The 139015-nt window shown below is 39.1% G+C and overlaps 1 protein-coding gene and 2 non-coding genes across 7 annotated transcripts; 2 read left to right on the top strand and 1 right to left on the bottom strand.

Moving 5' to 3' along the window:
• Positions 1-8956: 8956 nt before the first annotated feature.
• LOC122077605 lies at positions 8957-9063 on the top strand. The gene has a single exon (XR_006139852.1). It is a non-coding gene; the product is annotated as a small nucleolar RNA R71 (small nucleolar RNA).
• Positions 9064-33194: 24131 nt separating this feature from the next.
• LOC122077621 lies at positions 33195-33299 on the top strand. The gene has a single exon (XR_006139868.1). It is a non-coding gene; the product is annotated as a small nucleolar RNA R71 (small nucleolar RNA).
• Positions 33300-39621: 6322 nt separating this feature from the next.
• Positions 39622-108115, bottom strand: LOC122077370 (sister chromatid cohesion 1 protein 4-like). 5 transcript variants are annotated; one of them, XM_042643304.1, is made up of 16 exons: positions 107454-108114; positions 97676-97937; positions 96969-97066; positions 96781-96830; positions 83079-83143; positions 82270-82874; positions 81550-82176; positions 81056-81472; positions 80575-80716; positions 72278-72414; positions 66336-67171; positions 66006-66239; positions 58070-58103; positions 50400-50502; positions 50067-50193; positions 39622-40061 (listed from the first exon to the last, which is right to left on the bottom strand). In XM_042643304.1, exons 1-16 carry the CDS (start codon positions 107575-107577, stop codon positions 39963-39965), a joined length of 3960 nt encoding a protein of 1319 aa, XP_042499238.1. In that variant the 5' UTR covers positions 107578-108114; the 3' UTR covers positions 39622-39962. The 5 variants fall into 5 exon arrangements, with proteins under 5 accessions (XP_042499238.1, XP_042499239.1, XP_042499237.1 ...); XM_042643305.1 differs by having other exon boundaries at positions 66006-67171; positions 81550-81669; positions 81805-82176; positions 107454-108112; XM_042643303.1 differs by having other exon boundaries at positions 50400-50487; positions 66006-67171; positions 107454-108115.
• Positions 108116-139015: the final 30900 nt, after the last annotated feature.

Below are 139015 nucleotides of genomic sequence, written 5' to 3'. Positions count from 1 at the left end.
AAAAAAAAAAAAAAAAAAGGGCTTGCCGTTGATGGGTTTGATTTTTCAGGCCCAACATGCAATCTCAAAAGTGTAATAATTTCTTGAAAGGCCCAGTTAGGCAGGGCTTTGACCTTTCTATCAAGAGGGGAAACCTGACTATAGGCTTGAAATAAAATATGACTCATCTCTGACAAAACTATCAAACCATTTACCTCCCACCCAGCCAATGGCTGGGACAACTTAGACATGCATCTCATTCAGCCATTTACTTTCCACCCATCTTACGGCTGGGACGACATAAACATGCATCCCATGGATGAGTGGGAGATAAATGATTGGCATTGGATAGGATCTTTTTCCTTAAAATAGGCATTTGGCAATTTCTCACTCCACATACGTTCTTCAAATCACAGAAGAAGAAGAAAAATACACGCACTTGTATTCTAATTATATTTATCTTAATTTTATATTTAGCACACAAAACTAATACCACAACTTGAAATATTATATATTTCTTATTGGCATAAAAAAAGGCCAACCAAGTAACGATACACTATGACAATCTCACAAAGATGACAATGAGTTTTCATTTACTGATTCCATCTTTCCCATAATTGATCCCCTCTTCTTGTACAAGAATATGTAGAACTAGTTCAGCATATCTAGATGCACGGGAGAACGTTCTTTTGCTGATATAATAAATCTGGCATCGTCAAAGTAAACATGTGTGATCAGTGAAAAATGTAGAAGATACAATGAGAACCAAGCAAAAATTGATAGTAGTTCACCTTATTTGTTCTTAGACTCAATTGGCACTAAAGGAGAACTCAAAGTGTAATGCATTTTCAGATGGGATGTCAGATGGGATGAGCATCCCTATAGCAATGTACCAAGCCAAAAACTTGTTTGAGATTTAAAATGTAACCGCAAGCGTACGGATCAGTGTAGCTACAGGTCGAACACAAGGAGAGCAGCCACTTTATTTTTTATTTCTTTTAATAATGCGAAAGTGAACTGATTAATGGTTGTGATCTAATTCTAATTACCGTCCTAAATATATGTATCTAAAATAACGTCCTAACCATTCGTCATCTAAGAATTTAAAGACGCAAGCCACACAATTAAAAATAAATAAATAAATAAATAACTAAAAATAAACAACCCACACAATTAAAAAAAAAATAAAAAAAATAAATAAAGGGAAAAAATGCTGAAATAAAAATAAAGTAAAAGAAAGGGAATAAAGCTAGAGAGAGACTCACAAGTAGGTTTCTCTACTTAGCCCGAGGGATGCATCATAATATGAGCTTCCCTACTTGACCAGAGAGTCACTCTTACAAGGGTTTCTCTACTTGGCTTTAGGGAAAGGGAGACAATTAAAATAAAAGCAATAAATTGATGGTTCTATGGCTAGGAAGGGCAAAGCCAACACATACACTAGCCATGAACCTTGGGGGAAAGGAATAGCAATAATGTAACGACTGAAAATAAAAATCCTAAATTAAGAAAGAAAGGGTAGTCAGAAGAGGGAATGAGAGGGGGGAGAGAAGACTACTGAAGGAGCCTACTTACTTGAATCAATGCTTGAACTTGAAAAAAAATTGTTCCACGGCTCGTGATCTTGTCACCTAGATCTAAGCCTAGAACTATAACTTAAAAAATTACAACTCAATTGCATAAATCATAAACATAAAAAGGCTGAATAAAAATAAAAAAGTGCTTGCATTAATTGACATAAAAAACTATTACAAAAGCGATTAAAGCAAAAATAGAGAAGAACTAGAACTAAAGAGAGAGCAAGAGAAAGAGAGAGCAACTAAAAAAAAACTAGAAGAAGAATGAATTGTGTCTCCTCCTCTTACATGAGTTGTATTTATAGGGAATGGAGAGGTAGGGTAACAATTTTCTCTTTCCTAACAGAGAGAAACCCACAATTGATTGTGAGATCTTTTGAGTCCAAAAGTGCTAAGATGGAGGAGAGAGAAGAGAGAAATAAATTTTGAGAAATTTCCTATAATTTTTTGCTTATTTTCTTTCCTTTTTTTTTCTAATTTATTTTTCTTCTTTTTCTCTCTCCTAGGGACGATTTTTTTCTTCCTTTGTGTGATTTGGACAATCTTTGGTGATGATGTGGAGGAGAGAGAAGATTTGGACAATCTCTATTTCTCCCCTTTTTTTCTTTCCTTTTTTTTTTCTTCTCTTCTTGCTTCCACGATTTTCCTTTCCTTTTTTTTTTCTTCTCTTGTGCAAGAACCCTTCCACGATTTTGCTTGCTTCTAATTTGATGTGGAAATCCCCTCCATGCCCTTAGTGCTTTAAGTGAGTGAAAAGCAGGAAATCTTCAACAAATTCTCTAAAAAAAACAACCATGAGATTCGAACTTGAGACCTATTGGTGAGCAAGGGAATTTTGTACACCATAGCTCACCAACTACGCTAGGTAGTTGTTGTTACCAAAAACAAATCTTTAATCACTTAAGGATGTGGTCCATCGATCCTTGTTGGCATTTGGAGTATTCCTTGTACCTCTGGGACAATTGCAAACGGGCTGGTTCTGCATCTCGGTTCAGTTCTGATCCATTATTCTTTTTCTGACCCGAAAAAGAATAATCATTTGTACGGGTGACCAAACGAATGTGTACTTTTAATTGAACACATCCATCTTGCTCAGAATTTCGTCCTCTTCGCAACCATGGAAAGAAATAAGACCTCTTTACGTGTAAAATTGAAGATATAACGCCCGATAGTCCTTAAGGCCTTGAAAATATAAAACCTGCAAAAAGAGAATAAAACCCAAGGTAGCTCCATTCTAAATATGTAAAATGCATGTTTTACTACCCTAGATTTCACACATAAATGTGCTCATCAGAATTCCCCCACACTTAGACTTTGCTAGTCCTCGAGCAAAACAAAAAGAAAAAGAATAAAGACAAAAAAAACCTAACTCACTTTCGTAGGAATCACGGTTGCACTTAGCATGTGCAACAAGCCTTTAAACCCCTAGGTCACCCCTAGTGGACGAGTTGTGTCTCGTGGGTGTTTGCAGTGAATATACACCCAAAATTCAGAATAAACAAATCCCAACTTTGGCTCTAAAGGTAAGATTCATACCGATCCGGAGCAAAGATAATTTCTCTTACAAGGGACCCCCACACTTGAACTTTTATTACCCTTTATCAATTCCAGGCACTAGCATATTTCTTAATTTGGAACTCACCTCGTCTCTTCCAAAACATCCTTATCTTAAGGCAAAACCACTTGTGAAGAAATAGGGAACCAATGACTAAGGCGTTGGAGTGTTTTTGACCAAACATGTTACCAAGCAATAATGACATTTGCACATTTTTTTTTTTTTTTTTTACTAATAAACTCTATTCTACTCCACTACTTTTGGCCTGAATGACATGGTGGAGCAAACACCAGACACCCAAGTTACTATGTAGCTTCGCTTTTTGCATATGTCCACAAAGGCAGTGATGCTAGAGTTACTTCAGAAGTTTCCTCCCAAGGAATTTCGATCAAGACACCACGCTTCCTGAGGCGCAATGCCCTGTCTAGTTCCAAAGGAATCAACTCTTATTCTTCTTTATACCACATTTCACATTTCATTTAAAATTGTGCATTTGTCAACCCATGCCAAATTATATCAACCAGCATAAAAAGGTCTCAACTCCAAATCAAAAGTACAAGGAACCCACAGACTTACATATGGTCCATCACCATAAAACAGGGGTCTCTTATTTTTCAAAAGAAAGTCCCATCTCAAGACACATGCTTGTTTCTTTCTTCTCAACAGGGTTTTTATACGTTCAAAATGGGTACCTTAATAAAAAATTTTATTTTCATACATCAAGCAACCGAATGGTATGATCATTAGCCAAAAGCCAAAGTAGGACTTCATCCTTAGCAAGCTCAAAAATAAAAAGAAAAACAAACAAAACAAAGTGAAAGAAAAAAAACAAAAACTGGTTTCCCTCCCCCACACTTAAGTCATGCAATGTCCTCAATGCATGGAAAAAATTAAAAGCAAAGACAATGCAAGGGGGTCATACCTGATTAAAAATTAGTCATCAGTGTAAAGAGGTTCATGGAGATCCATGACCTCTTCACTACTAGTAGTGGGAAACTCGAGGAACGGTTTCAAACGCTGACCATTAACCTTCGAAATTACCCCTGTTCCTGGATTCAAAATCTCCACAGCCCCATGGGGATATACATTATGAACAATAAATGGGCCATCCCATCGGGATCTAAGCTTACCAGGAAAAAGATGCAATCGAGAGTTGTACAATAAGACCTTATCACCAATTGCAAAAGATTTACGCAGAATGTGTTTATCATGGAAAGCTTTGGTCTTTTCCTTGTAAATTCTAGAACTTTCATAGGCTTCATTCCTAAGTTCCTCCAACTCAGATAGTTGGAGCCTACGATGAATTCCCGCATCAGACAAATCAAAGTTAAGCTTCTTAATGGCCCAAAAGGCCTTATGCTCCAACTCAACTGGTAAGTGACAAGCTTTCCCATACACCAAACGGTAGGGAGACTGGCCAAGGTCGGTCTTGAATGCAGTCCGATGGGCCCACAAGGCATCAATGAGCCTAAGGGACCAATCCTTACGGTTGGGATTAACAGTTTTCTCCAAGATTTGTTTGATCTGCCTATTAGACACCTCCACTTGGCCACTAGTTTGGGGGTGATAAGGGGTAGATAACTTATGGGTGATCCCATACTTTTTCATTAGGGCCTCAAAAGGCCGATTACAAAAATGAGTACCCCTATCACTAATTATTGCACGTGGTGCACCAAAGCGGGAAAAAATGTTCTCTTTGAGAAACTGGACCACCACTTTGTGGTCATTAGTTTTACAAGGTATGGCCTCTATCCATTTAGAAACATAATCAACGGCCAAAAGTATGTACAAATTCCCAAAGGAATTAGGGAATGGTCCCATAAAATCGATGCCCCATACATCAAAGATCTCAACTACCAAAATAGGGTTGAGGGGCATCATGTTCCTTTTATTGATACGGCCAAAAGACTGGCAGGCAGGGCAAGCCTTGCAAAAATCAAAAGCATCTCTAAAAAGAGTGGGCCAATAAAATCCGCATTGGAGAACCTTTGCGGCAGTCTTCTTAGGTCCAAAGTGTCCACCACATGCATGATCATGACAAAAAGAGAGAATGGAATGTTGCTCATGATCAGGAACACATCGTCGGATAATCTGATCTGGACATATCTTAAACAAATAAGGATCATCCCAGAAAAAGTGCTTAACTTGGGAATGAAACCTATACTTATCTTGGGTGGACCAGTGATCCGGAGTCACACCTGAAACTAAGAAGTTGACAATGTCAGCAAACCATGGTTCACTGGACATTGCAAATAATTGTTCATCTGGAAAGTTCTCGTTGACTGGAGAATCAACAGTCAAGGAATTGGGAAGCCGGGATAAATGGTCTGCAACTAGGTTTTCAACTCCTTTCTTATCCCTAATTTCTAAATCAAACTCTTGCAAAAGTAAAACCCACCTAATGAGACGGGCTTTGGCATCCTTCTTCTGAACTAGGTATCTGAGAGCAGAATGATCAGTATACACCACCACATGTGAACCAACTAAGTAAGACCGAAACTTTTCTAATGCAAACACAACAGCTAAAAATTCTTTTTCAGTGGTTGTATAATTGAGTTGTGCATCATTTAAGGTCCTACTAGCATAGTAAATGACAGTGGGCAACTTATTAATCCTTTGACCTAAAACTGCTCCTATGGCAAAATCCGAAGCATCACACATCAGTTCAAAAGGTTCAGTCCAAACAGGTGGTTGAACAATGGGTGCATTGGTCAACTCCTTCTTAAGTTGCTTGAAGGATTCTAGGCACTCTTTGGAAAACTCAAAAGTCTGATCTTTGACAAGTAATGAGGTGAGAGGTCGGGCTAACTGACTAAAGTTCTTAATAAACCTTCTGTAGAAGCCTGCATGCCCTAGAAAAGACCGAACATCCTTAACAGATTGAGGAGGTGGTAAATTATCAATTAAATCCACTTTGGCTCTATCTACCTTAATTCCCTCCTTGGATATTACATGGCCTAAAACAATACCAGATTTAACCATAAAATGACATTTCTCCCAATTCAAAACCAAATTCTTAGATATGCACCTTTTCAAAACTAGGGAAAGATGATGAAGACATTCAGAATAGGAATTCCCATGAATTGAAAAGTCATCCATAAATACTTCTAAGAATTTTTCGACCATGTCAGAAAAAATGCTCATCATGCATCGTTGGAACGTAGCAGGGGCATTGCAAAGCCCAAAGGGCATACGCCTGTAAGCAAATGTTCCATATGGGCATGTAAAAGTGGTCTTATGTTGGTCCTCTAAAGCAATTGGGATTTGGTTATAGCCGGAATATCCATCAAGAAAGCAATAGTATTCATGTCCAGCTAACCTCTCTAACATCTGGTCAATGAATGGCAATGGGAAGTGGTCCTTCCAGGTTGCCGCATTTAACTTCCTGTAGTCTATGCACACACGCCATCCTGTTTGGACACGGGTAGGGATCAACTCATTATTGGCATTAGGAACTACAGTCACACCAGACTTCTTAGGCACTACGTGAACTGGGCTTACCCATTGGCTGTCAGAAATAGGATAAATTATTCCATGATCCAAGCACTTTAGGATCTCTTTCTTAATGGCTTCCATCATCACTGGGTTAGCTCTTCTTTGGGGTTCCGTGGATGGTTTGGAATCCTCCATAAGATGTATATGATGTTGCACAATGGAAGGGCTTATACCCTTGATATCAGCCATGGTCCAACCTAGGGCTTCCTTATTATCTTTTAACACTTTAAGTAACTCCTCTTCCTGGCTAGAAGTCAAATTTGAAGAAATTATTACAGGAAGAGTCTGGTCAGGCCCTAGGAAAGCATATCTCAAATTAGATGGCAACTCCTTAAGATCTAGCTTAGGGGGCTCAACTATGGAAGGTTTGGGAATGGAATTGGAAAGGGGTCCTAAGGGCTCCACAAGTGTGTGAAGACTCAAGACTTCAGAAAAGAAATTTTCACTATCATCATCCAACTCATCCATACACTCTTGGAATTCTGAATCAAAATCAATATCAAAGTTGGTAACTAAATCATCAGAAAAATCCAGAAAATCCTCAAGCATATTGATCTCTTCTTCCATATGTGGTTGCTTGCCAATCCTAAACATGTTAAACTCAACAGTTTGGTTACCAAAAGATAATCTTAGGAAACCATTCCGGCAATTGATTAATGCATTACTGGTAGCCAAGAATGGTCTTCCTAGAATTATTGGGATCTCATCCTTGGTTGAGAAGGGCTTAGTATCTAACACAATGAAATCAACAGGGAAAATAAATTCCCCCACCTTTAGTAAGACATCCTCAACCATCCCTTTAGGAATCTTAACAGACCTATCTGCCAACTGAAGAGTAGTTCCAGTGGCTTTCAATTCTCCCAATCCTAGTTGCTTGTACACATGGTAAGGTAAAAGATTCACACTTGCGCCAAGGTCAAGTAAGGCATGCTCAATATAGGTGTTGCCTATGACACAAGATATGGTAGGGCTCCCTGGATCCTTATACTTGGCTGCTATAGGCTGAGTAATTATGGAACTAATGTTACCTGCCAAGAACGCCTTTTTGGGCACACTAGTGATACGTTTGTGAGTACACAAATCTTTCAGTACCTTTGCATAGGCGGGGATCTGGGATATGGCATCCAAAAGAGGGATGTTTACTTCTACCTTTTTGAAGACTTCTAAAATTTTGTCCATGGAAGCAGTCTTCTTTTTGTTTACCAAGCGATTAGGAAATGGGACAGGATGAACATAAGGACTGTTAGGGATTTGCCCCTGTTCAGAAGAATCATTTTTGGTTTCCTCAACCAAATCATCTTTAGTTTCAGAAAAATCTTTAGGTTCATCAGACGAACCTGGAACAAGAGGCACATTTGTGTCCTCAACTGAAGAAGAGTTAACAGGAGTAATAGATGGGGAAGATTTAGGAACGCTCTGTAGGTACTCTCTACCACTCCTAAGGGCATAAACAACATTACATTGGTTAGAGGGCCCTTGTTGAGTCTGACCTTGTACTATATTCAGTGGTGCATTAGTTGGTCCTTGTGAACTAACAGGCTGATGATGCCTAGGGTTAGGCTCTGGTTGACTGGGTAAAGTTCCCTTCTCCCTCTCACGCATAATTGAGACAACTTGGGTAAGTTCTCTCGTAAGATTTTGATGGCTTGTCATGAGGAGGGCCATATTTTTTTCCAAGTCACTAATTCTACTTGCCTCTCCAGTGTTAGTAAACCCAGGGGGTTGCTGATAAGATGATAGGAGAGGGGCCCTAGGAAAACTCGCCTGAGGTCCTACATTTGACCTAGGAAAAGTATTTTGGGAAAAAGATTATTGTGCAAAGGGAGGCCTTTGGGGTCCAGGTTGACCTTGATTATAGAAATTGGAAGGTCCTGCTTGGTTGCCCTGATTCCAAGAGAAATTTGGGTGATTTCTCCATCCTGGATTGTAGGTGTTACTATATGGATTATTCTGGTATAAGGCATTAACACTATCATTAGAAGTGCCCCCAGAGGTGTTGGGGCATTCTTCTATGACATGTCCAGGGGATTGGCACCAAGCACAAATCTTAACCAAATTGACTGATGATGGCTCTCTAGGAACAATAGCCTCAATCCTCTTGATTAGGCTATCCAAATGGGCTTCCTTGGCTACTATCCCATCCACAAAATATCCTTTTCCTCCTATGGTTCTTTCACTCTCTTGGGTTGATTCCCACCCACGGGTTTTGTCAGCTAAGTCAAGTAAGAATTCCCATGCTTTTCCTTCATCTGTAAAGGATGTGAATCCCTCAGGGCACATAGACTCTATCATTTGTTTAGTTGGGTAATCAATACCCTCATAAATTATTTGACATAAATGCCATAGGTCTAGGCCATGTTGAGGGCATTCTTGGAGTAGATCCTTGAATCTCTCTATAAGTTTGGAAAATGACTCACTAGGCTTTTGCCTAAACTGAAGGATATCACTTCTAAGCTTATTGGTCTTGTGAGTTGGGAAAAACTTCTTAAGGAAGACAACTGTGAACTGTTCCCATGAGGTTATGGAATTTGTGGGTAATCCATACAACCACTTCTTAGCTTGGTCTTTCAATGCAAAAGTGATAAACCTAAGCTTAACAGCATCATCAGAAAGCTGTTGGATCTTAATTAGAACACATACCTCTTCAAATTCCCTTAGAAATAGGTATGCATCCTCAGAGGTCAACCCATGGAAGTGGGGCAACATAGTGATGTATTGAGATTTGAGTTCAAAATTATTGCCCTGGGCTTGTGGTAGAACTATGCAGGAAGGTTGGGCTGTTCTAGCAGGGTAGAACCTATCTTTCAGAGATTTAGGTGAAGGGTTTTGCTGTTGGTCTCCCATATTGAAGGGTTTTAAAGAGAGCAAACGTATAGGGTCACTACTTGTTGGATCTCTTCTTTCTAACCGATTCTTAGTATTACGTACCCACTTAACACTCATGCAACAGAAAAACTATCCACAACTAAAGTAAGACAAGCACAAAAGAATGGATAGCAAAACTTTTTTTTTTTTTTGCTTTTTGGGAGCTTACCGGCAGGGATCCGGGGTTGCTCAGGTCAATTCCTGAGGTACTGCTACAGGGCGAAACCTGTCTTTATCATACTGTGAGGCATGGCGACCTCCACTGATACAACTATTATTGCAAGTTGTTCTTCTCAGGAATTCAATAAAAGAAAAGGAAAAATATAAAACAAAGCAAACAAAGCACTCCGATTTACCAAAAGAAAGTGAAAAATAACATGGAACTGTCTCCCCGGCAACGGCGCCAAAAACTTGTTTGAGATTTAAAATGTAACCGCAAGCGTACGGATCAGTGTAGCTACGGGTCGAACACAGGGAGAGCAGCCACTTTATTTTTTATTTCTTTTAATAATGCGAAAGTGAACTGATTAATGGTTGTGATCTAATTCTAATTACCGTCCTAAAAATAACGTCCTAACCATTCGTCATCTAAGAATTTAAAGACGCAAGCCACGCAATTAAAATTAAATAAATAAATAACTGAAAATAAACAACCCACGCAATTAAAAAAAAATAATAATAAAGGAAAAAAAATAAAAACTGAAATAAAAATAAAGTAAAAGAAAGGGGATAAAGCTAGAGAGAGACTCACAAGTAGGTTTCTCTACTTAGCCCGAGGGATGCATCATAATATGAGCTTCCCTACTTGACCAGAGAGTCACTCTTACAAGGGTTTCTCTACTTGGCTTTAGGGAAAGGGAGACAATTAAAATAAAAGCAATAAATTGATGGTTCTATGGCTAGGAGGGGCAAAGCCAACACATACACTAGCCATGAACCTTGGGGGAAAGGGATAGCAATAATGTAACGACTGAAAATAAAAATCCTAAATTAAGAAAGAAAGGGTAGTCAGAAGAGGGAATGAGAGGGGGGAGAGAAGACTACTGAAAGAGCCTACTTACTTGAATCAATGCTTGAACTTGAAAAAAAATTGCTCCATGGCTCGTGATCTTGTCACCTAGATCTAAGCCTAGAACTATAACTTAAAAAATTACAACTCAATTGCATAAATCATAAACATAAAAAGGCTGAATAAGAATAAAAGAGTGCTTGCATTAATTGAAATAAAAAAAACTATTACAAAAGTGATTAAAGCAAAAATAGAGAAGAACTAAAACCAAAGAGTGAGAGAGGGAGAGAGAGCAACTAAAAAAAAACTAGAAGAAGAATGAATTGTGTCTCCTCCTCTTACATGAGTTGTATTTATAGGGAATGGAGAGGTAGGGTAACAATTTTCTCTTTCCTAAAAGAGAGAAACCCACAATTGATTGTGAGATCTTTTGAGTCCAAAAGTGCTAAGATGGAGGAGAGAGAAGAGAGAAATAAATTTTGAGAAATTTCCTATAATTTTTTGCTTATTTTCTTTCCTTTTTTTTTTCTAATTTATTTTTCTTCTTTTTTCTCTCTCCTAGGGACGATTTTTTTTCCTTCCTTTGTGTGATTTGGACAATCTTTGGTGATGATGTGGAGGAGAGAGAAGATTTGGACAATCTTTGGTTCTCCCTTTTTTTTCTTCTCTTCTTGCTTCCACGATTTTGCTTTCCTTTTTTTTTTTTCTTTTTCTTCTCTTCTTGCTTCCACGATTTTGCTTGCTTCTAATTTGATGTGGAAATCCCCTCCATGCCCTTAGTGCTTTAAGTGAGTGAAAAGCAGGAAATCTTCAACAAATTCTCTAAAAAAAAAACAACCATGAGATTCGAACTTGAGACCTCTTGGTGAGCAAGGGAATTTTGTACACCATAACTCACCAACTAAGCTAGGTAGTTGTTGTTACCAAAAACAAATCTTTAATCACTTAAAGATGTGGTCCATCGATCCTTGTTGGCATTTGGAGTATTCCTTGTACCTCTGGGACAATTACAAACGGGCTGGTTCTGCATCTCGGTTCAGTTCTGATCCATTATTCTTTTTCTGGCCTGAAAAGAATAATCATTTGTATGGGTGACCAAACGAATGTGTACTTTTAATTGAACACGTCCATCTTGCTCAGAATTTCGTCCTCTTCGCAACCATGGAAAGAAATAGGACCTCTTTACGTGTAAAATTGAAGATATAGCTCCCGATAGTCCTTAAGGCCTTGAAAATATAAAACCTGCAAAAAGAGAGTAAAACCCAAGGTAGCTCCATTCTAAATATGTAAAATGCATGTTTTACTACTCTAGATTTCACACATAAATGTGCTCATCAGTACCATACCTTCAACCTCCGCCATACTATCAACCTTTACCACACCATCAACATTTGCTATACCACCAACCTCCTCCATATCAGCAACTTCCACCATACCATCAAGGAGAAGGAACCTCCTCATCTTATCACCCCCTATCTTCATCACAATACCCTATCTCTAATATCACCTCACCTTCATATCACCTCGCCTCATAGTCCTCATCACCCTCATACCAATCCCATTCCCAAGGTGTGGTGGATAATCCAAGAAAAGAATGGATAGGCAGATACAACTAGAAGGACAAGCTTGCACTGCCTGATTACCCGAAAATAACCTCATCAACAGGTTCGGTGAATGTCTTAGGAGAAAATCAAGATAGTGACCCCACTTCTCTAATTCAGACAACCATACCTCAGGAGGATAACCCAGAGAACATTGAAGAAGTCACAGATGACCTCCTTAGAGCAGTAATGGAATTGGCAGTGGGGGGAACAAATCAAAGAGCACACCTCCCTAATCCATATAGGGAGTGATACAGAAGATGATGAGTCTGGTATGATCCAACTTCGAGCCAATGAAGTCAAGTCTGGCCCTATGGAAATCTTCCGGTCTATACACTTTGAATACTATAAGCATTTGGATCCAGGAGAATTTGATGGTCAGGAGAAATCTGATGAAGAACCAAGTGAGGGAGAAATCAGTGAAGAAGAGGATGATGATGAAGATGATGAGGACGAGAGAGAGGATGAGAATGTTGGGGATAACTCTGATTCTCAAGATGATGATGAGTACCAGGATTGGGATGACAATAATTATTAGGGACCTTGGAATAATGACGAAGACGATGAATCTTGATATTATTCACTAAGAGATCTGGGAAGATATTCAGTATTCACCATCATGGGAGATGACCCCATGATTGACCCAACAAATGCCATCCAATTAGCACTTATAATCCAAATGGAGGAAGACGGGTCTACCTCAGAATCAGGAAGTAGTGAGGACTTTAGGGATCACGAAAACGTCTTTGAATGTCACATGAATTCTGTGGCGGATCTCGAAGAGCAGTATTTATGGGCATCTAGACTCCATGAAACTCCGAGTGGAAGAGATTGATTAAATGTTGGGAGAAGTAACCATCAATTAGAGTTACTATACCGAACAATTGGAAAACCTTAAAGAAATAGGGGGAGAGGATACCCTTGCAGAGGCAGTGGATGCAGGATTCCAATGCCTTTCCAATGCGGCCAAGAAAGTTCAAGCCAAGGCTCTAGATATTTGTGGAGGACCTTGACTTCCCACCCCAAGCAGAGAAGGAGAATCTGAAGAAGAAGATGATCCCATGGTAGGAATAATGTGATAATGAAGGTTGCTATCTGACAAAGATTATTGTAAAGAAACTTGTCAGTGTGATGGAGACTTGAAGTGGAAGAGACTACAAGGGCAAGGCCCTAGCCGTAGAATAGTCAAGGACTAATGAGGCAGGAATAAGTGGCTTAAAGAAAGAACTGGAGAATCCAGTCTTGGCTCAGCTCAACAAGGCCCAGGACAATATCTCAATTTGGGGGTTATTGATGGCCTCCCCTTCTCACCGTGAAGCAGTCATAAAGTCCCTCACTAATGTGCAAGTGCCGATCGAGATAGATCCAACACATCTCGCACAAATAGTAAGGGCGACCTATGCGGTGCAGTCATTGATGTTTTTAAAATTTGAACTCCCTAAAGGAGCGAGGCACAACGGGGATTTGCACATTACAGTAGAATGTATTGATAAGATTGTGCCTCAAGTCCTCATTGATAATGGGTCTGCTTTGAATTTTCTACCTTTGAGGTCAGCTAAGAGCATCGGCATTAATATGGAAGACTATCAAGCCAGACAATATGGGCATATGATAATACCAAAAGAGAAGTCCTTGGAATCCTCACCCTCACCATGATAATTGGCCTGATGAAGTTTGACATTGATTTCTAAGTCATTGACATACCAGTGTCTTTCAACATGCTCCTAGGAAGACCTTGGTTGCATCATGCAAGGGTTGTAGCTTTTAGCCTCAATCAAAAGATGAAGTTCATTCATGAGGAGAAAGTGATTATAATATCTAGAGATACCGAAGTGGACAACACCCTAGCCAATGTTGAAAAGGGAGAAGATCAAGACCATGAAGTCTGACTTAGTGGTTTTGAGTTAGAAGTAACTTATGCGGCCATTGCCAAGGAAGCACCATAAGGAAAAATCCCTATTGACTATGAAGCTATTTGGAGGCCGGCGCTAAGTCAAATGATGAAGAACATGCAATACTTTCCTGGAATGGGGTTAGGGAAGTATCATCAAGGTGTCTCAAGGTTACCAACTTTGATGGTAAGCAAGGGAAGAAGCAGTTTGGGGTACACTCCTCCGGTGCTTGAACTAAAAAGCAATAATGTCAACAAGGGGCAAAAAATACTTAGAATGATCAGGAAAATATCTACCTCTTACTACCCCACTCTCAAAGGGTATTTTGTGAGGGAAGGAGAAGATTTTCCCTTTTGCGGTAATGTTGAGCCATGGTTTGATGAAACCGTCGCAAAGATGCAACTAGGATTCGAAGTGCTCTTTCAAGATGAGTTCGACTGGGTAACTCATGAGGTAGAGCAATAGCAAGACAAAGAAAGGGATCAGGACAGCTACATCATTGGAATAGCAGAATTAGCATTACTTGAAGATGGGTTCTCCTCTAACAGCCCTACAACACTGATCCAGTCAAAAGAATCACCTAGCCCCCGAGTCCTTCTGAAGAGAGAATGGGAAAAGAAGATAAGACTCATCTGGAGTTTGTAACTTCCCACTGATTTGAAGAACCACATCTGTTCATTTCTGCGAGAACCACGAGCTCGGGAGCTACATGAGCTCAAGCCAGGCCCTTTCGAGGAAGGAGTATATATGCAAAGCAAAGAAGATCACAAAGAACGTTGGTCTGCGTGCATTGTGCCCGGATCAACTACAACAGGAAGACCGATGATGGTGGTCAGAGGTGTGATCGAGGAGTAGGAATGGCCTCAATCAATAGGGTTAAAAAGTTAGACTTTATAGAAAGGGGATTAAGCAGTCTCCACCAATCCTCACCCCTCAAGAAGTTTGATTTTAGAGAATATAAACTAGATCAACTTGTATTTGTAAAGAAGCAAGCATCTATCAAAGAGTACCATGTCAGCACCGCTGAAGAAATAGTAGCAACCTTCCTAAAAGAAGAAGAAGGCCCCCTGCCGCATCTACTCATCCATCAAGCCATTGACCCACTCCTAAACTGGACTAGCATTGGAGAGAACTTCAAGTTTACTCATGCTACTGAGTCAATCAGCCTGGATACCACTAATAAAAGCATCAAGTCAGTCGTCGAGTCTATAGTCGAGTCTTATGTTTATGATTTTGAGTCAGCCTTCCCTCTTGAGGAAAGTCCAGAGTCCGTGTATGTTGAGTCTATTACTCCTTTTTTCTGGAATGAAATTTCTGATTCTAAGTATGATTTGACTCATTTTTTTGATGATGATATTAATAAATATCAAGAGTTAATAAAACAATGCAAACCAAAGAAAGCTCAATCCATTCGTGAGGATACCTGGGTTATTAATCTAGGAACCGACTAATGCCTTTGAGAGGTAAAAATTGGTACCACATTGGATGATAAAGAAGTAGAACAGATGATTATTCTTCTGAAGGAGTTCATCAAAGTCTTTGCTTGGTCTTATGAGGATATACCTGGTATATAACCCAATATCGTGCAACATTGATTGCTAACTTATCCTAGGGCAAATCCAGTCAAATAGAAGTTCAGAAGAATGCGCCCAAAATGGAGTGAAAAGATTAGAGAAGAAGTTCTAAAATAGTGAAATGTAGGGTTTCTGTAAGTCGTAAAGTACCCCCAATGGTTGGCTAACATAGTACTAGTGCCAAAGAAAGAAGACAAGGTGCCAATATGCATAGACTCCCGAGATCTTAACAAGGTAAGCCCTAAAGATGACTTCCCATTACCTCACATTGATGTATTGGTGGACAACACAGCAGGGCATGCTTTGCTATCATTTATGGATGGATTCTCAAGATACAATCAAGTGAGCATGCACCCAAAGGATCGTGAAAAGATAGCCTTCATCACTCCATGGAGAACTTATTGTTATAAGGTGATGCCTTTTGGACTAAAGAATGCGGAGCAACTTATCAAAGAGCAGCTACAGTCATATTACATGACATGATGAATAAATATGTGGAAGTCTATGTGGACGACATGATAGTAAAGTCAAAGGATTGGCAGGGGCATATTCCTACGCTAAGACGATTCTTTGAAAGAACCAAGAAGTATCGGCTAAAATTGAATCCTCAAAAGTGTATTTGGGGCAATGGCAGGAAAATTGTTGGAATTCTTGGTAACTGAAAGGGGCATCAAAGTTGACCCTATCAAGATCAATGCAATCCAAGAAATGCCCACGCCTTGAACTGAGAAGCAGATACGAGGAATTCTGGGTCACATCCAGTATATCAGTAGGTTTATAGCACAGCTGACTATGATCTGCGAACCAATTTTCAAGCTGCTGAAGAAGGATCAATCCATGGAATGGAATGACCAATGCCAACAAGCTTTTGATAATATCAAAAGATACCTCACAAACCCACTAGTATTGACACCAGCAGTGGAAGTAGAACTACTTCAGTTGTACTTATCAGTAGGAGAATGTTCTATGGGCTCATTGCTAGTACAAAAAGAGATAGAAAAGGGGGTAGAGCGTGCCATCTACTACCTCAGTAAGAAGTTCTTGGAGTATGAAACACAGTACACATCTTTGAAAAGAACGTGTGATACACTGATTTGGGTAATGAAAAGGCTACGACACTACATGGTAGCATATCCGGTACGTCTAATCTCTAGGATGGATCCAATCAAGTACCTCTTTGAGAAATAAGCTATAGCAGGAAGGATGACTTAGTAGCTGTTATTGTTATCAGAGTTTGACATCACCTATGTTGCTTAAAAATCTATCAAGGGGCAAGCTATAGCCGATCATTTGGCTGCCCACCCCACGAAAGATGGAAGAGCTCTGGATGATGACTTCCCAGATGAAGAGATCACAACAATAGAAGAAGAAGGCGCAACTAATTAATGACAATTATTCTTTGATGGAGCAGCTAATCAAAAGGGGTGTGGTGCTAGAATATTTCTCGTCACCCCTTATGGCCTTTACTTGCCTTTGTCATTCCACCTTGAATTTCCTTGTACCAAAAATATTCTGAGTATGAAGCTTATACATTGGGACTGGAAATAGCCTTGACTATTGGGGTGAAAAGGATCAAGGTGTATGGAGATTCATCCATTGTCATTTGTCAGGTGCAAGAAAAGTGGAAGACTAGAGATGAGAAGCTGAAGCTGTATTAAGAACATCTGGAAGAAGTGATTGGAAACTTTGAGAAGATCTCATTCGAATACTTCCAAAGAGATGACAACCTATTTACCGATGCCCTTTCAACCTTGGCTTCCATGGTAGAATGCAACCCTATGGCTAAAGTCCGACCATTCTTAGTGGAACAAAGAAGCATGCCCATTTATCAGAATTTCGTAAACTCTCTCAGCACAGATGGTTGATCTTGGTTTGCCCAGATAAAGGATTTCATCCGGGAAAGGAAGTACCCAATTGAGGCTACAGATAGAGAAGAAATTTCTGAGGAGATATGCTACTCAATTTATTCTTCAGGGAGACTTGTTATACAAGAGGTCCTATGATGGAATACAACTGTTGTGCGTGGATGAAGAGCAAGCTTTAACAATCATGGAAGAAATTCATCAAGGCCTTTGCGGACCCCATATGAATACAAAAATGCTAGCTAAAAAGATTCTTAGGCTGGGTTACTATTGGAATACAATGGAAGCAAACCACATGAGCTTTGTCAAGAAATGCCACAAATGACAGATATTTTCCAATATTATACACAACCCGCCAATGGAATTGCACTCACTCAGTTCTCCTTGGCCGTTCTCTACTTGGGGCATTGATATCATTGGTAAAGTCAACCCCAAAGCATCCAATGGTCATGAATTCATCTTGGTAGTCATTGATTATTTCACCAAGTGGGTAGAAGCTCAATCATATGTAGTCCTCACATCTGCTAAGGTAAAAAAATTCATCTAAGAAAACATCATTTGCCAATATGAAGTGCCTCAAGAGCTGATATCAGATTAGAGATCCCATTTCTGAGGTAAAAATGACAAAGTTTGCATGAAGTTTGGTATCAAAAGACACAACTCTACCACTTATAGGCTGTAGACCAATGGGGTAGTAGAGGCAATTAACAAGAACATTAAGGTGATCCTCAAGAAAATGGCTGAAAAACACAAGGATTGGGTGGATAAGTTACTACTTGCTTTATAGGCATATCGGACTTTTGTACGATCCTTGACAGGAGCAACTCCTTTTTCTTTAGCATATAGAGTTGAGGCGGTTCTACCTTTAGAAATCCTAGTATCATCTCTAAGGGTGCTTCTTGATAGTCAGTTGCCTGAAGGAGAATGGGTGAAGGCCAGACACAATGAGCTCAACTTTCTTGATGAAAGGTGTATGAAGGCCATGGATAATCTGAAAAAATATCAACTGAGAATGGCAAGGGCCTTCAACAAAAATGTGAATCCCCATCACATAGAAGAGTGTGAACTTGTTTTTCAAGAACAAAGAGCCACAATTCATGACCTAAGAGGGAAATTCAGGGCCAACTGGAGTGGCTCATTCACTGTCAAAGAGATTCTACCAGGCAAGGCTGTAAAACTCGTAAACCACAAAGGCAAAGAAATACCCGGACTAGTCAACATAGATCAACTCAAGAAATATTATGTCTGATAAGGTGAATAGCCTGAACTACGCCAAACCTGATTCCTCTCAAGGGATACTTAGGCAACTTGACATGTGCAAGTGCGATCTCAACAACCTCAAGGCAACAAATTGGTTCCTAGATTAATAATTAAGGTATCTAAAAAGATCATCATAGCTTGTGTCCCCCAAGAATCGCCATTTGGCATACAAGACCATAAGGTATCAGTCATTCACTTATAGTCCTCCAAATTCTTATCTAGAATTCTATCCTCCAAAAGTCACCACCCGGCACTAGTGTATCAAGCCCAGTTCATTCCCCATCATTGATTAGTAAAAAAAAAAGAAGAAAAAAAAAAAAAAGAGTTTGGTGTAACAAAGATAAAGGGTTGGTTGTGTCAACATCTAATGAGTGATACTTTGGCTAATTATAATATCTCTTCTTTGCTTATGTTGGTTTCAGGACAAGTCCTGGACTCTTTGGATGAGGCATTGAGGAAATGGACCATGGACATAAACATGATGGCACCAGGACTACTGGAATCTATGAGTATGTCAATGCTCAGCCAGATTGGGTGCATAGAACCACATCACAATATGCTCCGATAGGTGCCTCAGCATTAGGACACTGATCTTTATGTATTTTGGTTTGGGTTGGTTGAGACCTGTCCAACTCTCAAACGATTATGAGTTTATATGCTATCTCCACCCAAGGGCAAGTTGATTCAACCATCTTTAAAGAAAGACCACTCAAAGGAGATTCAGAACTTTTTCGGATGAAAAAAAAGAAGAAATGAAGCAATTCATTAGATATCGGAAGATTGACATTCTGAAGGTGGTCAGGATCTTCATTTGGTACCTACCACTGGGGGGGATCCATCTAAAAAAATCATAGGATGCTTATCTATTATGCATGATAGCTCGCTATGTTCTCCAAACTCCTGGGCATAGTGCACCACTCGTTCTAATAGAGGTTGTAAAGCAATTGAAGAAAGGAGGAGATATCATTCCTATGGTCCTTGCAGAGACATTTAAAGGACTTGATGACATGAGTCATAGCCGTAGATTTGAACTTGATCATTATCATGGAAGTCCTGCCATTTTCCAACTTTGGCTACTTGAGAAACTAAAGCTGGTTAGGCCGTTAAATGGATGTCAACTCGGAGCTCTTTGTGACTAAGGAAGGAGGGAAGCCCCAAAATTCAAGCTCATTGTTGATTGGGAAGAATACCTACAAAGAAGAACTACAAAGCATATTGCATGGAGATGCCCAAGGAAGCTACAAGAGGATTTTCTGATGAAGACCCCTGGATGCAACTACGTCAGGTTGATGGGATTGACCCACACGTTCTTTTTCCTGCCTATGTACATCAGCCGACAGTATGGACTGAAAGCAAAAGACCCGGAGGAGTTGGTGAACTTTTACACATCTCAAGACTGTCCCCCTATATTGTTACCTACCTATCCCATTTATAGTAGGAAAATTATTTTTATGTAATTCACTTGGTAGTAAAATGAAGAGATATTTGGACTTTCGTGTTATCCTGATTATTCTAATGAAGACTTGAGTTGTGAAATTGATTATGCCTAAAAAAAATAATTTCAAAACCATAAACAAAGGGAGATTTTCTTTGTGCCCAAAAATAGGTTTCCATTCATAAAATGCTAAGTTTGGAAAAAGAAAAAAAATTAATAAAAAACATGGGGAGGGAAGATATGCATATGTTTGTGTCTACAGGAACTGCAGGAACAAATCCCTAGGAGTCCAAATCCTTGTCTGAATGATGCTCAGTGTCATCCTTATGGAAGGTCAAAGAGCTAGAAGGTGCTAATCCTGAACTCGCCAATCTCTGTGTGAGATCCTCAATCTGCATCTGCTGGCGAGCATTCTCTCATCGATAAGAGCTGACTTGTCTCCTTAATACGTTGTTCTGCCCTTCCTGGTAAACATAAAGAATGATCAGGAAAAGAAGTGATAAAGAAGAGGGACAAGGCTAGGAACAGGATGGTATAAGCCTCCGAAGACACCTGAGTAAGAGCATGTCAGTCAAAAGAAGTCAAGAACCAATCAAATGAGAGGTGTTTAGATACTCACACAGTCATACGGAATGGGTAGTCCGAGAGAAGTGTCTCTGTCCAATCTACACTCCAGGAGCTGAGGGATGCCACGATGGGTTACGTTGGGATAGGACTAGCCTGGAAAACCACAAAAAGGAATGGTAGCCATCCTGAGGGATCCACTCACAACAGTAGAAGACCCAGCTTGGGACGAGGCAGCAACACCTACTTATGAATGAGTGGGAGGGGGTCCACATGCCGTGTCCTCCACTGAAAGAACATCAAAAAAAAAAAAAAAAAAAAAAACAAGAGAAGAATATCAATAAAAAAATGAGAGAAGAATTTGAAAAGGATGCTCAAGAGGGGAAACATACCAGTGGCCCTCTAGGACTGAAAGGAGCATAGATTGTTTCCTCCTCAAGGAAGGCCCCATAATCCTTGCCCTAATCTAAGAAGGAGTCATCCCATACTCCTTCAGCCAATCCCTCAACCTGACCCATAGGGATACGCTTTGGATGATGCATAGTAGATGGAGGAAGACAAAGAGGGGAGCGCATAGCAGGATTGGACCACTGGGGTGTGATGCGCTCTCTTAAATACCAAGCATGGCCTCAGATACCCCTAAACAGGACACGGTTCTTTGTTAAGTACTTGGCCTGAGCAACTTCGTCAGGGTTAGGAAATCTAAGGTGCTGAAATGGTCTCCAATTAACTTGCAAAGTCAAGAAGAGGTAAGTACAGCACAAGACAAAAGAAAATTTGATACCAAACATGACTTACCTCTATGAGTCCACTTAGGAGAGAGCGGGCAGTGGTCCTGGAAGGATGGCACCGACTCCTCAATACCCGACTATCTCCCCATCTTGTAGCTATAGGGAAGGGTAAGCTTTAAGGGTCCTTCAGTAAAGGGACCATAATCTCTATGTGTTCATAACACCAAGGCTGAATTGAAAGATCAAAATAAGGAGGTGCAATCAATCAAATAAAAAATAAAAGAGAACAGAAGGAAAAGTGTGAAGTCACCTGGAGAATGTAGCCTGCTCCCTTGAGGCCCCGATCTCCATATGATAGTAGGTCCAAGATCTAGAGAAGGTATGAATAGGCGGCCCCACCCCAATCCCAAGAGTCTACCTCCCGAAGGTTCTGGAAGAGGGTAGCCATGCGAATATCCACTCCACCTCGGAGATCACTAAAGAGACATTGTGCCATAGTAAATAGAAGGAAAGAGCGGGTTATCTGTGCAAAGTTACCTGGGTTCACCCTCAGGTCCATTCTCATCCAATGGGAATTGATCACAACTAAACGGACACGTGTTTGATCCTCCTGGATGTCAATACCCGTCAAATCAGTGAAATCTTGTGTTGTCAGAGTCTTATGACGGGATAGGGGCCTCCCCCCAAATGGTACGCTTTTCAAAACATAGAAGCCCCGGGGTATGATGGTAATATCGCTGGTGGGGAGATGAAAGGAATGAGAACTTGGCCACCACTGCTCCATCAATGCTGGGTTGAACTTCTTGGTCTCCAGCGAGGCCAATTGGCTTAGGTAAGTTGACTCTACTAACCCCTTAACCCTATGAGGGAGCACTTGGTACCAGTCCCGGACTGCATTTGGATGACCTTATCTGGCCAGTGTATGTGGTACTCCCTCGTTGAATCTCTAAATAAATAAAAAAATGAATAAAAAAATATAATAATAAATGCACAAAAATAATGAACAAATAAAGTCAAGTGCAAGACTCACCCATGTGCCCCACACTGAGTTGCATATGTGGTCTCAGGTCCTGTGGAGCGTCAGCCCGGTGTACCAGTCCAAGAGACTATCATCCCCTTCGAAAGATGTACCATAGCTCTCTGCACCATCCAACCGAATTTCTCCCCGATTCCTTCTCTTTTTTCTTTTGGTCATATTTTCCAAAATTATAAGGAAACTCAAGAAGTGCAAAAAGACCCGAAAAGACTTCAAATTCTCCAAATGGCCCCCTCCTCAAGAACTATGAAGATCTCCAAGGAGAAAATGAAGAACTTCAAGGAAAACTTGAAGATCTTCAAAAAAAATTTAAAGAAATCCGAAAAAATGCAAAAAATCTTCGAATCCTCGAGAAAATTCAAAAACCTGAGCTCACTCGCTCACAAATAGTTCCCAACTTAGAAAAATTGGAATAGGGGATGACCAGGACAGGGGACCATTTTATAGTTAAAAAATTCGTTTTCTCCAAAAAAAAAAAAATTTGAGATTCTAATTCCAAGGTGTAACTCAAAGATTCTTACCACAAAATACAAAATTCAAAGTAATTCAATTGGTAGATAAAAATTACATCATATGAAATTGAAAGGTGAAAATCAAATTCAAGGGGAAGGTGAAATACAAACTAAAATTCAATTGGTAGATGAAAATTACATCACATAAAAATGGAAGGTGAAATCCAAGTCAAAATTTGTGTGGTAGATGAAAATTATATCACATGAAAATGGAAGGTAAAAATCAAATTCAACTAGAAGATGAAAATTACATCATATAAAAACGGAACGTGAAATTCAAATCAAAATTTGTGTGGTAGATGAAAATTATATCACATGAAAGTGGAAGGTGAAAATCAAATTCAACTGGTTGATAAAAATTACATAAAATTGGAAAGTGAAAATCAAATTCAAGAGGTAGAAATTACATCACATGAAAGTAAAATTCAAGATTTCAAATCAAAAACAAAAAAGCAAGATTTCAAATCAAAACCCAAAAAGCAAGATTCCAAATCAAAAGCCAAAACTCAAGATTTCAAATCAAAAGCCAAATTTCAAGATTCAAAGGTCCAAATTCAAGGTTCCAATCCCATGATTAAAAAAAAAATCAAGAAAAGAAAAAATCTCATTGAACTAGCCCCAGGTGGCCCAATCTCATTGTTTGAGATTTTAAAATGTAAATCGCAAGCGTACGGATCAGTGTAACGACGGGTCGAACACATGGAGAGTAGCCACTTTATTTTTTTTGCTTCTTTTAATGATGCGAAAGTGAACCGATTAATGATTGTGATCTAATTCTAATTACCATCCTAAACATATGTATCTAAAATAACGTCCCAACCATTTGTCATCTCAGAATTTAAAGACGCAAGCCACACAATTAAAATTAAATAAATAAATAACTGAAAATAAACAACCCACGCAATTAAAAAAAATAATCAAAGAAAAAAATATTGAAATAAAAATAGAGTAAAAGAAAGGGGATAAAGCTAGAGAGAGACTCACAAGTAGGTTTCTCTACTTAGCCTGAGGGATGCATCATAATTTGAGCTTCCCTACTTGACTAGAGAGTCACTCTTACAAAGGTTACTCTACTTAGCTTTAGAGAAAGGGAGATAATTAAAATAAAAGTAATAAATTGATGGTTCTATGGCTAGGAGGGGCAAAGCCAACATATACAGTAGCCATGAACCTTGGGGGAAATGGATAGCAATAATGTAACGACTGAAATTAAAATCTTAAATTAAGAAAGAAAGGGTAGTCAGAAGAGGGAATGCGAGGGGGGAGAGAAAACTACTGAATGAGCCTACTTACTTGAACTTCAACTCTTGAACTGAAAACTTGATCGATTTGAGATACTACCAGTACTAAAAACCAGATCTAGAATAAACCAAATCTGAAATTTCTAGTACTAGAGAAAAAAAATTGAAGAAAAAAAAAATTAAACTTGAAAGACATGCTTCATAGCTTGTTCTTGTCACCTAGAACTAAGCCTAGAACTAGAACTTGAAAATTACAACTTCAATTGCTTATACAATAAAAATAAAAGATTGAATAAAAAACAAAAGTGCTTACAATAATTGAATAAAAAATACTGACGAAAGTGTTTAAAGCATCAACCTAGAACTAGAGCTAGAGAAAGAGATAGAGCAACTAAAAAAAAACCCTAGAAGAAAAATGAAGTGCCTCCTCCCCTTGTTTTAATTCTATTATATAGAGAATGGGGGAGGGAAGCTAAAGATTTTAGCTTCTAAAATTTTTTTTTTTATCTTGTTGATGAGGTGGAGGAGAGAGAAGATAGAGAATTGTAGTAGGGGAATCTCTAATGATTTTGCTTTCTTTTTTCCTTCTTTTATTTTTATTTTTATTTTTTTTTCTCTCTTCTTCAAACGTGGGCAGCATCTTGGATGAATTTTTTTAATTATTTTTTCATTTTTTTTTATTTCCTATTTTTCTTCCTTTTTTCTATTTTTCTCTTTATTTTCTTATTTCTCTCTTCGCTTGCGTAAGAAACCCTTTGGCCGACGATTTTTTTAATTATTTTTTCCTTTTTTTTTCTTGCCTATTTTTCTTCATTTTTTCTATTTTTCTATTTATTTTCTTATTTCTCTCTCCTCTTGCGTAAGAAACCCTTTGGCCGACCTCCTTCGAGTGATGAGTAGGAGAGAGAAAATCTTCTAAAATAAAAACCTCAACAAAATGACAGCTAAGAGGTTCAAACTTGAGACCTCCTAATAAGCAAGAGATTTTGCACACCACAACTCATCAACTATGCTAGGCAGTTGTTGTTACCAAAAATGAATCTTCAATCACTTAAAGATGTGATCCATCGATCCTTGTTGGCATTTGTAATATTCCTTATACCTTTGGGACAACTGCAGATGGGCTGGTTTTGCATCTCGATTCAGTTATGTTTCATTATTCTTTTTCTGGCCTGAAAAGAATAATCACTTGTAAGGGTAACCAAACTAATGTGTACTTTTAATTGAACATGTCCATCTTGCTTAGAATTTCGTCCTCTTCGCAACCATGAAAAGAAATAGGACCTCTTTACATGTAAAATTGGAGATATAGCACCTGATAATCCTTAAGGCCTTAAAAATATAAAACCTATAAAAAGATAGTAAAACCCAAGGTAGTTCCATTCTAGATATGTAGAATGCATATTTTACTACCCAAGGTAGCTCCATTCTAAATATGTAGCAAAGTCTAGGAGTTTAAAATAAAAGCAATAAATTGATGGTTCTATAGCTAGGAGGGGAAAAACCAACACATACACTAGCCATGAACCTTGGGGGAAAGGGATTGCAATAATGTAACGACTGAAATTAAAATCCTAAATTAAGAAAGAAAGGGTAGTCAGAAGAAGGAATGAGAGGGGGAGAGAAGACTACTAAAGGAGCCTACTTACTTGAACTTCAACTCTTGAATTGAAAACTTGATCGATTTGAGATACTACTAGTACTAAAAATCAGATCTGGAATAAGCCAAATCTGAAATTTCTAGTACTAGAGAAAACAAATTTGAAGAAAAAAAAAATTGAACTTGAAAGACATGCATCATAGCTTGTTGTTGTCATCTAGAACTAAGCCTAGAACTAGAATTTGAAAATTACAACTTCAATTGCTTAAACAATAAAAATAAAAGACTGAATCAAAAATAAAAATGCTTGCATTATTTGAATAAAAAGAACTTACAAAAGTGTTTAAAGCATAAACCTAGAACTAGAGCTAGAGAAAGAGATAGAGCAACTAAAAAAAAAAACCCTAGAAGAAGAATGAAGTGCCTCCTCTCCTTGTATTAATTCTATTATACAGAGAATGGGGGAGGGAAGCTAAAGATTTTAGCTTCTAAATATATATATATATATATATATATTTTTTTTTTTATCTTGTTGATGAGGTGGAGGAGAGAGAAGATAGAGAATTGTAGGAAGTAGGGAATCTCTAACGATTTTGCTTCTTTTTTTCTTCTTTTATTTTTATTTTTTTTTCGCTCTCTTCTTCAAACGTGGGCAGCATCCTGGACGATTTTTTTTTAATTATTTTTTTCCTTTCCTATTATTCTCCCTTTTATCTATTTTTCTCTTTATTTCCTTATTTTTCTCTCCTCTTGCATAAGAAACCCTTTGGCTGACCTACTTTGAGTGATGAGTAGGAGAGAGAAAATCTTCTAAAATAAAAATCTCAACAAAATGGCAGCTAAGAGGTTCGAACTTGAGACCTCCTAATAAGCAAGAGATTTTGCACATCACAACTCACCAACTACGCTAGGTAGTTGTTGTTACCAAAAATAAATCTTTAATCACTTAAGGATTTGATCCATCGATCCTTGTTTGCATATGGAATATTCCTTATACCCTTAAGACAACTGCAGATGGGCTGGTTCTGCATCTCGGTTCAGTTCTGATCCATTATTCTTTTTCTCACCTGAAAAGAATAATCACTTGTACGGGTGACAAAACGAATGTGTACTTTTAATTGAACACATCCATCTTGCTCAGAATTTCATTATCTTCGCAACCATGAAAAAAAATAAGGCCTCTTTATATGTAAAATTGAAGACATAGCGCCTGATATTCCTTAAGGCCTTGAAAATATAAAACCTACAAAAAAAGAGTAAAACCCAAGGAGCTCAATTCTAAATATGTAGAATGCATGTTTTACTACCCTAGATTTTACACATAAATGTGCTTATTAGAATTTCCCCACACTTAGACCTTGTTAGTCCTTGAGCAGAACAAAAAGAAAAAGAATAAAAACAAAAAACCTAACTCACTTTCGTAAGAATCACGGCTGCACTTAGCATGTGCAACAAGCCTTTAAATCCCTAGGTCACCCCTAGTGGACGAGTTGTGTCTTGTGGGTGTTTGTAGTGAATATACACCCAAAATTCAGAATAAACAAATCCCAACCTTGGGTAAAGGTAAGGGTCATTTCGATCCGGAGCAAAAATAATTCCTCTTACAAGGGACCCCCACACTTGAACTTTTATTACCTTTTATCAATTCCAGGAACTAGCGTATTTCTTAATTTGGAACTCACTTCGTCTATTCCAAAACATCCTTATCTTAAGGCAAAACCACTTGTAAAGAAATAGAGAACCAATGACTAAGGTGTTGAGTGTTTTTTACCAAACATATTACCTAGCATTAATGGAATTTGCACATTTTTTTCCTTTTTTCGCTTAATAAACTCTGTTCTACTCCACTACGTTTGGCTTGAGTGACATGGTGGAGCAAACACCAGACACCCAAGTTACAATGTAGCTTTACTTTTTTGCATATGCCCACAAAGACAGTGATGCTAGAGTTCCTTCATAAGTTTCCTCCTACGGAATTTCGATCAAGACACCACGCTTTCTGAGGCGCAATGCCCTATCTAGTTCCAAGGGAATCAACTCTTATTCTTCTTTATACCACATTTCACATTTTATTTAAAATTATGCATATGTCAACTCATGCTAAATTAAAAAGAAGGTCTCAACTCCAAATCCAAAGTACAAGAAACCCACAAACTTACATCTGGTCCAGCACCATAAAACAAGGGTCTCTTATTTTTCAAAAGAAAGTCTCATCTCAAGACACATGCTTATTTCTTTCTTCTCAACAGGGTTTTTATACGTTCAAAATGGGTACCTTAATCAAAACTTTTATTTTCATACATCAAGCAACCGAATGGTATGATCATTAGGCAAAAGCCAAAGTAGGACTTCATCCTTTAGCAAGCTCAAAAAACAAAAAGAAAAACAAATAAAACAAAGTGAAAAAAGCAAAAACTGGTTTCCGTCCCCCACACATAAGTTATGCAATGTCCTCAATGCATGAAAAGAATTAAAAACGAAGACAATGCAAGGGGGACATACTTGATTAAAAGTTAATCATCAGTGTAAAAAGGTTCATGGGGATCCATAGCCTCTTCACTACCAGTGGTAGGAAACTCGAGGAACGGTTTCAAACACTGACCATTAACCTTTGAAATTACCCCTGCTCTTGGATTCAGAATCTCCACAGCCCCATGGGGATATACATTATGGACAATAAACGGGCCATCCCATCAGGATCTAAGCTTACTAGGGAAAAGATACAATCGAGAATTGTACAATAAGACTTTATCACCAATTACAAAAGATTTACGCAGAATGTGCTTATCATGGAAAGCTTTGGTCTTTTCCTTGTAAATCCTAGAACTTTCATAGGCATCATTTCTAAGTTCCTCCAACTCAGATAGTTGGAGCCTACCATGAATTCCCACATCAGACAAATCAAAGTTGAACTTCTTGATGGTCCAAAAGGCCTTATGCTCAAACTCAACTAGTAAGTGATAAGCTTTTCCATACACCAAACGGTAGGGAGACTGGCCAAGGTCAGTCTTGAATGCAGTCCGATGGGCCCACAAGGCATCAATGAGCCTAAGGGACCAATCCTTACGGTTGGGATTAACAGTTTTTTCCAAGATTTATTTGATCTGCCTATTAGATACCTCCACTTGGCCACTAGTTTGGGGCTAATAAGGGGAAGATAACTTATGGGTGATCCCATACTTTTTCATTAAGGCCTCAAAAGGTCGATTACAAAAATGAGTATGCCTATCAGTAATTATTGCATGTGGTGCACCAAAGTGGAAAAAATGTTCTCTTTGAGAAACTGGACCACCACTTTATGGTCATTAGATTTACAAGGTATGGTCTCTATCCATTTAGAAACATAATCAACGGCCAAAAGTATGTATAAATTCTCAAAGGAATTAGGGAATGGTCCCATAAAATCGATGCTCCATACATCAAAGATCTCAACTACCAAAATAGGGTTGAGGGGCATCATGTTTCTCTTATTGATATGGCCAAAAGATTGGCAGGCGGGACAAACCTTGTAAAAATCAAAAACATCTCTAAAAAGAGTGGGCTAATAAAATCCGCATTGAAAAACCTTTGTGGCAGTCTTCTTAGGTCCAAAGTATCCACCACATGCATGATCCTAACAAAAAGAGAGAATGAAATGTTGCTTATAATCAGAAATACATCGTCAGACAATCTGATCCTGACATATCTTAAACAAATAAGGATCATCTCAGAAAAAGTGTTTAACTTGGGAATGAAACTTATACTTATCTTGGGTGGACCAGTGATCTAGAGTCACACCTGAAACTAAGAAGTTGACAATGTCAGCAAACCATGGTTCACTGGACATTGAAAATAATTATTCATCTGGAAAGTTCTCATTGACTGGAGAATCGACAGTCAAGGAATTGGGAAGCCGGGATAAATGGTTTGCAACTAGGTTTTTAACTCCTTTTTTATCCCTAATTTCTAAATCAAACTCTTGCAAAAGTAAAAGCCACCTAATGAGATGGGCTTTGGCATCCTTCTGCTAAACTAGGTATCTGAGAGCAGAATGATTAGTATACACCACCACATGTGAACCAACTAAGTAAGACTAAAAACATTTCTAATGCAAACACAACTGCTAAAAATTCTCTTTCAGTGGTTGTATAATTGAGTTGTTCATCATTTAAGGTCCTACTAGCATAGTAAATGACAGTGGACAACTTATTAATCCTTTGACCCAAAACCGCTCCTATGGTAAAATCCAAAGCATAACACATCAATTCAAAATGTTCAGTCCAAACAGGTGGTTGAATAATGAGTGCATTGGTCAACTCCTTCCTAAGTTGTTTGAAGGATTCTAGGCACTCTTTAGAAAACTCAAAAGTTTGATCTTTGACAAGTAATGAAGTGAGAGGGCGGGCTAACTGACTAAAGTTCTTAATAAACCTTCTGTAGAAGCCCGCATGCCCTAAAAAAGACTGGATATCCTTAACAAATTGAGGAGGTGGTAAATTACCAATTAAATCCACTTTGGCTCTATCTACCTTAATTCCCTCCTTGGATATTACATGACCTAAAACAATACCAGATTTAACCATAAAATGGCATTTCTCCCAATTCAAAACCAAATTCTTAGATATGCATCTTTTCAAAACTAGGGAAAGATGATGAAGACATTCAAAATAGGAATTCCCATAAATACTTCTAAGAATTTTTTAACCATGTCAAAAAATATGCTCATCATGCATCGTTGGAACATAGCAGGGGCATTGTAAATCCCAAAGGGCATACGCCTGTAAGTAAATGTTCCATATGGGCATGTAAAAGTGGTCTTATATTGGTCCTTTAAAGCAATTGAGATCTGGTTATAGCCAGAATATCCATCAAGAAAACAATAGTATTCATGTCCAGCTAACCTCTCTAACATCTGGTCAATGAATGGCAATGGGAAGTGGTCATTCCAAGTTGCCACATTAAGTTTCCTATAGTCTAAGCACACTCTCCACCTTGATTGGACATGGGTTGGAATTAGTTCATTATTGGCATTGGGAACTACAGTCACCCCAGACTTCTTAGGCACTACGTGAACTGAGCTTACCCATTGGCTGTCAGAAATAGGATAAATTATTCCATGATCCAAGCACTTTAGGATCTCTTTCTTAATGGATTTCATCATTACTAGGTTAACTCTTCTTTGGGATTTCGTGGATGATTTGAAATCTTCCATAAGATGTATATGATGTTGCACAATAGAAGGGCTTATACCCTTGATATCAGCCATGGTATAACCTAGGGCTTCCTTATTATCTTTTAACACTTTAAGTAACTCCTCTTCCTGGCTAGAAGTCAAATTTAAAGAAATTATTACAGGAAGAGTCTGGTCAGGCCCTAGGAAAGCATACCTCAAATTAGATGGCAACTCCTTAAGATCTATCTTAGGGGGCTCAACTATGAAAGGTTTGGGAATGGAATTGAAAATGGGTCCTAAGGGCTCCACAGGTGTGTGAAGACTCAAGATTTCAGAAAATAAATTTTTACTATCATCATCCAACTCATCCATACACTATTGGAATTCTGAATCAAAATCAATATCAAAGGTGGCAATTAAATTATAAAAAAATCTAGAAAATCCTCAAGCATATTGATCCCTTCTTCCATATGTGGTTGCTTGCCTATCCTAAACATGTTAAACTCAATAGTTTGGTTGTCAAAAGATAACCTTAGGAAACCATTCCGATAGTTGATTAATACATTACTGGTAGCCAAGAATGGTCTTCCTAGAATTATTGGGATCTCATCCTTGGTTGAGAAGGGCTTGGTATCTAACACAATGAAATCAATAGGGAAAATTAATTCTCCCACCTTTAGTAAGACATCCGCAACCATCCCTTTAGGAATCTTAAGAGACCTATCTGCCAACTGAAGAGTAGTTTCAGTGGCTTTCAATTCTTCCAATCCTAGTTGCTTGTACACGTGGTAAGGTAAAAGATTCATACTTGCACCAAGGTCAAGTAAGGCATGCTCAATGTAGGTGTTGCCAATGACACAAGATATGGTAGGGCTCCCTGGATCCTTATACTTGGCTACTATAGACTGAGTAATTATGGAACTAATGTTACCTGTCAAGAACGCCTTTTTGGGCACACTAGTGATACGTTTGTGAGTATACAAACCTTTCAGTACCTTTGCATAGGCGGGGATTTGGGATATGGCATCCAAAAGAAGGATGTTAATTTCTACTTTTTTGAAGACTTCTAAAATTTTATCTATTGACGCAGTTTTCTTTTTGTGTGCCAAGCGATTAGGAAATGGGACAGGATGAACATAAGGACTGTTAAAGATTTATTCTTTTTCAGAAGAATCATTTTTGGTTTCCTCAACCAAATCATCTTTAGTTTCAGAAGAATCTTTAGGTTCATTAGACGAACCTAGAACAAGAGGCATACTTATGTCCTCAACTAAAGGAGAGTTAATAAGAATTAATAGATGGGGAAGATTTAAGAACGCTTTGTTGGTACTCTCTACCACTCCTAAGGGCATAAACAACATTACATTGGTTAGAATGCCCTTATTGGGTCTGAACTTGTACTATATTCAGTAGTGCATTAGTTGGTGTTTGTGAACTAACAGGCTGATGATGCCTAGGGTTAGGCTCTGGTTGATTGCGTAAAGTTCCTTTCTCTCTCTCACGCATAATTGAGACAACTTGGGAGAGTTCAATCGTAAGATTTTGACGGCTTGTCATGATGAGGGTCATATTTTTTTCTAAGTCACTTATTCTACTTGCCTCTCTAGTGTTGGTAAACCCAGGGGGTTGCTAATAAAATGATAGGAGAGGGGCCCTAGGAAAACTAGCCTGAGGTCTTACATTTGACATAAGAAAAGTATTTTGAAAAAAAGATTGTTGTACAAAGGGAGGCCTTTGGGATCCAAATTGACCTTGATTATAAAAATTAAAAGGCCCTGCTTGGTTGCCCTGATTCCAGGAGAAATTTGGGTGATTTCTCCATCTTAGATTGTAGGTGTTACTATATGGATTATTCTAGTATAAGGCATTAACACTATCATTAGAAGTGCTCCCAGAGGTGTTGGGGCATTCTTCTATGACATGCCCAGGGGACTGGCACCAAGAACAAATCTTAACCAAATTGACTAATGATGGCTCTCTAGGAATAATAGTCTCAATCGTCTTGATTAGGCTATCCAAATGGGCTTTCTTGGCTATTATCCTATCCACAAAATATCATTTTCCTCCTATGGTTCTTTCACTCACTTAGCTTGATTCTCACTCACAGGTTTTGTCAGCTAAGTCAAGAAAGAATTCCCGTGCCTTACCTTCATCTATAAAGGATGTGAATCCCTCAAGGCACATAGACTCTATCATTTGTTTAGTTGGGTAATCAATACCCTCATAAATTATTTGACATAAATGCCATAAGTCTAGGCCATGGTGAGGGCATTCTTGAAGTAGATCCTTGAATCTCTCCATAAGTTTGGAAAAGGACTCACTAGGCTTTTGCCTAAACTGACTGATCACTTCTAAGCTTATTGGTCTTATGAGTTGGGAAAAAATTCTTAAGGAAGACAACTTTGAACTATTCCCATGAGGTTATGGAATTTATGGGTAACCCATATAACCACTTCTTAGCTTAGTCTTTCAATGCAAAAGTGATAAACCTAAGCTTAATAGCATCATCAGAAAGTTGTTGGATCTTAATTAGAACATATACCTCTTTAAATTTCCTTAGAAATAGGTATGCATCCTCAGAGATCAACCCATGGAAGTGGGGCAATATAGTGATGTATTGAGATTTGAGTTTAAAATTATTTCCATGGGCTTGTGACAGAACTATGCAGGAAGGTTGGGTTGTTCTAGCAGGGTAGAACCTATCTTTCTGAGATTTAGGTGGAGGGCTTTGCTGTTGGTCTCTCATATTGAAAGGTTTTAAAGAGAGCAAACGTATAGGGTCACTACTTGTTGGATCTCTTCTTTCTAATCGATTCTTAGTATTACGTACCTACCTAACACTCATGCAAACAAAAACTACCCACAACTAGAGTAAGACAAGCACAAAAGAATAGATAACAAAAATTTTTGTATGATTTTTTTTATTTTTTTTATCTTTTTGGGAGCTTACTGGCAGGGATCCGGGGTTGCTCAAGTCAATTCCTGAGGTACTACTATAGGGTGAAACCTGTCTTTATCATACTATAAGGCATGATGACCTCCACTGCTACAACTATTATTGCAAGTTGATCTTCTCAGAAATTCAATAAAAGAAAAGAAAAAATAAAACAAAGTAAACAAATCACTCCGATTTACCAAAAGAAAGCAAAAAATAACATGGAACTGTCTCCTCGGTAACGGTGTCAAAACTTGTTTGAGATTTTAAAATATAACCGTAAGCGTACGGATCAGTGTAACGACGGGTCGAACACAAGGAGAGTAGCCACTTTATTTTTTTTGCTTCTTTTAATAATGCGAAAGTGAACCGATTAATGATTGTAATCTAATTTTAATTACCGTCCTAAACATATGTATCTAAAATAACATCCTAACCATTCGTCATCTAAGAATTTAAAGACGCAAGCCACATAATTAAAATTAAATAAATAAATAACTAAAAATAAACAAACCCACACAATTAAAAAAAATAATAAAAGAAAAAAATACTGAAATAAAAATAAAGTAAAAGAAAGGGGATAAAGCTAGAGAGAGATTCACAAGTAGGTTTCTCTACTTAGCCCGAGGGATGCATCATAATATGAGCTTCCTACTTGACCAAAGAGTCACTCTTACAAGGGTTACTCTACTTGACTTTAGGAAAAGGGGGACAATTAAAATAAAAGTAATAAATTGATGGTTCTATGGCTAAGAGGGGCAAAGCCAACACATACACTAGCCATGAACCTTGGGGGAAAGGGATAGCAATAATGTAAAGACTGAAATTAAAATCCTAAATTAAGAAAGAAATGGTAGTTATAAGAGGGAATGAGAGGGGGGAGAGAAGACTACTGAAGGAGCTTACTTACTTGAACTTCAACTCTTGAACTGAAAACTAGATCGATTTGAGATACTACTAGTACTAAAAGTCAGATCTAGAATAAACCAAATCTGAAATTTCTAGTACTAGAGAAAACAAATGTGAAGAAAAAAAAAATTGAACTTGAAAGACATGCTTCATAGCTTGTTCTTGTTACCTAGAACTAAGCCTAGAACTAGAACTTAAAAATTACAACTTCGATTGCTTAAACAATAAAAATAAAAGACTGAATCAAAAACAAAAGTGCTTGCATTAATTGAATAAAAAGAACTTACAAAAGTTTTTAAAGCATAAACCTAGAACTAGAGCTAGAGAAAGAGAAAATTAGAGAAAAAGATAGAGCAATTAAAAAAAAACCCTAAAAAAAGAATGAAGTGTCTCCTCCCCTTGTGTTAATTCTATTATATAGAGAATGGGGGAGGGAAGCTAAAGATTTTAGCTTCTAAAAAAAAAAAAAAAAAATTTTTTTTTTTTATCTTGTTGATTAGGTGGAGGAGTGAGAAGATAGTGAATTGTAGGAAGTAGGGAATCTCCAATGATTTTGCTTCTTTTTTTCTTCTTTTATTTTTATTTTTTTCTCTCTTTTTCAAACGTGGGCAGCATCTTTGATGATTTTTTTTAATTATTTTTTTCCTTTCCTATTTTTCTCCCTTTTCTATTTTTCTCTTTATTTCCTTATTTCTCTCTCCTCTTGCATAAGAAACCCTTTGGCCGACCTCCTTTGAGTGATGAGTAGGAGAGAGAAAATATTCTAAAATAAAAACCTCAACAAAATGGCAGCTAAGAGGTTTGAACTTGAGACCTCCTAATAAGTAAGGGATTTTGCACACCATAACTCATCAATTACGCTAGGTAATTGTTGTTACCAAAAACGAATCTTCAATCACTTAAGGATGTGGTCCATCAATCCTTGTTTGCATTTGGAATATTCTTTATACTCTTGGGACAATTGCAGATGGGTTGGTTCTGCATCTCAAGTCAGTTATGATTCATTATTCTTTTTCTGGCCTGAAAAGAATAATCACTTGTATGGGTGACCAAACGAATGTGTACTTTTAATTGAACACGTTCATCTTGCTAAGAATTTCATCTTTTTCGCAACTATGAAAAGAAATAGGACCTCTTTACGTGTAAAATTGGAGATATAACACCTAATAGTCCTTAAGACCTTGAAAATATAAAACCTGCAAAAAAAAAGTAAAACCCAAGGTAGCTCCATTCTAAATATGTAGAATGCATGTTTTACTACCCTAGATTTCACACATAAATGTGCTCATCACTCATTGAACCTACCCCAGGTGGCCCAATCTCATTGAACCGGCCCCAAATGGCCCAATCTTCTTTAAATCGACTCTATGTGACCTAATCTCATTGACCAAATTCCCCAAGCTAGCACATAGAAGCCCAGTCAAGAAAAATTTAAGAATCAAATATTTTTTATCTTTTGAAAGATTGGAAGAGCATCAAATTTATTTTTGGTAATTGACTGTCCTAAATAGCCCAGATTGGTTCGAAAGACCCATCCTGGAGACCAAATCCCCTAGACTGGCACATGGAAGCTCAGCATAGGAAAAGTCAAAGATCAAGTACTAACATCTTTTACATGATTAAAAGAGCAGCGAATTTCTTTCCTACAATCGGTAGCCTAGGTAAGTCTTAAACTTTAAAGTAGTTAAGAGATATTACCTGTTGCATTTTCAACTCTGTCATTAATGAGCAAGATGGCGGCAGTATATGCTCCGGGTGACAAAATGTGATCATTCTTTTTTTTACCCTTCATCTGTTGGCACAGGCCTCGACAAAAGAGGGGCATTCTGTAGACACCCAATTTTGTCACCCTAATCCTGCTATGATGAATTGTGGATCTTTGACATAATTTCTTACTTTCGATCGACAGAGATGATAATTGATTGAGGTAATCTAACCAAGAAACATCCATACTCACCTAAAACCTTAGAAACGTTGTGCAAGAGAAAAGAAGGGTTCAATTATGATATTTCCTATATGAATGAATTCGGTCCTAGGTGACCATACGGATGCATAGTACTCGAAATTATGATTCCAATGATATATGATACCAACGATATATGATACATCAAAATCATACGTTGGGTTTCCTGCAATCACTCCTAGAAAATTACATCCTAGTCACGCGCACCCCACCCACCCCATTCGCCCATGGCCTACCTCGCACGCTCCAATGACCGAAGTGGTGAAGAGAGAATCTCTTCAGCCGCTAGTGCACTCTACACTATCCCGCTAGTGTACCCTACACCGCAACCTCCCATTGGTCCAAAAAGACATCTTTTTACCTTATTGGCCCAAAATTTTTACTTTTTCCCCATTGGCCAAAGAAATTTACCCTTCACTCAATTGATCCAAAAATTCATGTTTTCACCCCATTAGTTTAGAAAAACCACTGTTTCACCCCATTGGTTAAGGAAATTCTTCTTTCCTCCCCATTGGTTCAAAAAATCTACAAATACCCCCTCCCTTTGGTTTTTCACACTCAAGCCTCCTAGGAGCATCCATAGTAAAGAAAACTCTACCCTCTTTCCTCCCCTCCCACCCTTGAGGTTTTTCAAGTCTTCGGAGAGATCTTCATAAGATCCAAAGTGTTCTTCGGGCCTTTGAAATTCTTCAATCCTTTGTCTTCTTTGAGTGAGATTTTGGTGTAGGAAAAGTTTCCCCTTAGTCTCCTATCCCCACTTGAGGTTCTTCAAGTCTTCGGAAAGATCTTTCTAAGATCCGAAGTATTTTTCGGGCCTTCCAAGTTCCTCAACCATTTAGGTTTCAGCCTATCTTCAGCGGAAGCTCTATCGGAGTGCCATCTCAGCCTAGCTCTCCCATAGTCTATCCCCAGTGGAAGCTCTGCCGGAGTGCCATCTCAGCCTAGCCCTCCCATAACCTATCCCTAGCGGAAGCTCTGTCAGAGTGCCACCTTAGTTAAAATCCAAAAGTAGCCTATCCCTAGCAGAAGCTCTACCGAATTGATACAACAGTCAAAACCCGAAAGTAACTGTTCCTCGCCGGAACTCTATCCAAATATTACCACAGTCAGCATCTCTCGAAAAAGGAAGTTGGAGGTCAAGACCATATTCCCTTGAGCCAGGAGAATTCGAAAGACAGTTCGTGCTGTCACTAATCGGGGTTTCTCCCCTCTTGACTTGAAACAGGGGTCAAGCTTAGGTATAATTTCTTACCCAAATTAGCATAATGTAGACGTTATATTGATATTGTTTTAATGTATATAATTATTTAAATTCAGTTAATGTATATATGTGTGATAACTTAGCAATGCATACAGAATAAGAATAATTAAGGAAAATGGTTGTTCTTAAGCATCTAGTAGGAAGACTGGTCAAACCGGATATATTGGGTGCCTAACACTTCCCAATTCTACAACCTGACACGTACCTTAAATCTCTGGACAAGACCAACTTTCAGGCCCTTTTCTCAGGAATCTGGCCCACCCCCGGTCCTAGGCCCATAATCCTAGGTGGCGACTCCAAACCCTTTTGCATGATCTCAATCCCCCGTATTGGACCATCATCAAATCCCCGTCTCAATGACGACTTTTACACTCCTATGAAATAGGCCTTCACGTATCTCCAAGCGACTATACGGCGGTGCAAGGCCCACAGGTAAGCACACACGACACACCCCTCCCCAAGAAAGAGAAAGAGAGGAGAGAGGGTCGGGACCTCCGCAAAGGTCCCCTTGATTATTTTCATTCATGGTTGGTCCACCCCCATCTCCATGATGCCTATTTGGCCCTTCCTCCCCTCCCCCCGGGCTTTGGGGAAGAAGTGATAAAACCATCTAGTTTCCATCCTCTGCTTGGCAATTTTCTAAGAATTGTTTAGTTTCCAGGCCATATTCCCCACCACAGCTTCACTACTTGGAGAGCCCTCTCCACCCAACCCTTCCTCGTCTCCCCACACATTCCCATCTCTCCCTCCTAATGTCTGCGCTGGAATGGTTCCGAAGATACTAACCACTTATTCTTTAATTGTCCCTTCTCTTCCAAACTTTGGAGGAACGTTCTCAAAGCTTGTTGGCCTGTTAGGAGAAAGATTCTCCCTCTCTAGGGGACGGATTTGGATCAACTGCTAGGTCCTCTATTTGTGATGTTGCAGGTAAATTTGCTTTTTGCACCGCCATAAACCATATTTGGATGAAGTGAAATCTTCATAGATGGACTTCCAACTCCTATTCTTTTGATATGATTTGGAAAGTCATATATTTGGATGCTAATTCTGAGCTAAAGATGTTGCACCCCCACCTTGGCACGAACTCCTCAAGGAACATGCTTATTATTATCTCCTAGAGCTCCACCTTGTATCTCTCAAACCATGTGTGAGTTGTTTCTTTTCCTTTGCCCTTCTTTGCCCCCTAGGGGTTGTATATAACCCCCTCCCACCCTTTTTCTCCTTCCTATTTGGTAGTGAATATATTTATTCACCCAAACTTAATTTCAATGGCATAGATCTAATGATTCAGAATGGCTGAATAGATTCTTCCTTGACCACGGATGTAGGAAAACTCGATTCTTTCTTTTTTATGAATATTTCTCATGTTTATTATAGAGCGAGTACAAGAAAAAAGAGAAATTATCACCGAGTAGCTAACCATGAGGAACTTAAGTTACCAGCCATTCATTCAGTCCAAAACATATGTACGCACAGCATAAAGCCATGGGATTTGGAAGCCCCCGCAATCCACGCCAATAAGACTGTCGGAGGGCAGTGCACATCACAGGCAGTATTCCGGGCATAACCATCACTGCACCCTTCTGTGTCTACAAATATAAACCATAGTAAGATTCACTCAATAATCTCAACTACGAGAGTAATGCACTCATGGAATGTGGCTACAGAGAATTCCATTTACAGGTACCATCATCTCCATAACATCTAGGCATACAATTTCTACAAGAGAGGCTAGCTCAGTAGAGAAGTAATTTTACAACATATTTACATACCGAGTACAATTAGTGACATAGAAACCTGACCAACCCCAAAACCTATGTTAGTTTCATAAGTTACATAAAGAAACCAAAAAATTACAACAATTGAGACATAAGATCCAGAGAGTTGGGCATCAGCATTGTAGAATACAGGGGTATGTGCTAGCTACTTGTCTAGGCCTTGTATATGAAGGCGATCAAAAGTTTGCTTTCATTAGCTTTCCTCTAGGCTTGATTTTGATGTTGACAAATGAACTCTCTTGCTCAACCTGGATGTAGTCCCTTGTTTTAAGAACCTGCAAAGATAAAACACATCAACATAAACATCAAGCATCAAATGGTAACAAGGAAATTATATCTTCAATTTTTGTTTCCTGAGAGAAATAACCAAAATTGAAAACATATTTTCGCTCGGAAGGGAGAAAGCATGGAACAATAGCATCTGGATTGACCAACATATTATAAGGTCGAGGCAGCAGATCCATCATACTAAGGGACCCTGCCACCAATCACATGCTATAAATCAGCAACTTCAACTAAACAGCCTTCTAAGACCTATACAAGAGCGTAAGAGGACCTTGCAATAGGCCTTCTTATGTGCCATCAGACTAAATGACAGCTACCTTGGATTCATAGAATTCTTCAATTTATAAATATGAAAAAAGAAAGTAGAAGACAGTAAATATTTTAGTTGAATGAAATCAGCAGTATTTTAAGTGCAAACTTTTATGTTTCTCTTTATTTCTCAACGGATTCTATTGTTCAAGTCATTAGCCTACTTTCATATTCAGATCTACACTGATGTCAAGACTTGGACAAGACTAACCACAGGTAACACTCGGCCCTTACAATCATAACAACAACAGCAACTACTCGGCCTTTTCCCAATTAAATGGGATCGGCTACATGGATCTGCGAGAGGTTAAAATAAAAGGACACAGAATAAAGGGAAAAATAAAAGAAGATGACGCAAAAATGAAAGAAACAAAGCAACCACAGGAACATCCCCCCTAAATTCGGTTGGCAACATGGACCTTTGCCCTCCAAACAGCTCTGTTTGAGACTTTGAGGTCATAATAGAGTCCAGACCTATCCTTTGAATGTCTTCTCACACAACATACAAAATGCATTAAGTTCAAGGAGGCTATAACTGTTATGGCTAGATCAATAAGGTTCTTGAGCCACAAGTTCCATATATTCGCAGATCTGTGCTCTCCTTCCTCTCTTGATCTCATTTTTTCAGTGAAGCAGCCAATTCCGGGTTCCAAGTTTAATCCTAGCTTGCAACATTCATCAATCAGCCTGTTAATCCATCAATAAATCATAATAATCGATCTTTATACCAAAATTCCCTGAAGTCAACTAAACCAATCCTTTTCCTATTATTAAGCCATTACACTGAAACCCTTTTTTCAAAAGGAAAAACCATTAGATTCAGTAAGCTCATCTACTGCGCTCTCATATATTACATTCGAATGAAGAGGAATATGAGACGGTTTCAGAAACAGATCTTCAACAGATTTGGGACTCAAATGTATTTTGAGGTCCATCAGCAATCTGGTACTCAAGTTGGAGCTTGCCATGATTCTCCATTCAAAAGACATTTGGTGCAGTCTTGGGATATTCAAGTCCATTTTATCTCTGGTATTAAGAGGATTAATTGAGGCGTTTTTTCCCCCCTTCAAGGCTTGCAGCACCTTTCTCTCAATCTCTTGAATAAGATTCATACAACAACAACAACTCAGCCTTATCCCAACTAAATGAGGAAATGAACACAACACAACAAATCAGAAAAATTTGACCTAAAGGGGATCAGCTACATGATTCTTGCCTTCCAATCATATATCTATTCAATGTCATACTTGGGATAAGACCTAAACTATGCATGTCTTTCCTCACTTCTTCTACAGTTGTTCCATGGAATCAGTGCAGGTACATTAGCAAGTATTATAGTGCCTTTAAGGGAATGTGGAAAGAACCTAATGTCTATCAACTTCTCACCACAGACCTGGAACTATAGAAGATACGAAGAGCTGAGTTTCAGGTTGCACAATTCTTAGCTGGGTTGAATCCTGAGCTGCAGCCAGTTGAAGTAAGATTCTTGGTGAGAAAGTGCCTCTTTGAATGAGGCATTTTCTCACATTCAGCATATTGTCTCTCCTCACACCAAAGCTGATTCGTCCCCCTCTTCTAAGAAAAGCTCTGTTGTTTTTATTAGTAGTGGTGGATGGTTGAAGCTCTAGCTAGTTTCGGGGAGGACGTGGATGTGGTACAGGTGGTCATAGTGGACAGCAGACGAACCAGACTTGACATAGTAAACATTGTGGCAAGTCACCATATAGTTAATAACGTTGGGAAAAACAAGGTAAGCATCAATGGGCCCAGCGATTACCCAATACGGCAATGCCTAATGGGAGTACCAACATGGTGTCATCTGGTGACACTAATCTTGTCACTTAATCTAGAGCTAGTACATCAGGATCTTTGTCTCATGATGATCAAGTCACTCAGTTATTGAAGCGTATTCAGCAGCTTGAGTCATCCTTTTCCTCATCCACAGCTACATTGGCCCATACAGGTACAACTGCATTTTTTACCACCTCATCTCCCACTTCTTGGGTCATTGATTATGGTGCCTCTAACCAAGGTTCAAGGTATTGGGTTTCGACCCTTGGGGAGACCAAAATTTCGGTCAAAACCTGGGAAATTTCGAGGAAACCAAGGAATTTTTCCCGATTGGGTAGAAACTTTGGTTTCAACCCCCAAAATATGTTTTTTTGGCCTAATTTTTTGTGTACATCCTATTTTAGACATTTCTGACACATTCACATAATTATTTTCATAGAAAAAACACGTTAAGTCATACTTGTGGGGTGAGCCAAAAGTTTGGTAATGTACGTTGATGTTGTTGAGTCGTTGACTGAAAGTTTGAAACTACACTACATAAGTACATAGTCTACACTATATATAGTCTACAATCTACATAAGTACATAATACATAATACAAAGGATCCAAAATAAATAATAATATTACATTATAATGAGTTATCTCTCAACACTCAACACTCAACAATCAAGTGACTCAACATTCAACACTCGACACTCAACACTCAACTAACATATAAAAAAATTTACATCATTCTACTCTATTGACAACTATATTTTAAAAAAAAAAAAAATGATTTTTGGGGATGATGGGACTTACCTTTTTTGTCCAAGCTGCCTTCCTTATGTAGATTTTGCAAGATCCAAACTTAGATTAAAGTTTTTTGTGCACAAAGGGGGAAATCTTGAGTGTTTCCCAAAGTTTCCCACTTCACCAAAAAAGAAAAAAGAAAAAAAAAAAAAGGGAGAAGGTCGAATTTTTTAGAATAGAAGACTTGGTTTCCCTTAAAAGCATTTTATATAAGGGCCTGGCTCGACCCAACCAACTGGTTCAGTCAAAATGTGGGAATTTTTGTCGAAACATGCCGAAACCTCACAGGCTATATGGTATCGGAGTCCTGAGATACTGTCAAAATGTGGAAAATTTTGACGGTATCGATGGAAACATAGTTGTCACGGCGTCAAATCGATCCAAGGCGGTGAAGGGGTGGCTAATCGATTTGGCAATGAATAGCTCGTTATTGCATTGCCATGGCGGTCAAATTGCCCATGTGTCATTTTTTATTTTCCCTATTTTCTAAAGTTATTTAGTATGCTATTTTTTTACTTCCCCTATTTTCTAAAGTTATTTAGTATGCTATTTTTTTACTTCCCCTATTTTCTAAAGTTATTTAGTATGCTACAAGCCTACAATATATACCCTATAACATATAAAACCAACATTAAGCAACATCAAATCATCAAAAATCAACATAGCCCTATCAAAATCACCCTGCATTTTACAAAAAATCGATTGCCTAGTGAATCAGGCGTGACCTGGCGTCCATGGCGGTGCCATAGCGAAGCCTATCAGCCAATGGCGACCGCCATTTGTGAGTCATGTAAATCGTAGCACTGCCATGAACTTCTTTTTCTGCCAGGACGCCAAATCGCCGCCTAGGCGACGCCATGACAACTATGGATGGAAACCTTGAACCATGCCTCTAACCATATAAGTGGGTAAGTCAAGTTTGTTTTCCTCTCTTTATAAGTCTCAGTATCCATCCAGTGTTATTCTTGCTAATGGTTCTCTACCCGAGTGGCTATGGTACAATGTTCTCTACTTCTTCCATACCCTTTTATCTTCTACCTTTCATGTTCCTCAATTACCTTTGAATCTTTTATCGTCAATTCACCAAATTACTAAATTTTTTTGTTGTATTCTAGCCTTTTTTGTTGTCTTACAAGATCTTCGGAGAAGAAGATTGGTGGAGTGCGTGAGTATGATGGGGTGTATTATCTAAATTGTTGCATCTTCTACAGGAACTACTACTACCTCTAGTACTATTCCCCCCATTCAATGGCCTTTTCAGTTAGAACATTTGTTACTGTCCAAAATTCAACACATGATTCCTAGTTGCATGTCCATGTCTCGCCTTGAGTCCTAAGCATGTGAGCTCTAGAAGAATTGTTACACCCGTGCCCTAATCCAGTTATTTTTAAATTCTTTAACAGATGATGCACTAGAACTTAACAGCACCAGCGACCACTGGATCGCAGCAATTTCTCGTGAAGAAGGAAGAGATGATTCTACTAGTTAGTGTAGATCATGTTAGTCTAATTGGAGGGGATTCAAACCTCCGAGACCTCAAGGGTAAGTAACCTAACACTATGGATTTCATCTAATTAAGATAGTCATGCTCTACTCAGAGTATACAGACCCTTGAAAGAACCCCATAAATGCTTGGGCAAAGACAGGAGAAATCCCAGCCAAAAATGTACACAGTAGGGTTCAACGGCTAATCACAACCAGTGAATCACTCCGTGGTGCTGTACAGTCCAGATTACATTATTTGATTGTGGGGCAGCTAGAAGGATTGGATCTACTACCTATTACACATACGCTTAAGATAGGAGATTTACTCTCTCTCTCTCTCTCTTACTAAAATTTAGTTGGAGATTTGATGGAGTCTCATTTCTTAGGACTTGGTTGGGGGTTTAGGTAAGAAAAACCTTTCCATATTACATACTCTTATGCTATAATTAACAATGGTGAAATTCCATTTTAATATCTCTTTCTCTCAATCCTATTTCTAGTAAGACCTAGGACAAAGCTTGGATTTTGGATTTAGCGAGAGCACAATGCATGGGTATTGAATGGCATACATTCCTTGTTAGTAAGATTAATCTATGCATGCAGCCCAAATTTCAATTATGAATTTAAAATAGAAAACTCATCTATTTGGGTTTAAAACAAATAAGTATTAAACCTCATTTAACTGTATAGAATCTCAATAGATCATAGACACCCAAATGGGACCACTTGCCCCAAGGAAGAAATCTGGGCAAAGATCACACCTTCGGGGCCATTGACCAGTGAATAATTTCTCAGGTTCCAAAGCTACTGGTGAACACCCACCAGAGGGGCACCATCCACCGGTGGCATCTGCTGAAATCATGTTTTAGAAATGACTTAGGGGTTTGATAGGAAATTCAATAGGGGTATTCTAAGAATAAAACTAACAACATTAACACACCTATTGGCTAGGTCAGAACCAAGTTTTGCAGTGAGGCTACGGGGACTATTTCACTTATTTCATAGGAAGGTGAGTGGGTGTTGTGTCTTAATTTACAGTGTTTCTTTTATTTAATTATTTATGTATGCTCACAATGATTGTATAATTCTTGTCTCAATGATTATAAAACTTTCATTATGTTATATATTTTGAGATTTATGTGACTAATGTGGTTAAAGTGAAAATGTGGCATAAGGTACTAAGTGCTTAACAGGAGATCGTATGTATGAAAGTGCAACAGATCTTGGGTGAGGAACACGATGTGGTTGAGGGTGGATTCCGGTACCGTGTTCCCATGTATGAATTATGGTTGAATGTATATGTGCATTTGGTGTGTTGTGTATATAACATGTAGAAACATGCGGTTAGGAATAACATACCTAGTGCTACGACCCCTTGCCAACAGGGGGTAAGGTGTTGGATTACCCATGCGGTAGGTCTGATGAACCTTTCCGATATACCACGTCCGCAGTAAGATGTGATTGTTACTAGAGGCGAACATAGCCCAGCATCGCCGATGGTAATTCTGGTGCTATGGCATGCTAGGATGGGGGTTATCAGGGTATATTGGGAGACCAAATGTCGCATTCCGGGATCGACAGGCTTCTAATCGCAACTAGGGTTTGTATAATTAGGTGACATACGTCGCATTCCAAGACTAGGGATACTACCTAATGTGTTGCAGTAGAACTTATACCAATTTTGACTTAGTTGTTGTTTAGGTTATTTTTATAAAATGAACTAATGCACCGCATCATAATATCTATAGTTGAACATGAATTGCATCATTACTGATTGTGTATGCTTGCATGCTCCCACCCCTCACTGGGCTTAGTGAAGCTCATCCCACGACGTGTTTTCATTTTAGATGGTGGCATAAGTAATCAGGTGGCAGCGAGTGGTGAGACACCTACTTTTATAGTTGATGATTGGTGGGTACTGGAGTATGAGGAGCATGATCCTGATTGTGTCTGTGAGAACTATGCCTATGGTGCACCATGAAGATGATGAAGATCATGTTCTATGTTTTTTTATTATTTTGTGTAAATGTTGATGTAAGGATTATATAAAAGTGTGAGTCATACATTTTGTTCAGAACAACTTTTGTAAATATTTATGTTATAATATAGAAAATCACTAGTTTTATATGTACAAGTATGACTTCATACCTTTTCCACTGATTTTTCGATTAATCTTGCATTTAATTGTGAAGTATTGCATTCATGATTCTAAAGGATTGGCTGGACATATGGGTATGTCCATGTTACATGCCTGTATCTTAGTGAAAGTGGGGTGTGATAAGAATCATCATTTGTCTTTTCCTTCTAATAGTGTTTAGTAGTTCACCTTTGTTTTCCATAGTGCATTCAAATATTTAGGGTCAATCTTAGGTCAAAAATTGGTTAGGATTTTTCTTATTTTGTCACTTTGGTTGATGATCATTCTCAATTGACATGGTTGTATTCGTAGACCGTTCGTAATTTCTAAATGTTTTGAAAGCATTTTATGAGGAAATAAAGACATTATAGAATTTTTTCTTTAAAAATTTCAGCATGAAAATGCTTTTGAATATACTCAGAATGAATTTCATCTTCTTTTATTCCTAAGCATGGTATTATTCATCAAACGAGTAGCTCTTATACTCAGCAGAATTGAGTGGCTAAGAAAAAAATTAACACTTACTGCAGATTGCTCATTTCCTATTTATTCATATAAATGTTCCAAAATGATTTTGGGTAAATGTTGTTTTAACCATCAAACTAAATCTTGGTCGAAACACGCAGTTTCAGACAAGATATCTTGGTTTCAACAAGTATCAAGATGAAACCTAAGGTCGAAACTAGTTCGCACCAGATTTCGACTGTTTCAGTAGCTTTGACATGGTTCGACCACTTTCAACCAAAACTTGGTCTAACCATCCACTTAAAGTCCCATATCTCCATCTAAACCTGTCTTATTTCGACAATTTTCAACCGAGAGCTACTATATCGCAGCTTTTGACTCTTAAGAGTGAAAATGGAAGTCAGCTACGAATGAGGAAATGGATGCCCAACCATCTTACCAGACAGACTCTAGGGGACTTACCTCCAGGTAAGGAACTTGTGAAGTGTTGATGGATGTATACTACTAAGTATAATCATGATGATTCTATCAAGTGGCTAAAGGCCTGTTTGGTAGCTAAGGGATGTACTCAGAGCTATGATGTGGACTATTTTGAAACCGTTTCGACTATGCTCATCTCAATTCAGTTGATGTGCTTATTTCTTTAGCTATGAATTTTGAGCAGCCATTGTATCAATCGGACACCAAGAATGCATTTTGATATGATGATTTTCTTAAAGAGGTGTACATAGAGTAAACTCCTAGGCATGTTGCTCAGGGGGAGAATGCTAGTAAAGTTCGCAGGTTAAGGCAATTTATGGTCTGAAACAGTCACCCAAAGCCTAGTTTGATAAGTTTAGCTCAATTTTTACTCAATATAGATTCGCACAATGTTGTTTTGATCATTCAATCTTTGTTTGTCACCATTACATGGTTACTGTCTCAATTGGGGGTGTAAGTTTGGCCCTGACCCTCGAACCCATCCTGGCCCGCCCTGAGCTTGAACAGGGCCTGTGTTGGGCGAGGGTTGAGGCCCAACCCAACAGGGTTGATATATCAAAAAATAAACAATAAAAGATTGCAAAATACTCATACATATATATATATATATATATATATTAGTATCAGCATAGAGCTGTAATAGAGATCCTTTCCAGATGTTACCACAATACCACTTGGAATTAGAAGTTGTTGGGATTTGCGGCTGGGATTTGCTGCCCCAAATCGAAGGGCTTAAATTGGACTCATGTTGAACTTTTGATTCCCTATGGTCAAGGCCAATCAGGTTTAGCCCAGCCTAGCTGTGACTCAAGGTTAGAGTTGAATTTTTCAGGCCCTAAGTTAGAGCTGGCCTGTGCTTAGGCCCAGTTAAGGGGACTCAGGGTTGGGCTAGGGTTTTACAACACCTGGCCCAACCTGACCCTGTTTCACCCCTAGTCTTAATCGTGTGTGTTGCTGGCATTATTATACCTGGTAGTGACAGTAGTGATTCCTCTGGTATTGCAGAGGTTAAATCCTCTTTACAAAGCATTTTCTGATGAAGGTCTTGTGTGCCCTCCAGTATTTTCTTAGGATTCGAGTGGTCCAGCGTAAGCAGGGAGTTAGTCTCTCACAATGGAAATATGTTATGGATCCTCTGTCAAACTGATTTCTACTCCATTTGTCTCCTCTTCTGGGAATCAACTTGTTGATATGTTCACCAAAGTTTTGTTTCATCCAGCCTCTTTTTCCAAGCTTGGCATGGGAGATGTATATGCTTCAACTTGAGGGGGAGTGTTGAGAATGATGTTATTGTGCTGAGTACTACCGCAGGGGTAGTGTGTGGTTTAGGGTTTAGGGTGTGTGTGTGTGTGTGTGTGTGTGTTGTTAAAGGGATACTCTTGTCCTACATTATTTTCTAAATATCATATATATACTATAGAGCTTACGGTTAGAATATTAAGCCAAACCATGAGCCTGATTATCTTCTTCAAGGCTTGAGACACATTTCTCTCTTATCGTTTTCTCTAACTTTTGAATATTGTTTCAAGGAGCACATGGATTAAATGTCTTTTCTGATCACCAGTAAAGATTTAAGTTGGGTTTTGTACTAACAGTTATTTTTCGGTTGGGCTACACAAGATATACTCTTAGCATATCCGAACAAATTTCATTTACATTTTGGCTATTAATCATGATACCTGAATTCGGCAGGTTAGAAATGATTAATTCCCTATATAGGTACTAATCTACCGGACAGTGTGGTCATAAGTGCTTCACATGAATAATGAAGCATTTTCTTAAAAGGGTATAAGTTAATATGGCATTGCAGTTTGCAAAATTTTAACACATGCACCAAACACACTGAACATTGGTTACTTTACATACAAGTTGTTATAGTGGGGACCAGTGTGGAGCGTAAATAATAATGTGAATTATCCCACAGATAGTTCCTATTTAGCATGGAAGTGTTACTCAATTCAACAGAAACATTCCGTTATTTGTAAGTCCTTAATGACTTGCATATCTTAATTATAAATTAGCAATCTGAACCCTCCATCTTAGCTGGCTGAAGGCAATAGTTGTACCAAGCAAATGATTCTAACCAATGAAGAATACTTCAATTCCAAACATTAGATATCCATGATCTAAATCTTACAGTGAATTCACGTCTCATTAGCCCATTTTGGTTAATGGGCCTACTTACGGTGTAGGGCAACTCTTGTATCCCGTATCCTTTTTATTTCCTTTCTTCCCTCAATATACTGATATCATTAGAAGCCATTTCATGGAAGCTGCTGCTAACCCATAGTGACTAGAGGCCAAGATGGAGTGACTGATCTTTGTTATCTTTTATTTTCCTTTTCCTTCTTTTTTTTTTTTCTAACATCTTCACACTGGGGAGGAGAATTTTTTTCTGGAACAACCAAAGAGTTCTCTAACAATAGTCCTCTAATAAATAGTCTAGTAATGGACCATGAACAAGGAGGAATTATCACTCAAGATGCAATTAATAATCCAAAATCTGATGAAGTAAGCAAAGAGATTTAATGAAATTACCAGAGTCTCAAAAAACATCCTAGCTGATTCTTTCCGCGTTTTACCAGCCAGGAGGTGGTCCATACGAACAACTTCTCTTTCATGGCCAGCGTCATCGAACAAGGTTTGGAGATACCTAGCAACAGCCCTATTGGAAAAAGGAAACACATCAACTAAAGAAAATAAAGGTAAAACCTTATGACTTGTGGGAAATTGGTACACCCTAGTCCCTCCCGTCTGGCTCATGCAGTGGGGAATAGCCATACATGGCCTCCTTTGTCTGCCTTCTTGACAGTTATTTTCCTAGAAGTCCAACACCACTTTACATGATCTAACATCAAGAAAAAAACCCACCTTGTACGGGAAGACCAACCACTGTTCTCAAAAAACTCTTCAGCACTTGGCATATTGTTGTCCTCTTCTTCAGCCGCTTCATCATCATCTACATTAAGAAACTCTGCATGAAAGGAAATCCTCTAATAAGAAGAAAATGTTGAAATAAAAACAAAGACAAGGCAGAAAAATGTTTGGCATGGTAAGATTGATATGTCAACTGAACTTGCTCTTAAGATACGAAATGTATTATCTTATGGGAATGTGTTCACTGTTCGGGAGCACAGACTGGGGGTGCACAATGACCACTGCTCTCCTCCTGGACGATACCTGAGCGTGCGCTCTCATTGGCCAGGAGCGGAGGGGCCACACTCCCAGACGAGTTAATTTTCCCTTATCTTTATTTTGTTACTAAATAAGGGAATAAAGACTGGGAAGAGCTCTGTGTAAAAGAGGTTTGATTCGATAGTTTGACATTTTTTTTTTTTTTTTAAATTTGGGAAGAGAATGTTAGACAGTTCAGTAGTATATCATTTGATTTAAAATCATTTATTGAAGGGAACAAAGGGACGAAAAGAACACCTTCAAAGTTTCTCTCATTGATTAATGGGATATTTATTAGCCCCTTAATTGATGAATATTAAGTAGTCATTCATTAATAGATAATTATGTTTCAATCTTTTGAAAGGTTACGATAATTAAAAGGATCATGAATGTCATAATTTCTAAATTTTGAAAGTCTAAATTATCTTTGGGAGAGTGTTTCCTGTCCAGGAGCATACTCTACGCCAGCAGGAAACACCCACTCACAGCCCCCCCTTGGTATAATTTAAGGGGAGGGGGGGAGGGAGGTCATTACACGGGGCAAGGAGAGTGACAGACACAGCTGTTGGGTGGCATTGGGTACCTCCTGGACAGCAAACACCATCCCATTTTTACGAAATCGTATCCATATACTTAATTAAACAATTGGTTAATAGTTATTACTTATTAGGATTAGCTTGCCAAAAGCAGAAGGATAATCATGAATACGCTTTCTATTGACAGTATGAGAAGCTGGGACAAATTATTTCCGTAGGTCATTGGGTAGGCTTGGCAATTGAACCGAGTAGGACCAACCTGAGGCTTGCTTGACAACGGCATCTTTCTTTTCAACTTCTCCCTTTAACATGACAAACTGAAAGCCCTTGACAGTGGACCTTGGCAAGTCAAAGAAAAAGGCTGATGAGGAGCATATCTCCAGGCAACCACTAGACCAACCACCACCTGCAACAATGTCCGATACCTAGTATAAGCCTTCCCTGATGTCCGACACTCAGTGGTTCCCTCCACCGGACTAAACCTTCCTCCACCTCCCCTCGACCCTCCATCAACCTCCAACTAATATCCCTCCTGTCTTCCCCTACTGGCCACTCTGAACCTCTTCCTTGGGAACTCCCTATTCCACTCTCGTTCCTCCAACAACTGCTTCTCCCTCCACCATATCTCCCCCCTCTTGTAAACAAACAGAAAGTGGGCCTTTGCCCTTCTGACCTCCTCTCTATGGAAATAGCAAAATGGGAACACTGCCTAGTAGGGCACTTTTTGGTTAGCAGACCCCTTCCCCATCGACAAAACCTCTCTTTCCAAGCAATTGAGACCCCCTGGTTTCCTTGACACTTTCTTGCTTGACAACAGCATCTTTTCCTTTCAACTTCTCCCTTGAAGATGAAACTCAAAGCCCTTGAAGGTGGACCTTGGCAAGTGGGGAAATAACCCATTTTCTTAAGACAATGGAACCAGCATACCAAGCTTCACAAAGTAGATCTCCAAACTATCCCTCTTTGGGTTGTCCTCCCCAACCTCCCTCTTCATTATTGGTGTGCTCAAGGCATTGGCATAATTGGTTCGATCGTTGGCATCCCTCTTCTCTAATTCCAGAACAAGAAAAAAGATCTCTTTTTTGCCTGTATTTGTGTTGAAGCTTCTGCTGAAGCAATTCCTCCCACTATGGTCACAATCATGGATGAGAAAGGTCATGCTTTCCAAAAAGCCATTACGACTGGATCCCACTGCAATGTCTTTTATGCAAAGTACTTGGTCACCAATCTGAGAAATGCCCCCTTCGCCCTGCTGATATTGATGCCCACCAATCCATGGTTACTGTCACTGCTCCCAACCTTGCTGCTACCCAAGGAGACGGTTCTTTTGCTGCTTCCTCCAGTGGTTGGCCCCAAGGCCGCTCCTTATACACCCTCTTCGCATCACTTCGACAGATCCTCTTCCCTACTTGTAGTAGATGCCTGAGTCGGCGTTCTTCCCGGCAGCCTGCTTCAGCCCTTGAAACCTCTCGTTGCTCCTCCATGGCTTCTGATGACTCTTCATCAAACCTTCAGTCCATGGTGCTTTCCCTATCAGTCACAAACCCTTTGAAATCTCGGGATCCCCCCACTCCAGAATGGAAAGCCCTTCTCCAGCAGCCCCACCTCTTCGTTTGATGTCTGCTACTGAGAACTCCTGCCCCTCTCCCATTGGCACCCCGAAAACCACATCAATCCCTATCCTTTGGCCTCTTCTACTCCTCACGCTTCTGCCATAGCCGCCTCCTCTCTCCATTCGCTCGGATCTCATCTTTTCCAGCCGGAGCTTTTTCCTCAACCCCTCTCAAATCAAAGGAATTAATCAGACTGTCCTTTGCCTAATTGGGTTCTTGTACCATTGCCTACTGACAAGAAGGCTATTGGCTGTCGTTGGGATTATGTGGTTATGGTTAACCCTGATGGGTCCCTTGCTCGTTCGACGGTTACTCGGGAAGGGGTATGCCCAAGTTTATGGTGTTAACTATATGGATACCTTCTCCCTTGTTGCCAAGTTGGCCTCTGTTCGTGTTTTGATATCTATTACGGCTTCGTCTCATTGGCCATTGCTTCAACTTGATGTGAAGAATGCGTTTCTTCACGGTGATTTGCATGAGGAGGTGAATATGGAGCAACCTCCAGGGTTTATTGTTCAGGGGGAGTGTGGAAAGGTCTGCAAGCTCAAGAAGTCCTTGTATGGGCTGAAACAGTTCCTCGTGCATGGTTTGGTAGTTCATTGATGTGGTTTGTGTATTTGGACTGACAAGGTGTGACAGTGATCATTCCATGTTCTACCGGAAGTCTGGCGCAAGGAGGATATTCCTGGTTGTTTATGTTGATGACATTGTTATTACCGGAGATGATGTTTAAGGAATCCAAAGTTTCAAAAGCACATTTGCAGCAACACTTTCAAACTAAGGATCTGGGAAGGTTGAAGTACTTTCTAGGGATTGAATTCGCTCAGTCAAGGAAGGGAATTTCTCTGTCTCAAAGAAAGTATATTTTGGATTTACTTCCAGAAACTAGCATGCTAGGGACCAAACCCCTTGACACTCCAAAGGATCCAAATGTGAAGCTTAATCTGAAGGAGGTGATGTCTTAGAAGACCCTAAGAAATACAGGAGGTTGGTGGGAAAGTTGAATTATTTGAGTGTGACTCAACCTGACATTGCCTTCCCTGTCAGTGTTGTGAGTCAGTTTCTTTCATCCAAACGAACTTCACATTGGGATGTCGTTGTTCGTATCCTGAGATATCTTAAGAAAGCTCTAGGATATGGTCTGTTGTACTTTAATCATGGACATAATCATATTGAAGGTTTTTGTGATGCTGATTGGGCTGGTTCTCCGGTTGTTAGGAGGCAACTACAAGATACTACACTTTTATTGGTGGAAATCTTATCTTGGAAAAGCAAGAAACACGCTGTTGTGGTGAGGTCTAACACTGAGTGACCTGAGCCTGAGTATCATGCTATGGCTCATGTCATTTGTGAGTTGATGTGGATAAAGCAGCTTTTGACGGAACTCGGGTTTGAGTGTACTTCTATGCAGTTGTGGTGTGATAAACAAGCTGCAATTCATATTGCCTCAATCCAATGTTCTGAGAAGACAAAACATATTGAAGTAGACTGTAATTTTGTTCAAGAAAAATTACAGTGAGGAGTGATTTCTACAAGCTAGATTTGCACCGGAGAACAACTTGCAGATATTTTCACTAAGTCTTTGAGAAGTGGTAGAGTGGACTATATTTGTAATAAGCTGGGCATGATTAACATCAATGCTCCAGCTTGAGGGGTAGTGTTAGAAGTGTTGCGTGAATAAAGGAGTCATGGCCAGCTGTCTAGCGCAAGCTGCGACTCCCCTTAGTGGTATTCTGGTCTAACTAAGTGGTTAGTAGACTAGAGTTAGGTTTGTTTCCTATTTTATTGCTTTCTAGTCCTATTAGGAGTGTATTTCCTATTCCTACTAGGAGTATGTAATTGTTAGTCTATACAATGAATGAAGGAGGGCAGTCCAATCTCATCGATTGGGACTCCCATTACCCATATCGCCTCTCTCGCTTTTCTTCTCTATTGTTTACAAGGAAGAAATGGGATGAAGCAATAGGATGGTGGTAAGTATTTGAAACTCCTGCTACAACCACCACCTCTTTCACTACCGTCATCAAATAGGAAGAAAAGACCAAATGGCTCTCACTTGTTAAATTATAAAGTTTAAAGATTATATTTTTTATTTTATGCATTGCCCCCTAATATTCACTAGTAAAAGAAATATAATGCTCATTTTACATATAAAGACCTCTCGAAATTACATTTTAAAGGAAAGAAATAGTATATTTTACACCTAAGACCCCTTTGGTATATGCATGCCTTAGCCACCTAGGCGTTGCCTGGGCGCTGAGGAGCCTGGCCACCACTTTTGTTCTCACCTAAGTTGATGGAGATACTTAATGGGCTTATTTTATTGCAAATAAGCATTGGGTTGTATTATGTCTGTGTTGGGCCTTTGATCCCATGTGTCTTCTTTGCAATGGACCTAAAATATGGGTAGAAAGTAGGAAAATAGAATTTAATTTATTAGTTTAGTTAGAGTCATGTTTTAAGTCTATCTTCTTTATTATTTCAGTTTTCTAGTCAGTTTAGCTTTCCCAATTAGTTAAGGATTGGGTTAGGTCTTTCTTTTTTAGCGTTTGAATCAGTTTTGAGTCTTCTATATAAGATTGTAAGGGGCTACAACATTGAAGACGAATTTGATTGAATGAAAAATAAATAAATAAAGCTTCGTGCTGGAAAACTGTGAGATGCAGTGCTGAGAAAGACAGCTTTGGTGAGATGCTTAGGGAAGAGTGAGATGCTCGACCCAACCTATCCCCTACCCCCATTCTTCCTTTTCATTCTCTCATTTCTGTTTTGTTCATTACTATCTGTCATACTATCTTATTTTTATTGAATTAACTAAAGATCCTACCTAGGATTGGATCCCTTGTGATTCGATCTTACATTATAGGTGTCATTGCTCCTTCATGTTATATTGTCTTATTTTCAAAGGTGAAATAAAGCTTTTTTTAATGGAACTGAAATTGTTTGAAAGAGGAAAATGCTTTAAAACACCATTTGTCCTATTCTTATGCTTTGTAACCTCAATTTTCCTTTTCTTTGAAATGATTGAAAATTCATTTATACGCATGAATAGGAGCTAGAAAATTAAGATTTTATAAGCCACAGTTTGAAGCCTTCGTCTTCTACTTCTTCATTTCCCTTCTTTTTATTACTAATATCAGCATAAGATATGATATGTAGGCAAAATATTTCCTGAGAAAATTTTTTTTTTTTCCACGAATCAGAGAAATATAAATACAAAAACTCTTAGGGTATCTTTGGTATAGTTTGAATTTATGTTTATTCGTCAGATAAACATAAATAGAGGTGTTTGGTATGGTTTATGACCCCTATTTTTCATTACAATAAATCAATATAAGGTATATAACAATAAATTAATAAAAAGGTTGAGAGGTGTTTATGGTTTATTGGGATAAAGTGATTATTGTTGTTTATCCGCTAACCATGAATGAGCATGTGTTGAAACGGCTCAAAACTAAGGGAAAAGGGTAAACTCGCATATTTTTATAAAATCCCTTCACACTCCTATTCACAAGAGAGTCATGTTTGTCAAAGACGAGATACAGTCCTACCTTGGCTGAAAAATTCCAGGAAACCTCCGCAGGTACTATCTCTGTTTGTCACTCTCTCTCCCTCTCTCATCTCGTCTCCCTTGTCTCTCCTTCTATCATCTCAATTTTTCTTGGGTGAAACACCGTCAATGAGGAAAATCAGTTTTCTCTTTGTTCTTTCTGGGTTTTGAGGCAGTTTTTGTGAAATCTCTAATGGCCTGTGGATATGGGTAAATCATGTTTCTCTATCACTGGTTTCATTTGATATTTCAACCCATGGGTTGTCTTCAAGAGCAGGATCGGAAGGCAGCCTCCTTGTTCCCTCTTCATTGTCTTGTAGAGCTCCAATTAACTTGGTTTCATTATTTTTTTAACTAGTTGTTTTCTCTTTTGGTTTTGAGCTTCCAATATGGAGCTATTCAAGTGAGGAACACCCAATGGTTTGTTATAGAAACACCCTTTCCCTAGAAAAAATAAAATAGAATTCTTGAATAATTTAACTTCCCAATTGTAATTCCTTGAGGATTTTCTAACTGGGTATTCTGTAGACTGATTTTGGAAGAGATCATCATGATTTGAAGTTGGTTCTTTTCTTGGCTGACTTTGAACTAATCAGAATTTGCTGCCAGTATTTATCAGTTATTTTACCAGGTACTTTGCAGATGCTGCATCATGTAGAGGATTCCTCACGTAATGATTTCCAGTTTAAACTCTTAGAATACCTTTTCTTTTTTTTTCTTTTTTCTTTTTTTTTGGGAGATTGCATGATAGACGATATATTGAACTACAACTGGGAATATATACATAATTTGACTTCCTTTTGCAAAGCATAATAAATCTCTAGGGAAATCAGAAGGACCCAATATTAACTCACAAAGTGGTTTACAATAAGAAGTAAGAAAAAGCAATCGGAGCAGTTCTCCCTCCAGGCCTCCACACATGCTTAAGCATAGGAAGTGCAAGGAAATGTCCATAGCGATAGTGATGATAATGATATCGTGAATAAATTATAAATGTGGTAGATGGTGCGCAACAACAATGGGAAGCATGTCGAAAACAAATTCCCAACTGAAAGTTACACACTTTGTATGCTTTGCAGGAGATCCTACCATTGTGTGGATCCCTACGTTCAAATGTAAGTACTTTGTGCAAAGCACGTCTTTAATAAGATACTCAATGTTACATAATATATTATGCACTAGGCATACCAAACCTATTTTTCATTATATAATCTATTACGTCTAGTAGTAACCAAACAACTATTGTTTATAGCCCATAATTTATTATCATAATTGATTACTCATAAATAGATAATAAACATAAATTAAAAGTATGCCAAAGAGAGCCTTAAGAGCTCTACTCGCAAACTCAGTATCAAGAGTGTAGACGGACTTTTTTCTTAAAACATAAATACAAAAGCTCTTCACCTTTCTCTCATAAAAAAGGGAGAAAGAATTACAGAAATAGATGAGTTTATCTTTCAATAGTTATAATTTTTTCAGACGACGTGTCTCATCAATGGATTATAATAATTTAATCAAAAAGAAGGGAAGAATTCAATAAAATAGCCCATGGAAACCAATATCAGGAGAATGATAGCGAAAATTACAGGAAAAAATAAGATCAAAGATATCAGTCTTGATAGGAGACAAGGGGGATAGAGAAAGAAAAAAACCAAAGACACTAACCTGTATCATTCTCATCTATTAAATCCTCAAAAACCTGCAGAAAAACAAGAAACACAATTATTTAGCAGATATGCACGAAAAAGATTATATATTTTTTTGGGTGAATAAATAAATTCATTACCAAGGAGAAGAATATACGATGGGGGAAAGGGGGGGCAAAAGGAGAAAGATCTGAAAGTAGGCTAAACAAAAAAGGGACCAATTGCCCAGCTAGGAGAAGGGATACATCAGGGGGGGAGATGGACGGGGGGAGCCCCCAAGAAGTGGCCATAAACCTATTCCTAGCGGAGTCACGGACAGGGTGACATTGGAGACAACCAGGTTGCTAGTGAAAGAAAATGGTCTTTCAATAGGTCAAATTATCTCATAGTCGTTTGGTATAGACGGTCTTCCAGTCGATTGGTGTGTGAAATGTATCTTACACATTGCTATCAGACAATGAGATAATCATATACTCATATGAGTCTTTCCCATATTGATTATTTTCGGAGATTGGTGGTTTGTGATACCTATCTGAAACCTTATGATGGTTTACTAACAGTGAAAACATGGTGATCCGTGGCACCTATTAACCAAGATTTAAAGAAGGGAAAAATTATCTAATCCTTGCAAATAATGATGGTGCAAGTAGCTCAAAATTTTTCTTGATCTACTAGTTTTTTTTTCTTTTTTTGGTGAATTAAAAATGTATATTAAAAGCCCCACGAAGGGCGGGAGCAAGGCCATGAGGGCTACATCAAATGCCCAAATGGGCTACAGCAAGAACAAGCTCACATGGGGCAGCCCATGTTAACTCACAAGACCAAGGCTTAAACCATGCCCATTTCAAAGCAAGTAAGCCCAAGGAACAAAACCCAAATGGGCAACAACCCGGCCCGGGAGCCCAAACAGAAGAGAAGGGCAAACCAGTCAAACCAGTAATTGAACCACAAACCCTAACAATCAAATCTCAACACTAACAATTCCTAGCCGCCACAACGAAGTAGGAGGCAGCCACAGCAGAGGGGCGCTGGCCAAGCAAATATTGTAGCCATACCGGAGAGGCGCTGGCCTTTTGGAGGGCAACTGCTTAGTGGCTGGTGGCCAATAGGTTGGTGGCCATGCAGCTGGCAGCAAAACAACAGAAGCTGAGCGAGCCAAGCGGAACAGGTGGACGACTGGCTTTGCCGGGCTGGCAACCTTGAGGCAGTAGACTAAGCGGGCGGTGACCAAGCGGCGATAGGCTGAGCAAGCGGGAGGAGCAGGCGAGTGGGGCTGGAGGTGAAGTGGTTGCTGCCGATAGGGATAAAGCTTGCCACCAATAGACCAAAGGAGACAAACTGTCACAGCCAGCAAACCCAACGGGGCTAGCAAACAGTGAGGGTGGAGGCCAACGAGGCGAGCGGCCAAAGGAGCAAGTCTGCCAAAGCAGGTGATGTAGATACACACCCATGGAGCGATCCATACCCATTTGGGTATCCAACGAGAGATGAACCAGATCGATATTGAGTCCTTAGTCTAGTAGGATTTAGTAGTTTATTTTATTTAGGGGACTAATATCTTTAGTTTATTTTATTCTGTTTATTTTTGAGAAGTTGCATACGTAGGACATAGTTAGAGTCGGTTTAGGATTTCTTTTTCCTTTTGAGTTAGTTTCCTTTTAGGATTTCTTTCCATGTTAGAGTTCTTCAATTTCCTATCTATATGCTTGTAATCGATTGAGAAACAAAGATTGAAAAGATGAATTGAGTTTGAGTATTTGTGGAGCCTGCGGGCATGTGTGTGATTCTCCTTTCTCCCCCCCTTCTTAGTGGGATTTCTCCCTCTCCCCTACAACTCTGAGACCCCTCTCAGGGATATCTACCCTACCCCTACCGGCCCTCCATCAATTGGTATCAGAGCCAAAGGATCCCCATTCACTCCCCTTCCATCTCTCTTCTCTATTCCCATTCTCTGTTCTGTTCATACAGAGACAGAAAAAAAAAAAAAAAAAAACAGAGAGATTCGATTTTGCCAGAGGAGAGTCGACCCTCCATTACTCACCGCCCACCCTTTTCTATCGGCTTCTTCCATCGAATCCCTTTCTAGGGTTCCATCAGCAAAGAAAAAAAAAAAGAGTGCAGCAGTAGAAGAGCCCAACTAAAGAAGGGGAAACATCAAGTGGGGGGGAAATGATGGAGGGAGAGAGACCCAGGAGACAACAATGAGCCTATTCCTTGGGGTATTGCAAATCGATCGGTGACGGAGATAGCCAAGTTTGGAGCTAACATCAAAGATGGTTTTCAAATCATTTCAAAAAATCGAGAGCTAGAAGTCCATCTACAAAGAATGCGCTCCATCCACATATGATTGATGGTGGCTGATTAGGCCATATTTTATACATCCATTGCCTTTTTGATTAAGAATTTTGATCCTAGATCGATGGTAAAAGTGACTACATAATGTGATTTTCTTAAATTTGTAAGTTATAGGGTCATGCGCATAATAGATGCTAAATAGGAAGATGCAATGCAATCTAGACATCGGTGTACCCATGGATCGACTCACATGTGATCAAGAGCAAGATAAGAAGTTTCACAGAAGCAATCAAGGGCAAAGGAGGAATTTCACCTCAAATTAGAAGTTTGACCAAGAGATTTTGCAACAAAGAAGAATCAGACAAGGGAGGACTTGCGCAAGTTTGAGAAGAGAAGTGTAGGGGCATGATGGTAATTTGAAAGATGAGTTCTCTGGAACATATTGGATATTAGGTTCGTTGCGCTCATAATTTAAAATGATGCATCTTTAATTCTTGGGTCGAGTCAATCCGAGGTCAAGATTGAGAGATATAGCTGAAAAACCATTTTTGGCAAAGTTGAAATTTATAATTTAAAAAAAAAAAAATCAAAATACCTCTCCTCTATCCCACACATAACTCTCTCTTTCCCATTCCAATTTCTTCTTGCTTTCCCTCTCTTCTATTGCAAGCATCTCTCCCTCCCCTAAACTATTTTTAACACTCTCTCCTTGGCCTATGTATAGGATTTCACAACTTGAGAATTAACCTTTTAGAGAGCTTTTTCTTATAAGCTTTTTCTTTTCTCTTAAGTTGTAAGTAAAGATTGAAGTTGAAGTTTGGAGTTCTTAAGCTTGGATTTTTGCAGTACATATTCAGTAAAGTATTTCTTTTTATTCTCTTTTTAATTTCAGATTTAATCCAATATCATGTCTTGTCCATCTTCTAATTATTTTTCATTTTTTTTTATCGCCATGGTTAACTAAATCCCATAACTTGGGGATTGGATGAAACCATGAGATGAAGAGCAACTTGTAAGCAATTGATGCCCGTTTTCTTAATTCCATGTAACCAAAATCCTATTGTAAAGTCAAAATTATGTATGCCATTGATTACTATACGTATGCGTAATTTCCAACTTCCAATACGGTCTTGCTTATAATCTAACGTTGTGTTGAATAACTCATAGGACATATTAGATTAAAATTCCATATTTCCTATTGACCTACTAAAGAATGCGGTATAGGGCTAAATTGCTTGTAGATTGTTCTCAAATTTAATGTTGGATTCTAATTCCTAAGTGCTTCCCCACATCATAATTTCACACATCTCTAGTACTTGCATAATTTTAGGTTCATTATTCATTCTTGCTTTAATCTTAGGTTCACTTTATTATTGCATGTTTAATTTAATTCCATAGTTAATTCTTGCATTTCACCATTGTTAGTTTAGTTTACTTTAATTTGTAGCAACCCCATTAGTTAGTACATTTTGCCTAGGATAGAACTGAATTTTCCATAGAGTTCATCTCCCTGTGATCGACCTGCATCTACACACGACTAGTGCGCTAGTGGTATTACTTTATTTTTCAATTAGTGGTTGCAAAGGCGAGCTTTCCTATTGTGTCACATATGGTAGAACCACCAAAAGTCGTGTCAATCCAAATCCATTATCTAGACAAAGGGAGGATGGTGCTACAGGATGGCTAAATAAAGCTGAGAACCTTCTTCCAAACTGATGTGGAGAAGGGGCAAGCAATAAAAAGATATCGGCATCTTTGGTGCCATTCCAACACAAGCAGTAGGAGTGAGAAACCTAGATGTGCCATTCCAACACAGCCTACTTCGATTGTAGTTGTTCTTCGATAGTATACTGCAGCTTTGGGATTAGGTTGACCTTGCCAATCATAGTTCTACATTAGCTAGTGGTGGGGTGTTCACTGTTAAACAGAAGATTGATGGAACAATGGACAAATACAAAGTCACTAAGACATGGGATTGATTAGCAAGCTTTTGCTCCAATTGCCAATAATGAATACTGCCTGGTTTATCCACTTTTTTTTTTTTTTTTTCCTGATAGGTAGAGAGGGAAGTAGGTAACAGTCAGGAGGCTCGAACTTGAGACCTCCTGGTGAGCATGGGTTTTTTGCACACCACAGCTCACCAACTGCACTAGGCAGTTGTTGTTACCTGGTTTATCTACTTACTGCAATCAACTTAGGATGGAAGCTGCAACTTAATGTAAATCATGCCTTTCTCCATGGGAAGCTCAAAGAGGAGCTTTATATGGACATTCCTCTTGGTTTTATTTCTCTGAAACCCAAAGCACGATGTGAAAATTGAAACAGATTTTTGTATGGGCTGAAACACTCCCCCCATGCATGGTTTGGATGCTTTCACAAAGCCATGGTGTCAGTCGGCTACAAAGTAATGCTTATCAAACTTTGTTTATCAAGAAGTTAGTTGGGCATATTACATTTATCATTGTATATGTAGATCAAATTATAGTTATCGGAAGTGATAATACTGAAATAGCTCGACTGACAACATATTTAGGCACAGAATTTGAGATTAAAGATTTGGGAAAGATGAAGTATTTTCTCAGTATTGAAGTTTCTCGTTCAGCTTAAGGTATCTTCCTCTCACAACGGAAGTATACCCTTGACCTCTTATCTAACACAAGGATGTTGTGTTGCAAACCGGCTGATACTCCACTGGAGGAGGCCAATTCTCATCACAAGAGTAAGGATGGTGAGCCTGTTGACAAAGGATGTTATCAAAGGTTGGTTGGGAGATTGATCCATCTCACTCACACTCGACCAAACATAGTGTATCATATAAGTCTGGTCAGCCGTAAATCCATATCCCGACTCTATGCACTTAGAAGCAGTGTTAAATTGTGAGGTATTTAAAGTCTCCTCCTAGCACAGGTGTTCTCTTTTCTCCATATGATAATTTGCGTATTGAGGCCTTTATTGATGCAAATTGTGTGGGCTCTCCTGATGATAAGAGGCCTGCCTCTGGGTATTGTACTCATGTTGGTGGCAATCTTGTTACTTGGCGAAGCAAAAAACAGGTTGTGGTTGTTCGATACAATGCAGAGGCTGAATTTCAGGCTATGGCCTAGGTATCTGTGAACTCCTTTTGGCTCTAGGGTCTCCTTCAGGATCTCGGTGTTCTAGTTCAACTTCCAATGCAACTATATTGTGACAGCATATCAGCCATCAGTATTGCTCGCAAGCCAGTTCCACATGATCAAATGGAGCATGTGGAGATCGATCATCACTTTATCAAAGAGAATTTAAAACAATGGATTATCTGTGTTCCATTAGTTAAATCTGAGGAGCATAATAGAGGATGTATTTACTAAGGGTCTTAGTAGTAAGCTTTTTCATCCAATTGTGTTTAAGTTGGGCATGCGTGACATTTATGCATCAACTTGAGGGGAGTGTTGTAATATGGGTATAAGGGTTAATTAGTCATTTTAGCCATTAAGGGTATTCTTGTACTTGTACAGTTGTACCTATTCTAGAACATTCCCTTTTCCATTATAAATAAAGTGGAGTTGTTGTCATATTAACACAAGCCATTATTCCATTAATTCCATCAAGACAGATAATGAGGTGGTGAAAATTGATCGATTAGAGGGAGACTCTACAAAGTGATTAGTTTAGGTATCGAGCCTCAATCACAAATAAAAAAGGAGAAATATAGGATGTTACACAAAAAATTAAAATGGGATGGATGAATTGGCGAGGTGTGTCTAGAGTGTGGTGTGATCGACGTATTCCTTTAAAATTATTACACAGTCATGCGACAGACAATGATGTATGGAGTTGAATGTTGGGAATTTAAGCTAAGGTAAAGATGTTGAGATGGATAATTAGTAAAACTAGGAAGGTTAAAATAAGGATTGATTATATTAGAGATGATTTATGAGTAGCTCTGAAACAGGATAAGCTATGGTAATGTCATTTAAAGTGGCATTGAGATGTGCAACGGAGAACTTTAGATGCTCTAGTATAGAGGAGTGAGTCGATTTAGATTGAAGGAGCTAAAAGAGCCACCCACCATGTGTGGGCCTAAAATAACTCGTGAAGAAGTTGTGAAGAAAGACATGCATAGTTTATCCCTTGTTACAAATATGGCTTTGAATAAAACTGGTTGAAGGGAAAGGATCCATGTAGGTTGTAGCTAACCCAATTTAGTTGGGATAAGGCTGAGTTGGGATGAGTCAAGTAGGTCCTCCTAGTAGTAAGTCCTACTAAACTTATATTGTGCATTATACTCGTGCTAGATTTGGACTGCAGTCCAAGTAGCCATTTGCACCGTGGACATAGCCCCATTGGTGAAACACGTATATCTAGCCAAGTGGTTGCTTCTTGTGGATTGTTGCATGTATGTTTGTGTGTTTGTCTTTCCTACTAGTGCCACTTGACCAGTTCATCTCCTTGAAGGAAGAATTTTTTTTGTCACTGAACCACCGCCTCACTCAATGATGTGGTAAGTTCAACAATATGTCCATGGAACGTGATACAACTTTGGGCCCGTTTGATAACATTTCAAGAGAAGCGTTTCTGCCGTTTCTGTGTCCAAAAACGGTAGAAACGGAACAAAAAGCGTTTGATAAAACTGTTTCGTTTCACTTGTTTTCAGAAATAGAAATTAAAATTTCTACTTGTTTATGGTTCAAGAAACTACCTAGGCGAAACAAGTAGAGTTTCTGGAAACGACTTGTGGCCATTCTTTCACTGGTTACTATCGACTTCCAGAAACATGACTTATCAAACACCTTCAATTCCGTTTCTGTTTCTAGAAATGGAAATTTATGTTTTTTCAAGAAACGGCAGAAACGTTATCAATCGGGGCCTTTGTTCTTCACTATGAGAACTATGTAAACAGAAGCAAGTATAGATCCCAAACGAAGCCCTAAACCTTTATAACCCTCTACCTCAAACTCTGTCGAAGCCACAAAGAACAGAAGATTGACAATCTTCCCAAATAACAGTATTTAAGCCCTTCAAATTAAAAACAGACTCATCTACAAGAAACCATAAGCTCATCGACAACCATAGGATTATAATATCATCAAACAGCTAGGATAAGAGACATATTTCAACAGTAAATATGCAATTAATTATAAAAGCATGCATGTACAAAAGTAAATTACATGCATCAACAGGTCAAAAATGGAAGTAAACCCATTTTATATTCAAGTTTCCAGAGGTGTACGCCAGTGTTTAACACTGTATTGCAGCGTTTATAAATACATGCACGTATAGATGTGCAAAAGTAGATTACAAACTTCAACAGCTTGCAAAGGGAAGTAAACCTATTCTACATGAAAGTATCCAGAGAATCACATCAAACCTTTGTTTGGGAAAAACAGAAGGACAATCTCAATCCAGAAATATAAATAAGTAAAAATCAACCAAGAGGTTAAGAAAATGTTTCCATGAAGTAGTTTTGAGGATAAAGTGCACATAAATGTGGAGCATACATTATCAGATCAAGATGAGTGAAGATATCTTATGCATTACCAATTAGATAGAATGCAGAGATATTTTCTTTACATTAAAGTATCAACTAAGAGGAAAACATTTTAGATTCCAGATCCATAAACTGATGCAGGAAAAAGCTCAAGATGTGAAAATTCAGGACTCTACAGAGGTGCATCACTTACATCAGAAGCTCCAGCACCTAAACTATGTAACATGCAGATTTCAGCATCTGTAGTGTTCTTTTGATTGGCACCCACACAACCAGGATCTTCTCCTCGATGAAAGGAAACATCTTCCAAGTCCACATTAGGTTCTAATACAGCATCTTCCATGCCAATAGTCACACCAACTTCATCCCTTGCTTGTTCAGAACTCATTTCATTCTCATCTAAAAGCCCATTATTCCCTCCAATGTTCTGGTCACGAGTTACAATAACTACAGCAGTTTGCTCACCATTTTCCAAGCACAAGGAAGAATTAATATTTTCGAAGGAGAGGGCAGAGGAATCTACTTGTACATAAGCCCTGGCATCAACTGAACTGTTGTCCAATTCAGCAGCAGCCATTGCAGAGGAAGTATTCTCCAACCCGCCAATCTGGCAGTCTTGAGGAAACTCTGAGAACATGCCACCATCGGTTTCCACCAGTGCAGACACATCCTTTGCAGCAGGTACAGCCTTCGGTGAAATTGAGCTTTTGCCATTCGCTTCCACAATATGAAGGGCATGAACATCATTGCCGGTATTGCCACCCATGATTAAAGCACCCTTTTCATCAGGTTGGAAGCCCAATTTCTGATTTTTAAGTGAATGTTCCTCATCATTCTGCAGAATAACTTCTGCTTCACAACTGTTATCCACAGGAGACAACTTGAGAGAACAAGCTATCAGATTAATATTATCTCCAGATAGAGGACCAGAGGGCACTGCTAGCTTAGCCCCTGGAGTGGCAGCATGACCCACTACATCAGAAATTCCATCAACTCTGTCTATGTCCATGGTATGTAATTCCTCCAACTTTCCATCTTTTGATGAGTCCAATGAAGTTGCTTGTGCTTCACCTTCAATTGTCACCAGTACAGCCTCACCCTCTAAGCCAGCATGCTCTTCGGAATGTTGGTCCTCAACCTGGAGATGTATTCCAACAGGTAAAACTTTCCCATCATTACTGACGGCAACATCCTCAGTGCAATCTTCCAAACTATTTTCTTCAGCAACATTTATTCTTACTGCATACTCCCTACACTTTTGTACTCCCAAAGGAGTGCAATTTGCATCAATTTGGGAAAGCCCAGCTTTAGAAGAATCAGAGGTTCGGTTCTGCAAACCAATCAACTGCATTGACATTCCTGAGAAAATAAATGGGCATTCAGTCACACCATGCAATGCCACTTGTTTAAGAACTTTACATTGATGGAAAAGTACAATCAGATGAACAATATACACATACACACATCAGAAATAAAAGCATAAATCTAAAAATTCAATAATATAGTACCCTAAAAAAATGTGAAAACAAATATCAATGGCTCAGAACTGATTCCAATTTACCCATGACCATGACAAGTACATATGAAAATAAAGAGTCAAGAAACAAATGTTTTCATCCACTTCAAGATACTCTCTACATTCTATTTGAGGATTTAAGCTGTTTAGTTTCAGTCCAAAGACAGCATGAACACAAGGAGAAGTAAAGCGTAAAGGAGATGCATACACAGATATACAACCCAAAAAAAAAGTACATTTGATCCATCAGATTCAGAGCAATTAAAATGTCATTTCATACCATAGTTATTTAATTCGGATTCCGGAATTATTCAGATGAAGAACTATTCGGAATAATTCATTTTATCAATTCAACGATTCAATCAAAATATCGGTCAAAAAAGTGGTGATAATAAAATTCGGGTTCGGATTTGGATTTGAATTCGAAAATTATTCGTTTACAAAAGTAAAAAGTAGACAAAAAAATTGGATGTTATTTTTAATATTTGTAATACTTGTTTCATATTATCAATCAATTATAATATGTATATAACATACAATTGATATAAAAATTAAAATTTTAAATTTTAAATATTAAAAAATAATATATTCAGTTTTTTATTTTTTCTAAACTCATTTCCCATTACTCAAATATTGAATCAGATAGAGAGAGACTGAGAGGGGGAGACTGAGGACAAATTCATCTGGACCCACGTCACCAACCATGCATGTTCAGCTTAAAGACTGTAGAGAGATTAACGGCCAGAAAATTTAGTCAAACCAAAAAGGGGTGAGATTTTTTTTTTTTTTTTGGGTAGAAAGGTGAGAGATTACCTCAGGAAAGATAAGCTTCGTCAGTTTCTACTAAAAATAAGAAGAAAAGTAGCATTCAAGATAAGTCAGATAAAATTCGGTTCGGCTGAATTATTCGCGAATTTTAAAAAAATCTATAAAGTCACGTTATTTTTTTTTTTATTTGTTTCGGATTCGGACTGAATTATTTGTAATATTCGATAAAATTCTGTTTGGTCGAATTATTTACTAATAATTTGGAGAATTAAATCACTATGTTTCATACTAGACATTGACCAAGCAAATAAGTACCCATTTCATATGTACAAGCATCTGTATCATATCGTATCATACCGGCTGATATGTATCAGTATCGGTCGATCCCGATACAATACACTATTTTTAAAATGAAGTGTCTCCTTACGTATTGAAACGATAGGCAACCGATACACAACTAATACACATCGATACGCAATCTCCTTAGAAAACTCATTGATCCTTTGTTAGTTGAAGGGTGCCTCAAGTAAAGGGTTGATTTATCGCCCTAATAAACATATGGAGTTAATTGCCCTTTCAGCTGCTGATTGGGCTGGATCAGCCAGTGATCGTCAATCGACTACAGGATATTATATGTTTGTTGGGGGTACTTCGGTTACATGGCAAAGCAAGAAACAGACAACAATCTCCAAGTTGAGTGTTGAAGCAGAGTACATAGCCATGGCTCAAACTACTGCAGAGCTGACGTGGCTCAGATCTCTCCTTTTTTAGATGGGTTTTCTGTGACTACACCCATAAAGATGTATTGTGACAACCAAGCAACTATATATATATATATATATTGCTAGCAATCCTCACGAACGGACCAAGCACACTGAGGTGGACTATCATTTTGTTCGAGATGCGATGTTGAAGAAGCTAGCTAAGACTTCGTTTATTTCCTCTTCAAATCAGCTAGCTGACATGTTTGCTAAGTCTTTATTTTCCCCTAGTTTTTGCAATTGCTATAACAAACTAAGCATGGGGTGATCTATATGCTACAGCTTAAGGGGGAGTGTTGAAATCCTAGAGGTAGTTCTGTCCTTGTGATTTCAGTTCCTTATTAGTTTCTTGTTTATTATTGTAATAAGGTTAAAGGTTGTTAACAGAAAAATTAGGGTAACTACAAGCGATACCCCAATTACAACTATGACCCCCCATCAAATTATACTCCAATTACAACTATGACCCCCATCCACAGCCCCACTATTGATAGGGTTGGTGGAAGGGGAAAAGTATACCCTAGTGCCCCTACAGCACACTTAAATATATATTCTAAAACTCCCCCTCAATTTGATACATAGATATCACACATGCCCAACTTGACTAAACAAGGATGAAATACCTTCCCGACTAACAAGTACACCAATATCATCTAATAGCATGCGTAACCACAACAACTCACAAATCCCCTGTACCATAGCACGAAACTTTGATTCAACACAGAATCTAGCCACCACATTTTGCTTCTTGCTGCGCCAGGTGACAAGACACAAAGGTACAATAATCTGAGATGGACTTTTTGTCTGGTGAACCAGCCCAATCAACATTTGTATAGGCTTCAACTCTGAAATGATCACGAGGAGATAAAAGGATCCATTTTCCTAGAGCTGACTTCAAGTACCTCATGATACATGTAACTGTTCCATGTGGGAAGAATAGGAATCAAGCATAAACTGACTTACCAAGCTAACAGCCACAGAAATATCAAGCCGTGTGTGGGAAAGATGATCAACTTTCCAACCAACCGTTGATAATGGCCATTGTCCACTAGTGTAGCCACCTTTTCCTTGAGCCGAGTATTAGCTTCCATGGGAGTCTCAGAAAGATGACAACCCAACAATTCAGTTTCAGATAACATATCAAGGATGTACTTCCTCTAAGAAAGAAAGATGCATTTAGAAGACTAAGCAACTTCAATCCCAAGAAAGTACCTAAAAAGATCTTTTATCTCAAACTCTCGACCAAGAAAGCTTTTGAGACGACCAATCTCAACACTGTCATTTCCTGTTACCACAAGTCATCCGCATAGATAATAAGCATAGTAACTCTATTACCAGACCTCCCAATACACAATTTGTGGTCAGCATTCTTTTGCCTGTAACCCACAGAGACCATTGCCTTATGAAACCCTTCTAAACCATGCTCGAGGTGATTGTTTTAACCCATAGAGAACACACTTCAAGTTCCCTTGACCTTGACCTGAATTCCCTTGTTGGAGAATCCTAATGGAATATCCATGCACACTTCCTCATCGAGCTCTCCATTAAAGAAAGCATTTTTAATGTCAAGTTGTTGAAGATCCCATCATGAGAGTAAAACTCGCACAGAAGTCAACTTAGCAACCAATGCAAAAGTCTCCTGGTAGTCGATTCCATATGTCTGAGTGAACCCTTTGGCCACCAGCCTAGCTTTGTACCTGTGCACTGAGTCGTCCAATTTTTGCTTTACCACAAACACCCATTTACACCAAACTAGTCTCTTTCCAGGAGGAAGAGTCGTAAGTTCCCATGTATCATTCTTTTTTAGGGCTCCTATTTCTTCCACCATTGTTGGCTTCCATTTTCCATCTGCAAAAGCTTCCGGCCAATTTTGGGAAAGGCGAACAAAAGAAAGAGAGGACACAAATTCACAATAGGAGGGAGAAAAGGAATCTTAAGAGACAACAGGAGATAAGGAGTGTTGAGTACAAATCCTAACACCTTTCCTAAGAGCAATAGGTTGGTCAGGAGTTGTACCTAATGATGTGTTAGGCTCAGTAGGCTCTGGATCTAGAGCTGACGAAGGGATGTATAAAGATGTTGTAGTAGTGAATGGAACATGTCTGTGTTTTTATGCATTTCATGAGCATGCCTATATTATGGTTTCCACCTGTTTGCATGTTCTGTTTTCTGGTATGAAATGGTTTCCCTCATCAGGCTTGTTAAGCTCACTACCCCCTTCCATTTTCACAGAGGCGGAGTCTGTTCAGTACCACTGTGCGTAGTGCACTTTTGGCAACAGGGGTCGGGAGCTCCCTCTCGCTTAGCACTCATTGGAGGGACCTTTATTCTTTAGATTTTTGTTAAAAGTATGGATGATTGTAGTTATTATTTTGTGAACTTCAGGTGCAATGAATTAACTGAGACGCATTATATGTTTCGTACACTTCTACTATGCCACCGGGCATTGAACCAATGTCCAAGTTATTCCCATGAGCGAGAACGGTTTTCAAAAAATTAAAATTATGCGCCTTTCCAAGATTGAGGCTTCTGCTGAAAGAGAGAAAGTGAGAGAGAAGAATCAGCAGTTACCACATGACGCATCCGTGAAGGCCAGCACCTTACCTTTTATCCGGGTCTGGGGCATGGAACTATGGTTCCAATTCTGTACCACACAGGATGATCCTTTTCTTTCGTTGTGTTTTTAGTTTGTTCATAGAGTATAAAGGAATATGAGATAATGTTTGGCCAGTACACTTTTTACAAACTTTCCCACATTTACCATGTGTTTGGTTGTTCTGCGAATCTGTCTTTGGGCTTTGCACCTTTCTAGCAGTCTACAGTGTTTGCCAAGTAGGCTTGTTACAAAATCCCCCCCAAGATTGATCGGATTTTGAGAGAGAGCATATAAAAACACAATAAAGGATGGGTTCCATCCACCATTTTAATCACTTATAATTTTTTAGTAGAACCCAACATTAAATTGGAAATTGTCTCATTTTCTTTCACTTTACTTCACTATACTGCATTCTCACACATTTCACATTCACACATTTATTAAATTATTGACAACCAAACACAGCCTTAATGAATATTTTGAATTTTCATCACACCAGGCAACGTTTCATAATCAACTAACTTCCTTGGCAAGGCAAACAACTAGCCAGCTTAGCTACACATCACATTTTTGGTGAATCAGAAACAGAACAACCAGTTTAGAGAAACTAAGAAAGCTAAAGGAATGGCAGGCATTAATACCAAGAACTCAATTTATTGGCTAGAAGATCTGAAAGAAGGTATCCATCAATTTATGTGTCACCATTATGTACAGATTTTGTAATTCAACCAGGAGCAGTATTCTCCAAAACATGACATGAGAATGCATTATTACTTGAACTAAAAATAATCATGGGAAAAAAATAATCAACATGAGAAACTCACCAGTGAAAATAGGTTCATTGAAGATTTCATTTTCGAGTAATTGCTTCTCAATCATCCATATTTCAGGACGGGTACAAGGAGCCTTCCTTTGTATTCGGCGTATGTCCTCTGTATTTGTCAGTTGCTGTCGTATCGTACTATTTAAGAAAAAGGAAGGAATCAACATGCAAATATATGGATGTTGCTAATAATCTAATTACAATCCAAATCCATTTTAACCAACTTTCAGAAAACCTCGTGCAGCAAGAAAACAGAATAAACTGAGTAACCAACGGGGCCAGGATTCATCTTCTGCATGCAACTCCCAATATTTGGACTGCCCCAGAAGTGACCATCCAATTACAGAATAAAAAACACAAACATAAAATTTACAAGAAAATTTCCTCCCGATGGACCTCCCCTTCCCTTAATCCATGACCGATGATTCTTCTCCGACGGTCCTTACTGCCAGAATCCAGCATCCTCCCCCTCTCTCCAATCCCAATCCCATCCCTCTCCCATCCAGCCCTTCACCCTGTATAACATCCTCGGCTACTTCCAACTCCCTTCTGCAATCCTAGAAGGCAGCCGCCACCTCCTCTATCTCTCACCCCTCCCGCTCTGGCCTTCCCTTATTGTATGTTCCCCTTTCTGTAATCAATGACCAGAAGGTTGGTATTTGCCCCCCAGGTCTCTTGAAATTGGAAATTGAAAAATGAAAAAACTGCATCCTAGGACATTTCCTGGGTAGTAGGCCTCTTTTCCATATAGTGAAGACCTCTCCGGGAAGACAATGGAAAAGGTCTGGATCGGTCTCCACCTTTGTTTTGGAATATGGGATTTTCATATTCAACTTTACAGATGAAGCAGATAAGCGCCTTGCACTCGAAGGCCCCTGGCTCATTGGAAATAAACCGATATTTCTTAAACAATGGGATCAATACTGCTCCCTCAGCAAAGCCGATATCAAATCGATCCCTGTTTGGCTCTCCTTCCCAAACCTTCCCCTGCACTATTGGTGTGCTCAAGGCCTGAGTATGATTGGTTCTGTTATTGGGAAGCCCTTGTACACAGATAAAAGAACTAGATTGATGGGCAGCCTAGCATATGCAAGAATCTGCATAGAGATCACTGCGGATGTCACGCCTCCCACCTCGGTCACCATTTTTGAAGATGAAGGTCACTCCTTCAATCAAGGGGTTCACTTTGAATGGCTTCCCCCCCCCCCCCCCCCAGCCTCCATGGCAAAGCTTTTGGCCATAAATCTATCTCTTGTGCCGGTCCTTATGATCATATTGTGAAGCCCAGTCTTTCCCAGCCTGAGGTTCAAGACTCCACCATCGAGCTCCCCCGAGGTTGCAAATACCGCCGGACTTGCCATCACCAGAATTGCAGCCTCATGGCCAACCCTAACCCGCCTCTGCTCCAACATCTAGACCTACCTCCATCAGTCCATTGGATCATGCTCTCCGGACTGTTAGTCAAAATCCCTTTGACTCTCTCATGCTTTCTTCCTCGGACTCTGAAGATAGCGTGAACTCCCTTCCCTCGTCCCCCAATCTGTCACTTCACCCCTCTGCCTCCCCTGTTTCTGCTACCTCTGCCCCTCCTGCCTTTTCTGAGACTCCTCGTCTCAATCACCTCCCATGTGCCTCTCATCTAACTCTAACCATCGTGTCGCTTCTCTCTCCATCTCAAACTCCTCTTTCTCTAGCCCTAACCCTTTAAACCCCTTAGTCCAAACTGATACCAACCTTGGTCCCTCCTTAAACCTCTCTAACCCGACTCCTTCAAACCAGCCCTTTTCATCCTCCTCTTCCCTTGACCCAACCAACCACCTTTACCTGGTCCATCGGGATTGTCTGGCCTCTGCCCCATACCTAACTCCTGCAGGTTCCTCTATCCCTCCCCCTTCACCCAACGAAGCGCCCTCCTCTGGCAAGGAGCTCCTCCCCCTACCATGCACCGATAGTCTTCCTTGCCACGTCTCCAAAATCGTTATGCCGATCGTCGCCTTGGAAGGTGCCTTCCTCTTTCTTCTTCCACAGCTACCTATCTCGCCCCTGGCCGCCTCCGAAGGCGCCTCTTTTTTACTTCCAGCAACTACCTGCCCCTTCTGGTCATCCCGTAGCAGCCTCTGAAGTCGCCCTTTTGTTGCTGCTTGCTTCCTCTGCCCAACCCGACGCTGACCTTGATGATGCCTACCTTCCCCTCGCTCCTCCAGCCTCTTAATGCGACCGCCTGCCTGTCGCTGCCGTGGCCACTTCAGCTGCCTTGCCTCCAATCTCTGGCTTCTTGATGCTTCCACCCTAGTTGCTGCTCTATTTGGTGACCACCTCCATGCTTCTTTCCCATTTGGTGATCGCATTACTGCTTCTCAGCTCTACCAGTCCGAGGTTAACTTCAAAGATGCCTGCCTACCCCTTGCTCCTCCCACCTCCACAAGTGGTCAGGGTTGCCTTCCAACAGATGTCATCGCCGCTTCAAATGTTTGGCCTCTTAACCCTGGCTCCCTCGATGGTTCTCACCTTGCTGCTGCTCTGAATGGGGACCACCTCTTAGCTGCTGCCCCGAAGGATGCTCTTATTGCTGCTCCCCAGCTCCTCAACCCTTTGTATAGCGACAGTATCGGTGGCCCCTTAATGGGTTTGTCCTCCTCCACTCTGTTGGGTCTGACTCCTTGGATTCTTTAAACCATGCTGCCCCAAACGTTGTTTGTGTCCTGGACACTACTTCTGCTACCTCTACCCCCCGGCCCTCGGTTCCTCAGGTAATTCCTCTTTCTCCAAATCCTCTGCAACTACTGCAGAGAAGAACTTCCCTCCTAAAAGCTATGGCCCATCTCGTCCCCCTACCAGAAATTCTTCAGCTTCCAACATCACCCTGTTCATCCTCTCTCCCCTTAAGGAGTACCATCAAAGATCTAAAGGGAAGTCCTCCCCTCACTCTTTTGAACACTCGAAGCTCTCTCCTACCCCCTCCTCATGATTCCTTGGGCAATTTGGAATGTCCGCAGATTGAATTCCTCGGGGAAGCACTCTGCAGTCCCATCTTGCATCCGATCATCCCATGCTGATTTATGTTGCCTCTTAGTTCTCAACTCCAACTCCTCCCGTGTTCTTTCCTCTATTGCCCCCTCTTGGTCTTTAATCTCTAATTATTCTCACTGCCCCAATGGGCTCATCTGGATCATCTAGAACCCTCTCAGATCCCTTATCAATAAGATCTCCTCTACCTCCCAATCCATTCACCTCCCTATCTCTGACCCCTTAGGTTCCATCCTCTTGTTCTTCACTACAATCTATGCCTCCAACAAAGCTTCCGATAGGCTTACCTTTTGGTCTGATCTCAAATCTTTTTCCCCTCAAAGTGGGTCTACTCTCTCTCTTGAGGCCTAGCAGGTGACTTTAATGTTGTTCGGTCTAGTCTTCAAAAGCACGGTGTGGTCCCTCCTGACCCTTCTTTTGTTGAGGCTTTCAACGACTGTCGACGACATTGGTATGCACGACCTTCGTTGGTCGGGTGTAAAGCTTACCTGACACAACCGTCGAAGTGGTTCCGACAGAGTTGCTTGTAAGCTTGACAGAGCCCTTGTTATGAAGCTTGGCTGACTTCCTTTCCATCCTCCCATGCCTCCTTTGATTTGCACAGCATTTGTAATCATAGCCCCATCTCTCTCTTCATTGATAAGTTCATCTCCTTCGGTCCTAAGCCATTCAAATACTTCGACATGTGGTCTCTTCACCAGGATTTTCTCCCTATAGCCCGAGATGCATGGAGGTTCCCAGTTCAATCTTTTTCCTCCCCCCCCTTAATGCCTTTTTCAAAAGGCTTAAGAATGTGAAGGCATCTCTCCGCAACTGAAATTCTTCTTCCTCTGGGAACATTTCTCATAGGGTGACTGTGTGCAAAGACATACTAGATCCGATTCAGCTCAGGCTTCAATCAGACCTTCTAAATCTCCAGCTTGCTGATGAAGAGAAGGAGATCTCTTCTGGGTTATCCACCCTCCGCTCCCAAGAGGAAAGTTTCCTTTGCCAAAATCAAGAATCAAATGGTTCGAGCTTGGCGACTCCAATTCCTCGTATTTCCATCATTCCCATAAAGCTAGAACCAACATCAACTCCATCCACTCTCTTTTTTCCCCTGACGGCTCCACCCTCAGTTAGCCTAAGGATATCAAAGCTAAAGTTGTCTCAAACTTCACCAACCTCTTTCACCCGCCCTCTTCCCCTCCTGTCCCTCTCCCTCCAGACCTTCTCTTTAAATCCATCCCTGACCTCTGACCTCTGATAAAGAGATTCTTACGGCCATCCTCTCCCATAAGGCCAATAAAGCTCCTGGCCCAAATGGTTTCAGTATGGGCTTTTTCACCTCTTGCTAGGACATTATCAGAGTTAACCTCATTTGTTCCATCAGAAGCTTCTTCTTCAACCCCAACCAAATCCAAGGCATTAATCATACCTTTCTTTGCCTCATTCCAAAGAAAGAAGGGGCATATCTAATGTCTAACTTCAGACCCATCTCTCTCTGTAATCTCCTGCATAAGTTCATTTCTAAAATACTTGCCAATAGAATCCGTTTGGTCATTGACAATCTTGTCAGCCCCAACCAATCTGCCTCCATTGCTAGAAGAAATATTGCTGACAACATCCTTTTATGCCATGAGGTGGTTAGAGGATTCAACCGTAAATCCCAAAAATCTACCGCTCTTTGCAAAATTGACATCCATAAAGCCTTTGATTCCACCAAATGGGATTCGATTTCTAAAGTCTTGCTACAGATGTCCTTTCCCCCTCCTTTGTGCACTGGATTCACTCCTGCATCTCTACTCCCTGCTTCTCTATCCTTGTCAATGGTAGCCTGCAAGTTACTTCCACTCCTTTGTTAGCATCAGACAAGGATTCCCTCTTACCCCTTTCTTTTTGTCCTCTCCCTAAAGGCTCTTTAGATCTATTCAATCTTCCACTGATCTCAATCTCATCTCTCCCATTCCCAAATGCAAACCCCTTTGTCTCACTCATCTTGCCTTCATTGATGATCTCATGATCTTCTCAAAGGCCAACCCTGTCTCCATCTCCTCCATTTTGTCCTCCCTCTCTCTTCCAAAACCTCTCTGGCCTCCATATCAACCTCCTCAAATCCCGCCTCTTCCTTTCAGGCATTTTTAATTCTTCAAATCCCGTCTCTTGAAGCTCATCGGGTTCTCTCTCAGATCCTTCCCTGTCAAATTCCTTGGGTGCCTATGATCACCTCTAGGCTTTCTGCCCATTGCTGCACCGCAATGTTTGACCTCATGAGGAAGAGACTCCATCTATGGAAAGTAAGCTTCTCTCCTATGCTCGGCATCTGAAGCTTATCATATCAATGCTCCAATCTCTCTACATTTATTGGTTTGGGATCTTTATCCTCCCTCCACCATCCATAAGATGGAATACCTTTTTTGCTCTTTCCTTTGGAAAGGAACTAATACAAGCAAATTCCTCCATCCAATCAACTGGGCCTTGACTTGCCTTCCCAAACCCGAGGGATGTTTGGGGCTTAGAAGAATCAAAGGCAAACTCTACCGGTATTCTAAAGCTCCTTAGGAAAATTGCCTCCAAACAGAAAAGCATCTAGGTCTCTTGGATCTACTCCTCTCCCCCTCAAAAATGACTCCATTTGGACAACCTCCCCTTCCCTTGATTCTTTTTAGGTTTGGCGTAGCATCCATCATGCTCTCAGACCCTCAGCCCTGAATGCTATCGCCATTTCCATTGGCAACGCCCTCTCTAGCTCCCTTTGGCTTGATCCCTAGCATCATTCCGGAATCCTTCTCTCTATCATCAGCCCTCAGTCTATCTATGCCTCGGGTCATAGCAGGTTAGATAAAGTTGAGGCTATCATCTTGGAAGGAATATGGGAACCTCCTTCCTCTCCTACCCCTCTTGTTGATATCTTGTCCTCTCTCACCCTCTTGCCCCGTCCCTCAAAGATAGGGATGACAAGATTTCTTGGCTCCCCTCCCCTTCTGGTCTATTCACCTCTACCTCCGCCTTGAATCATGTTCGAACCTCCGCTCCTCTTGTTCCTTGGCGTAAAACCATCTGGTTTAAAGGCCATATCCCCTGCCATAGTTTTACCGCTTGGCATGCAATTACCAGTTGTCTCCCCCACTCAGTCTTTCCTCATTCATGGCCATATCCCTGCTCAACCCTCTTGCTGCCTCTATTGAAATGGATCTGAAGATGTTGACCGTCTTTTCTTTTCCTATCCCTTTTCTTCCATCATCTGCAAGAAAGTTCTCAGTCGTTGCTGGCCTTCCCATAGGCGCCCCCTCCTCTTCAGCAAAGAATGGATCTGGTTTGACATGACATTCGCAGGCAACACCATCTATGATACTGCTTGATGTGGATCCGGATTCCAAAGACTGAAATCGGATTTCTTAGGGCCCACTTAGACACTTAATAAAACAAAGACAAGAACCAATGACAGGTTGTATTGAAATAAAGCTTCAACTAAATGGTAGAATTGTAATTAAACTGAAGTTAAAAGAGGGTGGCAAAGTTGTAAATAGTTGGAAGTTAAAATCAAAGGACAAAAGTGTTAAGCAACAAATAAGGTGGGAGGGGTATTATTGGAATAAGAAACAAAGAAACTCAAGGGAATAAAAAAACAAAGGCAGGGGTATAAATGGAAAACAAAATTAAAGGGAATAAACAACCTAACTCACGATTGAATGTCTTCTTCCTTGGATCAAAACAGGGGAGACGACTAGGAAGAAGTTTCAGATCGAGAGTGCTTCTCAACAAGACCTCAGTTTGGCCTAAATCTTCAAGCGTAAGGTCACCATAGCAAGTCTTCTATGAAGCCAGCAACACAAGACCCACGACAGCCCAGATCTGGAGTATCTGAAGCCTGCAACTAGGTTTGGCAGTAACAAAACCTATTTCTGATTCTGGTTTGGGTTTCTTCACAGCAAGTTCCAGCTTTGGAGGGGAAATTCCAGGAGTTATGTCGCCCAGGGGAGGATTACCTTCGACCAACAGCTCAACCCAAACAACTCACACACAACAGAGTTCGAAGCACCTCAGTAGGGCTGCAACTCTCGCCCAGAACAGGGGCTGGGAGAGAGAACCAGCAAGAAGAAGAAGGAAAAGAAGGAAAAGAAGAACAGATGAAGGAAGAAGATGAAACAAAGAGAAAAATCAGAAAAAAGATAGATGGAAGTCACTGCAGTCCATATTCAGCCAAGCCAAAACATATTGTCTCAAATTCATTCAAATCTCAATATCTCAGTTGAGTTCAATAAACTTATTTAAAGACTGAAAACAGACCTACTTTCCTATTTGAAACAATTATTGTGTCTAATTAAAATAGAAATAAAATTCTCACTCAAATAAAAATCTACCATACTAATTCTAACTCTAAAAAGGGAAAGTAAATAAAAGATATTCTAAATCCATCGCCAAACTACATCACTGCTGGGAAGCTCGCCTTCTGCGCCAACATTAACCATCTTTGGATATCTTTGGATGGAGTGTAATCTTCGTAGATGGACTTCCAACTCTCACTCTTATGAGAATATTCGGAATGCCATCTACTTTGATGTCTCCTCTAAACTTGGTTGTCTAAACCATCGCCTTGGTTGCAACACCCCAAGGAACAAGCATATTGTTGTTGCCTAGGGTCTCCCTTTCCTATCATCCCCCCCCCTCCCCCTCCCCCTCCCCCTCCAATTGATGTATTGTCCCCTTTTTCTTCTCTCTGACCAAATGGCTAGTTTGATCCTCCCACCCACTCCCCCTTCTTGTTCTTTTAGGGGCTTGTCCCTAATGGCTGGTTGCCTCCCCCCCTTTCTTTTTCCCCCCGTTGTATATTCTCTTCTTGCGTAATTTAATTGTTTATTCATCCAAAAAAAAAAAACACAAACAACACATTGGATCAGGAATATTCAAGATGTAAAAGATGTAAAAAAAATTTCTCTTCATCTAAGAAAATAAATAATCCAAACATAGGAATTTTCCAGATTCACTAGAAGGCAGCTAGTGCCATGGGAAAGCTTGAAGCTCACCATTCCATCAAGGATTCACTAGGAAAGTGAACAATCACTGAAAACAATGGGGTAGGCCAAAGAACACTAGTCAAGAGTGTACATTGCACCTTGAAGGAATTAAAGGGAAGGCTGAAGAGGCTAGGATTGAAGCCGTACAGAGCTTATGGAGATGACCCAAGCAGTTGGGATATGTCTTAGCTAAAAGCTAAAAAGGAAAAAGTAGGAAAAATAGGAGAGCATATTAACTGAAAAACATTAAAAAATGATCAAGAAAGTTACATACTCGCCATGCAATACCATGGTATCATCCACAAGCACCTTCCTCTTAGGAGCATGGGCACGGGTTGCTACTCGAAGACGTTTTGAAGATGGTACTTCAGGTGGCGGAGTAGGTCTCACTTTCAAAGCTGAAGATCTCCTTCCAACTGAAACACAAGTAAATTCAGCTAAAGTCACGACCTTGGCCATAAATGCATAATCTTCCAGTGACATGAATATTTGATGATAGCACTCTTAGCAGAATGCAAAACATTAATAAAAATAACAATAGGGAGATGGTTCTCTGAGCAACCAGGGTGGGGGAGCCATGCAATGGGGAGGTGGGAGACGGTTGGCCAATAGAGGTAGAGAGAGAGAGAGAGGGCATAGCCTACACCGCTTGCTCAGAAACAGATTTCCCATCAAAATAACAAGAAGAATAACAATAAACAATTAATAAGATAAAAATCATTTCTCAACTTTCAGGACAAGAACCAATCTCTTACCTAAAATGGATGACAACAAATCATTATCATCAGGAATGGAATCCAAATTTCTTGACTGGGACACCCCAGAAAGCTCGGCTGAATTCCCACTCCGTAGAACTGGTGTACTTTCTATCAAATGACAACTTTTACCAGAAAGGATTTTGGACACGACCCCACTTCCTTTGGTTGGGTTTTTTTCATCTGGAACTGGTTCAACCGTTACATCAGCTCGTAAATCAGCTCCAGCTGGTACTGAAAGCAATGTTTCTGGTGCAGGTAAGTCAGAACTGGCTGAAAGATTGGAAGTTTGTGTTTGAGTGTCTTCTAGTATGACACCATCCAGGTGCTCATCTAACTTGCCAAGTCCCTGAACGTCTTCAGGCTGAAATGGTTCCATGATCGGATGTCCATCCAAGCCTTGGTTACACTCTTCACCTGGAAAGTAGCAACATATATAAACAAAAAATCCCAATGCAATTATGTAGCAATATAATATTTATAGCTTCTCAGACCTTGCATATCAGCAGAAAGTGCAGAAGCCTGCGGCATCTCCTCCCTTTCTGCTGTCTTGGTTGAGCATAGTCCATCTCCCCTGCATTTCATGTCAGGGATATTTTCTACTGAACTACCATCTGGGAAAGATGATACACCAAGTTGGTTGGACTGTAAACTGCATGGCTGAAGCGCATGGCTGCCAGCATGACATTTTTCACCAGGGCCATATCTATTCAAAATATTGGAATCTTGTCTCTGGGCAGAAGTATTACCTTCAACTTGATCAACCTCATGTCTGCCTGCTGATCCTGACAGGAAACCAATAGTAGACTGCAATTCTTGGGTACAGGAACGTGATTCAGCACCATCTCCAACAAGTTCCACGCTCTTCAAAGCGTCTGGCTCAAAAGTCTCCTTGAATGAAACATGGTCATTATCACAAGGTGGTCTACCACAGGAGTCCTCCAGCATGATAGCTTCATGAGAACAAGCTGGAAATGCAACAGTTGTGTCAACAGCATTTGCTTGGGTGGCCATACGTTTTGCATGTATTTGATCAATAGGGAAAATATGAACACCCAGCCCATTGTTACTTAAAACCCCTTCCTGACCATCCAACACAGCCGCAATTCCGTCTGAACATTCTGAAACAGGAGAAACAGGTTTAGGTTGTTCAGCTAGAACCGAAGTAGGTGAGAAAACCAAAAGAGAAATATCAGATGTTACTGGGTCCATACTTTCTGCAGAAGGTGTAGAATTTCCTTGTTGCTTCACATGGATGGCCTCAACACCACCTGTAAGAGACTCATTTTTCCCACTGGGCATGCAAAGGACATCAGCCACATCAGCCCCAGAATTCTCATTATTAAGCAAAGTACACACCAATGCATTGTTCACATTTCCAACATCTGGTCCTTTCATAGAATCACCCGGTTTCCCTGTCACCGCTAAATTTATTGAATTGCAATCTTGAGATTGGCATGGTGAAGCCATTTTATAAGGATCCTCTTCAACATTGACCAGGATTGCATCTTCCCCTAATGCACTGGTTGAAGGTGACAGAGTAAACTCAACCAAATCTGTCATAGGATTTGCAGATTGGCCCTCTATCTGTTTGTACTGAAAGCCCTCAGCATGATTTGGGCTTCTAATTTGATCATTATGAATGGCACATTTATCATCCATCTTCCGCTCATGGGCATCTGAAACGATCTCTTTTCCACTGCCATCAACCAATATGACCTCTGGAATTTCAGCTGTCCTCTCGGTATTACTATCATCCCCAACAACGAACATGCCAGTGAATGGTTTCATGGGTTCACCACATGGCCAAGGACCCACACTGGAAGTAGAGAAGATAAATAAAATGAGATAAATAATCTAACTCTTATGGCTAATCCTGCTAATGCCACAATGATACCAAACTTATCATCCAAAAAAAAATGAGAAGACCAAATGGCTATGAGAGAAAAAGTTCATATCAAAACTCGAAATAATTGAATAAGCAAGTACATATTCAGAACTACGAAATGGAAAGAGACATTACTTCTCTACAGAGGAAACCATATCTTCAGCATGTTGAGCTGCTGCAGCTTTATCTAAAAACAAGTCCTGATTTTCAAGCCAAAAACAGAAACCATCATTACAGAATTAAATAAGAGAAATATGTCAATCAGTTCTTCAATTGTAAACCATGATAGGAACCAGAATCTTCAGCTAAAACACTACCTGGATAAAAAAAACTTTCGGCTATATAAAGGAAAAGATAAGATAAACAAAGACATTCACTGGTTTCTGACAATCATGGTTTAAAGTATCAGTGCGTATCATACAGTATCGGCTGATGCGTATCGGTATCGGTCAGTATCAATAGATGCCGATACCGATACCAATATGATACATGTACTTTTTATAAAAAAAAAAAGTGTATCGATGAGCATCATTGAGTATCGTACCATATCGTACGATACTCTACGACGCCCATCAATACTCATCAATACGTACATTTGCCCAAATGAATGAAAGTTTAAGGGTATCGGTATGTATCGAACTGTATCATCCGACACGGTACGATACGATACTAGTACAGCTCAATACGCTTGATACGTCTCTTTAAAGGGGCAAAATGCCTTTTATGAAACCAGAATCATGAACAGACATTGTGAGGTGAGTTTTTGGGCATTTTTCTTTTCAAAATTACCCCCTGCGCAAGGGAGCCTCCTGCCCCTTGCAACCCCCACGGCCTGCTTACCGGCAAGCGGGGCCACTGTTATTTGGGAAAATCACCAGTACTTTGTGGATTAAACTGAGATCAAACTTCACCAATAACATGCAAGTGCACAACATCATCCCAGTCACTCCATTTTTTGAAGAACCTCATCCTTTAGAACAATTTTAATTACTTTCATGTATGGGAATCTTGATAGAGTTCGATACATAGGAGAGTCTTTATCTAGTTTCCTTTTTCTTTTAAAATGAAATTTATTTTAGTTTCCTTGTTAGCGTTATCTTCCAATTTTCTCATTTCCTTATTAGATTCAATGCTAGTTGGCAGCATCTATTAATACATTGTAATCGAAATTCTCAGAGCAAAATTGAATAGAATATTTAGTTGGAGTTTCTCAAGTTTGTTGTGTGAGTGCAAGCCGTGTGGCCTTTCACCCTTCTTCCCTAATGGCTTGATCTTTCTTCTCTTCTTCCTTTCTCTTCCTTTCAAATTGATCCTGCCTTATCATATACTTTGTGCTAACGCCAAGTCTGTCCCTGATCAATAATATTGATTCCTTTGGTATATCCTCCCTTTCATCTTTCGCAGTAGCCCTTAAAATTTCTGGTTATTTACCAAACTGCCATTCCCTTTTAAAACTTGGATTCTTGTTGATTGGTGGGCACACGAGCAATCTGAACCGGGTTCTTGAAACCCCAGATTACATTATTAAACCAAAAAGGAGATAGAGTTTAAGGGGAGCTACAGTTTTAATACACTGCCCATGAATTCCATTCAGTGTTGGTCAATCCTTATAGTTTCAACTTCTGAAATTAAATTGGTATAACCATCGTACATCAACTTCTCTTTATAAGAGAGAGTTTCTCTAATCCAACACTTCTTAGGATCCACACCAAAAAAGTGAAAGTAGAGAGATTTTATATGTATGTCACAAAATGCCTCAAAGGTGGCAACTTTCCTGTTGGTGAATTAGTGCATTTTGGGAACATTTATTTGAGCCCATCAGCTGGAGTTTTAAATTATGGACAAGATTGTTATCTGAAGTATTGCATAAGTGTATTTTTCCCGGACAACAGTTATTGTTACACAATTTACTTCTGTTGAATTGGGGAATTGAGCTTATGTCTCACAGAGACTAGCCCTCTTTATTTATAAAAAATAAAATAGAGAGAAATGAATATTCTAGAGAATATTACAAGACCATAGACCATAACCCTAGCGGACTTAAGGACTTGTTTGGTAGAATTCTAGAATACCCATAAACCCATTATTACAACACTCCCCCTCAAGTTGGTGCATACATATTGAACATGCCTAACTTGCTAACAATAGGACTAAACAACTTACTTATGAGACTCTTAGCAAAGATATCAGCCAAATGAGCCCCAGAAAGTACAAACAGAATACATATGATGCCCCGCTCCAGCTTCTCTTTGATAAGGTGACGGTCAATCTTTACATGCTTCGTGCAGTCATGCTGAACTGGATTGTGAGCTATGTTGATCACGGACTTATTGTCAGAATATAGTCGCATCAAAAAACTGTTAGACACAAATCCTGAAGAAGACCCTGGAGCCATAGTAGTTCACAAATACCTTGAGCCATGGCTCGAAACTCAGCTTCAGCACTAGATCTCGCAACCACTGCTTGCTTTTTGCTCTGCCATGTAACAAGATTACCTCCTACTCCGATCATCAGGACAGCCAGCCGAATCGGCATCAGTGAATGCCTTCACACGCAAATGGCCATAAGGAAAGAATAGGACACCTTGTCCACGCGCTAACTTCAAGTATCCCAAGATGCGATATACAGCCTCCAAATGAGTGGAGTGTGGATCATGCATATAGTGGCTCACCAGGCTAACTGCAAATGCAATGTCAGGGTAAGTATGAGATAGGTAAATGAGATGACCAACTAGCCTCTGATAGCTGCCCTTGTCCACTGGTTCTCCATCTCTCTCCTAAAGGTGAGAATTAGGCTCTAATGGAGTATCAGCAGCCTTGCATCCAAGTAACCCTGTTTCAGAGAGAAGGTCATGAATGCCAAACAAGCCTTAAAATAAGGCCAAACGTCCTCTCCCCACTTACTTGCAGTGTACAAAGACTCACGCCCGGTACGGGTGAGATCTGGTATGAGAAACCTAAGTTTTGGTGAACCTATCATAAGTAAATGGGGTTAGCATTTCACCACTTTGGGGTCAAAACTAACAAGATTTGATGACAAAATCATGTTTAGAAGCCTAAAAGAAGGTCGCACGTCCGTTTTGGGTCCATTCAGACGTAAAAATCACGTTGGGAGCCTCTCGGGTGGGTCGGACAACCCACCTGTCACAGCCCATCGGTCTTCACAGGTGGGCGGGTCGACCCACTGGTCATGACCCATCGGTCATGATCGACGGGCAGGTCGGCCCACCAGTAGGGGCCTGCCGATGGAGACCAAGGGTCAACTAGGACCAGCGGGCAGGTTGACCCACCGATAGGGGCCTGCCCTCTCAGGCGGGTGCCCTCAGGAGGGCCATTTGGCCCACCGGTCTTGGCGGGAAAATGCCATTTTCCCTGAACCCTTCCCCAACCTTTGGGGAATCAAATGGGGCTTTTCCAAACCTTCAAAGTCTCATAAGATGATTCTAACCTAGATCTAGGTTAGATTTAAGGAATGGAAAGCCATCTTACCTTCTTTGCTCAAGAACTCGTTCAAAAACCCCAAAATCACTTCAAATCACCAATGCTTCTCCAACCTTGTAAACACTTCTTCAAATCCTTCAAAATCAACACATAGACCATCTATTAAACCTTAGATTCATCATCTCGAGGGGGATTTACAAGACCTCAAGAAACACTACCCAAATCAAGGGTTTTAGTTGGGTATGGTGAAAGTTTAGGGAATATAGCCTTCGCTCACCTTTAAACGTAGATCTCGTGTTGGGGATCACTCGAGTATACTTTCTCTGAGACAGAAAGATGCCTTGAGCAGAATAGGCTACTTCAATACCCAAAAAATATCTAAGCTTCCCCAAGTCCTTGATCTCGAACTCAGTTCCCAAGTAAGCTTTAAGATGAGCAATCTCATGTGTGTCGCTATCAGTAATCACTATCTCATCCACATATACTATAAGAATAGTGATGTGCTCCCCTGATTTTTGATGAACAGAGTATGATCAGCATTACTCTGTCTGTAACCTATAGTAATCATTACCCTGTGGAATTGTCCAAACCAAGCTCGTGGGGACTGCTTCAACCCCTATAAAGCCCGATTTAACTTGCACACCTTGCCCTGAGTCTGCTGAGTGGAGAAACCATTAGGCACATCCATATATACCTCATCTTCTAACTCACCATGAAGAAAAGCATTCTTCACATCGAGTTGTTATAGATCCCAGCCACAGTTGACAGCACATGACATAATGACCCTCACAGTGTTCATTTTGGCCACTAGTGCAAAAGTTTCTTGATAGTCTATGCCATATGTCTGAGTGAACCCTCTCGCAACCAGTCTACCATTATACCTATCCACAGAGCCATCTGCAAATTGTTTCACAATGAAGATCCATTTGCAGCCAATTGTTTTCTCCCCGATGGAAGTTGAACAAGCTCTCATGTTTTGTTCTTCTCAAGTGCCCTCATTTCCTCATGCATTGCTTCTTTCCACTTTAGATCAGCAAGAGCTTCCTACCAGTTATGGGGAACAGAAACTGATGTCAAGGAGGAAACAAAGAAATAGAAAGAAGGAGACAAACACTTACAAGAGAAAACATTAGAAATAGGATGTTTAGTACAATCCTGTTGAGGTTTACGACCAGCTATAGGTAAATCAAGGAATAGATTAGTAGAAAGGGACTTACTAGCACTAGGACTTGGTTCTGGAGCATGTGACTGGCTTGGTGCAGTGATGGTAGGATGGGTTTGATTATGACGACGGCGCTCAAACACCTGAGTGGATCTGATCAATTGTTCTCCCTTGGCTGGAATAGTTGGTTCCCCCTAAGCTGAAATCGTCGACTGCTCCCCCTAGGCAGAAATGGGCGCTAACTCCCCCTGGACGGAAATTGTAATGCCTTAAATTTTGGAACCTTTGATTATATATCTTTTTATGTTATTTTCTAAGCTTTGTTAAATATTCAAAGTTAGGCTTTAGTTTAATGACTCGATGAGTTAGCCTAGTGGCTAGTACCTTAATTAATTAGAGGTCCTAGGTTCAAACCTCGTTAGTAGAGTAAATAAGAGAGTTTTCTTTAATTGGATACTTTTTCTTTTTTTTTCTTTTTTTTTTTAAAGAGATTCTATCCTTTTATTTTTAAGATTCTTTCTTTTTTTTAAAAAAAAAAATTTGTGGACCCCACCCCTTTTAGACAAACTGTGAAGTTAGAAGGTGCAATAGGGGGAAATAGAAGAAAACCATGGGGAAGAGAGAGAAAGGAAAATGAAGAGAACCGTGGGGAAGAGAAAGAGATGCGAAGAAGGGGAAAGAGAGAGAGACGTGGGCTATAAAAGAAAGAAAGAAAGGGAAAGAAGAATTGTAAGAAAGAAAGAGAGAAGGAAAGAAGACAGGACTATGAGGAAGAAAGAAAGAAAGGGAAAGAAGGGGGATTTTGGTGTTTACTCTTCTATTTTCTGCCTCTTCAGGTAATGATGTCCTCTTATCTTTAGTTTTAATCGTGGGTTTTGCTGTTTTTCTTTTGGGACCCAAAAAGGGGTCTTGCAGATGATGGTTTCTTCATGTGACCCAATATTTAGGGTTTTTGGGACCCTAATTGTTCTTAGGATAAGGGTTTTTCTTCGGACCCAAACCGCGACCCAAATTTAATATTCTTTATAAAGGTCTGGGATTCAATTCATAGGGACCAAATATATTATTCTTTTTTGGGACCCAAATTAAATTAATCGGTTTTTTTTTTTTAGACCCAATATGGGACCTATGTGATCAAATCCAATATTATTTTCTTGGGAACCAAATACTGGGACCTTGTGCTGGTCAGATATGGCAAAGACTTTTTGGGATTCTCTAGGCTGCCTAAGAGGAGTAATCAATTCTAATTTGGGGCCTATAGAAGGTCCCTAACATTAATTCTTAGTTGGATCTATAGAAGTGTATTCTTGTCCAAATCTTGATCTTTGATTTTTCTTCAAATCTAGCTATACAAAGACCCATGTTTTGTTACCATTGGTTCCCCTACCATAAAGAGAATCAATCCACTCAGGGAGAAAATCTTATTCTCGATTTGCATGTTACTTATAAACCCATGAAATTGAGGAAAATAGGGAGACCTGAACTTGTATTTCCCTAAGTGCTTAAAATCCAACCGTTAACTTTTGGGCATACTTTGGGGGTTAGTGAGTCGTCCTAGGGGAGGTTTCAATCCGAATTCGGGGACCATCTGTCCAACGGATTGAGAGTAATTTCAGATTTACTGAAATCTGAAAGTTACACTTTGAGATTGTAGTTTTTCTAATTACTCCTTAATCACTCAACTAATCATTCTCATCTTCGGAAGGGTGATAAAACGTGTTGAGGGGAATTGTTTCCTATAGTTTTGACCTATGTCTGGGAGGATTGACCTTTGAGGAGAAAGTGAGATACTTGAATTAGTTTTGAACTGGGAGATGTAACTAATTGTAGGTTGTGTTTGACTTGAGCATTCAGAACTCGGAGGGTGGAGGGTGGAGGGTGGAGGGTGGAAGTAGGAGACTTGCAGGCTGAGGTAAGTGGATTATAGTGGGGTTACACCACAGGTGTGTGGTTTGATTGTATGATGAGATGTTTTGTATGATTGTATTTTATACTTGTTCTGAATTGTGTTTATGTGCGACATGAGTTCATGGGAGTGATTGATAATTGATGAAGGTGATTATTAGTGTGACGTATATTGATGTGATTCTTATGTGAAGATTTTACCTATGTGTTTTCGTAAAGAAAGTGATTTTATGAACAATGATTTTGTGAAAGTGTGAAAAGAGAGTATGTGAGGGAAAATAGACTACTCCATACCAGACCAGAGAGGGGTGTCCCGTTGAGCTATGGGACTTATACCCACTGTGCACAATGGTGTATATTTAGTCACAGAGTGGTGACAACAGTGTGATTGTGTGATCGTGTTATTGTGGGGGCCATGATTCCCTCTCGTATTATGGGCGATGGTAGCTTATGTCCCTTAGTGCCGGCTAGAGTGTGATAAAAAGAGATTTTTAAAGTGATCACATTTTATCAAAAGTGTGATTTGAGAAACTAAAATTGTTTGTTTTAACTGTTGTTTTTGTCTGATTGTTTGCCCTATGATGAGCTTTTACTATTTTCCCTTACTGAGTTGTTGAGCTTAACCCATTATTTTAACATCAAAGATAATTGAAAGGAAGGTATGCTTGGAGCAGGAGTTCGAGGGCGACTTGAAGCTACTATCAGTTTATTTTATTTTATTAGATGATTGTAGTAAGATGTGGATTTATGTGAACTCTGACAGTGTTTTTATTTAAATTTGAGAATGCACCTTAGATTGCCACTAGTAGGTAAGATTTGGGATATTTTATCTAAGTAGTTGTTTTATTTTGTTGACACTTGAATATTGTGAGTTCTCATATGCCTATTTGTTTTGGTGAATGTTTGGATCATTTGATCATTGCCCACGAGGGTTGTACCTTACCTGTATCTGGGTTTGGGTCATGACAGAAATAGGTCCCAATCATAGTTGTCTTGTTGCCCACGACAGCCGCCTTGTTGCACTGCATGTTGCCTTGTGTTTCGGCACTTATTTATGCCAAATATCACTTAAGTAAATGTTTTTAATATTTGTTATTTCATTTACTTAAGATATTATTCATAAATAAGCAAATACCCCCTATTTGAATCCAATAAAAATAGTTTAAAAATCCAATTCCAAAAGGATAAAAAGTCAACCCCCCAATCCAAGAACAAAAACTGGATTTTGGTTATAGGGACGATTTTCAACTTTTAAATACTAGGGTTTTTCTCAATTATGAAAATTTTATAAATTCTATCATGTTAAAACATTGTTAAAAACCAAAAGTCCGGTAAAAAAATATTTTGTTTTGATATTCATAAAATTATTTTCATTCAAGCGATTTTAACAGTATTCGCGCACTTAAAAATAAGTTTGACTGAAGCATAACTTTGTCATTGTAACTCAAATTTAAGTAATCTTAAACTTGTTAGAAAGCTGGTTTTATATTATAACTAATACAAAAAGTCTCATGTAAAAATAAAATCATTTGACCAATCAAACTTATTATAGAATAAGAGCATTTCTCTAAATGTTGATTTTTTATAACTTAATATGACTTAATGTTAATTTTTTATGATTTGATGTGGCTAAATGTTGATTTTTAATGACTTGATGTGGTTTAATCTTGATTTTTTATGATACAAGGTATATATATAACTTACTAAATAATGTTAAAAAATAGGAAAAATAAAAAATAACACTTGTTCGCCTAGTTCGCCTTAAGGCGGGCGCCTTCTCGCCTAAGCGCTTAGACAACCTTCCACCGCCTTGGTTTGCCTTGGCGCCGTGACAACTATGGTCCCAATTGTTCCTGACTTGTGACTCCTTCCAAGTAACCATCATCTACTCCGTCGACTTCCAATCCAATTAGTGACACCTTCACTCTAGGCAACTCCCCCTGAAGAGGTGTAGGATAGTAGGCAGCGATTCATGGAACACTACATCCACGTTCAAATAATACTTCCTCGTGGGAGGATGTTAACATTGGTACCCCTTCTGAGTGGGAAAGTAACCAAGAAAGATGCAGCGAAGACCCTTAGGATCAAACTTCCCATGTTGCTGATGATTTCTTACAAAGGTGACACATCCAAACACTTTGGGAGGTACAACAAAGGAAGTACAACCCATGAGGACCTCAGTAGGACAACGAGTTCCCAATACCCAATTTATCAAATAAGATGCAGATAACACTGCATCACTCCAATATTGTGGTGGAACATGTGTCTCAAACATCAGGCACCAAGCCACCTCCAACAGACGGTGATTCTCCCTCTCTACAACTCCATTCTGAGCAGTCGTACCCACACAACTAGTTTGATGTATAATGGATTGATCAATTAAATACACCTGAAATTCTCCATCAGTGTACTCAGTGCCATTTTCAGTCCGGAGTATCCGTACCTTAGCATCAAATTGAGTTTGAACCATCTTATGAAATTGTTTAAAACAAAGATATCGCTCTTCTGACGCAGTAGATACACCCAAGTAGTACGACTAAAGCAGTCAATCAATGTCACAAACCATCGATGTCCAATAATAGGGACATGACAGGATGGACCCCACATATCAGAATGGATTAAAGCAAATGGAATTAAACTTCTATTATCAGAAATAGTATAAATAGATCTAGTTTGCTTGGAAAAAACACAAGCATCACAAAAGAAATTGTTTGCATTACACTTGCGAAATAAATCAGGAAATAACTTTGCTAAAATTCCTAATGGTGGGTGCCCCAAGCAACGATGCCACTGGTAAAGACTATGCAAGGCAGAAGTAGATGCAGTTGGAACTGTGTGCTCAATGCACTAGGAGACCGATCAAGCCAATACAACCCATCCACCACTTTCCCACTACCAATCGTATGATCCGCTACCAAGTCCATAAAAATATAATGGGTAGAAAAGAATGTTACTTTGCAATTAAGATCTCTAGTAATGCTACTAATGGAAAGAAGATTAGTAGTAAACTTTGGGACATGCAAAACAGAAGACAAGGATAATAATTGACTAGGAGAGATGGAACCCTTTCTAAAGATAGGGGAAAGAGACCCATGTGCCACCCGGACTTTTTGGTTACCTGACAGAGGAAAGTAAGCATCAAAGTGTTTAGAAAACCCTGTCATATGGTCATGGCCCCTGAATCGATAATCCAAGAAGGGGATTCAATCGATGCACAATGGCCACCAAATGGAATACCTATGTATGGTGCAGGGACCAGAGGAAACTGGCAAAGAAGTAGCTGAGGCCGCAGAGGATGAAGCATTGTGAAGCTTGGTCATCAGTTGGTGCAAGGTCTGTAGAACTTCATTGGAGACAAAGGAATCCGTGGGAGTGTAACTTCCCTATCCACGACCACGAGCGTTGGTTGGTTTACGATGTAACTTCCAGCATCTGTCTCTAATGCGACGCTCCTTTCCACAGTAATCACACCTGACAACCTCCTCTGTGGGTCTAGGTGGAGTTTCCCTAGTTTGATTCCCTAAACCCGAGTAGAGAGGAGAGCAATTTTGTGTAACATGGGAAATCATAGCAATAAGACGAGTGTCCTCAATTTGCACAAGGGCCTAGGCTTATTCCAGGGTAGGAAAGGGATCCCTACTTAGAATCTGAGCTCGAGTTTGATCAAACTCGGTATTAAGACTAGCAAGGAATACATAAACACTAATCTTATCTTCTTTCTTTGCAATAATAGCAATGTCAACTTCGCATTTAAGAATGGTATCATCATAAAAGTCTAACTCTTGCCACATACCTTTGAGGGTAGAATAATATTGGGAAAGAAAAAAATCCTTTTGTTTGGTGTCATGGATACATTTCCTCAGCTCGTAACATTGGGCATCATTGCCCACCTGGGAATAAGTGTCCATGGCAGCCTTCCAGATCTTGGTAGTAGTATCAAGAGATAGTTCCGAGCAATAGTGGGATCAATGGAATTAATGAGGTAGGACATCACGAGAAAGTTGTCTATCTCCCATTTTACTTAGGTTTTGTCAGCAATAGTAGGCTTCTTCGTAGCACCAGTAATATAGGCTGACAAGCCACGAGCAGCAATAGCCAAGTAATAGGAATGAGACCATAGCAGATAGTTGCTCCCATCTACTTTGATGGAGCTAGGGAGGATGATAGGGATAGATGAAGAGGCCCCGTCAGATCCTGAAGATGTTGTAGTAATGTCAGACATGGCTGTTGAATAGAACCAAAGGGTCTCAGACAATAGAATCAGAGTCTTCAACAACTAGAGAATACATCCCTGGTACATCATCTCACAGATCGTTGGCTTAGGGAAAGGTTTAGGGTTTCATGGCTCTAATACCATATTGAATTGAGGAATTGAGCTTATGTCTCACAGAGACTAGCCCTCTTAATAGAGAGAAAGGAATATTCTAAGAATATTACAGGAATATCCTAGAGACTATTACAGCAATATTCTAAAGAATATTACAAGACCATAGACCATAACCCTAATGGCCTTGTTACAACAACTTCTTTATTTTCATCTCAGGGAATTTCTATCTATTACTTTACATAACAATGCTGCATTCTTTGTCAATAAAAAAGTTTGAATTATCGGGTTTATTGTAATTTATATGTCCAATTTTTATGCTTTATTGTTTCTAGAGGGACCTTAGATCTAAATGTTTATTTTTCTCTTCTTCCTTTCATATTGAAGTAGCAAATAATTATGTACCAAATGGCATTCTTTGTTGTATTACCTGTAGTTTACTCTAGATACAGAATTGTGATGTTGTGAAATGGAGTTGGAGATTGATTACAATAACTTATATGGATACAAATATTTAAAGCTTTCTAGGGATTGAGTTTTTCCGGAGCTTGGCTTGGGTTCCATACCCCATGAAATAGTCGCATTACTGTAGAGTTTTGGGATGAGCAGGCTATTTTATTTGCTGCAGATAAGAGTAAATTCTCCCTTATGGATTGTTTGGGATGGGAGAGCAGCAGGCTATTTTATTTGAGCACATCGAGGCTATTAGGAGGGATTCAGGGCAGGATCTTAAATGTTACAAAGTTGTAATTTATAAATTCATTATGGTGTTTGGAAAAAAAAAAAAGTTAGGTAAAGCAAGGATGGAAACGGATAATCAGATAAGTAATTTTCGGATATTCGGTATCCACTTGCTAAACGAATCGAACCGGATAATATCCGGGTACCGATTAAATATATGAATTTGAATTTCATATCATTCTATGTATCCAGTCGGATAAAAGGATCGAATTCAAATAATGGATTAATAATACTATCCGAATTCGAATCCGATCCCTTAACATCCCTTGAGGTGATATTACGCCTCATGCTTTGATGGCCTTCCGCCATCCTGCAACTACCGCTGCCACTGCAGACCTTCCGTCTGCCCATATCACTCCCACCTCGCAACCTCCTTCAGCCCCCATGGGCACAGTCTCAGGTTTGTCTATATCGCCATAGGCCTACTTAGTCGAAAGCCCCTTTGTCATTGGATCCCCTTGATGCCACTGCAACCTTCCGTCTGCCTATATTGCGCCAGTCTTGCAGTCTACTTCAGCCCCCATAGGCACCATCTCTGGTTTGCCTAACACCTTCGAAGGTGCTCCCCCAACTCTCCGGTCAGCGTGGGCCCTTCCTGTGCACCCTATGATTGCTTCAAACCTCCAGACCTACCCGGCACCATAACCATTCATTCTTCAAAAAATAGCCAATTACTTGAGTTACATACCTCCATATAATAAATTGGAACTAAAACTTTCCTAATTAAAATCTAAAACTAAATAGCATCTCCTAAATGCTTTCTAAGTTCTAACTAATGAAATTGGAAACAAAATAAAACTCAATTTGGTTACTCCCTAATTGTCTAACAACTACCCAAATTAAAATATTGCATATCTTTCCAAATAAAATAACTTACTCTTTCCTGAATAAAATAAATCCTAAAATATCCTACTGAACCAAAAACCTAATTTAAATCCGGCTCATCTCGGTCGAGATTGCCAAAGGGATCTACTAGGTTTGGCCTTGATATTGCATCATATTGTTTTTGTATTAATTTGGCTTTCCTATTATGTTTAATGATCACACCACAACCACCACCTATGCCAAAATTTTGGGTATTGAATGACATTTTGTAAATTTGTATAAGTTCCATACACATAAATTAATATGCGCTTAATAAACGCATTTCTATTTCTTTTCTAACCCAAAAAGAGAAATTACTACACATTATCAAAAAAAGTTTATTTTTGCCCAGAAACAGAAATACAAAAAGTCATTTCTATCCAGAAATTTAGCCCAGAAAGAGAATGGTCATCATCATGCAGGCCCCAGATAATATCCCAATATCCGATGAACTCCCGGATTCTGATATGATATTAGTCTTTAAACTTCCATCGGATATCAGATTCGGTATGCCATTCAGTAAACGGAATCGGAATCAGATTCGGATAGTAGTGAACCCGAGCCGAATCTGATCCGTTTACATCCCTAATTTCCTTGGGTCCCCTAGTTGCCTTGACAACTAGGAAGGCCTTTCTTAAACTGGCCAACTACAAATACTCTACAGCATAGGTCACACATTCCTAATTGCTGTAAGGAAATAATTAGTGTAGAACTAAGAATTTATTTTCTTTGGATTGGTTTGTAATTCTAACCAATATTGGATACTAATATTAAAAAGGGTATTGAAGCACTGAAAAGATACGGGTTTTTTTTTTTTTTTTTTTGCGGGGGGGGGTGGGTGTAAATAGAAAGCTACAGCTTGCATCAAGCAGAAGTGAGCATTCATCAATTAGGATGATAACTTTTAGCATGCAGGTTCAAAAAAGAACCATGCAAAGCACTGGTGCACTAAGACAAGAACCCAAATGATGCCCTGTACATCATGCACATATTACAAAAATCCCTGCCTCACATCTCTCTCGAGAAGGGATGAGGGGATCCATAACATATAAACACACAAAGATTTCAAAAGGATAATTATATTCTTCACATCAACTCAGCAAACCCTTAACCTATGGTTAGGGTTACATCAGTGTTTGAAGGAATGTTCAAGTTTGATCCAGGAAGTCATTTCAAATGAATAGAAGCCTTGAATCAGCTGATCCTGTTACACCAATGGGTCATGATTGACACATATCAGATCATCCAGTCTTGTCAATGGACAGGGGAAATCCATCCCAAACCAGATAGATCAACTGAGATTAATCCTTGAAACCATGCACATGTACACGCATGTATATAAAGCAAAACTAAAATGTTTAAGATCAATGATCATGGTACAGAACAAAGTTATAGAATTACCTCATCAAGATCTAAGCCAATCTGAGAAGTATCACCATCACCAAACCTCTCTGAATCAAAAAGAAAACATGCAAAATGTGAATTTTATCCAGGTTCTCGGAACAACAATGTATAACCCACCAAATCTCAAGCATGCCTTTCACCCAAAAAAAGATTCTCAAGCATGCCATACCAAGGTAACTACTAACCATCCAATCCAAACTGTGAAGTGGAATAGACCACACCATCCATGGTATCTTGAAGTGTAATCTGCTCCCTCGTACTAACATGATGGTCGACATAGTTACTGCATGTATTAAGGACACAGATAAGCAATGTTGATTACAAAAAATAATAATAAATTACTAAATAAAAAAGGGAAGGATATCCTCCTGTGACCACATAACACAGTGCATGCCCCTATTCCTATAGTCTGACCAAAAGAAAGTTAGCTAGAGGTAAGAACCATAATTAATGGGGTTCCTCTTTGGAGATCATATATAAACTAACCTGACCAAATGATGGCAACCATTAAATCTATAGCATTCATTGAAAATTTAAGGAATCAGACAAATAGTCCCACAATGTAGGCTCAAAGTTTTTCAAAAACACTCCAAACTGGCAGTCAAACCAGAAAAAACAGAACTCCCTTCTTTTTTTGGTTCACAGCTTTCCCCTTTTCTGGTTTTCCCTCTAAAAACCACTGAAAAAAAAAGAACAGCCTTTTTCCAGTTTGACCCTGATCAGGTTTTAGGAACCATGTGCCAAATTATAACCATAACAATGAGTTATTTTATATAGAAGTAGTTTCTAGATGAGACCCTTAAATGGTGGATTCTGCAAACACTGGATTCCATTACCGTATAATACAAAGACCATCATACCAAAAGAGCAGATTAAAAATTTTAGAACCAACCCCTGAAAAAGTGCAGTGTCTGGCAACTCGAAATCATCAAGATCAAAAGTCTCTGGCAAGGTAATAGAGTGATAAGGCGCAGTAGATTCATCCGGTGGCAGATCGACCACAGTGGAACGAAAAGCTTGCTTTACCTTAAGCAAAGCCTCACTGCAATCATGGAAAAGATAATTCACCTTTCGGGAATATATCCTCACCACCCCAAGTAGAAGATGGCTAGACAACCGAAGAGCAATTGGTACTTCAGGGAAAAGAATTGAGTCTGCAACAGATTGGCATTCAATTAAAAGTCAGAGAAGTCAGTAAGGAATAATTCATTGCAAAGCAAAGGAGAAATAACACTGAGGCACTGTTTTGGCTCTCCATGCGGTATTAGTCTCATTTTGCTAGCTTTTGCTTTCCCCCCACCCACCTTATCCCCCACCCCCTTTCCCTTTGTATATTCTTTCCCCCTGTTTTAATGCATTATTTATTCATCCAAAAAAAAATGAAGGTAAGTAAAACAACCTAAAAAAAGGGAAAGTTATCAAATCATTACCAAGATTAATTTTCTAACTCAACAGCATACTAAATACGGTAACTAAATTTTAGCATGTAGTTGAAAATTGTTCAGCCATAGTTAGGATGAAAAATAAAGTAAATTTGGTCACCATATCTAGTATGTTGCTGAGTTAGTTACAAAATTATTAATGGCAATAATTGCAAAATTTTCCATTTTGTTTTCATCCTCATTTTACTTCACTTCACTTTACTTCAAACTAAATGGGGCCTAAATGAACCTCAGTGTAAATCAAAAACAATTATAACAAACTAGGATCAGAGAAAAGAACAGTTGTGCAAGCAAACAAAAGTTCTCTGGGTGCTTGTTCGACAAGAGATGAAACAAAGATTCTTGTCTTGGTTTTTAACTTCGTCAAAAGAAATTCTTCCCACAGTTTCAAAATTCTCACCAAAACATGAGATCATGAACTTTTCATGCAACAAATCAGCTTTTAATTCTTTGTCAACCAAACACCTATGAGAAAATTCCACTTTGCACAACTTCTCTTTATTTTCTTTTCGTTCATCCTCTTGCCAAACAAGTATAGCCTAAATTTTAAATAAGAAGCATCAGTACATCTTATCTATCTAACATGGACATTATCAATCATTTTCAAGCCACTCATTTAGAATTTATTATTTTCAACCTTTCCTGTCTTGGTAAACCTTCCATTTCAGCGCCAAGCTGTAACATTATTTTCCACTTCATGGCATAATATTTTCGTTTCAATAGATAAGTATATACTATTTATATTAACTTTAATCGATTATTGCATCATTTGGCACTGCAAAAGGAGTTCCACTACTATATTATGACTCAGTTCCACTAGAGGTAAGATATCAAGGATGTGGTGGGAAACAATTAGTAGCCAGCAGTGGATTGGCCGATCCAATCGTGATCAACTGTCTCTGATCCAAAATCCAACCCAATCTGCCAGTCTCTTATTAGGAGAGAATTGCATAAAGCCAAACATCAAGAATAGTCCATAGATTTGATCAACCCTATCAGCCCATATAATTATTACTCCATTTCCAAATTTATACCATCCTTCACACAGATTCTATGAAAGAGTCTCCAAGTCTAAAGGTCTTTAGTAACAGGCTCAAGCCAAAGAAACACAAAAGTAGGCCAAGTATGCATACAACAGCAGCAGCAACTTAGCCTTTTTCCCAACTAAATGGGGTCGGCTACATGGATCCACATAAAAGGAAACATAAGGAAAGAAAAAAATAAAAAGAAGAGGAAAGAAAAATAAAACAACAAAGAAGCACCATAGGAACATCCCACCTACAATTGGTCGGCAGCATGGATCTTTTCCCTCCAAACAGCTCCATTTGAGGTCATACTAGAGTCAAGACCTAGCACCTACATGTTTTTTTCTTACAACATCCTCTATTGTCATTTTAGGCCTAACCCTACCTCTTTTTGACCCTTCCATCTAGATTTGGCCACTCCTCCTCAGTAGGGCATCCCTAGGTCTCCGTTGGACATGTCCCTACTACCTTAAACGACATTCTCTAAGCTTGTCTTGAATCGGGGCTACTCCCAGATCATCTCTGACCTGGTCACTCTTTATTCTATTTCTCCTAATTTTTCCCCACATCCATCTCAACATCCTCATCTCTACTAAGCTTAGTTTATCTATATTACGCTTCTTGACTCTCCAACGTTCCACCCCATACATCAAAGCAGGTCTTACCACAATCCTGTAAAATTTTCCTTTAAGCTTTAGAGGAATACATCAATCACACAATATCCCAGGTGCCTCTCTCCACTTCATCAATCCTTTTTTTTTTTTATAGATATATAATTCATTATCAAAGAGGAAAAAAGAATACAACAGCTCCCAAAGAGGAGAGAGAAAAGCAAAGGACAACCCCTCAAGAGACAAGAGAGGGAATCTGAAGCAAAGAGGGGCAGAGGCCCCAAGACAAAATGGTATGACTATTCCTAGGAGAGGCAATACAAGTGGAAGAAACACCAGAAATCTTTCCTTTGACATCAAAGAAGATGGATTCCCTAATCTGCCTAAGAGGGCGAGATTTGGAAGTCCATTTTACTAAGGTTACGCTCCATCCAAATCTGGTTAATGGTAGCACAGAAGGCAAGCTTGCCTATAGAATCATAGACAGAAGAGCCAGCAAAGCCATATCGATCAAAATCCATTCCCTCTGAAAAGGGAGAATCCTTCTGCTTCTAGGCCAACACTTTGCAAGGACACCTTTCCAGATAGAGGCAAAGTGGGGGCAATCGAAGAGCAAGTGGTTGATATCTTCAAGCTCTATTCCACAAAGACCACACAAGGGAGAGACTATGATCTAACGATGGATGAGGAATGACTACATGAAAGATAGCTGGCAAGGGCTCGCCAGACAATGAGGTTATAACAGGGATGTGATGCTTGAACCAAATAACCTAGTGCCAGGGAGAGAAGTTCCCCCTAGTCCTAACATAATCCCAAGCCACTTTGGAGTTAAAGAGGCCTAATGAGGTAGGAGCCCAAAGAGTATAATCCACTCTTCTTGTTGAGGGTTGATAATGGGAGGCAGGGAGTTCTAAACAATGTGAGCTGGGGAGAGTCCGTGGCAGGAGGAGACCAAGAACCTAGGGACATGATATGCCGTGGAATGCTTGGAAAGCCCCATACTAGAAATGGCTCTGGCACTTATAGCATGAAAAAGAATTCCCAAAGGATGCCAATGATCAAGCAAAAGAGAGGTGGAGGTGCCATCAACAATCTAGGTAGAGATGGCCCCAATAACAGTTGTCCTAAGGGACAAGATCTTGCACCAAAACACAAGAAGCATTAGATAAAGTTGTCATTGTCCAAATGGAGTCTAAGCGAAGAAGTCCCGAGTAAACCCAATCAACTCAGATACTTTTCTTCTTGTGACCAGCTTCCAGATCATCTTAGTAATACCAGCAGTTTTAACTGTTAGGGATATGCCCACACTCCTATAGTTGGTTTTGATGATAACAAACATATGAAGGTAGTTCATAATTTTCCTTCAAGTATTGTTTTATAGAGACTTCATATCAAAGATCAAATTTGATGAATGAAAGGAAGAAATGAAGATTGAAGTCATCAAATGAGGAGTATCAATAAGTTGGTATCAATACTTGAAGAAGGTATCAGAAGAATCCAAGCTTCAAAATATTAAGACATAAAGCTTAAAGACATGGAATTGCAAATAAGAAGAAAAGAAGATGAAGTGCCAAAGAGTGGAAGGTTCAAGTGAAGAAGAAGACCACTAGGATAGAGTGGTCATTTTTAATGTAATTTGTAACTTCCACATATATATGCACTCACCACATGCATGTGCATTGCATCATACTAGAATGACCATAGAGCATACCTTGACCAAGTATGGAGAGTCTCTAAGTGGGGAGGAACATATTAGGAAAAATGTGCTCTAGTGAAATTCTATGAAAACCAGATTAACCTAACTCAAGGGCATTTTGGGTAATCTTAAAGTCGGTATCAGAAGATGAAACCTTCATAGAAGTTGTAGGAAATTGAGTCGCGATTCCAACACAACTGATCTCAGGTCAATCCGAGGTCGGACTGAAAAGTTATGGTCAAAACACTGACGATTGGTCAGTATAACAGCATTCTGTCCAAACAGTCTGTCATGTTGGCGGTCGACCGGATGAAAGCCTCGGTAGACCGGAACTGTCCGAGACCATAGACGGTTGACCGGTAAAAAGTCCCGGTCGACCGGTGACTGCCTGGAAGTGCCCCAACGGCTATATATTGCTTCAACGACTATATTTTGCCTCAACGGCTATATTTTGCCTCAACGGCTCTTGGCGGTCGACCGGCTACCGATGGCAGTCGACCAGTGGACCCAGAATATGACCATTTAAGCGAGATTTACTGCCTAAAATGATCTCCTAAGATCACCTATAAATACCTCTAATGCTACTCATTAATTAACAATTAATCTCAACTTTAGAGAAGCATTATTTGAGCATTAGAAGTGAGAACTGGTCTACACCATCTCTTGAGTTCAAGTTCTTTATTTTACATTCAAGAGGAACTCAAGACCATCTACAAGTCTTCATCTACATCTTGGCATTTACATTACAAGCATCAAGAAGACTTCAAAAGGTGCATTCATTCTATCATCATTGCATATTTCATTTGCACCACACCGGAGGTAATTCTCTTTTATTCCTCTTCTCCATTTTCTATTTTACATTAAGTCTAGACTGTACTTAGGCTTGTGTAAGGACTCTCTCATCCTTAAGAGATTGTAAGGATCCTCTTATCCTTAAAAGAGTGTAAGGTGCCTCTCTACCTTAAAGGAGATTGTAAGGTGCCTCTCTACCTGCAAAGGAGATTGTAAAAGTGCCTCTCTGCCTATAAAGGGGATTTGTAAGGATACTCTTATCCGTGAAAAAGATTGTAAAGGTTTTCTTCCTTACCTACCGTACTGAAAGGGAGAACTAGTGGAATACCTTACAAGAGGATTCTTGTAGGAAGTGGACTAGACTCGGATTGAGTCGAACCACTATAAATCTTGTGTTATGTGATTGTGCCTATTTTATTTATTTAGCATTGTTTTTAACTTGCAATCACACTTGGGACATATACATCGAAAATAGTTAATTTCCACTAGTATAACCTATTCACCCCTCTCTAGGTTATTTCATTAACATCCTTGATACATCTTAGACCAAGACCACCCTCAAATTTTAGGAGGCATATGGCTGCCCAACTTAAAGGACGAAGAAAATTGGAGGAGTCAGAACCTTTCCAAAGAAAACTAGTCATAAGGGACTCAAGACTAGAGATGCTAGAAGAAGAAAGCCCCATAAATTACAAACCAATAAATATAAGAGCCTTGGAAAACTAATCTTATGAGCTCCTGATGGAGGGCCTATAGCCTATAAAGGAAGGGAAGAAATCCTTGAGAGACCTCAGAGTTGTAGGGGAGAAAAGAAAAATCACACAAAGGGGCAGGAAGGTCACCTGACCAATTAAAACCACCAAGGTTGCAACTAAATATTCAATTCAATTCAACATTGTTATACCCATCGGTTACATGCCTTTATATAATAAACTGAAATTAAAACTTGACTGATTAAAATCTAATGCTAAATTAGCAACTCCTAATTACTTCCTGAATTCTAACTAATGAAATTAGAAACAGAATAAAGCTCAAATTGGTAACTCCCTAATTAACTAACAACTACCCCAAAATAAAAGATTATATACTTTCCCAAATAAAATAATTCATTTTTTCCTAAATAAAGTAAATCCTAAAATATTCTATTGATCCCAAAAATCAAATTGGATCTGATTCGTCTCGGTCGAGATTGCCTGAAAGGTCAACCCGGTTCAGCATCAATTCTGCATTAACTTCCCTGATGTTGAGAAAAACTCATCCATAAGTTTTAAAAAATGATAACAATCAAAACTCACAAGCGGGGGTGAATTGCTGCTCATAGTCTGCATCGCAAACAAAATCCAAGATGTGTAGCTATGGAGGTGCCTTAAGTCCGGAAAATCATAGGAAAGAACGAACTCATGATGGTCAACAAATGGCATGGCATTGATGTCCTCCATCACTGGCTCCACGATTTTCTCACTTTTCGTTATCAGCACATATTCCACAATAGGACGGTCTTCCACTTGTGTTGATGCATCTGCTTGTCTTGAGGTTGTACTAGAGGTATCAATTTCTTTGACCCAACCATTCTATGGAGATTAAATGTTTTATACATGTGGCAAGCCTGGAGGGTGCACATATTGTTGTCACGATCAAGGATGCCATCTCGTTGTTCCAACCAGCCTCAACCCAATTTAATGATGCGCTGAGGAAAGTCAAACACTTCACAAAAAGCACCATCACAATAATAAGAAATAGAAAATTCAAAGAAGGCATCATCCTCTGACTCAAAAATGATCTGATTGGTCTTTGACAACATATCCACCACAGATCGTGAGACAAAATTGTCCTATTGTCTCTCATCAATCAATAAACAAGCAGGTTTTCCATTGGGCAAGCGCACTCGAAATTTGAACACAAAGGAATCCACAACCAATCTTGTGTCGAAATTACTATGGCCCTCACAAAAATTAGACACCCAACTCTAAAATCAAGTGGGTGGAAGAACTGTAAATATGGAGAATCTAATTTTTTTCTTCAAGGATGGCAGCATTGTAAATAACTGAAGTCCAATTGTAACTCACAAGTATACCACATGTGGGAAGGGGTAGACTTGGAAGCAAAATAAAAAATAGGAACAAAAGGAAATAAAAGAGAAATAGAGGGGGCAAAGTGGAAAAATCAAACAGATTAAAGAGAGTAAGATAGAAAGAGTTCTCGGGGGTGGGGTTTGGATCACCGACAGAAGGCAAGGGATTCTCTTCTTGGAGACAAGAAACCAACAAGGGTCTTCTGCTATGTCGAAGGAAACCGAAGCCAGGACCTTTGAGGCCAGCAGTTCTTTGAAGCTACTGTGAGGAAAAAGTGGAAGAAGACTAGCAGCAGCGAGTCGGTTTTGACCAAGGAGGGCGGCTCATGATGGAACCTTGGCGTAGGGACGTCCTCTGTTCTTCCTCACTCTTATTTTTTTTTTCTTTTTGATTCTACCTTTCGATCTCTCTTCTCTCTTTCTTCTTCTTCTTCTTCTGTTCTTTCTTCTCTCTCTACTATGCTGATTTTTTTTTGCTGCTGCCAGAACCCTAGAGGGAAGGGGTTCGACTGAAACAAAAAAGAGGCGGTGGGAAAAAAAAGTGGAGGGGTTTGCTGGTTTATAAATTAAAGGGAATTTAGGATTTCCAACGTCTCTGTTTGGTTTTTTTTTTTTTTCTGTTGATGGGCCTGTAGAGGAAGGAAAGAAATCCCTGAGAGAACTCAAAGTTGCAGGGGAGAAGAGAAGAATCACAAAAAGGGGCGGGAGGATCAGTTACTACGAGAGTAGAAGGGGGTTGCGTTTTAGTAGAGTAGAAGGGATTTTTTTTTTTTCACGGTAAAAATCAGAGCAGATAATGGGAAGGGAAGAAACAAGGAAAAAGAACGAAGGAGATGAATCCTTAGGCTCTGATACCACTTGATGGAGGGCTGTAGAAGAAGGAAAGAAATCCCTGAGAGAACTCAAAATTGCAGGGGAGAAAAGAAGAATCACACAAAGAGGGAGGAAGGTCAGTTAACCCATTAAAACCACCAAGGTTTCAACAAAATATTCAATTCAATTCAATTCAACGTTGATATACCCATCAGTTAGATGTCTTTATATAATAAACTGAAATTAAAACTTGCCTAATTAAAATCTAAAGCTAAATTAGCAACTATTAATTACTTCCTAAATTCTAACTAATGAAATTAGAAGTAAAATAAAACTCAAATTGGTAACTCCCTAATTGACTAACAACTACCCCAAAATAAAAGATTACATATTTTCCAAATAAAATAATTCATTATTTCCTAAATAAAGTAGATCCTAAAATATTCTATTGATCCCAAAAATCAAATCGGATCCAGTTCGTCTTGGTTGAGATTGCCTAAAGGGTCAACCCAGTTCAGCCTCAATTCTGCATCAGCTCCAACCTGCCAGCATAAGAAAGAAGCATGCCTTTCCATAACTAAAGCCATTTTCTGATATTGTCAAGCATGGGTATACAGTGATGAGCAAAGAGTTTGCCTGGAATCAAAGGAAGCCCTAAATATTTGACTGGGAGATGGTCGAGGGAGAATTCAGTCTTGTCAAGGAAAGCAGCTTTGTCAGAGATAAAAACCCCTACAAGATAATGGATTCCCTCGGGTTGATACAAAGCCCATAAATGGCTTCAAAGCGTTGCAAGAAAATCATAATAGACTTCAGGGAAACAATGTTGGCCTTGGAGAAGATCATAAAATCATCAACAAAAGCAAGGTGAGAAAGCTTAAGAGCCTTACATTAGGAATGGGCAATAGAGGGCAGCCTTGCCAAATACTAACCGAACAAGAGAAGTACCCAGCCAGACTCCAATTGATCAAAACCGAAAAACAAGGGGAGGAGATGCACTGAGAGATCCAGCCAGGCCTCCGTTAAAGATGACCATACCAAAATAGGGTGAAAAAGGGAGTTCACAAGGTGAGGTGAGAGAGAGGGTCGCACGAAAGAGAGAGACTCGCGGTAGGGAGAGAGGACAAAAGTGGCTCGTAGGAAGAAGAAATAACAAGAGAGAGGTGTGATGGAGGTGGAGAGATGAGAGACGATAGAGGATTTTGGGTTTTGGGGAAGAAGAACTCACCTGCTCTGATACCATACTGATTTGGGGAGTTGTGACTTATGTCAATTGACTCTAACCCTCATTTATTTATAATAGCAGGGTTATGAGTACAAATACAAGTACGCCCCTAAGGACAAATCTACTCTTACACCCACATTATAACACAGACAAATCCGTAGACATCCATCGTCAGAACTGCGACATCACCCTTCAACATGGCATGAACAAGATATGCTGCTGAGTGATTCCTTTTGGGCAGGCTGTCAAGAGAAACTATTCCCATATTTGACTGAAATAACATATTCCTGTATTTCTTTTATTCTTCTTTTCTTAGTTTAGTAAAATATACCAAAGGTCCAAAACCACCGTTGTGTCTCAAAAGTCCATTTTGTATTCTGCAGCTGCCTTCCCTACAGACCTCATCACTGATAATTTCCCTGGCTTCTTTTGGAGTTTTACCCATTGTTTCAAACTTTGGAGCAAATATGAGACGATAGCAGTGTGCAAAGGCAACATTCCATTCTGAATGAAAATGTAAAATTACCGACTAGAAAATCTCTTGAGTTAAAGTAAATGTGCCCAGCCAAAGAGAAACAAAAATACAGATGAAAATCAAATTTAATTTAGATTTGTTAAGATATCCAGATGACGCACTAAAAATACACACCAAAAACAATTCTACAGAGTTACCTAAGAAAATAAATTTTGGAAGAACAAAATTAAAGTCAATCCAACTTAATTCTCAATTTTGATTTCCAGGACCTCTGAAGATAATATTAGAGTAAATTTGAGTCCGACTTACCTCTCCGGTTTCTAAAGAAACTATCCGGCCTAGTTTAATCAAATGAAAGTAGAGTCGGTTTCCATCATTTCCCCTTTTATGAATATAATGTAAATGTTGAAATAGGGAGTACAAAGTGCAATTGATGGGTTCACAAACTTCTCAAATCTTGGTAGTGGAATAAAACACAAATTCAGAAAAGCCAAAGCATTAAATTACAAAGGATACTAACCCACAGAGACGCCAATATCAGTATCAGCCACCTGATTCTTCCGAAGCTTCCTTTCCAAATGTGCCGCAATCCATATGGTTCCAAGTGGCCCCTTCTTGGCCAATATAAACTGCGAATAAAACATCTTCCCTGACACCTCACTGAAACCCTAGAAACCAACCCATCCACCACTTCAAAAAAACCCAAATTCAAACCACCAACCTTCTCCCGCCAAAATGTCAAGAACCAAGGCTTGAAAAATCCGGCATCAAACACCAAACCCTTGCAGATCCCCAGCTCCCGTTACATCATCTTCCCAAGTTCCCTCCAAAAAAGTTCAAAAGTGTAACAGTGTAACCTCGAAAAGACTCCAAATTCAGTGTTTCTGTTGACATGGAAAGTTCAAATACTGGAGCTCTGGTGCTTCAACAGAACCGTTGACGAGCTCCCGAAGTTGTCGTCCACAGCAAACCCTAATATTCCTTAAGAAGCCGTGAAATTCCAAATAGTCCAGAAACAGAGGAGCTCGAATTTGTGTTGTAGCGATGGAGATAGGGTTTCGAAGAAACTGTACCGAGTTAGGAATTAAGATCAGTGAATCTCGAGAGCGAGGATGAAATGCAAAGTGACCTGCTTTTTTTCACTTCGCTTGCTGAAATTAGATTCTTAATATTTTATAGCATAAACAGAAGAAGGAAAACTTGAAAATCAGGGAATTTGAATTTTCCGATTTGTCAATTTTTTGCGCGTTAACTTTTCTTTTTTCTTTTTCTTTTATCGGGTAGAATTTGCGCGTCAACTAAGGCTGCGTTTGTTTTAGGTGAAAATGGATGTGAGACTTAAATAAGTGAACCGCCACGTGTGGTGAGATGTGGTATAACAATAGGAAAATGAAAGAAAGACAGTCGTGTATATCCACCCGTGTGTGCGTTTAGTTGATCCGTAAGAGGAAAAGAATGATGAGGGAGAGTTTGTGGAATCAGGGTACTGTTTGATAACGTTTCTGCTGTTTCTGTGTCTAAAAATAGTAGAAATAGTTTTTCATGTTTTTTGAAATAAAAATGGATTTTTTGGAAACAAAAACGGATTTTTTTGGGCCCATTTGATAACGTTTCTACCGTTTCTATTTCAAGAAACGGCAGAAACATAAATTTCCTTTTCTAGAAACAGAAACGGAATTGAAGGTATTTGATAAGTCATGTTTCTGGAAGTCGATAATAACCAGTGAAAAATGGCCATGAGTCGTTTCCAGAAACGGTGAAACAAATAAATATTTTCTCCTGAGTCGTTTCTTGAACCATAAATAGGTAGAAATTTCTATTTCTATTTCTGAAAACAAATGAAACGAAACAGTTTTATCAAACGCTTTTTGTTCCATTTCTGCCATTTCTGGACACATAAACGGCAAAAATGCGTTTCTTGAAACGTTATCAAATGAGCCCCAGGTGTTCGCCACTCATAGGACACCACGTGGACTAAGTGGCACGAGGCAGGTCAATCGGTCAGAGTAAGGATTTACATTCTCGATCAATTACTGATATCTAGGTCGGATATACTGCAATCGGCCTATATTCACATTTGGACCAATTGTCAAGCGGCTACGCTTGCATATGATGGGTGACGCACGTGAACAGCTGAGCCATATCCAAACTACAATTAGGGGTCGATGTTAGTTATCAATTTTTGCAACTCTACATCAGTAATCTAACCTTCAATGATCTTTCTCACTAGGCTAAGTTGCTCCACCAATGCCAATATTGACAAGGTGACACCTTCAACTAATAGTTCCAAATCCAACTTCTTGGCCTCTTCAATCAGATGCTCATTGGTGGTCAATGAAGCAAGAGTCAATGTCTATGATTTTCTACTAAGTGCATCGGCTACTACGTTAGCCTTTCCTGGATGGTAGTGGATTGTATTATCATTATCCTTCATCATTTCTAACCAATGTATCTGTCTCATGTTGAGCTCTTTCTGGGTGAAGAAGTACTTAAGGCTTTAACGATCACTGTATATATCTCATTCTTTTCACCATACAAGTCGTGTCGTTAGATCTTCAAGGCAAAAATCACGGCTTTCAATTCCAAATTATGCGTAGGGTAGTTCTTCTCATAATCAATCATTCAACTGTCGGGTTGCATATGTAATGACTTTCCCATCCTGCATTAGCACACAACCCAAACCCAATTCGGATGCTTCACTATACATAATCATACCACATTGTATTGGTTGGAATAGTCAGAAATGGAGTTGATACCAATCTCTATCCTAGCTCTCTAAAACTCTTCTCACATGTATCGGACCACTCAAATTTTACAACCTTCCGTACAAATCGAGTCATCGGCACCGCAATCGGGAGAAGTTCTCAATAAACCTTCTATACTATATGGAAGTCCCAGAAAACTATGGATGTTTGCCACACTCTTGGGAGTGTCTCACTCTATAACTACTTTCACTTTTCCTAGGTCAACTTCTATACTCTTATCTAAGATAATGTGGCCTAGGAATGCCACTTGAGAAATCTAGAACTCATATTTGTTGAACTTAGCGTAGAGTTTCTTCTCTCTCAAACATTGCAATATCAATCTTAGGAGGATAACATATTCCTCTGCACTTTAGAATATACCAAGATGTTATCAATGAACACAACCACAAACGTGTCCAAAACATCCTGGATACCCGGTTCATCAAGTCCATAAATACAATCGTTGCATTGGTTAATCCAAAAGACATCACCAAGAACTTGTAGCGTCCATACCGAGATCTAAAAGTTGTCTTGTTGACATCACTACCCTTGATCTTGAGCTGATAGTAGCCTGATCTAAGGTCAATCTTGAAAAATATTTAAGCACTCTGCAACTAATCAAACATATCATCAATCCTTGGAAAAGGATATCAGTTCTGATGGTTAGCTTGTTAAGCTCTCGATAATAAATACACAACCTCATACTTCTGTCCTTCTTCTTAATGAATAGTGTTGGTGCTCCCCAGGGGACACACTATGTCTAATGAATCCTCTCTTCAAAAGATCATGTAGTTGTACTTGTAGTTCCTTTAACTCTGTGGGGGCCATGTGGTATGGGGCTTCTGACACAAGTGTCGACCCTGGGAGTAAGTCTATCACAAGCTTTGTCTCTCGGTCAAGTGGTAATCTTGTCAAATCATCCAAAAATACATCAAAAAAATCCCTTACCGCATCTAACTCGGTCAATGGTTTGACCTTTATCTCAGTATCCGTCACATATGCTAAATAGCCCCAAAACCCCTGATCTAATAGCTTCTTCATCTGGAGAGATGATATAATGATCCTCTTGTGTTCCTTGGGTTTATCTCCCACAAAGGTGAACTCTTCTTAATCACGAGGTCTAAAGACAATAATTTCCTCTGCACATAGCACACTGGCTCTGTAAGCGGACAACTAGTCCATCCCTAGAATCACCTCAAAGTCGGTCATATCTAACTCGATCAAGTGTGCAATCAGGTCATGTCCACTAACAAAAATTGGACAATGTTCATATATTGAATTCAGATCCACTGCACTTCCTATGGGTGTACTAACTGCTAAACATTGAGTTAAGCTCTTAGGTGGAATCCCCATCTTGCTAGCGAATACTGGCGATACAAATGAATGAGATGCTCCAGAGTCAAACAATATATGTGTAGCTTTCACCACACCTGGAGCAGCCTCTATGTCTTTTGTAGCATAGCAAGCACACGTCCCTGGGGCCTATTGCACTGTGTGACTGCACCGATCGACTAGCTGAGTAAGTCTTTTGTGGTCTAAGTGTATAGTACATCATCTGGTCAACGATGAGGACATGTCCTAGCCAACTGTCCTGGTTGATCACAATGAAAGCATCGAGGATTTGACCCCACTGTTTGAGATACACCACTGGATCGAGAAGTCTGACTTACCTCTAGCCTTCTGAACTGAACCGGAGCTAGCTGAGATATGGCCCGCTAGAAACCTTACCGGTTCTCTTTGAATCTATTGAACCCATTGGTTTCTTTCCCATACCTTGTTGCATAGTAAAATTATCTCGATGTTGATCCTCAATAGACTTAGCCAATTGCACGACTTTAGCGTAAGTCTGCAATTTAAGTCCAACAATTGCAAAACCAATGCTAGGCCTAAGCCCCTTCAAACTTCTTGGCCATAGCCTTGTCGTTCCTAATGTGCTCGGGTGCAAATTAAGATAGCTCATTGTACCTCTGTTGGTACTCCAACATTGATCTAGATCCCTGCACCAATGTTGAGATTTCAATCTCTCTCCTGTCTCTAAAGCTTTCGGGGAAGTAGTTCCTGAAGAATGTCTCCTTAAATCCTCCCAGGTAGGAATGGAATTTGTAGCATTTAGAATTGGTTGAGTGGACATCCACCAAGTCTCGGCCTCATTTTGAAGCTGATAGCTTGCACACAATATTTTTTTACTAATGGTGCAACCCATCACTGTGAAAACTTTTTCCATGCCCCAGATCCATCTTACCGGGAGAAGCTAATCATGGCCTGCATTAGAGAAATATGGAAGCCGGAACCTTTGGAATTTCTCCATCATTTTTGTAAGGTTTGTCCACATGTTTACCTATTCTTGTGGCCTTTAAGGTGTGGGCGAGGTAGCTAGGCCAACATGTATTGGAACTGGCATAGGTGGAGTGGGAGGTGTAGGAGGTGCATTCCTGGTGTCTATAGTAGCTTGGATCTGGGTATCAATCCCAGCCATAAATTGTGCATGTTTCTATTCCATTCCTGCACCATATTGCCCATTATTGCGGCAACATCTTGTACAGTAAGGACTGGTGGAGCATTGAGTGCATTAAGTGGCTTGCCTCTACCTCAACTAAGAGAACCGGGAGGCGATGGATTTGAGTTTGATCGGGTGTTCCAACATGACATAATTCCTATTTAGGAATTTCCATTAGCCAACACAAATACACAAATAGCATGTTATATAATTGAGCATGCACAGGGGAGGGCCCACATGAGAGCATTAGACATGGCAGCATATAAAAAAATTTAATTTTTTTACAAAAATTCCCACTGAATTTAGGGTTGTTGTTTCCTGTGGCAAAACAGAGGCCAATCTGGGCTCAATTTCTCATCGGAAATAAGTCACCGGATGGACCTGGTTGTTTCTAGTGGGTTATTTCCGGTGACACCTAGAATATGATAAAAAGGATCCGTGGCTCATTATTTCACACCAAAAATCTATTTATATTGTGAAGAAAAGAAGGAAATAGCCAAGGGAAGGTTCCCCAACCATTAGCCATCATTTTCAAGCATCTAGGCGTCCGATCTTCTCCTTACACGTGACCACAATAAATTTTTCTTCCATCCCAACCTAATTTTTTTTTTAAATTTTTCTGAACTTTTCACTATCTGACGTTTTGATCTCCCAAACCCTAGATTCTTGCCTTCTCGTGGCAATGTCAGCATGCCGAACCTCTACCCGTCATACAACTGTGAACCAATAGTCGGCTTTCCAGACGAAAGAGATGTATGACCACTAATGGTTCTGGTCAGTGGTTGAACAAGCTCATTGGGTGCTTTTGAGGATAAGAACGCTGATCTTTGCAAGTATGTCTGCGTGAGGAATTTTTGTCGATTCCGTATCCCTCAGAGGTTTGACGCAATAGGATGGTATCGATCCTGAAGCTGGAGAAGTTTTACTGTCCCAGACTCATGAGGTACTTCTTCTCCAATCTCATATGCTAGAACTGTTGGACAGAGAACATGCGCATCACTTCAAGGGTGAAGGGGATTGACATCTCCTTCAATATAGTGGAGTTGACCAATTTTTTGAGGGTGTCCAATACCGGAGAGCCAACCTATTATCCTCCTAGGACAACCTCTACTGATTTCCAGAACCTTGATGTTGAGGCTGAGATGAACAGGATGCTGACTAGGGATGAGTTTGGTGGCATCGCTCTACCAACTTCCTTGTTACTCCCAAGGTCATTAGCAGGATAGTGCAGCAAAACATCCTTCCTACTGGTGTTCACTAAGATGAGTCTCCATCCTACAAGCTAATGTGACCTATTGTGTCTATGTGGGGAATCAACTCAACCTTCCCTACATCATTATGTGCAATATGGTGACTAAGGTTGAGGATCATCGGGCTGGAATCTTTGCTATGGAAAGCTGCTAACCTCGGCGTTCTACCACTTCAGGGTGAATACGAGGGGAAGGAGGCTCTAGGGGTTGATGTGATTGACTTCAATAGGGAGCCCCTAAGGAAAATGACTATCAACCTTAATGAGGCAACTGATGATGAGGAGGGTGAGGATGTGGGGTTAGACAAGCAGCCTATGCATGTGGAGGGGAACCTCGAGGGTGGAATTGGTCAGGATGAAGCTTTCCCACATGCTCCTGGGAACTTCCCACCACCACCACTGAGTACGATGGGGCATATGTGGCCTCTTCTTCTAGGGGACCACAAGAGTATGGATGGAGTGACGGTTGATCATTTGGATGCTACGAACAACATTCTCAGGAGAATGGATAACGCTTTGAGAGTGTGGATCAAAAGTATTATATCATGGATGGTCGGGTCATATCCCTGGATTAGCAACTGCAGGACATTACAACCTTCATCAAGGTATCTCTGACACAGTCAGCAACACAAGACCAACCCCCAGCATCATGTCAAGAGTAGTAGCCTTAGAGTGCTCGTCTAGTCCTAGGATTTCCCGCGTTCTTGCTTTCCTACACATCATGCTTTACTCTCTACATATGATGTTCTAGGTTTATTTCCGCACTTTTCTTTCTTGTTTCTACTTTACTTCTGTTCTAAACTTTTTATGGAATTAGTTTAGGATTTCCTGCTTTTAATAATTTATTTTTTGAGAAAAATGAATGTAAAAGTTTATGTTTTCAAATTCTTTATCAATGAAATGACTTTTACACCTATGCATGTCTCCTAATTGTGCACTATTACTTGTAGATTGTTTTAAGATTTTTAATTTAATCCTAATCCCCAATATCCTAAGGTTCATGTAGATTGCGAGTTGAGGCAGAGCATCACGATCTGATACCAAGTTGTCACACTGCGCTCCCAACACTGGGATACCATTGTGTGAATAAGACGCTTATTAGTCTTATGCCTCTACCAGGATCTCTAATACCAATACCTTAACCATCACAATCACACAATACCGAACCAACTAAACGAACACATAGAATCAGAGTATAATATACCAGAATAATAAAATCAAGTTGGGGAGAACAACTAATGTTAATATATTACATAACAAAAGTTTATTCTTGTCATAGTTGTCAAAACTTACATATAATAACCTAAAAAGTATCGAAAAATACGGTATCAGGATGACAGCAGACCATCAGTCGGCTCACAGTGTTGCACACGCACAGGTATCACAAGCACAGTATGGATCATGCTCCTTTGCTTCTGGTGTCCACCAGTCGCCACCATACTCGGACACAAAGGAAGAAGTGTCACTGCCCAATAGCATTACAACTCCTGCATCATCATCTAAAAAGCAACACACATGCGGTGTGATCTCTAACTAGCTCAGTGAGGGATGAGGTTCATGCAAGTATATATACATAGTCCATGACATGATAATGATGCAATCCATTTAATATTAAATCACCTAACATACAACTAAGTAGAGTATATGCTACTACGATGCATTAGATTGTATCCCTGGTCCCAGAACTCGCACATTAGTCACCCAATGATACAAACCCCAGTCATGATTAGGAGCCTTCCGATCTCAGAAAGCGACCATCGGTCACCCAGCAAACCCCTGATAATCCCCTCCTAGAAGTCACGGCATCAGAATTACCATCACACATGCTGAACAAGTTTTTGCTTCCGACAACAAACACATTGTACCATGGAAGTGGCATTCTAGAAGTGTTCATCGAATATACCACAGTTGGGTTATCCAACACCTTGCCTCTTGTTGGCAAGGGATCGTAGCATAGGGAATGTGACCTAACCACAATAAGCTATATGCCTTGCATAAAGATATAGGTAGTATAGAATATAATACCAAATCAACATCAATCACATCATATCCATGTCCAAGCCTATCTAGCATATAAGTAGTTAAGTATGGGATATGCAATACTGAAATTACTATCGGCCACAAAGTGCACCCATATCTAAGTGTAGCCATGGAATACACAATACTAGAATTACATCGGCCACAAAATTCATTCACAACTATAAATTACTCTAATGCGCACCCAATGCATTATGCAATCATCCAAATGGCGATCAGGGTACCGAAACCACCTCGGCCACACTGGATCTCGTCACACAATTCACAACATATATACGGTTCCAATAAATCACGTGTTATATAGTTCAAATATATTTTAGCATGTTATACAATTCATATAAATCATACAAGCAGTTGAAAATATCTACTCATGATTGTTATGGCATACACACAATTCTATAATGTTAAAATGCTCTAAAAATAAATTCAAACCACCACTCACCTCGTCTATAGACTAGGCGGGTGCAATTCCCAAGTTGCAAACACAATGTCAAACCCCGCTAAGCCGTACTGTTATGTGATTGTCTCTATCCTAGGTACAAGGGTAAAGGGGCGTCAACGAGTGTTGAAAACATCTAAGGGGGACCCACAAGGTTTCCCCCAAAAGGTGCAAGAATAGTTAATTTTGATAGCTCAGGACAAGTCACAAAAAATAAGTCACTGGATCCAGGGTCTAGTCACTGAATCTAGCCTTGTTGTTTCCGGTGGCAAGGATTGAAGCTTCCTAAGAGCTCACGGTTCACTAGAAGTAAGTCACCGAATTCACCCTTGTGTTTCTGTTGGTATACATAGAAATTTGATCGCCTTTTAAGGTTGTGTCGGCTCATGACTAATCACTAGGATTTGTTTCATAGAGATTATAGGGGGTCTTCCCACCTCTCATTTAAGCCAAACAAATCACATTTCCATCGGGCCGTTTGGGAGATACAACAAACAAACGATTGAAACCCTAACTCCTTCTTTGGTCAAAATGTTGCCAGAGCTCGATCGGCTTGGTTTGAGCTCAGGAAACACACAGGGGAGTGCAATACACACCAACCCGACAGCTAGAAAGCATTAGGATCAAGGCTCACCGCTCCAACCTGGTGATTCCATGATTTGCTCAAAGGGCCAAAGAGAAAAAATGAAGGGAAAGAGGTTAGGGGAAGGTAGCAACTACCTTCGGCAACAATCGGCGACCATACGCATATCCAGGAGCTTCCCCTCCTCCTTCTTCTTCTCCTTTTCCCTCTCTTCTCTCCCTCTCCCACATTGGTTTTTATGTGAGAAGTGAGAAATGAACTCACTTCTCCCTTTTATAGTGCAAGACCTTATGGCTTGTTTGGTTGGGCACCTATCTGGGACCTAAGTGGGTTAAGTCACCGTTCGGGAAAGGTTGGCCCACCTTCTTAGACTCACTTGGTATGTAAGTCATGGGGAAGGGTGAAAAGTAGTAAGGGAGGTTAGTCAGAATTGGCCACGACACGTGTAGTGGGACCCATGGGTATCAAAGCCATTTTAGTACAACAAGTGCCACCAGATTGAGGTCACAAGATTCAGGGTCTATTTCTAGTGGTTGTTTCCAGCGGCCATTCCAGTGTTGTATTTTGATCGTCTTCTGTCCACCTTTGGCCAACCCTATGATGTGTACAAGGTCTTCCCGGCAATTTTCACTATGTGTGGGGACTCAAGTGGGGAGGTGCTAGGTCACTTACCGCTTAGGATTGGAATGTTTGAATCCCTTCTAGTGTAGAAATGCATAGGTAAGTAAGGTCATCCCTTCCCTTATGGAAATAGACTTTCGTAATCCAAAATGCGGTGTTATTGATGACATCCGGCGTGAGACCTATTACAAAAGTTCAAATTTGATAGGATTAGGGCACAGGTGTAATAGTTTGGGCCACGCAGGGTATTGTGGACCAATAAAGAGAGCACCTTGGTCATTGGCCATGTGAGGCAACTGTGGACCGGGGTAATTTGGTCATTGGCTATGCATGGCAATTATAGACTGGGTAGTCTGGTTTGGGCAATACGGGACAACTGAAGACCGGGTAGGGGAATCTCATGGTCATTAGCCACGTGGGGCAACTGTGGATTGGGTAAAACTAGCCTGGGCCATGTAGAGCAACTAAAGACTGGGTAAGGGAATCTCATAGTCATTGTCAATGCGGGGCAACTATGGATTAGGGTGAAACTGGTCTGGACCGTGCAGGGCAACGATAATCTCATGGTCACTGGCCAAGCAAGGAAACTGTGGACCGGGGTAAACTGGCCTGGGCCAAGCAAGGCAATTGAAGAATGTGTAAAGGCTTCCCTCTCAAAATTTGAATTGAAACTTTGCAGGACTGCTAGAAGTTTGTAGGGTTGTAGGGCTCGCGGGTCCGCCAAACATTCGCAGGTTCATTAAAAAGAGGCCCCAATTATAAAAAGGGTAGTCCCCCTAATTTGTTCCATTCCACTTGTCTTCTTCTGAATTTTTCTCTCTCAAGATTTTATAGTTTTTGAGATATGGGTGAGTGATGAGCACATTTATGTGTGAAATCTTAGGTAGCAAAGCATGCATTTTTACATACTTAGAATGAACCTACCTTGAGTTTTTCTTTCTTTTTGCAGGTTTTATATTTACAGGGCCTTTAGGAATATTGGGTGCCATATCTTTAATTTTACATGTAAAGAGGTCCCATTTCTTTTCATTGTTGTGAAGAGGATGAAATTCTGAACAAAATGGACATGTTGCATTAAAAGTACACATTCGTTTTGGCACCTATACACATGATTATTCTTTTTGGGTCAGAAAAAGAATAATGGACCAGAACAAAACCGAGTTGCAAGCCCATCCCATCTGCAGTTATCCCAGGGGCATAAGAGAATATTTCAAAAGTCAACAAAGATGGAGGGACCCACTTAGAGGGTGCTACACTCTCTCTCCTCCCCCTTGTGTGATGAAGATATTCTCTCTCCTATTTTTTTTTTATAGATTTGGTTGAAGATCTCCTATTTTCCACTTGCTTAAAGCTCAAGGGGCATGGACAAAATTTCCAAATTAAAATAGAAGATGTCCAAATCGATCAAAGCAAGGGAAAAAAATTGTCCAAGAGGGGGTGTTGCGCAAGATTGAAGAAGAGAGAGAGAAAATAAAGAGAAAAAATAGGAAAAAAAGGAAAGAAAAATTGTGGCAACCTCCTCTTTCCTATTTTCTCTCTCCTCTCTCCCTTCTACCCTCCACCTCATCACAATCGATTCTTAGTAGATCCCCCTTTGGTTGTTTTCCTTTTCTCCCCCATTTTCTCTCCTTTTTTCTCTTCTTTCCTAACCTCGACCTCATCACATGATCCTAGAATATCACTCTAGGGGTCCTTCTCATTCTCTCCCCTATTCCTATAAAAAAGGGTAGACAAAGCCTTTGAGAGGGTGTTCTTTAGTCCCTCTCTTCCTCTATTCTTCTCTAATTTTAGTTGTGCTCTAGCTCTAGTTCCAGTTCTTCTTTGTTTTTGCTTTAAACATTTTTGTAATTGGTTTCCTTAAATTAATGCAAGTCTTTTATTTTCATTGGTTATGCTATTCAAGTTATGCAAGTCGTAATTTTAATTTTCTAGTTCAAGGCTTAGATCTAGGTGACAAGATCTAAGCTTTGGAACACCTCTGTTCAAGTGCAAGTTTCTCTTTAAGATTTTGTTCTCCAGGCCTAGCAATTTTAGGTTTGATTTATTCCAAATCTGGTTTGTATGGCTGATAGTATCTCAAATCGATCAAGTTTTTAATTCAAGAGTTGAAGTTCAGGTAGGTAGGCTTCTAAATTAGTCTTCTCACCTCTTCTCATTCCCTCTTCTTGCTACCCATTATTCTTGATTTAGAACTTTAATTTTTCAGTTTTACTTTGATGCTTTCCCTTTCCCCCAAGGTCCTTGGCTAGACTATGTGTTGTCTTTGCCCTCTCTAGTCATGAAACCATCATTTTACTTTGATTATTTATATTATATCCCTTTCCCTAAAGCTAAATAGAAAAGCCCTTGTAAAAGTACTCTCTGGTCAAGTAAAGATACCTACTTGTGTGCCTCTCTCTAGCTTTATTCCTGTGTGAGCCTCTCTCTAGCTTTATTCCATTTTATTTTATTTATTTTATTTTAGCACTTTTCTTTTACTTCTTTTCATTTGTGTTGACATAAAGGTACCTACTTGTGTGCCTCTCTTTAGCTTTATTCCCTTTTATTTTATTTATTTTATTTTAGTACTTTTCTTTTACTTTTGTTTTATTACTTTTATTTATTTACTTTGAGTATTTAAATTCCTAGATGATGAATGGTTGGGTAAGATGCGAATGGTTAGGTTTTTAAATTCAATTTCAATTCCAATTTCCTAGTTGTGTTGGTTAGGACGTTCTTTTAGATGCATGTGTTTTAGGGCGGTAGTTAGAAGTAGATCACAATCATCAATCTGTACACTTTCACGTTACTAGAATAAGCTAAAAATAAAGTGGCTGCCTCCTTGTGTTCGGCCCATAGCTACGATGATCCATACGCTTGCGATTACTTTTAAATCTCAAACAATGAGTGAGGCGAGAAACGTACGCAAGCAGGGCATATTCTAGAGGAGATATCTGGGCAGCGCCCATTGCCAATAGGACGAGGGGCCTTCCTTCTGGTATACTGGCTCCACATTGCAGGGTATGCGAAAGCATATCTGCAACTCGTCCTCGAGTCAATGGGTAAGTCTTCCTCTCTCTTTTTTTGTATTCCTTTAGTTTTTTGAAATAGTGCTTACCTTCCTTTCATTTATTTATGTAGGAGGCTCCTAATGGGGTCCCTCCCACCTTAGGGAGGTATGGATTCCTGAATAAGGTTCGAGAATGGTATGATGAGCTCTCATTGGGAATGAAGCACCATATTCAGAATTGCAACCTACATCGGCTTATGACCCTCGAGACGAAGAAGATGGATACAGAGCTAATGAAGGCTATCATCGAGGGGTGGTGGCTACGTACGCATTCATTCCACTTCCCGTGTGAGCCCTCCATCACCCCCTTTTGTTTTTACACCTTGAATGGGGTCCCCTTCAGAGATAGGCCAGTCACTATTCTTGGCCCCATGACCCCCGAGAGCCTCTTTGACTTGACTGGCCTTCGGACCCCCTCAAGGTGACTCCACTAATAGAGATCTACAACACCTGGCACAAAGTCCGCATGGACACAGACCTAGTTTAGAGCACCTGCCTCTTCCGTTCCTTCCTCCTCTTCGTAGCAGGTCATTGCTTATTTAGCAATTTTCGAGGTGATATCAATGTTCGCATAGTGCTCCTGTTCACCAACCTGGATGAGATTGAGGAGTATGACTGGGGCGGGGTGGCGTATGCTTACTTCCTGTGGATGATGGACCACCTAACTTATGGTGAGCATGGACTCTGTGGTGCCGCTTAGATTATTCAGGAGTGCCATTGTTTTGTTCATCCACCTTTATTTTGACTTATTTTGATCTTGTATCTAATACTTTGATCCTTAGACAACCTTAGGTTTATGAGCACCTGCGATTCCTCTGTCCAGAGCTTAGACACTTTGATGATATTGCCTTCCCCACTGCTTCGAGGTAGGGGAATAATTATTTGTTGAAGGGTCGGTCTGTCATCCCTGAGGGCTCCTCTGCTCGGGCTATAATAAACGACATGACTTTGGTATGCTTCTCTTACTCTTCTTCCTTTCTTTCTTTATTTTCGAACATTAATCTTCTGGTCATGTAGATTGATTAGAAGCCTTTTTTGAGGCTTAACTTTTTGAATGTCGCACAACGGGATAGGGCCATAGAGCTAACACAAAGGAGGGTTTTATTTCGTGGTCCTTGGGGTCAGGCTTGGTACTTAGGTGAGAGATTGACTTGGTAGTGGCCGGGAGCTGATCAGTGCTTCGTTCCTTGTTTGTCTCCCCCTATCATGCACCATTCCAAGGATGTTCTAGAGGGGGAGGTACAGCTAGCCAGGGATGGGTTATGGGATGAGAGTTTCCTGAACTTCTGAGCCAAGCAATAAAAAAGTAGTCTTCACTTGGAGCGAAGGGGCCCTCCCCTTTTAAACCTTATCAAGGATCAAATTCAAGTATAATCACTAAATCCTAATCCTAATGTAGCCTAATAACATATTATATGATAGTGTGACATAGAATAAGGAAATAGAGCATGTGATATAATTCCCATGATGCTTATAATATACAATAGATAACATAACATGGCTATACATGTGGTTTAAGATGATAAATTCAGGAGAATATTTTGAAATTCAAGCATCAAGTAGTACGACCAATTTAACTGGGCATACTTGGTGACTAACACATCCCATCTTCGTAACTTGACCCTTACCTAGACCTTTGATCATATCATGTATGGAATCACCCTAGTCCCTTTCCCTGACTAAGGATTGGGCCCACTCATAGTGTCCTAAGCCCTTGTCCTAGGTGATGACTTCTCAGTAGGATTTTCCCATTCCCTCTTTCCCCAATGGTAATAGTAGAAGTGATAATGGAAAAACCCCAAAAGTGATCCGAACCGATCCCCAAAAGGGAAGGTCCATTGTACCTATAATAGGTCTGATCAACCCAACCTCACATTTACATAATGGGAGGTTAAAAGTCCAGATAAAAAAAAATGATAGTTTTGATTTCTATTGCACTTCTAGATTAAAGGTAAAAAAAATAAAAAATTGCAACCATGTTAGGGATTTGATAAACAATAGTTATAGGCCGAACCGAATTTTATCAAAAATTCTGACCGAATCCGAATTAAAAATAAAATTCGGTAAAATTCGTGATTTTTTTCAAAAGTGAATATAAAACGTGAATAATTCAGACCGAATCCGAATTAAACCGAATTATTCGGTCCACTTAAACAGTATTTAAAAAAAAAAAAAAAAATAAGCTTTTTTGACCAAATCCTTAAATTAATCAATCCAATTATTCCGAATAATTCTCTGCCCGAATAATTCCCGAATCCGAATTTGCTAACTATGGTTATAGGAGGAGTAAGTGTAAAAGTTAGATACATACCCATAAAAGGCTTTTGTAAAACCATCTTGCAAAATTTTGTAATTTTTTGACTTGAAAGAATTTCCAAAATCCTTTCCCAAATAATAGAGGATATCATCGGTGGTTATCATCTAAATGAAGGCATAGAGATGCTATTAAAGAAGCTATAGCAAAAATGACCTTACCCAATTGTGAATAAACCTTTTGCATGGTTTGCGACATCACCTTTTTAGGTACTATCACTTTGATGAAAATGCTCCATGTTTAATGGGTTAGGGGGAAGTATATTAGATGTTTAATCACATTGCAAAAGGCTTTAAAATAAATGAACAAAACACAACATAGGCGAAAGTTTCGTCCACCACCTATCTAGGGTTATTATTACTCTTATCATTGCCATATGAAGTCGATAATGTTTTTCCCCGTTGCTCCGATATCCATCCCTCGGCAACCAAACCCTGTAAGGGATTCTCCATTTATCATGGATGCATAATGGAGGAAAAATTCACGTAAAAAAAATAAACAAACACTTTGTAATATAACATATTTTGACAATATACAAGATAGAAGAATAAAAATTTGTATGCATTTGAGCCGGTTTAATAATATCATTAGAAACAGGGTATTACTCTATAACAATTAATAATTCAACATAAATCCAAACGCACTTTAGGATGCATTGTGGAACCTAGAAATTTCCTATTCTTTGAAACTTTGTGGGAAATTGAAAGTGGAGAATCCATAAATGACAAAGAGCATTATTATTTGAGAAAAGGTAATTAAAGCATAGATAAATGAATAAATCAGAAAGAAAAAGGAAAATGAAAGTCATTTTCAACTAAATGTAAGTTGGAAATAAGTGAATAAACTGGAAGAATGAGTGGAAGATATCTTGTGATCAAGTCTCATCTTATGCTGTCCAAACAAAGAGTATGCATAACTAAAGAATCTTCTTAAGCCAAATCACACCTCTATATATTAGTCTATCACAACCTCTAAATTCAGATATTAGTCCAAAATAAAACAAATTAATACTCTAATTTAATGATATAATCTCCAATCCCATTTACCTCTATGGGTGATCAATAGACACTAACCATAGTTTAAAATATTCATCAAAATGTTAGGATCAACATGGTCCATCTCAACCCAAATGCACCTTCTATTGCACAATTTATCTACTTGTATTTTCAATTGTTAAGGCATGGCTTGGTTGAAAGGGGAATTAAAGGAAAGGCAAGTGGAGTTTTCAACTTAAAAAATAAACTTTTGTAACCATTACCCTCATATGACTATATCACTAACTCAAAATCATTTCATATTTGATTATTAAATGTTGGCAAAGGAACTCCATCTGTCCCTATGGCTTTTGCACTGGTGCATGGGCCAATTAAAGGGTGAGCAGGAGCATCTTCTAGTACAAAAAAGGAGGCCTATAATTGCGAATTTTTTCTAGTAAATGGTCTAAAAATCCACAGCAATAGCATATTACTGTGGAATACCTGTGGTTTGCGCAGGTCTAAAAATCCATAGCTAGAAGTGTCGTCGCTAAGTTTGTAGCTGTGGATTTCATACCGCGGGGACATAGTACTTTATAAATGTGGATATTTAACTGCAAAAATACACGCTCTAAATTTGTTGCTGTGGATTTTTAACTGTGAATTATTTTCACAGTAAATTTATCGATGCAGATATGTAGTTGCGAATGTTTTTGCAGTAAATCTGTTGCGGCGGACTTTTAATTGTGAATTTTTTCCTAAGCAAATTTATAGCTGTGAATATGTAGTTGTGAATTTCTCATTAAATCTATTGCTGTAGAATTCTAACTACATGTTTTTTTTCACAATAAATCTATAAATGCAGATTTTAGCTACGAAATTTTATGCCCCAAAAATTTATAACTGCACTTTTGTAGTGGCATATTTTTTACGCAATAAAATCTATGACTACGGATTTCAGCTGCGGATTTTTGTGCACCAAAATTTGTAACTGCAATTTTATAGTGATGGAATTTTTTATGTACCAAAATCTATAATTACGGAATTTAAATGCATAAATTTTCACCTCAATTTGTGGCTGCGCTTTTGTAATGAAAAATATTTTGTGTAAAAAAAATTATAGCTATGAATTTTAATTGTGAATATTTTATTATGAAGATATAGATACAAGATTTTTGAGTGGTAATAGTATATAATATCAATTTTTTTGCTTTCGTATATTTTATACAAATGTATCTATTTTTGAACCTATATAATTCATTCAATAAACAATTCATAATAACTTATATAAAAAAAAAATACATAAATGTATAAATTCTATTTATCAACCAAATCACTTAAATTAAAAAAAGAATAAAATCCATGATCATCATCCCAATCAATTATATCCAAAATAACTAATTCCACAATCTTATCTAAAAAATTAAACTTCATCATACTCTAAGAATTCAAACTGTATGATTGAAAAAAACTATCAGACTCCATTAGTGTTTAAGTGCTGCTTGTTCGGGTCCAATCCTCCGAAGCTCTATATTTGAGTTTTTGAGTTATTTCCTGTAATAAAAATTAATTATTTTATAATAAAATTATAAATGCTCATAGACAAAATCATTAATCGTATATCACTTTACCTTGTTGTGGTGTCTCATTTTGACCGTTAGAAGTTCCGAGTACCTATCACAAACATATAGATAACAATGCATTATCATTAAGAAAAGAGGTTAAAAATAAAAATTACTAAATTATAAGTATTTTTTAGTATGAAACTTCAAATATTTATATCACATGTTCCATTGACTGTGACAGAGGGAGTGTACAATCTTCCATGTCAAACTCATAACGTAATTCTTGAATGATTGGTACAAGTTTTTAATTAAGGTTTGCATCGTAACAACCTTATTTTCCAGTGAAAGCACCATTTTATCATGTTTCAGAACTTGTCCTAATTTCTCCAGGGAGACAAGAAGCTGAAGAAGTTTTAGGAAGCAATCCTAACCAAAAAACACGTCTGCGTTTATCTTTTTTCTTCATTTGAGAATAAATGTCATTAGCCCAAGTGATATTCTCACTCGTATTTTGGGTGGTATTGGGTTCTGATTTTTTTCTCTCAATTTTATCCTTCAATTCACATACAAGTATGTTACTTCAAATAAGTGTGATTATATTTAAAAGATAAAATCTGAATATTATTTTAATTAAAAAAATATAAATAATACATACAAAGCTCGTACAATGTCATCTACAGGATCCCCATCTCTGCGTTTATGAGTAATTATATATAAAGTCTACACAGTCTAGTTCCACTCCAATTTCTTTATGCTATTATCACATTAAAAATGTCATAATTAGAAACTTCATACCAAAATAGAAATGAATAACAAAAATATTTCATTTTTTAGTTATAATCTTGTCAATAATTACGTTCTCATCACGAATTCTTGCAAAACTTTTTATACCTGTAATATGGGGTACACCTTGATTCTTTCAATTCTCCTTATTTTTTGTGTTACGTTTCTATAAGCATACACATAACGTAGTCAAAAGATTATTACAAGCGTACCACTCCCATTATTTCAGTGTTATAATTTACTAACACTTTATTGACCAATGAAATATAATAATGCTCATATATAAAAGAAAAAAACATCTACACAAAACCAAAATACATTTAAAGTATTACCTTCCCTTCTACTGAGTACCAAAATTGTACAAGACTAGCAATTGGTCAGTATTCACAGTTTCTGTTACATTCCTCAATAGCTCCATGGGAGACTTGTTATCATCAAAATTAAGTGCCTTTAAATAAATTTTGTAATTTCTTCACTTTGAACGGATTGAGTTAAAAATCCATTTTAAATGATCTTCTTCCCCTAAGTCAAACTTAGTTTGCATAGATTTTAACATTCACAATCATTGTAGATCCTTATATTATAAAACTAAATTTTATTAGCAATAGTTTTAAAAAACAAAGCTCTAATATTTAAATACCTGCACATTCCCTAGCATGCACTTTTTAAAATTTCTCGACATCTTACTCTAGTCACAACAGTTGAAGCATTTGAAAGACAACTTGTCCTTGTATTTTTCTGTTCCCCTTTTCAACTTTCAGGTGAAATGAGTTGTAACATTATCTTCACTCTCATCAATATCCTCCACAGGTTGCTTCTTCTTCTCCTTGATTTTTAAGTTTTTTATTGCCTTGAAAGCAACTTGTTTGTTAGTGGACTTACCTTTTTTCCATCTCATTTCAAGAGTTGTGAAAGTGTCATGCACTTGATCAAGAGTGATAGTATCTAGGTCCTTTGCCTCTTCAATAGCTGACACCTTGGAGTCATACTTGGGCAACAAAGATCTCAGGATCTTCTGACAAACAACTGAATCCTCTAGATTGGCTCCCAGACCCCTAATAGAGTTGACCACTTCATTTACCCTGGTCATATAGGTGTCAATATTCTCTCCCTCTTACATTAGTAGACTTTCAAACTGGCCTCTGAAGTTCTGAAGCTTTGCTTTCCTTATCTTTTCATCTCCTTCATAAATGCTCTTCAGTCTTCCCCAAATATCCTTGGCTGAGTCACAATCCATTATCTTAGCCATCACACTCTTATCCAATGCTAAGAATATTGCATTTACAGTCTTCTGATTGTAATAATAAGCCTTCTTATCTTCATTGTCAATCGGACCTCCTTCAGGTTCTTTGTACCCAATCAGAATTGATGCCCAAACATCATAACTTAATGAACCTAGGTACGATTGCATTCTCTTCTTCTATAAGATAAAATTAGATCCATCAAACTTTGGTGCATGTCCTGAATAGACTTCACCTGTCATACTATCACTGCCACTGCCTCTAGATCACTTAGTTGATCAAACTGTCACTGAGTATTGGCTATGATACCAATTGTTGTAATCCAGCAGTCATTGAGAGGGGGGTGAATCAGTGAGTCAAATTCTGACCCCCAAAAACTTGTTCGATGTTTGACCAAGAAAAACCTGATACACCTGTTCCTGTTTGCACATAGTCGTATGTACACTCAACTTCTCATAGGCGCTTCCAAGTGTGCAAACCCATTTCGTATTCCACGCACTTCAATATAAAATGTAAATAACAAGCACTCACAACACAAGATTTTTACGAGGTTTGACAATTTACCTACATCTCTGGAGGAGTGCCTATAAAGGCTTTGTACCTATTCAATACACTACTTTTGACTACACCCACAATTGGGAGCACCCACACCTAATTTTACTAAGTCGAAGTTGAGATGGCACTCACAGTGTCGGTACAATGTGTAGCACCTACTACATAGGAGCACCCACTCTCAATGCTTAACACCTACTAAGCACTCAATAAAGAATGCAATTAAATTGGGTTTATATCAATGCCCTACAGTCAAACCCTGCCTAATATATAAATCCACAACTAGCTAGCATGCTTACAGTTCATCCACAACTAACCTAGCATGTATATATTCATCCACAACTAACCCTAGCATATATACATGTATATAATAGAAATCAAAGGTTAGGGAATCTCACAACCGGGTGCCTAGGATGATTGGAAACTTGCATTGGCAAGCTTGGTGTTCACACCTTCTCTCCCCTTTGGCTTATTACTCTTCAAAGTAACCACAAGCAAACCGTCATTTAGTTTATTCTCTTCCTCTTTGGTTTTGAATCAATGCATCATCAACTCACATTAAACACCTCCTTAAACCCTCATTAATGGAGTAAACAAAACTCTCATTGAGCAACAAAACACATTCATGGTTCTGCCAACAAAGGGGGAAGCTTCTCTCTTCATTTTTCTTCTTCCCTTGGCTTAGAAACAAGATGCCATCAATACTACCCAACTATCCTTCTAAATCACTATTAATGGAGTGTAAAATAACTCACATGAAGCCTTCAAGCTTTTCAATGGTCAACAATGGAGGGAGAAGATTCACACACCAAAATCCTAGCCTTATAGTCTCTAAAACCCTTATTTATCTCTTCCACTGTGTAGAGCACAGAGAGGTGAAGAATCTAAAATTTGGTTCACCCATATCGGAGTTAAGATGAGGGAGATATGGCCATTTGAAGTTGTAGCAATGAGATAGCATGAAATAGAATCTTGATAAGAGTGGCGTAGGCTACACAGGTGGTGCGGGCAACAGGGGCTCAAATCTGGCTATAGATCTCATCAAAGAGCATCTAATGATCTGATCCATTGGATTTCGATAACTAATAGTGAACATGAATCGTAGATCTAGGATCAGATGATGGCATGATGACGTAGGCAGTTTAATGCTTGCGTCAGCAGTCAGAAGAGTTGTCGATGTGCCATTGGTTGGTGCAGCGCGTTTCACAGTACGTTGTCCACTGACTTTAATAAAGCTCCATTGATCTTGACTGTTTGATCGGAACCGATCTGATATGATTGGTTCAGATCAAGATATATAGAATCTCTATATAGTTTCTATGCACATGTGCTACAGTTAATCTAGACCCACTTCTTTAAATCGCGCACCAGCCCTCTGACTTCTTATAATTACCAAAAACCCTAAATTATTCAACCAAAATTCTAAAAGAAACCTCACTGGCCGAGAGCTACTGTTGGTTTTTTGGTTCGGATTTTTGAACTGGCTTTACGAAAACACATGTAATTTTTTCATATGATATCTAATCGAGATGAAACAAAGTGCGTTGGAACCGCGACTAGACGCTCTACACTTTTCAGAAGACTTGATCATCTGACTCAGCCATATAAAAAGACTAAAATGCCTCTAGACTTTTCTAATGATGCAAATTCCTCATATAGAATCAGAATGTGATGAAATCAAAACCGTTGGAATGATCAGATTTTTGTCGTATCGTTATATGGAGAAAACTTCTTTTAAAAAATTCATCTTCAATGTCGAAATTACCCTCAAATGCCATAAATGTCGTAACTTCTTCATACGATATCGAAACGCGATGAAATCAAATGCACTGGACTAGATAAATTACAATCTATCTTTTTTATGAAGAAAATGTATTCCAAAAATATATTTTTCATTGTAAAAAATGCTCTCGAGAGTAAATAGGTCAATTTTACCAGTTTTGGCCTAGAAACCCGCACCACCTACCATGGATAAATCAAACCACTCCATGCACACAATGTGGCTATGTTATCTCATTGGTAACACTCATCGCTACCATGTCATCACTTTCAGCCATGTCACCCAAACTAGCCACATCATCACTGGCACGTGGCCTGGTTACCAACAAGGACAACCATACAACAACAAGTAGTAGGGATGAGATTATAATGAGTTGATGTATCTGATGCAGAGTTCAAGCAATATATGCGTAGGAAGAAGAGAGTTCAGAATAAGGCCTAACCCTGGACTTCTGATTTCGACCTATTTCTGGTTCAGACTAGAACTAGTTCAACTAGTTGATTAGTTCTCTGGTTCGATGGCTGACGAGGCTGAAGACTTTCTTTATTTTTTAGTTATTAGAAGTTACTAATTCTTTAGTTTCTAATTTTAAATCAAAGCTTGGTCGTAAGGAAACCTCTTCCATGCAAGAAGGTTCAAATATCCGAAATTTATTTCTAGATCATGGATTTCAACATCAAGATTGTAAAAGTGCAAAATTCTTGTTGATTGGTGCAATTCTGTATATGTATCCTCCAAAAATCTCACGAAAAGACTTTTACTTGTACACTAACTCGGATTTCCAGCATGATAAAGATGATAAGAAGTTCGCATCCAGAACATTGTTTATGTTAGTAGTAGGGGCAGTCATATGAAGAAGTGCCAATCAGAAGTCAACAACAAATTCCACACTTGAGGCTAAGTATTCAGCAGATTATAAAGGAGCCAAGGAATGCTTGTGATTGAGAAAGTTCTTGATCGACTTTGAGGTTGTACCTGATCTCGTTAGACACCCTATGTCCTTGTAATGTAAAAACAGAGGAATCATTTCTTGAGCTAAGGAACCTAGAGCTCACTAAAAGAACAAGCACATGAAGTGTAAATATCATCTTATTCGGGAGATCATACAACATGGTGATCTCTCCATTGCCGAGGTTGATTTTGTAGACAATTTGTCCGACCCTATGATAAAGGGAGTTACAATAGTTGGTTTTAGTAAACATGTTGAGAACATGGTTGTTAGAGTTGTTGCGTATTGGCTTTGTTGCACAAGTGGGCGATTGGTGGATTTAGTGACATTTTGACACACACACACACACATATATATATATATATATATGTACTAGTAAAAATGCACGTGCAACAAAACATATTTGTGGAATTTAAAGGGAAGGTTATGAATTTCCCTTAAAATATTAAAACGTACTTAAACACATGCTTTGTTTTCAAATACAATATTCATTAAGCTGTTGATCATAATAAAATCTTATAGCAAGCAATAGAATTGTTAACCATCAGTTCTCGTGAACAATTTGAGTCTAGAAATTGTCTCAAAATCTGACTTAGAAAAAAAGGATTAGTGCTTAAAATTGAATACCTAAGACTGTTTGGCATGACAAGAAGTGGAAACATATGTGAAGGGAATCTCCACATAGAAAGTGAACCGTAGCCTTGGCATTCTTTGTCTCCAATGCATAAATCCCTTGAAACTCTTACTTTGGAGATGATAATAGCCTAAATCTTTCATATTTTCCTCAATTACAACCTTGTGTCCTCCTCTATGTCTCTAGGTGCATAATGTCGAAAAAAAAAAAAAAATTCCTATGCCGGTAGTTATAATGCAAGACGTTTAGATCAATACTATATTTTTTCACCCATGTGCCACCTGTATGATCATTTGCACTCTTGTGGTAGTAGTATTTAAACATCCATATGTCCATTTGAAATCTTTACATATGAAAGGCATAGCAACCTTCTCAACTCCACAATCAGAGTTGTTGGAGTTTAGCAGATTGTAAAAACCTAAGATCAGGACAACCTTCAGGATGTGGGACTAATCTGAATTTTTTGCTCTCGACATTAAAACCTATGATCTTATAATTTGGGTCAATATATGCCCAGGGTAGACCATGACATCAATCATAGAATCATAGTTCACCAACCAGTGGATGGCTCTGTTGACAAAAGCTGGAACATCGTATTTGCCAAATGATATGGAGGATCCACCACGCCTATCCAAGCCAAAGAAGAACAAGGAAAACCCATTCTTCCCATTCCCAATATAAAGACTTGACATGTCATTCTCAATGAAGCAGCATCAAAACGGTCATAATTAGATGTAATAAAATGAATTACTTTATATCATCATTTGACTCAACATATCCCAGCTTTTCGGCAATGTAATGAGTTCATGTGTACCGGGATTGCAAATTTAAGTAATCTCATCATCCACAATGCAAATTAGATCGAAACGTGTAGGTAACAGACCGGCGCAAACATCCCCAAAGTTGGCCTCAAATCTTCTTATTTGATTCCTTTCTCTATCCATGGATTTTAGGAAAAGGAGTAACTAGGGACCCTTTTTCCATAGATTACCTGGACTTGAGGTAAAGAAGAGGAGGTTGTTTCAATCTCATTCCAGCAGAACCTTCAGACATTTTGCTGTTGGAATCCCCTACCAATAGTTATCACCCAATAGACCTGAAAAATCTTAGAGCCATTCTTGACTATAGATAGGAAGGAATCAGTAGACAGAGCCGTGCGATTATTTAGAAAGATATAGAATGAGGATGGAGGGAGAAAGAATTAATTGAGACAGTACATCATAAAAGATATTTAAAAAAGAAAGGGATAAAGGAAGGTGTGTGTGAGAGAGTGAGGGAGGGGTTAGACTTTCAAAATAAAAAAGGAAAGAAAAAGGAAGTAGGAGAGAGAGTAAAGAAATGATGAGAGAAAGGAGGAGAGAGCATGTGATTAATTAATTGAAGGATAAATTAATTTACGTTTTGTTGTTTATTATTCTTCTTTAATTAATATTGCAGCCCTTCAATTAGATTTGCATCTCCAGGTCAGTCCTCAAAATTCAAATAATTGTCCCATTGCTGTTTACTCAAATTTTATTCTAGTTGTGAATCTAGAATAAGTTTGAAAGATGTCAGATTTGCATCATTAGAACACATCAAGCTGTGGTGTGTAAATGGTTTTGAACACCAGCTCATGTCCCAGTCAGTCAGCCTTGTGGAGAGTTTGTTCCAATTATGAAGTGACAAGTTGAAAACATGAAACATACACCACAAACTCATTCTAAATGGGAAGCATAAGCAAATAAAATACACAAATCAATAGCCCAATGATCCAAAACCATTACTATGTACTATAAAATCGGAACTATTTTGGAAAATTAATGATATGTGTCCCCTTCAGTAATTAAAAGTTATGATGTGTTCCCTGCAACAATCAATCACATTTCAGTTTCCACAATCTTTTACAATGGCAATACCCATAAACCAAAAAACAAATCAGTGGATAATATAATTTAGAGAGAGAGAGAGAGAGAGAGAGAGAGAGAGGGTGGGAGAAGAGGTAAGAAATGGTCATACGAATTACCTACCATAGAACAATTTCCATATATAGACCAAAGGAGAAACTAATTTTAATATAAGCACATGAAGCCCTATAGATAAATTGTTTCAAAAAATAAATACTTACAGTAAATGGAGAACCATTGTTGACCACCCCTCTGGCCATGAACAATGGTCCTCACCGTGTTCTCACCCAAGTGCCAAGCAACTTCAAGAACAAAACGGATCAAGTGGACCAAGACCTCGAGAGTAGTCAAAATTGGTGGAAACTCTCATTATATATCATACTATTATATAAAAGTATGTACTTATGCTTTGTGGTTAATCTTTCACTTGACTATTTTACCCTTCTTACTTATTTAAATACCTTATCTTTTTCTGTCAATCTTTTTACTTTTTTGATATTGTATATTTAAATATTTTTTAAAAATCACTTAAATCACTTTCCTTATCTCTGTCTCTCTCTTTGACTTTCCTTCTTTTGCAATTAGCCTTTCCTCCTCTCTCTCAACCGTTCCTCTTTTTTCTCTTTTTAAAATATTTTTTAGGAATTTTTTTTTAAATGTATATTTTTTGAGTTTTTTCTACCAAAATCTTATTAGTTTCTTATCAATAATAATTCCTCGCCCTCTCTCTCTCACCTTCTTCCTTTCTTATCTCTCTCTCTTTCACACTTTCCTTCTTCTTTTACAATAAGCCTTTCAGCCTCTCTCTCAACGTTCCTCCTTTTTCTCTTTTTAAAATATCTTGTAGGATTTTTTTTTTTTTAAATCTATATTTTATGAGCTTTTTTACCAAAATATTATTAGTTTCCTTATCAAGAATAATTCCTTCTGTCTTTTACAATTAGCCTTTCGTGCTCTCTCTCAACCCTTCTTCCTTTCTTTCTTTTTAAAATATCTTTTAGGATTTATTTAAAAAAAAAATATATATTTTAAGAGTTTTTTTTTTTTGGCAAAATCTTAGTAGTTTCCTTATCAAGAATAATTCCTTCTGTCTTTTACAATAAGCCTTTCGTGAATCTCCTCTCTTTCTCCATTCCTCCTCTCTCAAGGTCCTGTCTTTTCCTCCTTTTAAAATATCTTTTAGGATTTATTTAAAGTAAAAAAATCTATATCATAGGAATTCCGTGAACGCGATAAAACCCCTTCTCACTTCTCTTACCCATCTTCATCTCCGTCCCACATTGCTTTGTTGCCATCCCTTTGTATGGATTAATGACATTAGAAGAGGGTTGAAGATTAATGATTAACTCATCCATTTTTAATTGTATGCATTAATAGTCAATTAAAATTTGTTTTAGTAAAACGGCACTGATCAATTCAATAATTGAGGAGTTCCATTTAAAGGCAAACATGAGATAGTGTTTGAGAGAGAGAGAGAGAGAGAGAGAGAGAGAGAGAGAGAGAGAGAGAGATGTTGGCAATTGGGTCGTTTTAGAATAATTTTAAATTTCAAAGTTGCATTACAGATGTAGGAGACTTACATACTATATTTTACTCTATTTCTCTCTCTATTTCATTGGTTAAAATTTTCATTATGTAATTCTCTCTCTCTCTCTCTCATTGATTATTATTTTCTTCATGTGAACATGGTATCTTGAGGTTTTTTTTTTTTTATTTTCTTTTTATTTTGTTATATTATTTTTGCCATTAAATCTTAAGATCTTATTACTCAAATCCTCTACCATGAATGCATCCCTCACATCCCCCTTCCTTCTAACTTATGTTTCTTGTTATCTCTCTCTTTCTCTCTCTCTCTCTCTCTCTTAAAACGAAGACATAAACTTGGGGCTATATAACAAAGTTGTTAGGACAATTTTGGATCTATATCATGATGATAATTTATTTATAAATATTCATATCATCTTGGCCTTGCTTGTAACAATGCTTATTTAATCTTTCAATGGTCATCAATGCTCTCTCTCTCTCTCTCTCTCAACGTAAGACAACACATGTAGCTTTGATTTTTTTTTTAGTAATGTCTGTCCTCACGTGCATTTGCATGTATGTTTTTATTAGATATGGAGATTGAATCAACCATCTCGAGATAACAATTTGTTGCCATCCCTTTGTATTATTTATTGGTAGTTTATTATGAGAGTATTCTATGTGTTCTTTGATTCAATGTGTATGCAATGTTTAACATGTGTTTCTTTTACTTGAGTTAATTTCTTATTGTTTTCTTCTGATGGTGCCTTTAGATTGTATAATATTCCTAGAAATCCCAGTTGCGCTAAAATTGTTAGTGCACCTTCTCTGGTGGTGTTATATATTCAAAGAAGGTGGAGTAACTTTGGCATGACAACAATATGATATGACAATCATTAAATATTTTCTTTAGTTCAGGAGATGTCAATCTACCATAGGATGCAACTCATGCTCCATTTTATGCTGTCACTTTCTTAGAAACATTTGAGCTTGATGCTTGGAATTTGGATAATTTGTTGATGGGTAATATTTTTCTGGTCATGCTATCCAATGTGTATGTTATGTTCTGTTACAACTTGTTGATTTAATGTTTGTATTTTGCTTCTCAGATCACCAAATAATCATCTTAAGAGCTGTGAACAGATTATATATTGACAAGTTTTAGTCTTGGATTGGTGCTTGCATTTATTTATTTATTCTTTAATATTCTATCTGAAAATATATTGGAATTGTACAATCCATGAGTGAATGTTTGGTTTTATCTTGTTTAAAAACCAGATCCCTTCTTAATGAAATCGTTTTATTCTTCATTAATGAGGTCAAAAGTCTTTAGCAAATTTTTTATGTCATGATACATATAGTTTCTGATATTTTGAATGCTAAGTACTATTCAACATTTGACAGGGAGTTTTTGGCTTTTTATAGGATATTAGAATAGATATACCTCCTCCTACAAAGATTCCAGAAATTAGTCCAGTGGAAGAAGAGTATGTTTCTTCTATATCTTGTGTTTCTTCATCCTATGATTGCACTTTTGAATTTATAGGACTAAAAAATGCAAGGCAGAAATAACATGATATCTTTTTTATGTAATGTCCCTTGTTCAGCTCCAACAGACAAAGGTGTGGCTGTTTCAAATCTTGGTCCAATAGATCAAACAGAAGCATCCAGTCAGAGGGATGCTGAAGTGCCTACCTCCCAAGGCCTTCCTAAAATTGAAGTTATTAGTGATGTTGTTCATAACTTTGGGCCAGAAGACTTTTCAAAGCTGCTAGACCTCAGTGATGATACTTTGGAAGAAAACATACTATTAAACCAGAACATGAGTGGGAAAAAGACACTGTCTAGATGGTTACGGGGTTAACTCCTCTCTTATGCCTTCTTCCATTTTTTTAGTAACCCTTTTATTGCAGCCTTTATTTTTTGTAAGTGTTTCTCTACAACTTTTATAAGACTTAGCAAGTTTTTTATAGCCTCTCTTGACTCCTTGTACACCATGTCTCAAGAAATTTTTAATTTTTCTGCGAGGTAAGGGGTTTGTGAGAAAAAAAAAATTACACATTGGAATTATAAACTTATCGGTAATACGTGTTAAATTTGTTTTTATCAACTTATATCAAGTTTGAATGTTAGATTATTTTTAATTTCTGATTTTTTTTTTTTTTTTTTTCAATGATATAATGGGTGAAGAAAGAAGTTGACCCAATTCCATGGCAATTAGAGAGTCATGGCTATTGGATCAGACTTCCAAGGCTCCCTACCCTGTTATTAGGACCTTCAACCAGTATAGTCTTGGTATGGATTTTGCTCCTCATAAATCCTTTTTGTGTTTATTAATTTTTATATTAATGGATATGACACATTGGCAGAATGATCGATTTTCTTTACCCATATCAATGTTTTGAATGCATTTATGGATGGTCTTAAAGTTGCTTTTAATGTAATATATACCATGTCTGAATCGAAATCTATGCATTGATAGTTTTTTTTCATAGTTCTTTTGTTCTTGGACTTCTTTTCGTTCCTATAGTTCCAATTTTCTTAGTTTACCTGTATATATAGAATAACTTTTTTTTTTTAAAATATTGGAATTATTGCAAATCCTTATCACTGATTGAGAGTCTGAGGAGTCGATGGTTTCAATTGCAATCAAGCTTTTTCTTTTCATCTTATGCAATGTAAGTGATATCATGTCGTTTACCAAAGTGCTTCCATGGGTTTACTCTTCTATGAGTATCTAAATTTGAAATCGGTAAAAAATATGAATTATTTCTTTCAAATCCCTTTGTCATTGTTGCGGATAAATAGAAATGTTTCTAATTCCCCTTCTCTCTCTCGCAATTCTCTTCTTAGTTCACTTCATAGTCACTTCATAGTTCACTTCACTACCACACTCCCTCGACTTGTCTTGGACTGAATCCAATCTCTAATATTTGAGAGCAACAATGTTGGCACAACTCTAGCACTAAGCAACAGCGACCAAACCCACTCTTGAAACGATGATTGGAAGTCGGACTTCTCTGCAACTTTGTCGACACTATGAAAGATGTCAGAAATATGAAATATTTCTCTCAAATTCTTTGTCATTATCAATATTTAAGTTGAAGATACTATGGAATTTCTCAATTCGTAGGATAGACTATTACTTTTTTTTTTTTTTTCCTGCATTGAGAGTCTTATGATCTTATCAACTATAAAGGCATTGAAGGTTACTTTATTTGTTTCTAATGATTTTTTATGAATATTTATTTAGCCAATTCAACCATATTTTGCCATCTTATTTGACTACTTATTTTGATATTTGTGCTCATTGCAGCAACTCCTTATAATGCTCTAATTAGCTATCCCTTGTTTTAATGGCAATTTAAGAAGAAGAAGGTACGGAGATGTTGCTCAAGGTTTCCTGTAAAGTAGCCTAATGACCCGTTTGTGTTTTGAATTGTAGTAATTTTTCTTGTGATTTCAGTTTTATAAATTATTCTATATACTTTGGGAAAAGGTTGGGTATGCTGCTGTTGCTGCCAAAAACCCCGCTAGTCCAACCTACACAAACACAGACGACGGAGGCCCGGAACTTTGTCCGGGGTTAGTCCTCCGACGCTCAAGTCAGGGTCGGCCGCACAGTTCAATAAGGGAGTAATGGTGAGGGTGTTAGAGCTTACCTTCCCTTTCTTCCGTGCCTTCTTATATAGCTCTTTGGCCTTAGGGTTTTTCCCCCTTCGGCCTTCTTAGAGTCCTACTCGAATACGTCCAGCCTTCTGGGGGGAATATTCCCCTCATGCAGACGACGTGATCCCGCGTGATTCTGCGGGCGTTCCTCGGTGATTGCGCGTGCTCGAGTGTGAGTGGTCTCTTGGAACCTTCGTCTGGCGGTGGACACGTGTCTCAGAGGCGACACGTGTCATGGCCCTCACCGAGGGGTTATTTTGGCTATATCAGGAGCCCCCTTACTTCCACTAGGAGCTTCTTCCTGTGGGAGTAACCATCTTCTTTGGTTGACTTGTTCCTTCGGCCTTGGCATTACCAGTGTCCAAGGTTTGGGGTCGATCGAGAGGGACCTTTGACCGCTTCGGATTGACTTTGCTGAGCCCCCTGCCGAGGGACAGACCCTCGGTCAGGTCCGTGCGGCTTTGCCAAGCCCCCTGCCGAGGGAGGGACCCTCGGTCAGGTCCGTTCGGCTTTGGCCGAGCTCCCTGCCGAGGGAGGGACCGGCCAGGTCCGTTCGTCTCTGGCCGAGCTCCCAACCGAAGGACAGACCCTCGGTCAGGTCCGTGCGGCTTTGCCGAGGGAGGGACCCTCGGTCAGGTCCGTTCGGCTTTGGCCGAACTCCCAACCGAAGGAGGGACCTTCGGTCAGGTCCGTTCGGCTTTGGCCGAACTCCCAACCGAAGGAGGGACCTTCGGTCAGGTCCGTTCGGCTTTGGCCGAACTCCCAACCGAAGGAGGGGCCCTCGGTCAGGTCCGTTCGGCTTTGGCCGGACTCCCAACCGAAGGAGGGATCGTCTGCTAGGCCTGCTAGGTCCGCTCGGGCGCAAACCTCGAGGCTTCGTACCCTGACGTGGCGGTGCCATTAATGCTCGGAAGTCGTACCGCCATTCTTCCATCTATATAATGTGGGGGGCCATTTGTGGGGCAACCTTTCTTTTTTTCCTTCGGAGAGCTCAC

Source organism: Macadamia integrifolia, chromosome 4 (genome assembly GCF_013358625.1).
Source record: "Macadamia integrifolia cultivar HAES 741 chromosome 4, SCU_Mint_v3, whole genome shotgun sequence".
Classification (NCBI taxonomy): domain Eukaryota; kingdom Viridiplantae; phylum Streptophyta; class Magnoliopsida; order Proteales; family Proteaceae; genus Macadamia; species Macadamia integrifolia.
This window is presented reverse-complemented; position numbering and strand designations above follow the sequence as displayed.

Coding starts and splice junctions, on each gene's coding strand:
- LOC122077370 (XM_042643302.1), bottom strand. CDS start 107,577: ATGTTTTATTCGCAGTTTATATTGGCCAAGAAGGGGCCACTTGGAACC. Junction 83,144..96,780: donor TTGGCTTAGATCTTGATGAG/GTAATTCTATAA, acceptor CTTGAAAATCAG/GACTTGTTTTTAGATAAAGC. Junction 40,062..50,066: donor GGATGTTTTTTGAGACTCTG/GTAATTTCATTA, acceptor TTATCTTTGCAG/GTTCTTAAAACAAGGGACTA.